Below are 120,000 nucleotides of genomic sequence, written 5' to 3'. Positions count from 1 at the left end.
CAGTACAGAATATTAAAAAAATAAAAATAAATAAATAAAAATAAACTGTGAGCTCTTGGTTGGTGGGTGGGGGAAGCAGAGAGATAATCCCATACTGACTCTCGAGAGCCTAGTGATAAATCAGTGAATGAAAGAAACCTGGCATTTTCTCTCTGGAGATTTTAGAGTGATTATTAATTCTACTTCTAGCCTTCTTTATTTTGTTTTACTTTGCTTAACTTTATTGGGTCTCAAAATTTACAACTAAAAGTTCAGAACAATGATAGTGCCCTTTCCTACTTGACTGTTGTGAGGGGAAGAATAATTGCAAAATCATCTCTGAATAAAAGGCCCTAGATATTCCACATATAACTATACGAATTGGGGGGGAAATCATAGTTTCAAATATAGGGTGCACAGGATCTTGTAGCCTGTAACACCAAAGCAAGAGGTCCTTTACACTTTCATTGCACACACAACGTCTGCACAAGCAGGCAATCAATGTTTGATTGAAGTGACAAATGATTTATATTAACAATAAATAAAGGGCTGCTGAATGATTGAAACTCACTCATGTGTGAGAATCCACTCGTTTCCAATAGAGATAAATGGAGAATAACAGATAATCAAAGGGAGTTTCCTTACTGATTCAGTGGCTCTGCAGAGACTGCCAGACTTCCGTTTTCACAATGCTCAGCCTTGTGCAAACTGCTTTAATGTCTTTTGGAAGAGAGTGGGCGAAGGGAGGGGAAGGGCTGCAATCTTGCCTTGGAACAATTTGTCTGCCACTGACACATTTTTGGCCAAGGGGTGAAAAGAAAAACCAAAACCCCACCCATTGTATAGAGCCCAGAGGCACAAGTGTGGAGTTGGAGCAGAATGTTACTTTCAGGTGTTTTTCTCGGGTATGGGTTTCAGGGCTTGTAATTACGTTTGGTTAGCCACAGTAAATCGAGCATTATACAACATCACGAATGAGGAGCCCTCTCTGTGCTGCTGTTTGGAAGCTGGTAGGAGGCTTCCAGTCCTGAAATCAATGCAACCGCCTTCAGCGGTCCGCTGTTTAGAGAATTCTGGCTTCAGCGGGAGGGGTCAGCTATGTGGGGATGTGGAGGATCTGACCAGTTTTCCAGACACAAGCCAGGTAGATGCACATTTCCATTGTCATGACAAAGTGATGCAGGTATTTAACTGGGTTGTGTTGTTTCCTGAAGTGTGTAGGTGGAATGACTTCTACAGCCGGAAGGCAGGGACCGAGGCTGATTCATCTGACTCCCTCACTTGGGCAGCAGCCAGTACCTTGCTCCAACCTTCACCATCACCATTATCACTCCCTCCTCATTCTCACTTCGTTCTGTTGAATGTGGATCCCATGATCTTATCTCATCAGCACCTCAATTATCTTCCTCCTTGCTCTTCTCAATGAATGGGCACCATAATCCCTCAACATGGGTCAATTATGCATCTGGATTCTCACCTGTATCATCCAGTTGTTGGGGAAAATTTTGTTCAGCTGTGAAAATTGGTACCCACGCTAGCTACTAACCAATGAGCTGGCAGCATTATCTCATCAGCTATCTCTGCAGGACAGGAGCTGTTTTTCTTATTAACCAAATAAGGTAACAGCCTCAGTTTGTTCTTTTTCGATGACAGATTTGAGGAACATCATGGGGAAAATATTAAAATTATTTTTGCTTTACTTATTTGTTGGTTAAGAATAGTTGCTGCTACCCTAGCCAGTTTTGTTCAGTGGTTATAGCGTTGGCCCACAAACTGAAGGGTCCAATCAGGGGCACATACCTCTGTTGCTAGCTCTATTTCTGGGCCCTAGGGAGCATGCAGGAGGCAACCAATTGATGTGTCTCTCTCACATTGATGCGTGTGTCTCTCCCTCTCCCTTCCATACTCTTTAAAATCAATGGAAAAAATAATCTCAGGTGAGGATAAAAAAAAAAAAAGAATAGTTGCTGCTGTATTTTAAAAATGTTTTCACTGATTTCAGAGAGAGGAAGGGAGAGGGAGAAAGAGATAGAAACATCAATAATGAAATGCTTCCTGCATACCCCACACTGGGGATCGAGCCTGCAACTGAGAATCAAACCATGACCTCCAGGTTCAAAGGTTGATGGTCAACCACTGAGACATGCCTCCAGCAGGGCAATAGTTGCTATTTTAATCTTACAAGGTCAGTGTCTTTTTGACTCCCCACTGGTCTTGATTAAATTATCACTGTATTTGATCAAAAATGTTTTGATCATGACAAGAATGAGCATAGAGGCCGAAACCGGTTTGGCTCAGTGGATAGAGCGTCGGCCTGCGGACTGAAAGGTCCCGGGTTCGATTCCGGTCAAGGGCATGTACATTGGTTGCGGGCACATCCCCAGTAAGGGGGTGTGCAAGAGGCAGCTGATCGATGACTCTCTCTCATCGATGTTTCTAACTATCTCTCTCCCTCTCTGTACAAAATCAATAAAATATATATTTTTTTTTAAAAAGAATGAGCATAGAATCCCAAAATGTTTGCTTTTTCTTTATCTCTCAAGGTGACAAAATCTGGAAGAGGGTGAAGTTCCAAGTTCCTGACTGAGTTCTAGGAATGAGATAGCAGGTTTCTTTATATAATCTCACTATTAGTATTGTCATTAGAATGTGAAACTCATTAAAACTTACTTTATGAATTACCTTTATCTTTAACTGTTATGCTCAACAGAATGCCAATAACTGCTTATTCTCTTCCATGGATCTTTTCTATATTTTACTTCTGGAGATTAAGTTCACGTTTTTGGTTGTTTGTTTTTTAAGATACATTGTCTCTGAGATCAGAAATGGGAGAAACCATGTTCTGATGCATTCCTTTCTGGGTCTGTGAGCACTGCCTTCCCAAAGTCCAGGTACTATACAGTGGCCTTGACAGGAAAAGCAGAGATGGGTGCTATGGTCCCAGTTCTGCAGGCCCCTGACTTTCTGTGACTGACCTGTGAAGACACTTGAGTGTCTTCATCTGCATCAGAAGGGAGTGGACCTACCTTGCTGTGGCCCATGGATCAGACCAGCAGCATTAACACAACCTGTGAGTTTGTTAGAAGGATAGAGTCCCTGGCCCCATCCAGGACCTTTTTCATCAGAATCTGCATGTTACAGAGATTTCTAGGAGGATTCATACGCACATTAAAGTTTGAAAAGCACTAGGTTCTGAAAAACATGTGAACAACCCTCATTTTCCCCTTTTCCCTGGAACACGTAAGAGTTGGTGAGACTTGGGCTTGACTCCCACACATATCCCACCTGACTGAGCAAGCTGCTTCCTCTCTGAGCACAGTCACACTGAGGTGGGCCTCTCCATCAATGAAATGTAGGCAAAATGCGCACGCGATTCTAACCTGACTTTTTATATTCCTAATACAGGGAATATAACGGTCAAGCGAGGAAGGAAAGCCCAGGCCACAGAGCCTAGCCGCCTCATTGTTTTTACTTTAATTATAGGGAGGTTTTAATACAATTCTAAGTGGAACTTTTAAGTTTGTTTGTTTGTTTAATGATAGTTGACCCTTTAACAAAGCTGGGGGAGAGGGGATATTGAGGAGATATTAAGCGGATATTAAAGGACCTCCCCCGGCTTTGAAACTTCTCCCCTAACTACTATTTGAAATAAAGCTTTTAAGCCAGATCCTGTTGGCTTTCCCTGCAATTGGCCGCCAAGCTCTGGAAACACTACTCCATTCCGAACTCCCAACCAGGTCGGGTTTTTTCCTCTCCAATTCGCAGCCCGGGAAGACTAAAGGGGGGGAAAAAGCGACTTCATTGCTCGTCCTCACTACGGGGAGGCCACGCCTGCGGGCACTCGCTGTAAACAACAGCCCAGAGGCCACGCCCCCGCGCGCGGGGCTTAGAAATGTCCTCCCCTCGAGTCTCCGCCTCCTCCGGACCCGAGCAGCCGGGAGGCGGGGCTAGTATCACCACTACAAAGCGGCCCTGTGTTCCGGCTCTCCTCGTTCCCGGCGGACGCTAAAGACCGACGCACACATCTGGACCGTACCATTCTTTGATCCCCCTACTCTATCAAAATTCGAGATATTAGAGGTAATATAGGAAATTAAGTTATCAAAAAAGTTTTATATTTTTGCTCTATAATAACAATCAACTCTAGAAAGAATATGGCAGTTTTGAGCAAGTCCTTTTCTTTTGTTCAACGCGGACCTTGACTACTTGGGCTCACCAACGTCACTTCCGGGGATCTAGTGCTTGAATACCGGAAAACGTGTGCGAGGGCCAGGAGTTCGGTTCGAGGCCGTGTAGCCATGGGCCGGAGGAAAGCGCCGGGTTCTGGGTCCCTCGGCCGGGCACTTATCCGGCATCAGACTCAGGGGAGCCGTCGGCACCGTCACACTGACTCTTGGGTAAGCCAGGTCTTGTCCTCTCTCTCAGCCTTTCTGTCTGGTTACGCGAGTGTGAATGCTGCGAATCCTTGGGCCAAAGGTCACGAAACTTGCCTAGAAGTGACGTCTAAGTAGGGTTTTCTTTTCTTTCTTTTTTTAAAATGACCATATGGCCAACTGCTTCGTTCTCCCTTTAAAATATATATATATATATATATATATATATATATATATATTATTTCTTTTTTTTTTTTTTTTTTTTTTTTTTTTTACAGAGAGGAAGGGAGAGGTATAGAGAGTTAGAAACCTTTATGAGAGAGAAACATCAATCAGCTGCCTCCTGCACACCTGTCCCTACTGGGGATGTGCCTGCAACCAAGGTACATGCCCTTGACCGGAATCGAACCTGGGACCCTTCAGTCCGCAGACCTAGGCTCTATCCACTGAGCCAAATCAATTAGGGTCTAAGTAGAGTTTTCAAGGATGACTGTAAAGTTCAGCCATGCTGATACGCCGGTCCTCCTTCTAGGAGGGACAGAGCACACACAAAAGTAGTTCTAGTCTAATAAAGCTAGAGTAAGATTTTTGAAGGGTCTTAATGTCAGAATAATAGTCTTTGCCTTATAAGCCATGGGAACTTTGGAAGTAATGAGCAGGAAAAATACAAACTCTATTTCTCTTAGTATTAATTTGTTCAAAGAACCGACCCTCCAAAAGTGGCTGGTTGCTACTAGAAATAAAACATATATCTCTCATTCCTGCTTCATCCTTATTATTTCCTAGTACTGTCGCTCGGAGATGAACAGTTCATCTTCAGAATGTGGCCGGCCTAGTAGTTCCTTAGACCTAGGAACAGTCATAGTTTTAGGACCTTTGAAAAATGGATGTTTGACTTGTGATTGTTACTTTGACTATTTATAACCCCAGGTATTTGAGACTTACTAAGTTCACAGTAAGAATTTGTGCTAAAGTCAAAGATGTCCCTGTTGCTAACTGTCCATGTGCCACTCTCACACCATCTGGTTTCTGTCTATATAATTTGCAGTGTAAGCAGCATTATGGCTCATTAGTATTCATCAGGTCAGAGTCACTCTGGACATTAGATGCTGACATTTTCAATTGGTTTTGAAGCAGCTTGTTGTTAATGTAGCCTTTAGGAAGTGATGGGAAGATTGAATATAAATTCTAAAGAACTGGATAGTAATCCTTACTCTGATTTTTACCTATTCAGTGACCTTGGGCAAATCTTTTATTCTTCAGTGTTTTCATTTATTTGTACCTGTACTGAGCATGTAGCTAGGATGATGTTTATCTCACTCTGGGTTGTGTCTGGAAATCAGTTAAGTAGATGGTAACCAGAGGTTTTGTGGTGTGTGTTTTTTAAACCAACAAAAAAGAATTGAAAATATAGAGTATATGACATGTAGGAAGGTAACTTTGTTTTAGCATTCTCTTGTTTCCATTTTACCCAGATGGTATCACTGTGTATCATAGCATTTGAGTCACTGTGTAAACCTTACTGTGGGTCTCCATTAAAAAATTTTGACTAACTGTGGCTGCTAGGACCAGAGGGTCTATGTTCAAATTCTGTCTCTATCACTTATAAGTTGCAACTATAGGCGATTTTCTTTAAAGATTTTTTTCCCCCCAATTTCAGAGAGGAAGGAAGAGGGAGAGGGAGAGAGATAGAAACCTCTGTAATGAGAGAGAGTCATTGATTGCCCCCACTTGGGATCATCGGGCTGCAATGCAACCCGGGCATATGCCCCCATCAGGAATCAAACCCAGGACCTCCTGGTTCATAGGTTTGACTAAACCACTGAGTCAAGTTGGCTGGGCTAAGCAATTTATTTTTATCTATTTAAGCCTGATTCCTTGTCACAGAATATAGAGCTACATTAACAGATTTTGAAAATGAAATAAAATCATGAATGGAAAGTGCCTATCATGAGGTAAAAAAAATGCTCATTTGAATATTAGCTGTTATCGGTTTTGATGCTGATGGTGCTCAAGACTTGGAAATGCTAGTTCCTTGTGGGGTTAGAGTTTGTTTGGATGTCAAGAGCAGAGGAGAGTAACTGCATTTTTACCCTGTTTTATTCATAGTTGCACACAAGTGAACTCAATGATGGCTATGACTGGGGTCGTCTTAATCTTCAGTCAGTGACTGAACAGAGCTCCCTTGATGACTTTCTTGCAACTGCAGAACTTGCAGGAACAGAGTTTGTAGCTGGTAAGTTGTTTATTGCTGAGTGCATATGACACTGGTCACATTTCCATCCTTGCTGACCAGATACAAACATATCTACCTGGAACTGTTTATGCAGACCCTACTAAATTCATAAATGAGCTGTCTTTAATCCAAGGCAGATATCCCAGGAGCATTGTGGGGTCCAGTTATACTCAAGTTGTGAGCTACAGAATGTACCACAGTTTGTTGTTGTTTTGTGTGTAGGGATGTGGGTGGGGGAGGTTGTGCCACTATTTTAAAATTCAGCTCTGAAAAAACACTTCAGGTTATACAGTATCATATTAAATTCAAGAAACTCAATCTTTCCTAGGGAAAAAAAGCAGTCAACATTATGATGGACAGTACTAGGGTTTTCCAGAAAGTTTTCTGATATCATTATTAGAAGCACAATTCTAGGCCTGCTCCTGTTAATTTAGGCAATTTGAATTGTATTTTAAATTACTTGTCAGGACATAATAGTGAATTTTTCTGTGCATGTAATTTGTTTTAGTCATTTCTCTCCCTAGTTTTTTAATATGTGTTTCTGAGCACTCAGAAAAGTACATGGCACAGAGATAGCATTATGAACTATTATTCTTGTTGCTCTTTTATTATTGTAAATGTTATTAAGTTGTTTGGCAAATTCATTCATTTGTTCAGAATGGTTTTGTTTAGTCTCAGCCTCTCTTAGGCATTGTACTGGCAACAGTGTTGAATAAGACAAATTTTGGTTCTGTATATTTTATGTTAGGTGCCATGAAAGAAGTCTAGCAGATATGTGGGGTCAGGAAAGATGGAGGTGCTGACAATTGAGTTAATCACCAGTGGCCACTAATCAATCGTGCCTATGTGATGAAACCTCAAAAAAAACCATTTAGAGATTTGGCACTTCTATCTCTGGAGTCTGACAGAATATAATGGAATTGTACGACATCCAGTTGGTGTTTGGAGAAATTGGTTGTTGGTGTGGGAAAAACCCGCATATTTGGTGTCAAAAGTGTTGGTAGTAAACACAGTTCAGAGACAGGTGCTGCATTGTTGTATGCTTACTTGCAGCAGCACTCATAGCATCACTACTGAAATGAGAAGGAGAAAGAAAAGTTGGCTTTAGCTAAGGATGAAGACTTGGGAGTGGGTGCAGTGAAGTAATTTTGATGTTCAAGCGGAGTGGTCGAACGTATGTACCACATGGCTTTAGCCAAATAGGGAAAGAAGACTCGAGGGGCGAGAGGTATTTACAGTGGTTGGACATTGGGTGGGAGCTCACCATTGGAAGGAGAAATTAAAAGAATTATTAAATATATAGCTTGAGGTGTGTGTGTTTCGACTGCGAATGGTGCTTGGGTTTGACTGTACTCTTGGTTACTAGACTGTGCAGCCCAAGCAAGGTATTGGTGGTCTGAGGAGGGTAACAGACTGCAGTCTTTGCTTAGAGATCAGTAGGAATGTTGCTGAAGATATCTCGTTACCTTTCAATAGGACCTTCCCTTGACATTTTGGTAAGAAGCTTAGCTGACTTCTATGGAGACTAGGTAGCCGTGTGTGGTGAATTCGAGATGCCTGGAGCAACTGAGGGGCGGCTGAAGGGAAAACAGAGCACTAGAACAGAGGTCTCTGATTCACACATGGACATGACATTTATTTGAATTTACATAGGTCACTAATCCCAGGTGTTCATCGTGCATGTCTTATATACATTATAGTGTAGAAGTTCACTTCTAACTGGAGTGAGACTGCTGAATCTTTGCTGCCCCACCCATTCCCATTGGCTTACTATTATTCTCCCTTTATCAGCTGTCGGCAACCAGTGGTCTGTGCACCACTGCTGGTCCGGAAAGTCCGAAAGGTTGGCGACCACTGCCTATATATAATAATATGAAGGCACTGATTGTAGTAAATCTTCACAGTCTTCCTACTCTTAATACGTTTAGCATATGGAGTTTTATAAAATTAATAAAAATATTTTCCTTTTTTGTAGGAAACTTCATTTGGAAATTATGATTTAGCCAAAGCTAGAGGAATCTAAATTTTAAAAGCTTAAATTCTGTTTTAGATGCTCATATTTTTAGTTTTGAAGTAATGACCAGTATTTACTCTCTGTATTATTGCCTCTTAAGTAACAGTTCTTTTCTGTTCTATAAACAGAGAAGCTTAATATTAAGTTTGTGCTTCCTGAGGCAAAAACTGGACTGCTGTCTTCTGAGGAGAGCCAGAGAATTAAGAAACTCCATGAAGAAAACAAACAGTTCTTGTGTATACCAAGGAGGTGAGTTGAACAAGAATGCAGGACATCATGAGGCACAACATGGCCACTGAGTATAAAATGTTTATATGTCCATTCTTTCTCTGCTCTCTTTTCTCAGTTGCCATTATTAAATACAAATCCCCTATTTTATTTTGGTAACTCATATGGAGTTTTTCCCCTCTGTGGTTGTTTCAGACCAAAGTGGGACAAAAACACCAGCTCCGAAGAACTCAAACAGGCAGAAAAAGATAACTTTCTAGAATGGAGACGTCAGCTTGTCCGGTGAGTGTTAAGATTATCTGAAGATTTGCCTTGGATTCTGAGACAGGCATTTTGATGTGCTTGCATCGCTGTTCGCATTTTGAAAACTTGACTCTTTTGAAAGAAAACTGGTAAATTTCTTTTAAGTGCAAATTGCTGGTCACACATGAATCCTTGCACAAAGATGAGGAGTTGGTTAATGCTGAGTTGGTTACTCTGCTCCACTCCTGGCTGTTTCTCTTGTTTATACCCTTCATCATTAGTCACCCTGGAGTTGATCACCGCTCTCGGCATTCCTCCAGAAAGAAATGCCTTGGAGAAATGTCACTTTGTGTAATAGATAAACTTCCAGGGTTTAAACAGATTAAATATAAAACTTGAATTTGATTTTCTTATTGATTCAGCAGAAAGTATCTTCTATAATAATAAAAGCGTAATGTGCTAAACAGCCTTCCTGACGAAATCAGGGCTGCGAGGGCCGAGCCCCTTGAACGGATTTCTTGCATCGGGCCTCTAGTATAAAATAATTTGACAGTTAATACTTGTGTACTTATTTTTTTTAATGCAGTGAATTCGAGTGTTTATGTTACTCAAAACCTTTATATAATCTGGCAAAGGTATAAACTTATCATTTTAAAGCCAGGCTAGAAGAGGAACAAAAGCTGATATTAACTCCATTTGAAAGAAATTTGGACTTTTGGCGCCAACTCTGGAGGGTGATTGAGAGAAGGTAAGTTTTGGGGAAAGGGGTACCGGTGTTGTGGTGGTGTTATATTAGATTTGGGTGTTAACGCTTGTTTATAGGCCCAGGGATGGGGATGGGGGCCCGATTAAGCCATACAAAGGGCTGTTGAGAATTATTATTATTATTATTATTATTATTATAAAAACTAAAAGTATAATACTGTATTTTTAAAAATACATAATGTTTTTTGTTATTAGATGAACACAATAAGCTGTGAGAATGGTGAGCATTTTCTGTAAAATGAGTTACAACTGTAGTTACTTCAGCCACTATAGATTGAATTTCTACTGGTAATACGAGAAATATGGGTGTGAAAAGGGATAGGTATCTGCCTGAAAGAGCCAGTATATCATGGGGGAGGCCAAGCAAAGCACCCGGCAACAGAGCACACAGATAAATGAAATGCAGTCGCTCAAACCAGTGTGATTCCTCTTATGTTGCAGATAGAAAGGTGGTGGGTCAAGTCATAGGCGAGGAAGGAGCAGTTGATAAGGAATGATTGGATAGGGGAATGATCTGTTTCAATTGGGATTTGAAAAGAGAAAAATTTTAATAAATTAAGAATGGGATATTTTCCGTCTTTTTCATGTCTTGATTGTTAGAAATTGATGAATCGACTTTCTCCATTCTTACCTCTTTAATATAGTGTAGTTTTTTTCAACCAGTGTGCTGCAAGAATTTTAATATATTTTATTGATTTTTTACAGAGAGGAAGGGAGAGAGATAGAGAGCTAGAAACGTCGATGAGAGAGAAACATCGACCAGCTGCCTCTTGCACACCCCCTACCGGGGATGTGCCCGCAACCTGGCCGAAACCGGTTTGGCTCAGCGGTAGAGCGTCGGTCTGCAGACTGAAAGGTCCCAGGTTCGATTCCAGTCAAGGACATGTACAATGGTTGTGGGCACATCCCCGGTAAGGGGTGCGCAAGAGGCAGCTGGTCGATGTTTCTCTCTCATCAATGTTTCTTAGCTCTCTATCCCTCTCCCTCTCTGTAAGAAAAATCAATAAAATATATTTAAAAAAAACCCAAACAACAAAACATGCAGTACCTGACTTTTGGATCAGGGGCACTGACCTCTTTTCACTTAGATTGTCAAATAAAAAAAAATTACTGCATCCAACACAATAGATGTCCCATGTGAATGACTCAAAATTATACCTTTTTTGTTTTTTTTTCAGATTGCCAAAAAAAAAATGTTTTGGTGTGTCACAGAATTTTAGTAATTAGTTTATGTGTGCCATGAGATGAAAAAGATTGAAAATTGTTGGTATAGTTAAAAGGTTTTTGTTTTCCTGAATTACTTACAAGGACTCCATAAATGACATTTATATTTGAAATGATTTTTTTTTTTTTTAACAAAATGAGCCTTCAGGCTTTTGTTTAGTTTTGTTTTTTGAAATCTATAAAATATATCCAGTAAGAACATTAGGAAACAGGATGCCTGGTTCTTGGAAAAGAATATTAGAGCATTTGCATTGTTATGGAAAAACAAAACAAAACAGGAATTGGATTAAACTTTTTAACAGGGTGGGGCATAATTGCCTGGTAGAACGGAACTGGGAATGACTTAAGAACTCCCTGTTCAGATTGGTTTCTGTCTCGCCTCACCCTTGCTTTGAGAGCTAGATCCAATGCTTCTAGTCCCCTCTCAGGGCTTCGGAGCAGGCACAGGCTTGCCTCTTACAGGCTTGACATATCTTAATTGCTGTCCTTTCGTCCTAATGAGTCCCCAGCCTTTCCTTTTTGTAGGTTTTGACAGGGAACAAAAGTAACCATACGTGTTCTCCCATGTTTAACAGGACGGCCCTTTACATGCTTTTTATTCCCTTAAGTAAGCGGTTGGTTTCCCCTGTGTGAGCCTGTGCTTATTGAAACTTTAGTTAGCTTCAATTGGATTACAGTGTTACTTGTGTTACCACTGTTTTTATTATGTGATACTTCTCTTTTTATAAGAACATACTTCTACCTCCACGAAAATAGTGTGTTTTACATGAGGTGTGGATCTGAGTGACATAGAAGTGTTATCAATAAAGTGACTATGGCCACATCTTTTAACAGGAAATATTTACTAGTGTGTTCTATACATCTGATGTCCCCTTCCATTAGGTAACGGGCAGCTAAGCCATCTGCCTCTTTAATTTTAAAAGTAGTTATCAGAAAAGATTTGATGTATGACATGTCATTGAAATGCAGGAAATTACGAGGGCAGAACACTGCATTCCAGTAACATAGGCGCCTTCGTTGTATTGTGTAAACCCTTCCTGGTTCACAGTTGCACTTTTCTCTGCATCCTCATTCAACACACAGAGCAAGCCGTCTTAAACTTGTCTTTCCTTACTGGTGCTTCTAAGCTGATTATTTGGTCTTCTTTCTACATGTTTGGTAGGTAGACATAAAGTCTGCAGACTTTGTTAATTTTAGTTCGTTAGGCTTTTTGGCAGTCATTCTTGCATTTACTCTTAAATACAGTTTTTAAAGTGGTAGATACTACCTTAAAGAAGAAAATATTAGGGCCTGCTTAATTTGAGAATTTAAAAACAATCTATCATAAATTAGCAAGTCCGTGAGTTCCTTTGAGTCACACAATTATGCTGGAAATTGAACTGTTTTAAAGGAATTGTACATTGATTGTCAAAAACCCTGCCCTCCATGGTAACTGGGTTTCATGCATTCCTTGGTGTTCGCCATGGTTGCATAAGAGTTACTTCAGCAAAGGCTGACCAGATACGGATTTGGAGACTGCTGTAAGGGAGTAGGTGGTACATCTGCAACTTATTCCTTTCCAGTGGCAGTCACAGCTGGTCCTTAAAAACATCTTTTCTAAACACAGAAGCTGAAGGAAGGGAGGAGACTCCCAGTAAAGTGAAATATTTGTGCTGCTTGCAATGCTGGGCAGCTGTAGTCCCTACCACATTTTGAGGGGCTTGCTATCAACTGCAGTTTTCTTTTCTTTTTTAATTCTCACCTGAAGATTTTTATTATTATTATTATTATTATTATTATTATTGATTTTGGAGATAGAAGAAGGGGAAGGGAGGTGGAGAGACTTGATCAATTGCCTCCTATATTCACTCCGACTAGGGATCGAACTCGCAACCAGGTATATGCCCTGACCAGGAATTGAACCCCAGCCTTCCAGTGCACGGGATGATGCTTCAACCAAACGGAGCCACCTGGCCAAGGCAGAGTTTTTTATACATCTTATATGTGATTGAAGAAGTTGGACTCATCATTGCTGCTTCAGGGTGGCAACTTAAGTTGATACTTTGCTGTTTTGGATTCTTGCCATCTAAACTCATTCTTGTAGTATTTGGATGATTATTTGCTAGATGTAGGCTCTGATAGGGCAGCTGTCAGCAAGTGGTAAATATATTAGGGTTTTTTTGAGGCCTTAACACGGTTTAGATTAAGTACTAAATATATGGTGGACCTCGCTTTATCATTCCAGGAGAAGTTACTAGAAGGTACAGTTAAATGTTATCAATTAAACAGCATCAGAGCTGTTTGTATAAGAGCAGGCAGTATTATATTTATTAGCATGGCCCCTGGTCCATACTACCTTAGTTCCCATTCTGGTTCCATCAGTTGGTAGGTGGCAACCTTGGACAAGTTACTTAATTGTTCTAAGGTTTAGTTTCCTAATATATAAACAGAGAATAATTATACCTTAAAAAGTTAAATATGTCAAATGCCTAATATATGGAAAATGTTTGCTTCTCTTACTATATGGTCAGTATTTCTTTTCACTTCACAATGATTGGAGTATCTCACCTTTGTTTTCAGCGATATCGTGGTCCAGATAGTAGATGCTCGAAACCCGCTCCTGTTTAGATGTGAGGATTTGGTAAGTAAAGTGTCATAAGATTCCAATGTAACATCTGGGAGGAGCAGTGGAAGGACAGCATCACTGATAGACATACTGTAGACAAGCGTTCTGTACTCTCCTCTAGCTTTGTTTAGTTAGGCCTCTTTTCCAAGGTTTAGGAGCTTTCATAATGTGACTGTTTGTGACAGATGCTTTCTCTTCTCAAATAGTTGTTTCTATCTGCAGGATGGCACAAACACTGGCGTGAACTTTCTAGCTTTTCGTTTAGAAGCCACTTCGTTAGTAGACATTTGCCAGTGTTTCTCATTTTTTGAAACACCAGTCAAAGTAGCATTTTACTTTCTTTGACATATTTCTGGTTATTTTACTTTTTATCCATCCCATTAAGTTTTTTCTTCCCCCACTTTAGTTATTACCCCTGTGGTGGTTTACCAATAGACTAAGTTTGTAAGCCACTGCAGGGGCTAATAATGTGTGAGAATCACATGAAATAATGCAATATAGGCTTTGAATTAATAAAACACAAGTGAAATTTTCCTACTAAGAACTATAGTAAAAATAGTCCCAGCTGGCCAACAAATCCAGTTATGCAGGTTTTGTGTGTTTTTTTTTAACTTGTTTAATAGGAACAATTCAGCACTATCAAGGACAAAAAGACCTGTTTTACAACTGAGTAGGAAAGCATTTTTTACCCCTTCCAATTTCTTAGGTTGAGAGTATTTCTTTATGTGACCTCACTTCTTTTCAAAGTTTACTGAGAGGGTCAGTAGAATGTGCCATTATTAAAAATATTTAAATTAGGAATGATTTAAATTGAGGGGAGTGAAAACTTTTAGTCATAGCTGGCGGGAGTGGGGGGAGGAGGTTCAATATAATTAGCCTAATTTTTCCTTATTGGAAGAGGCCTTCCTAATTATTCTTGTCTTGCCTAGGAATGTTATGTGAAAGAAATAGATGACGATAAGGAGAATGTTATTCTGATAAATAAGGCAGACTTGTTGACTTCTGAGCAGCGGAGCGCCTGGGCCACATACTTTGAAAAAGAAAATGTGAAGGTTATTTTCTGGTCAGCTTTGGCTGAAGCCATCCCACTAATTGGTGACTCTAAGGTAACCTTCGGGACTTTTCCAGGTTGGGTCCAGGGAGATTTATGGAAATTTTTTGGGTTTGTTTATTTTTACCTAACTGCTATGATAGTAGGAGGACCTATAGAAAAATGGGTGACAAGGTGACGTCTCTGCCATCCCAAGGCTCTATGTTACACACTAATACTCATTTTAATATCTTTTAACCCAAATTTTATAGAAACAGTTTGGCATTTATTTTCTGTTAAAATATATTTTTATTAATTACAGAGAGAGAGAGAGAGAAAGAGAGAGAGAGAGTGTCAGTCGATGAGAGAGAGTCATTGACTGGTTGCCTCCTTCATGCCATACACTGGGATTTAAGCCACGACCTAAGCATGTACCCTGACTGGTTCATAGGTCGACACTCAACGCCTGAGCCACAATGGCTGGTCTGGGGATAGAGAGAGAAATATCGATGAGAAAAAACATCATCAGTCAGATGCCTCCTGCACACCCCCATCAGGAATTGCGCCCACAACCCCGGCATGTGCCCTGATCAGGAATTGAGCCGCAACCTCTTGGCTCCTGGGTCAACGCAGCCACTGAGCCACACCAGCTGGTCTGCTGCTTTCATATTTTAAAATGTCTCGGAAGAGCACACAGTGACTTCTTTACATTGATCATTTATCACAGAAATTGCTTCCAATTCCATGTTTCTGTTTGAGTTGCCAGGCATTATCATGAAATTATACCTATTTTCCCTCACATTTTGTTTACATCGCTTTCCTAAAATCTAAGATACATTTTTAACTGAGTTCATAGTGTCCCCATCTGTGATGGCTGCTCATGCTAACACTATAGATTATTTAAAAATGATGCAGTGTTTATTTACATCACTTCTAAATTCAAACACTTCACCCTTGCTACAAATTAGTAATACTATAAATTGCCTTGTTTCTGCTTTGTTGTCAGTAAGAATTCAGAAGAATTAATACATCCATGAATAGTACGATTTTATTTTTCTCCAAAGGAAATCTTTAATTGGTGAATAATTTCCATATACAGAGTTGACTTTTGTTGTTCCTACAGTTTCCACTGGGCGCTATCTCCAAGGGGTTTTGATTTACTAATGCCAATTATAAAAGAATAGCAGTTTCCTTAAACATTCAAACCACTGTCTTTAAAAATGCAAATGTAGCCAAAACCGGTTTGGCTCTGCGGTAGAGCGTTGGTCTGCGGACTGAGGGGTCCCAGGTTCGATTCCGGTCAGGGGCATGTACGTTGATTGCGGGCACATCCTGGTCGATGTTTCTCTCTCATCGACATTTCTAGCTCTCTGTCTCTCTCCTTTCCTCTCTGTAAAAAATCAATAAAATATATTTTAAAAAATGCAAATGTAAAATGAAACTCAAATTACAAACTAAACCCTTCTTCCTTTGTGTAGAGAAGAGAATGTTTTATTGTTAATGAAAAATGCTATATTTTATCCTGCAGCCCATTGCAAAATAATGTACGGCCAAATAATTCAGCTTGGCACGGGCTTTCCTAAACCCATGCTTCTTTAAAGATATACCTATTACAAGTAATGCATATTACTGTACGAAGTTCAAGTCATGCAGAAAGGTATAAAGGAAGGCACGGCTTCTCCCCTCCACCAAGGGAACAGCCGTTGATAGCATGAACATTGCATATTCACCTTTTCTTGCCTCCTTCATAACTTGTCCTGTATTTATCTTAGATAAACAACTTTGAGTATTTTCACTGGAGTAAAAAAGTACAGTTACACAGTTTTGAATTTCTGTATTTCCTGTTATTTCATTAGGAACAAGCAAATGCAGATGCTGAAGAAGCCAACAGAACGGACTCTGAAAACTCCAGTTGCGATGAGGCAGAAATTCCACAAGGTGAGAGTCGGCATCTAGAGAGGAGCCCTCTCTCACTTGGTGAAGATGTCGCTAGTGATGAAGACGACAGTGAGTATGAGGACTGTCAGGAGGAGGAGGAGGAGGAGGATTGGCAGACATGTTCGGAAGAGGACAGCAACCCTAACGAAGATGCCTGTGGCCAGGACTGGCAGGAAAGCTGTACTGTGGATGCCAAGGCCCAGGGCAGGAAAACCCCGCAGAAGAGGCAAACACGCAATTTTAGCCACTTGGTATCAAAGCAGGAGCTACTGGAGATCTTTAAGCAGCTGCACACTGGGAAGAAGGTGAAAGATCAGCACCTTACTGTTGGACTGGTAAGATGAAATGTCATAAATTTGTTACTAGATGAGGGTCTTTATTCTCCATCCATAGTAGCTGCACTGGAATCCTAGAGACCAATTAGGCATCATAGGGAATGCCCCTGCCATTGTGGGAGTGACAGGCAAAGCCCAACTCAAAACAGTGCATATTCTCAGGGCTTACATTGGTTATGGCCCTGTTCAGAGTAGTCTTCACTCTTTCCGGTTCAGCACTGCCTATCATGTGGCTTACCAAATGGTGCTAGGATGAGGGCTTTTGAGGTTGTCTTTGGATTTCTAGTCTGATGCTCTTACCTTTAGATAAGATGGGCTTTTAGGTAAGGTAGGCTTTTGGCATCCTGTGATCCTTGACAACTTATAATTCTAAGTGTTTCAGAAGTGTGTTTGGGAGAATCCCATCATCTTGGGGACAGGGAAAATATGATAAATGCTTTAGTTGCATAAACACTACAAATAAGGGAAAGGAGATTGCATTACTAACTCCATCTACCCTGAATCCCAGATAGCTGTGAAAAGTGCCCAAACCTGAAGAGGGTACAGCCTGGTTCCAGTTGGCCACATCTTTTAGCTAAGGAAATGTACAATGTTAGAGAAGGTATTTATTTTAAAGATCTTCCATCCAGGAAACAAAATAGTGGAGGAAAGTAAATTTTCCACATGTACCAGAAAGCCCAACTTCCCTCATGTTTATGGAAATGTGAAGCAGCCTCCCTCCTGTAGAAATCCTAAAATAGGTAATTGACTCATTCTGCAAACATTTGTTGATCATGCCAGGCATCCTGCTAGGCCCTGGCCATGTATAGATAGTGTAGGCAAGGCAGACACAGTCCCACCCTCATACATCTTATAATCCAAATAGAGGGGGGCAGTTCAATGCCCTTTGGGAATATACTGAATATCATGAGGGAACCTGATTGGGCTGGGGGAGGATGACAGCAACAAAAGTCCTCTTATTCTAACAAATAACATTTAAGCATATAATAATATATTAGGTAATCAAGATATAAATACAAAACAGAAGAATATTGGAATTAATAAGCAGTTACCTGAAATTTGTTAAGAGGGTTATCTTAAAGTATGATGTAAGGTTTTGACAAGTGACAGTGGAAGGGCATCCAGACAGGCAGGAGGAATGGGAAAGTGTGTTCATTGCATGGCATGTGATCAAGTGTGGTTGAAGTTTGAAGAATGGTGAGAGTTAAGACCATAATGGTAGCCGAAACTGGTTTGGCTCGGTGGTAGAGCGTCTGTCTGCGGACTGAAAGGTCCCAGGTTCGATTCCGGTCAAGGGCATGTACATTGGTTGCAGGCAATCCCCAGTAGGGGGTGTGCAAGAGGCAGCTGGTCGATGTTTCCCATCGACGTTTCTAACTCTCTATCCCTCTCTCCTCCTCTCTGTAAAAAAATCAATAAAATATAAATTTTTTTTAAAAAGACTGGAATGGTGGAAGTGTGTCCATTTAAGTCAGAAACATCGATGAGAGAGAATCATCGATCAGCTGCTCTTGCACAACCCCTACTGGGGATGTGCCCGCAACCAAGGTACATGCCCTTGACCGGAATCGAACCCCGGACCTTTCAGTCCACAGGCTGACACTCTACTCACTGAGCCAAACTGGTTTCCACAGAGATTGGTATTTTCTAACCTTCCAGGCATATTAACGGAGGATTCTTGAAACCATGTAAGAAAGTGGATTTGGTTTGGAGGCCTGGGAGAAAGACTGAGAAAGGGCATAGAACAAGGGTGGCTTAATTTGAGCAAAAAGTTTGCTTGTCATTTTGAGAACAGCTTTTTTCCTTTATATGATCCTGCTTGATCTGAGGCAACATGAACTTCGGATTTATTTATTGGGAAGAGATAGAGGTGAAAGAATGAATAGTGTTTTATCCAGAACCCGAGTAATTGAAGAGTTTTAATAGTTTGATAACCAACTCAACTCATTGTGTCATTTGAAATTTTTGGCCAGCAAGACGGAAACTTGTTAATGTTATTAGAAATAATTGGCCCGGCTGGTGTGGCTCAGTGGTTGAGTGTTAGCCTATGAACCAGGAGGTTGAGGTTTGATTCCCAGCACATGCCTGGATTGCAGGCCCAATAATTGTATGTTGTGATAATGAAAATAACTCTGGTGCTCAGCTTCACCCAGTATGGAAGATCCAATGAGAACTGAAATGCCTATAGATGGGGATGGGGGAGGGAAGAGCTGGGAACAAGGAGGTAAGTTTTACTGGAGCATCTGCTGTGATAGCAAAACTTATAAAAACAAAATGTACTGCCCTGGCTGGTTTGGCTCAGTGGATAGAGTATCAGCCTGCAGACTGAAGAGTCCCATGTTCAATTTCAGCCAAGGGCACATGCATGGGTTGTGGGCTCAATTCCCAGTAGGGAGATGTAGGAGGCAACCGATCAATGATTCTCTCTCATCATTGATGTTTCTTTCTATCTGTCCCTCTCCCTTCCTCTCTGAAATCAATAAAAGTATATTTTAAAATAAATAAATAAAATGTACTGTTCATCACTGGAGATGAATGTGAACAAATATACCCATACCACGGTGGGAAAATGTCTGACAGCAAGCAACGTGTATTTCAGATAACCTTCGGAAACAACCAGAATCCTGCTAGTGTTGCCACTATTTATCTCATATCTTTGGTTCTTTGATAGGTGTGCTATTTGACTATTCAGTAACTTCTGAGTCTCTTCTAGGTGGGCTACCCAAATGTTGGTAAGAGTTCAACAATCAACACTATCATGGGCAACAAGAAAGTATCTGTGTCTGCCACCCCTGGTCACACCAAGCATTTTCAGGTATTTATTGCTGCAGCATTGGCCTCTGTATTCCCTACTCACTCAGTTCCTCCATCTGGGTATTTTCTGAAGTTCTGTGTCAGTCATGTGCTGCTTTTCCTTCCCCTCCTCTTCTGTATGCCCAAGATAAAATCCTCTTACTTGTCTTTCAGACTCTCTTTGTGGAGCCTGGGCTCTGCTTATGTGACTGCCCAGGCCTGGTGATGCCATCCTTTGTCTCTACCAAAGCTGAGATGATTTGCAATGGAATCCTCCCAATTGACCAGATGAGAGATCACATTCCACCTATATCACTGATATCCTTTCTGCTTGGTAAAAACCCTGGTTATTTGTGAATTGGGGTTTCAAGTTTATTTTGAACATTGTCTTGCATTGATGTATTCAGGACTGATAATCTGAGAATAAAAAATCTAAAATATTTACTAGTGCTCTGCCCAGGTTTATGTAGTGAGATAGCATCAGGACTTCAGAATTGGAACCCCGCGTCCTGGTTGCAGCAGGGAGCCTGGTATAAATGGAGGATCTCAACCTGGGATCTCAGCCTCCGATTGCAAACCTGCTGGACTCCTGACACTGCCATTTAACTACTTGAGTGACCTTGGAAAACTTGCCTAACCTTCCAGAATCTTTCCTTTTCTTTTAAATGAGGGTAATAATAGCTACCTCCCAATCAGTTATGAGAATTTAATCATTATGGCTAACATTTATCGAATACTATGTACTTTCCTAAACACTTATCAAGTAATACCTTATTTAATTTTCAAGACAGCCCTTGAGGTGGATACTGCATGATTTTTTATTTTTATTTTTCAGAGAGGAAGGGGGAAATAGCAAAAAAAAAAAAAAAAAAATCAATGATGAGAGAACCTCCTGTATGCCTCCCTCTGGGGATCCAGCCCACAACCCCAGGCATATATTCTGACCAGGAATCAAACTGAGACCTCCTGGTTCTTGGGTCAGTGCTGGCCAGGTCCTGCATGATTCTTGACAAGACTTTTTAATGACTACACTTAAGACCACAGCTTTTTGTTTACCCCAGTTTATTTTTTTCTTTCTATAAGAAATCAGTACAAATTTATTTACCATGATAAACAAAATATAGTAATTTCTAAAATAGAATATAGTTGTTCAAAAGAATGCATGAAGTACAGCCTAGTGAATATAGTCACTAATATTGCAATAGCTATGTATGGTGCCAGGTGGGTACTGGAATTATTGAGGGAGCACTTTGCAAAGTATATGATTGTCTAACTACTATGCTGTACACCTGAAACTCATACAAAATAATATTGAAAGTAAACTGTAATTGAAAAATAAGAAAAAAAGAGAATATACTAAATCTTCTATAGCAACCTGGATGAATCTTAAAAAATGTATTGCAAGCCGCATTAGGTTGGGTTCTGTGGAGGATGTTGGCATAAGTCTGATGTGGATCCTGCCCTTTGAGGAATCAGTCTGTCGGGGCTATGCGGCATGTACATAAGTAACTGGTACAAGATAGAAAGTCGTATGCGGGTTAAGAAAAATATATGGGTAGACAAAAGAGAAAAAAACTCTCCTTACATGGTCATAAGAATTAGAAACTAAGACTCTGCTTTATGTTTGAATTTGGATTATCTCACAAATTGATAGTTTGTTTAGGTAAAAATTTGTCAACTTTAAGATGTATTTCAGAGATATTTTATAATTATTTAAAAGGATTCATTGGTACATAGGCTTTGTTTAAAAGGGAAAAAATTAATTAATAACTACTCTTTTGGAGAGGTGAAAAGGTTTTTGCCACAAGCAGGTTCCAGACACCAGGGGAAGAAAGGGGACAGTTCAAAAGAATGGTTTCCTTGACAAGCTTACGTTTGCCAGAATATTCCAAGACACGTTTTAGAAGCCACCTATGGCATTAACATCATAAAGCCTAGAGAGGATGAAGATCCCCATCGGCCTCCAACATCAGAAGAACTACTGACAGCTTATGGATGTGAGTTGTGGTTTATCTTTCTTTTCTTTTTTTTAATATATTTTATTGATTTTCCACAGAGAGGAAGGGAGAGAGATAGAGAGCTAGAAACATCGATGAGAGAGAAACATTGACCAGCTGCCTCTTGCACACCCCCCACCAGGGATGTACCCGCAACCAAGGTACATGCCCTAGACCGGAATCAAACCTGGGACCTTTCAGTCAGCAGACCGACGCTCTACCGCTGAGCCAAACCGATTTCGGCGAGTTGTGGTTTATCTTAAAACATGAACAAAAAATAGTTAATGAGAGAAGTAGTCCTCTGCAAATATACAAAATTCAGAATTTTTCTTTAGCATTTGGCATGTCATCTTCCAGAGTTGATATTTTTGTTTTCTCTGTTGGCCTTGCCTATGACTGGCCTCCAGGTATCTGGTTGAATGGTGACTTTGAGGTCCACCGGTAGCAGGGGAGAGCAGAGCACCGCCTGAGTGGTATTTCACTTCAGTGTGTTAAGTGCTTTCTAGAAGTTAGAGGAGATGCTTTGTGTTCTTTATCTCTTTCCCTTCACCTCAGAAATCACTCCTTGGGGAGACACATCTTCCATGCTCTCCTGGTCTCGGGCCCTTTCCATGTAGAGGCCTCGATGCGGCAGTGTTCAGAGCCCCAGGGCCCGTCAGCAGTTACTACACGCTTCTAAAGGAAAGGCCCATGGGACATGCACCGCATTGCTGATAACCAAGTGTTGGCACTAGTTCTGACCTGAGGCTAGGTTGGCTTTTTTGGAGACTCCTCCCAAAACGGGGAAGAAAATGAATGTGCTTACCAGAGCAGGATAGAAGAGTAATGAGGGGAGTGTCAGAGGGAAAGCCCTTGGAGCGGGACAGAGCAGTTAGGATAGGGAATAGGGACACAAAACCTCTTCCTTCCGCTTCCATCAGCCCCTGTAAGCCTCGTTCAACATTAAAGTGAGTCCACACTCTCCCACCTCCATGTTTTACCTCAGTTCCATGTGGGGGTTACTTTGGCCTATCATTTCTCCAGTTGGTTGTAATTTATTTACCTTAAATACAAACTTTATAGGTTGTCTGGGGGAACCTATGTCTACTTAAAAGGGTAGCAATGTTAGCAGCATTTCTGTGCATGTGTGACCTCCCTTTAAAAGAATTATCACCAGTCTGGGAAGGAGTACAATTCATTTTATTATTTCCTGGCAGACAAAAGTGATTTTATAGGGACAGTGCTTAAGTCAGACCTTGAACTTACCTACTAAGTTGAGAGACCTTTTTTTTTAATTATTGCTTTCAGAGAAGAAGGAAGGAGAGAGCGATAGAAACATCAACGATGAGAGAGAATCCTTGATTGGCTGCCTCCTGCACACCCCACAGTGGGGATCAAGCCCACAACCTGGGCATGTGTCCTTGACTGGAATCAAACCTGGGACCCTTTAGTTTATATGCCAACCCTCTATCCATTGAGCCAAACCAGCTAGGGCTAAGTTGGGAGACTTGAACAAGGATGGATACTAAGCACTTGTGGTAAGACTGGTATAGTCACAAAATCTCAGAACTAGAAGAGACCTTAAAGATCACCCCACCTCTTGTTCCCCTTTTTTTACATGTAATCTGAAATCAAAGCATGAACTCACTTGCCCAAGGTGGCGTCTGGTCAGTGGCACAGCCTGGATGAGAACCCATTTTTCCTAATCAGACCTCTCTCCACGACACTGAGCAAGTTAGAGAAAGGAAAATGCCAGTTTGTAGGGGGTGATGACCACACCTGTACAGTTTCTAAGGTCGTCATGTGCAGATCCATAAAGAATAGTCTCTGGCTGTTAATTTTAAAAGATGTTGCTAAATAATTCTTGATTTAATTTATTTCCTTAAATAAAAGTGAAATTAAGCATCTGTCCATATGTTTGTTAACCATTTATGTTTCTTTCGGAAATCACTGTTTCTATGCATTAGTTTTGTTTTGTGTTTTGTTTTTGTTTTTCTTTTATTGATTTTTCACAGAGAGAAAGAGAGAGGGACAGATAGTTAGAAACATCGATGAGAGAGAAACATCGACTCAGCTGCCTCCTGCACGCCCCCTATTGGGGATATGCCTGCAACCTCATGTACTTGCCCTTGACCGGAATCGAACCTGGTACCTTTCAGTCTGACACTCTATCCGCTGAGCCAAACCAGTTTTGGCTGCATTATTTGTTTTTATCTTGATTTGTAGGAGTTCTTTGTTACTTGTGCCACAAATGTTTTCCCAATGTTTATGGTTTCTTTAACATAGAAGTTAACAATTTCATAGACTGGATTGTTGGTTGTTTTTTTCCTTTTTGGCATTTTACTTGGGGAAGACCATTTCTATCCCAAAAGGATAAAACTATTTTCCTGTAATATATTTTCTTATTTAAAACCTTTAGATTTTTAATTTGCCTGAACCTACTTTTTGTGTGGTGTGAACTCTAGGATTCTAACTATTCTAAACGCAAAGAGCCAATTCACAGCTAGTATGTGAGGGAGCTGAGTCTTGAACCCAACCTGGCTGTCAATGCCTATATTCTTACCGCTGTGCTCTACTCCTCTTTTCTAATTGAGTTGATTATTAAAAGGATCTTCATTGTCTCTTTGGGAAACTGGGAAAAGTGTGGAGATAACATAGGAAAACTTGTTCTATTGCTTTGGGTTTTGCTAATAATGACAACATAGCATTCTACAAGAAGCCTCTTTGAATGTTTAAAATCAAGAAATGAGAGAAGTGGAGTAGAAAGAAGTTTCATGTGTCACAATGTGGTCGTGGGATATCAGATAAAACAATATGGTCTGTTTTCCTAGGTTGTCAAATGTGTTTATCATGTGGACCAAAATATTTTCTACAATGATAATTGACTTTTCAAAGTAGAGTACGGATGCTAGTGCATTAAGGGAAAGGTCTAAGTTAATCACCACAGTTATTTTGTTGTGATATTCTGTCTTCTATCTTATGTTTTGCAAAAATTCTTTTCCCCTCACAGATATGCGAGGATTCATGACAGCACATGGGCAGCCAGACCAGCCTCGGTCTGCACGCTACATCCTGAAGGATTATGTCAATGTAAGGGAACCCTGCTTCTTGTTGCTCTTGAATAAACATGTCTTCTTTCTCCACGATATGACTTTAGAAAATGGCTACCTGTTAAGTTATAAAGGAGACATTTTCTCATTGAAATTGTTTTATAACAAGATTTATAGTTTTTATCCAGGAGAGCCTAGTTAGCATCATATAAATCAGTAAAGTGACTGACAACTTAATATGAAGGATACAGAAGTCTCTGAACACCTGTTTTTTTCACTCCTATAACGCAATCTTCTCTGTAATATAGTGTTTATTTGTCTTTCTCCTTATATTTACCTAGTAACAACAATAATAACAATAATAATTAACATTTATTCAAAGCTAAACCCTGCTGGGAATACTTTCAAATGTTTTACATTTATTATCTCACTAATAATACATAAGTCTGTGAAGTTATTATTCTCATAAAGAGGGCATGCTAAGTTTTGGATTTTCTTCATCAATGGAGGAGGAACTAATAGTACCTATCTCATGAGATTATTATGGAAAATAAAAGTGAGCAGGCATATTCTCTTGCCTTCAGTTCAGGGAGAAAGTAGTTACTGAATATTTATATGGATAAATTATTTGTTTACAATTTATAAAACTGGAGGATGGGAAGATGCATTAAAAATAATAGTTTTTAGAGTGTTTGTGATGGAAGAGAGAAATCTACACCCAGTGAACAACTGCAGCCAGCCCAGGACCCCATTAGTACAGTCACTGTCCAATTGTGTCCTATTTTTTGCTTTGGAAAATATTCCTCATAAGTATAGACATATAAATGTACTGAAAAGTATACTTAATAGGTATGCAAGAGAGGTAAAAAGGAGCACAGAGTCCTAGCCGGTTTGGCTCAGTGGAAAGAGCATTGGCCCGTAGACTGAAGGGTCCTGGGTTCTATTCCATTCAAGGGCACATACCTCAGTTGCAGGCTCAATCCCAAATCCTGGTTGGAACGCATGCGGGAGGCAACCAGTGGATGTGTCTCTTACATCAATGTTTATTTCCCTCCCACCGTCCCTCCCTAAAATATAATAAAAATAAATGAAAAAAATACCCTCTGGTGAGGATTTTTTTTTTTTTTAAAGGAACAAAGAAGATTTTATTCTTGTCTGGGGACTATGGCAGGAGGCTAGGCCTCTAGAACACCAAGGATCATCATCAGTTTATTAGGACTCTTCCATGCAGTTAACCAAAACTCAACTCAGCTAACTTAATCAAAAGCAGAAAGCTCCAACAGAGTGTGCCTGGTTGAGATGCCTTGTCTGACAGATGGCACTTGTGATGCGCTGTTACCATTCATACTGTCTTTATAGGGTAAACTCCTGTACTGCCATCCTCCTCCGGGGAGAGATCCCCTGACCTTTCAGTATCAACACCAGCGACTACTGGAGAACAAATGGAATGGTGGTGAAATGAAAACACAGCCAAGTCGGAATAAAAAAGCAAAACAGATTGAAAATGTTGTTGACAAAGCTTTTTTCCATCAAGTAAGTTTTAAAGCTTTTCTTAATTTCTTATCCAACACATTTTGTATAACAGCTTTGTTGGCATACAATTCACACATCATAAAATTCATCCTTTTACAATATACAATTCAGTAGTTTATATTCACAGAGTTGCACAACCTTAACCACTATCTAATTTTAGGACGTTTTTATCATTCCAAAAGAAACTCCATACCCATTAATAGTCATTCCGAATTGCCCTTTCCCACTAGGCCTTGCCCACCATTAATTTACTTTCTGTATAGACTTGCCTATTCTGGACATTTTGTATAAATGAATTCATACACTATGCAGTCTTTGTGACAGGTATCTTTAACTTGGCATAGTGACTTTAAGGTGCATCCATGAATCAGTACTTGATTCCTTTTTATTGCCAAATAATATTTCATTGAAAGGATAGACCACATTTTGCTTATTGATTTATCAGTTGATGGACATCAGGGTTGCTTTCATTTTTTGTTATGAATAATGCTGTTGTGAGCATTCATGGGAAAGCTTTGTGTGGACATATATTTACTGTTCTCTTAGGTATATTTCTGGGAGTGGGATTGCTGGGTCATATGGTAACTCCACATTAACTTGCCACAGAAGCTGCATCATATTACAGTCTCACTGGCATGTATGAGAGTTCCAATTTCTCCACATCCTTGCCAGTATTTATTTTCTGTGTTTTATATTAGCCATCCTACTATGTATGAATTGGTACCTTATGATTTTGATTTGTACTTTCCTAATGACTAGTTGTATGGGCATCTTTTCATGTGCTCATTGGCACACATATATATCTCTTCTCTGGAGGATTCTCTATTGTTGAGTTGTAAGAGTTCTTTGTATAGTCTGGATATGAATCTTTATCCTATTTTCTAGGGGGCCAGTGCACGAATTTGTGCACCTTGAAAGGAACTGTGGGCTGCGAGCCAGCGGTGGGCACAGCAAACAGCAGGTCTCCGCTCATCCTCCATGCCCCTGCCCAGCCCCTCCCACCACAGTCCACAGTCCCCTCTCTGCTGGCAGCCATGCCCCCATGGCTGCCACTCCCATTCGCTGATAGCGCTGGCCTGATCGCAGCTGCTTACAATGTGGAGTATTTAGGACCGGCACCAGCAGTGAGTGTGAGCAGCGATTGCTGCCCCAGTCACTCCTCAGGAGCAGGGGGAAGTGGAGAAGCCCTGAGGGACGATTGGGGTTGGCAGCCATTGCTTGCACCCTCTGAGAATGCCAAGTAATCAGGGCTGGCACCAGGCACCAGCATTGGGTACAAGCAGGGCTGGTATAAGCAGAGTTAAATGCCGGGTGGGACCATGATGTGCAGGAGTAAAAAGTTTTTTGTGACCACCAGAGGTTCATCCTGATGACTGCGACCAGCGACCAGCCTTGGTCTGGTGCCCCTGCTCACCTGCTCCACCATCTTGCTGCAGCCAACGCCTGCATGTTCCATGCTCTGTTGCCTGCTGCCGACACCCACCATGTTCTGCATGCACCCCATCTTGGTCAACGCATGTCATAGCAACTGGTTGTTCGGTTATTCTTCCATTCAGTCTATTTGCACATTAGAGTTTTATATATATAGATGACCTACAAATTTTTCTTTCATTTAGTAGATTATCTTTTCTCTAAACCAATATATTTTAATCACTAGTTTATATTCACAGGTACAATTTTTAAAATTTTTTAAAGTTTTTCAATTATAGTTGGCACATACAATATTATGTTAATTTTAAGTGTGTAGCATAGCAATTAGACATTTATATAACTTACAAGTGGCCACCCAATAAGCTAGTATCCTTCAGAGGTACAATTGTATATTATATTTTAAAGAGGAAATTTATGTGCAGAACAGTTAAATCATGTAATTGTACCTAATATATATTAATGTTCTTGTATCTACAATAACCAAATAAATGGGGTGCAGGGGTCGGGTGTATACAGAGAATGATTTTTTCTGTATTTGTGTGATGCCTTATTTGTGCCTCACACAGTGATCATGGTGAGGCACACCAAGCAGATATGTTGTTCCCGTTTTACTGTTGAAGACGTTGAGGCTTAAGGAGGCTAAGTGAACTACCTAAGGACCCTGGTTTGAAATGGCAAAGCTGGACTAGAACTTAGGTTGTTGTGGCTCCTAGTTCGAATTATTTCCCAGTCTGCCAATGTTTAAAAGAAAAATTACTAATATGCTGGAAGATTAGAAGTTCTTTCTTGGACCTATTACTGTTATACAGGACATTTAAGTTAAAGTTTTACAAAACGCTTCTAAAGGTCATGAATAAGAAAACTGAAAACTTACAGTATAGCTATAATTAAGCTTTAGTTTCTAGAATAATGTCTATTCTAAGATCATGAAATCCTGCTTTATACTTGCACATCATATTGGATTGGATTTTTTTCTACTAAGTAAACCTAAATTTTTTTTAATTTATTTTACTTAAATCATAAGTTTACAAAAACTTTTTTGAGCGCTTACTATGTGCCAGCTATTATACTAGGACCTGGGATATCAAAATATAGTTACTGCTTTCAGGGGAATCACATTCTAGCAAAGGGGAGACAGCCAAGTTAATAATTAACATGACACATTAGGTCTAGCACAGGGGTATAAGTCAAGAGTCTGTGAACCCAGACTGGAGAACAGTTATCTTAGAACTGAGAGCAAAGTGGGCAGATGAGAACTGTAGAGAGGAAATGATATTTTAGCTGGACTTTGAGAGACAAATAATGTGCCAGTTAGGAGGAGTGGTGAGGGCCATATTTCCAGGCAGAAGGAGTCGCATAAACAAAGGCTTAAAAATACAGGAGTGTGCAGTTTATCATTAAAAGAGCTGATGTGGTAGGTGGCCTTATGTGCCCTGTGCAAGAATCTGAACGTGACTCACCAGGCTTCAGGGAGCAATCAGAGATTTGTGAGGACAGGAAAAGAGAATTGTGATTAGAAAACTTGTAGGAATGTGGATGCTGTCAAACACTCCATCAGTCTTCAGAGGGAAGGCAGGGGAGGGTGGGGGCTGGGGTAGGAAATCAACCAAAGGACTTGTGTGCATATGTATGTAAGCATAACCAATGATCACAGACACTAGGGGGCTGAGGGCATGTGCTGGGGGCTGGGGGTGGCCAATGGGGAAAAATGAGACATGTATTCTATAAACAATAAGGAATTTAAAGGAAAAAGAAATGTGGATGCTGGATTGGAAGAGTCTTGTAGTAGGTGGCCCAGAGAAAGCTAATCAGCACCTAGGTTAAAGCAGTGGGGGTTAGATGGAGAGGAGGGGGTAGACGAACAAAATTCTAGATATGGGATCAACAGGACTTAGTGGCCAGCTGACTCTGATAGGTGAGGAAGACAAAGACAGTGCCCTGTCTGGCAGCCTGGTGGATTCTTCATACCGCTCACTAAAACAAAGACTGGAGAGTCCATTTCTAACTAAATTTAGATTGAGGCAGGTTGAATTTTGATATCAAGATAGAGATTTCCAGGAAGAAGCTAGTATTATGAATCTAGTTATAGATAATATTTGAAGCTATGGAACTAAGGAAGGTTGAGGGGTGGGTAGGAATAAACTGAAGACAGAATGCTAAAAACTTATGTAAGTAACCGGGAGCAAGGACCAGTGAGAGATGGAAGTCCCACTATCTTGGAGTTTTCATAAATAGTACTTACTATACATACCCTCCAAAGGAGACTGCTGGTAACCTAAGTAAGATTTTCTCTTATTTGCTAGGAAAATGTGAGAGCTTTGACCAAAGGAGTCCAGGCTGTGATGGGCTACAAGCCTGGGAGCGGCCTGGTGACTGCAGCTACTGTGAGCTCTGAGAGTGGGGCTGGGAAGCCCTGGAAAAAACATGGCAACAGAAATAAGAAAGAGAAAAGTCGTCGGCTCTACAAGCACCTGGATACATGAACACACCAAAGCGGCTTCCGCATTGTGCACCTGGAAAAGAACAAGCTGCTCCGGGCCTGTGGTGCTGCAGAGTGGACCTGCTCGGTGGCGCACCGCACACCCAGCGGTCACCAGCAAGACCCAGGGCTCCGCGGAGCCTGGATTAAGGTGGGGGACAGAACCATGTATATTTGTTTGTGTAAATATACACAAATGTATATACTAATTTGTACATTGGGAAAATTTTTAAAAGATAATAAAATTAAGTTGCCACTAACATTTTATTGGTTTATGTAGATACACTGCTATTTGCACATTCCACATTCTTCAGAAACGATTTTAATTTGTTAAAGCCTGACTGGGATTTTTTTGAGTGCATTATTTAGATAAATTATTCTAAACTTTACAGACCCCTATAGCAGAAGGCATATCAGATCTTGGAATTGGGGGGAGAGGGGGGGCATATAGTTTTTAAAGGCCAGTGGAAAGCAGACCGACTATTGAAAATCACACCATCATATGAGCCATGACTACAGAGGGAAGCATGTAGAAAACAGAATGAGAAAACACGTAATCAGCTGGTTTTTATTTTAAGCATAGGAATGAATTCCTGTGTCCTCAGTACTTGTGGCCATCAAGGGCAGTTTACCTTATTTAAAGTCACAATTGTTCTAATACATTTATAATACACTGGCTATTACAGCCTCTGACTTCTTCTATCTCCCTTTTTTCCTTCTTTCTCTGAGTCTCATTCCTTAGATCGTTACCTTGTTTTCGGTCATAGATGTTTTTGGAAATTTAACAAAAGTTATGGATGCTTTCTTAGAAAACTGGACATTCCTATGTACACAGTTTTGTAAAATATATCAGAAAACCTAGAGATACCACCACTCTCCACGCCCCCTGCTCAACTTCACCCCAAATTCACCCATGGATTCACAGTTAAGTCTTTCCTTGAAAAGGGGGTGGAGGTGGGAAAGGGGGGATAAATGGGTTCAGAAAAAGACTGCTTTGGGTGACGGACGCACAATGCAGTATGCAGATGTTTTTTTGAGTTACATACTTGAAACCTGTGTGGTTTTGAAAATCTGTGTCATCCCAATAAATTCAACTAAAAAAAAGATATATTTGAAATGTATTATATCTAGGGGATGACAAATTTACATGTATTTATTTAGTCAGTATTTATTAACCACCTACCATGTGGCAGGAAGGACAGTCCAGGAAATGACCACAGTGGGGTAGGCCTAAAGCAGGAAGGAAGTGCACTGCAGGATGGAGTGTAGCAGTCCAGGCCACAAGTGGCCTAGAGCCTGTGAAGGAATTCTTGATAGTTTCTCACAAGTGATGGTATGTCAAGGAGGGTTTATACAGGTGAGGAATAAGATGTGCTCTAGTTTTTCATTAAAATATCAGGTAAAAGGTTATTCAGATCAACCAGACCTAGAAAAAGCAAAGGTAACGGTGTTCTAAAATTGTGTTTGTTTATTGGTGTGTTTTCTTAATCCTCTGAGGATTGTACACACAATCTGGGTATGTGCCCTGACCAGGAATCAAACCTGCAACCCTTCAGTGCACAGGGAAGATGCACCAACCCACTGAGTCACATGGGCCAGGGCTCATTCCCTTTTATCTGAGAGAAGTGAGACCGTCTAAAAAGCTCATGATAGAGGGAACAAGCATTGGCATGTGGAAACATACGTGGTTCCATTTATTGAACAGTTACAGGCAGGGGGCAGGAACTCAAACTGAATGGACAAAGCATGTACTTATTTAAAGGAGTATTCTAATGATAGTGTAATAGCTAAAACGAGACATTTTAAGAAGAAAAAGTATGCTCCCATGCTCCTGATTATTTTTATAACAAGTTTATTGAGTGGGTATGGAGGGCAGCTGATCTAGTTTCTCTCACATTGCCATGCAAAATCACCAATTTAAAGTGTACAGTTTAGTGGTTTTTAGTGTATCCAGAGTTGTTACAACCATCACCACAGTCAACTTTATACTATTACCCAAAAACAAAGCCCAATCCCTTTAGTAATCAGTCCCCGATACTCAACCCCCAGGCCTAAGCAACCAATGAATCTAATTTACATAGCTGCCTTTTCTACATTTTATAAATGAAGTCACACTATGCAACCTTTTGTGATTAACATTCACTTAACCCAATCTCTTCAATGTTTATCCATGTTAAAGCATCTATCAATACTTCATTCCTTTTTTTTCTATTTTTCCCCCCATCACATTTATCCCCCTTATACCTTCTCCCACCTCCACTTACTCCCCTACGCCCTGCAATCACAATTGTCCACAATGCTTCATTCCTTTTTATTGCTGAGTAATCCACTGAATGGCTAGACCATATTTTGCATATCCACTTACCAGTAAATAGACATTTGGTTTCCACTTTTTAGTTATAAATAATGCTGCTGTAAGCATTTGTGTACAGGTTTCTTTGTAGACATGGTTTTTCATTCTCTTGGGTATACGTCTAGGAGTGAAATTGCTGCGTCATTGAAATTGCTATATATTGAACCTTTTAAGCAACTACCAGGCTGTTTTCCAAATTGGCTGCACCATTTTACATTTCCCACCAATAATGTATACAGTTTCTAATTCTCCACATCCTTATCAATACTTGTTACTGTCTTTTGTTTTAGCCATCCTAGTTGGTAGGAAGTGATACCTCATCATGATTTTGATTTGCATTCCCTTCCTGATGATGATGAGCATCTTTTTATGTGCTTACTGGCCACTTGTACATTTATCTTTGGAGACATGTCTACTCAGATTCTTGCCTGTTTTTTCAACTGGGTTATTTGTCTTTCTATTATTGAGTTAGAAAAGTTATACATTCTATCGGATATATAATTTGCAAATATTTCCTGCTACTCAATGGGTTGTCTTTCATTTTCTTGATAATGTCCTTTGAAGCACATTTTTAATATTGATGAAGTCCAAATTTTTACTTTGTTTGTGCTTTTGTTGTTATATTTTAAAAACTATTGCCATGCCGAAGCTGGTTTGGCTCAGTGGATAGAGCGTCGGCCTGAGGACTGAAGGGTCCTGGGTTCGATTCCGGTCAAGGGCATGTACCTTGGTTGTGGGCACATCCCCAGTAGGGGGTGTGCAAGAGGCAGCTGATCGATGATTCTCTCTCATCAATGTTTCTAACTCTCTATCCCTCTCTCTTCCTCTCTGTAAAAAATCAATAAAATATATTTTAAAAAAATATTGCCACATCCAAGGTTACAAAGATTTACTCTACATTTTCTTCTAAGAGTTTTATAGTTTTAGATTTTTGGTCCATTTTGAATTTTTTTTTTTTTTATTAATGGTGTAAGATAGGGAATGGACCAACTTCAGTCTTTTGCTGTGAATATTCAGTAGTACAACACTTTGTTGAAAAGAGTACTCTTAGATCCAAGATGGCTGCGCCCAGGTGAACACCTAGCCGCAGCCGCACACAACAATTTCAATAAAATACAACTAAAATATAAAACGGACATTGCCCAGAACTACAGGAAGGTTGACTGACTGGAAATTCTACAGCGAGAAGCAAGGAGAAAACCAGAAGGAGGTGCGGAGGAGCTGGAAAAGCCAAGGTACGGAGACGTGGAGCGCGGAGAGGACAGAGCCGGAGAGGAGAGGCCGAGTGCCTGGCGGGCGTTCCCTAGTGGAAAGGAGATAAAACTCCGACTGTGCTGGGCCCCCGACTGCTCTGATCCCCAGTTTTAAGCAAACCCCGGGGACTCAGGCTCAGCCATAGGGAGCCGGGCTGTAAGGCAGAACCCCGGGGAAGTGGCGAAAGGAGGTCCCGGCAGCGTGCACACTGCGCACAGAGAAGGGACGGTCGGCTGGGCCGCGAGATTGCCCTGACGGGAAGGAGACTGGGGCTCCAGACTGCTCTGAACGCCACCTCCAACTCCACTTCAACTGAACTGAACCCCAATACCAGGCTCATTGGGGGAGAGCATAGACTGTTTGGCAGCAGGCGAAAATCGAGGGCACCTTTCTCTCAGAGGCGCCGGCAGCGAGCACTGAAGGACCCGCATAGGGCAGGGCTGACGGAAGCCAAAGCTGCAGGCTCCACCCTGAAACCCCATCCCATCTGTAACTGCGAAATGGGACAACAAAATAGATCACAAACGAAAGAAATGGAGGACAAAAAGCGTCTGGATATAGAATTCAAATCTACGCTTATAAGGTTTTTCAAGAATTTCCTAGAAAAGATGGATAAGGCCTATGAGGATATGAAAAGAGATCAACTAGAATTAATAAGGAGTCATCGAGAAATGATAAGGGATCAACAAGAAATAAAGAATACATTGTCTGTTGTCCTGGCCTATGCTTTCTCTGCTCACCTGTGCTCAGCATCACAGGGGAGTCTGGCAGGACACACAGCAACCTCCCTCTCAGTTTAGGAGGGCCGTCCTGAGTATAGGGCTGGCTCTTAAAGGCACGAGAGGACAATTTAAAAAAAAAAAAAAAAAAAAAAAAAAAAAGAATACATTGTCTGAAATAAAAAATATTTTACAGAGTCCTAAAAACAGAAGGGAAGATCACAAGAATCAAGTCAAAGATTTGGAACATAAAGAGCCAGAAGACACTCCTCCACAGAAGCTAGAAGGCAAGAGAATCCAGAAAATTGAAGATAATGTAAGAAACCTCTGGGACAACTTCAGGCGAACCAACATCAGAATTATTGGGGTCCCAGAAGATGAGAGAGAGCAAGATATCGAAAACATACTGAAAGAAATAGTGACAGAAAACTTCCCCCACCTGGTCAAAGAATTAGACTTACAAGTCCAGGAAGCGCACAGAACTCCAAACAAAAGGAATCCAAAGAGGACCACACCGAGACACATCATTATTAAAATTCCAAGAGCAAAAGACAAAGAGAATATTAAAAGAAGCAAGAGCAAAGAAGGTAGTAATCTATAAAGGAGCACCTATACGATTGTCAGCTGACTTCTCAACAGAAACCATGCAGGCCAGAAGGGAATGGCAAGAAATATTCAAGGTGATGAATAGCAAGAACCTACAGCCAAAAATAATCTACCCAGCAAAGCTATCACTCAGAATCAAAGGCCAGATAAAGAGCTTCACTAATAAAAAAAAGCTAAAGGAGTTCATCACCGCCAAACCAGAATTATATGAATTGCTGAAGGGGGTTCTTTCAGAAGAGAAAGTAAACAAAGATAAAAATTATGAACAACAAATACGTAACTATCAACAAGTGAATCTAAAAACCAAGGAAATTTAAAAAATCTGATGAACAATATTAACTATTGAATATAATAGAATCAGAGGTATGGAAGGGGAGTGAACTGACGATTCTTGGGGAAAAGGGGAGAGGGGGGCGTGGGAAGAGACTGAACATAAACTGTGCACGTATGGATGAGGACAATGGGGAGAGGGGAAAGGGCAGAGGGTGGGGTGGGAACCTGGTGGAGGAGAGCAATGGTGGGGGAGAAAAAAAGGAACATTTGTAATAATATGAACAATAAAAACTTATGAAAAAAAAAGAGTACTCTTTTCTGCCAGAGTGACTCAGTTGGTTGCGCGTCATCCAATATACCAAACAGTGGTTGGTTCAGTTCAGTTCCCCATATGAGGGACACAACTGGGTTGCAGTTTCAGTACCAGGTTGGAGCAGGTATGGAGGGCAGCTGATCCAGTTTCTTTCTTTCCCTCTCCCCCTCCCTCTCCCTTCCCCTCTTTTTCTCCCTTTCCCTCCCTCTCTCCTTCTCCCTCTTCTTTTCCCTCTCCCTCTCGCTCTCTCCCTCTACCTCCCTGTCTAAGCATATCCTTGGGTGAAAATCGAATGTAAATGTGAGGGCTTATTTCTACATGCCTGCCTTTGATATTTAACATTCATAAATGTGGAACAGTTGTAAAGAGTATCTTTCCAACAACTATCATTGGTAAGATGTCTGTGTACTCCCACCCAACGCCATATCCCTTAGCCTACTTCCAGTTCACCTGCAACCCTGTGGACAGTTCCTGTGCAAACTGACAGCTAAACGCTGGTGAAAAATACCAAAACAATAAAGTGATAATGATTGCATTTTGTAAGTCTAAAAGTACTAAGCTCTACAACAAGAGTGGGAATGCTTAAAAAACATTGCAAGAGATACTTAATAAGACAAAGTCTGAGCAGAAGCAAAGGTGAAAACAGAAATTTTTCAACTTGATTGTTTTGGTATTTTTCACCAGCATTTTATTACAAGGAAAGTACCTACCACCCATTTGAAGAATATCCTGCTGTACATCTGTCATCTGCTTACATTTCAGGAAATTAGAAGGAAGTTGAGGTATTTGTCAAGCCAATAGCAACATGTTTTCTTGGTGGGGAAAGTGGAAAATTTGGCAGCAAGCCAGAAACCTACTTTGTGCCACCTTGTTTTCATAGCCCTTCCCCCTCTTCAGTCTTTGTGGAGAAGTAAGGAAATTATTCAAAACTCCCACCATTAATAAAAAAACAAAACAAAAACATTCCACCCTTAATAATTTCCACCATTGCCCAGCCACTGTGGCTCAGTGGTTGAGCGCCAACCTATGAACCAGGAAGTCACGGTTCAATTCCTGGTCAGGGCATATGCCCAGGTTGCAGGCTTGATCCCTAATCATGCAGGAGGCAGCTGATCAATGATTCTCTTTCATCATTGATGTTTCTATGTCTTTCTTCCTCTCTGAAATCAATATAAATACATTTTTAAAAAATAAGTTTAAGAAGAAAAAGATAATTCTTTCCACCATTTGTTGTCAGTTATGCTCAAATGGTGAATTCCAATTTCACCTTTCCTGTGGTTTTGAAATTTCTCAAAATAAAAAATTTGGGAGTCTGTCATAAGAGAAGAGAGAAATACCACGACGGCTCAGTGCCATTCAGAACATATTTGTACTGGAATCAAATGGTGACCACAGTGAGCAAACATGTGACTTCGCTTCACTCTGCCTCGGCTGGCTGGGAGGTGCGGTTGCCCAGCTCCCATGCTGGCATGTAGGAACTTGGTGGGATGCTGGTTTCTTTCTAAATTGGAAGCGGCAGTGAGAACTTGCATTATTCTATTTAGTTAACTCTATAAGGTGAGTTGCCTTGCTATTAGCATTCATTGAGATTTACCTCTTCTAAAATGTAGGGCTTTTGCCTGGCTATCATGGCTCAGTGGTTAAGCATCAGCCTTTGAACCAGAAGGTCACAGTTCGATTCCTGGGCACATGCATGGTTGCAGGCTCAGTCCCCAATATGGGGTGTGCAGGAGGCAGCTGATCGATGATTCTCTCTCATCATTGGTGTTTCTATCTCTCCCTATCCTTCCTCCCTGAAATCAATAAAAAATATATTTTAAAAAATAAAAAGGGTTAAAATGTAGGGCTTTTCTTGATGTAACATCTGTTAGTTCCGTTAGCCCTTGCCTGGCTCTGAGCATCGTGAAGTAAGTGACTTTCAGCAACTAGATGTTATTAATGAGCTTGGGGGTAGGGGAAGAAGCCTTTACAAGGTCACGCTGTGTGTTGATGACAGAGTTTTAGAATCCGGGACCTGCTTTAATCATGACACTCTGGCATGTCCACAATTGGATTGATTAAGATTTATAAATGCCATTATTTCAAAATGCTTTCTATTGTCATTGATTTCTCTACATTTATAGCAGGTAAATCAAACTGACAGGAGGTTTTTAATGTCACTGAGGAGTAGCTATGAGCCTTTCCTCTATCAATGCTTCCCAAAGTGCAGTACGAGTACCCCCAGGGGTACAGGAAGAGTTTGGTGGGCGTACGCGTTGCACCGGAGTTTGGTGGGGATATGCACTGCACCGTGCTTAGCTGCACCTAATTCTACGTTCTCATGAGTATGAAGGATACTCAGCGTTACGAAAATTATAGAAGGGGTACACATATGTCAAAAGTTTGGGAAACGCTGAATAATATTGAATAATGCATTTTATAAGAACCTTGGCAGGAGGCAGTGTGTCCTCAGAGGAGAAAGCTGTTGAACTCCGGCCTCTGTCCCCCCAGGTGGCTGGGATCCATGGCCACGACTGGCTGCCCGCTCCTTGCAGGACGGCCGGCCCAGGCTGTGCAGCCTGCCTTTCTTCAGGACAATGCCTGTGGGTGTAGCGCTTACGCCAACAGGAAATGCCTATTTGGAGGGAGGACATGTGTTATAATCTGCTTATTAGTTTTTCTTTTCGGGGAAACTCAGGACCTCGGCCAGAAAAACATTAGCGTCTGGGCTGTGCGAGGCCGCTGCCTGGTAAAGGAACTGACTCACTTCCTGAGGACCGGCCCTGTGAGGAGCCCTCTGGACGGTGCTGGGAGAGTCTGAGAGGGTCCGAAGGGCAGGGTGGGAGTTGGTTAGAATATCTAGCACTAAGTGTTCCCTGCAGGATGAAGGCCTTGGGTCCTTGTGCCAGGTCTGCGGCCTGCTCTCTCTCCTCGTCTCCTACCCTTGCTGCAGTACCTCTGCAGTTCGCTGATGCCCACAGCCATGCTCTTCCTGCCTCCAGGAGGGCCTTTGTGGGACTGGTGCCATGGCCTCATTGCCAAAAGCAAACGTTCTCCAAGGCCCAGCTCATGTATTTCTCGAAAGCCTTCCACAGACACAATGCTAGGCATCACCAAAGCTGTGTAAACATGCTCTTTTATTACCTAACATGTGCATGGACTGTTTAAGAATCAGCTTAGTAAACAGCATCTTATTTTGAGCCAGGCACTGAGCTAGGAGCTGGGAGGACAGGTATAAACTAAACAACTGGCTGCAAGAGCTCACAGCCTGGTAGGAAGACAGCGCTCATCAGGCTGGAGAGGGCCCTGATAGAGGAGAGTGGGCACAGGGCCTTGTGCCCACAGGACCAGGACGCCCAGTCAGGCCGCGGAGGGAAGGCTGCAGGGGGAGTAGCTTTGGGACAGAAAAATTTCAAGTTTGCTTTTAGATGTGTTCAGACATGGAAGAGGAAATGCCGAGCAGGCAGCTGCATGTGTGAGTCTCAAGTCTGGGGGTTCTGACCTGGAGATACTCATTTGGGGACAGGGACAGGGACAGTATTTAAAGCCATGAGACCGGATGCTTCTGGCAGCTGACAGAGGAACCAGAACTGAGCGTTGTATCTCCCATCATTAACTGACCTTACGCTTCACATTTCTTTTTCTTTTCTTTTTTTCCTTTTTTCAAAATATATTTTATGAGGAAGGGAGAGGGAGAGAGAGTTAGAAACGTCAATGAGAGAGAAACATCGACCAGCTGCCTCTTGCACACCCCCTACCGGGATGTGCCCACAACCAAGGTACATGCCCCTGACCAGAATCGAACCTGGGACCTTTCAGTCCGCAGACCGACGCTCTGCCACTGAGCCAAACCGGTTTCGGCTATGCTTCACATTTCTTCCAACCTCAATCCCCCCCCCCCCCTCCTCCTCCTCCTCCTCCTCCTCCTCCTCCTCCTTTTAGTGGATCCAAGGCTCTTCCTAGGAAAGACGGTAACAATGATAATTTCCCCTGCTGATGTGCCAGGTGCTCTATCTGCAGGGTTTCATCTAGTAATAATCACAGTAACTCTGAGGTGGGGACTCTCATCCTCCCTTTATAGGCACGAATACCCCGTGAGAGAAAGAAAATAAAGGGGATTTGCCCACCAGGCGCTTGTCTCCTCCTCCCTGGCTCTCATCACACCTTTGCATTGTACCCTTTTCACCAGCAGGACCAGGCCCACGGCACCCTAGACCTTCGCCAGCGCGAAGGCATGTATTGTTTAGTCCGGGAAATGTGGTGGATTGATGAACGAACAACGCGCTCTTCAGTGGCCCCGCAGGTCACTGCATTCCTTCAGTTTGCGGGGCAGGTGACGGCGAAGGGGTCGCAGCTCTGCGGCTGGCTGTCAGGGGGCGGCGGCCGCAGCCTTTGTGCGGAGGCTGCTCCCGGCTCCCGCCGCTGGGGGGCGGCCTCCCGCCCGAGGACCCCCGACAATAGCGCGCGGGGTGGGGAGCCGCGCGGTCCGGAAACTTTAACCCGGAGTCCGGCCGCCGGCGCCCGGGAGGGAGCGCAGAGCTGGGCGCGCCCATCCTGCCCGCGGTCCGGGCGCTCGGAGGGCTGCCGCGGGGGGACCTCTCCGGAGACGGGGCGGCAGCGCCCGGCCACCCACGGCCCGGAGGCTGCGCGCGGGTCCCCGCCACGCGGGAGGCTCCGGCCCGGGCCGGGGGCCGCGCCCGCCATGGGGGAGGCGGCCGGCGCCGCGCCCGCCCTCTGGGACTGGGGCTACTTGGACCGCTGCTTCGCCCGCCACCGCGTCTGCATCTCCTTCAGCCTCTGGCTCTGCGCCTCCTCCTGCTGGATCGCCGCCCACACACTGTAATGGGGACCGGGACGGCGGCGCCGGGGTGGGGGCGGCTGGGCTGAGGCGAGGAGTGTGGGGAGGGAGGGAGGGGGAATGGGGTGCTACCTCCCCACCCCCTTACTAACTCCCTTTTGCAAGCCTAGAGGGAAGGGGGCGGGAAGGGAGGATGCAGGAGGTAGCCCCCAGTTCCAGGATCGAAACTAACATTTCCGTAGCCTGAAGTCGGATAGTTTTTTCACCCCGGCTTGGCTGGGCTGTGGGCCAGCAGGAGGAGAGGCTGGGTGGTGCAGTGGGCAGGGCCCTGGACTGTTCTGTTGTCAGCCTTTTTCCCTATTGGCTAGCGGTGTGAGCTGGGCTAGCTCTAAAACCTCTGGGCATTTTCCTCACCTAAAAGGGGGGGATAACTCCTAGGACTGACGGAAGGGAGGGTTTAATGAGTTAGCACCGGCAAAGTGCTTCCTTAGTAAGTTCATTACATGTTACTATTGCTCCAGTTCTGCCGCCAACCCTTGGACAGGGACCTTGGACAAGGCTGATGTTTCTGGCCTCAATTTTTCCCACTCAGCTGGGAAATGGGCAAGGGATGATCTGACTCTGGCCACGGAGTTTGCCCTGGTCTGTCCAGTACCTGGAGTGGTTTGCCCAGGGGCCACCGTAACCTGGGCTCTCTGGGTCAAGTCTGGTGAAAGACAGCCTCTAGGTCACATGTGTCAAACACAAGGCCCGCGGGCCAAATCCGTCCCGCCAGGCCTTGCAATGTGGCCCGCACCGCGATGTCATCACTGCACTCCGCTGCGTTTCCATCACAATGACAGTTTATGACTGTTCAGTAAACCATTCGGCCCGCGATTTAGGCTGGATTTTAGATTTTGGCCCCTTCTCTGATTGAGTTCGACACCCCTACTCTAGGTCTTCAGCCACCCTGTCCCAAGCTCGGAGGGCTGGTGTCATCCACCTGTTCCCTGGCGGAGGAGACAGGACTGCCGCCGGCTCACCGTGGGCACTATGGATGCCCCCCTGGGCATTTTTGGTAGTTACAGATTCTCAGCCTCATTGCCCAGTCACTGGATTAGGAATAAAAAGACACCAGAACATTCACTGCGGGCCTAGTGTTGCATTCATTAACTCGTTGAATCCTGCCACCTTCCCAGGAGCCAGGGACTGCAATGACCCATTTAGATCAGGAAGCCTGAGGTTCTGAGAGGTTAACCAACTTGTGGAGGGAGGGATGGATGGAAAAAGGGAAACCCCCAACCCTGCTACCCAGGGGCCGGCTTGAGAGGAGTAAGCTAGCCAGACCAGAGCATGGGACTTAGGAGGTGCTGGCGTGCGCTGTCTCACTTGTTCCTCACAGCCACCCTCGGAGGTCCGCGTGGTAGGCATTTCACCGACGTGGGCACCGAGGTTAGGAGAGAAGCCCAGCCAGGCAGCCTCTGCTTTCTCACGCTGCTTACGTCTGGGCACGCTGTTTGTTTTTAGGGCTTCACCGTCCCTTCACCTTCCTTTGGCTTTAGAGACTGTGCCTCTTCCGAGCTGTTAGCAGCTGGCACCCCCTGGGAGCCCGGAGAGGGCCGGGCAGCAGCAGGTTCAGAGCGCAGCCTCCTGAGGCCAGAGGCCGGCCGTGGCCCCCCCGCTGACGCCCCTTTTACCACAAGCCTCCGTTTTCTCCACTTTCAAAGGGGAGGGCTGAGATAAACCATTTCTAATCTTGGTCTAACGCAGAGTTTCTCGTGTAGCATCTTCGCTCCTAAAACTGGCGTCAGTTCCAGGAGCCCGGGCCCGAGTGAAAGGTTGCTCTTCCTTCTCTGGGCTTCAGGCCTCCCCGAATAGCCTTCCGCCCTCGTCCGGTCAAACCGTCCCACGGAAGCGCCACCCTGTGAGCCCTAAGGACGAGGCAATGAAGCCAGAGCTGCCGGGTGGTGCTTCTGTTTCCCCGATAGGAAGGCAGCGGGGAACCATCGAGCACACACTGCTTCTGAGGTCCAGCCGGTGACGCTGACGGAGCACCTCTGGCCCCGCCCAGCACGCCCTGCCTTTCTGAGCTTGTGAGCGTGCGGCAGGGGGAGGCAGTAAGGGAGATAACCCGGCAAGTCGCAGAGGGGCCTCGGGGAAAGGTTAGCCCCAAGTTTAAGGTGACCAGACGTCCCGCTTTTGGTGGGACAGTCCTGCCGTGTCCCGGGGCGTTTTAAAGAAGTCCCAATTTTTGGGAAGAATCTGGTCACCTTACCCAAGTTCCATGGCATCTTCCGGAGTTCTGCTCTCCTCCCGGGTAAGGAACACACACCCAAAACGAAGTCAGCTTGGCTATGGGCCCCCAGAAGGCTGGCCGCTCCGTTACATGGATAGATGAGAAGGATTTCGCTTTCATGTCAAAGAGACAAGCTGCCTTTCTAAATTTAGGCAATGAATTCTGCTCTGCAGTAAGCTACAGTGATTGGGCTTATCACCCTCCTGTTTCCTTTCATAACATCACCCCCACCCCCACCCCCCGGGGAGTTTGTCAGCACTGAAAGCTGCTCATGAACCTGAGCGGGCAAGATCTGTAGGAGGAAAGATATTCCTCTTCATTCGAGAGGCAGGTCCGGCTCCCACCCCATGCAGGGAGCCCTCTGAGCCTTTCTTTTCTGATCTGTAAACTGAGTTCAAAAGCACCCGCTGAATTCCGGGAGGAGAAAGTGCTTTATATGGACACACGAGTCACAGCTGTCTTTTCCAGACACCTGCTTTGGGAGGCCAAACGCCGGCGTCCACGTTCTGCCCACCCCCATCTGTCTCCGCAGGCTCCTCTATCTGAGATGTGCCAAGAAGTGCAGACAGGACCAGTCAGCGCTGTGTGCTGCGTGCTGCCTCCTGGCCAGCTTGTGCGACACGGTCGGGGCGATTCTGGCCAGACAGCTCGCGATCCAGGTGCGTCAGGCCCGGAGGGGGCCGTGGCTTCTGTCTCATTCCCTCACCATGCAAGGCGCAGTTTGCCTCAGGGCCTGTGCTCTTGCTGGTCGTTCTGCTCCCCTCCAGTGCTTCTGTCCGGACAGCCGCATGGCTCACTGCTCACCTCCTTTGCGTCTTTGCTCAGAAACCACCTTCCCAAGGAGGCCTCCCCGGACCACCCATGTACCTCTACCACGGACCCCCTCAGCCTGCTCTATTTTTTTCATGGCTTCCCCCCAATACACCACCTACTTTACTTATAGTATGCTTATTGCTTATTTTATTTAACGCCTACTGGAATGTTAGCTCCACAGGGGCAAGAATTTGTATCCACTACTGTAAAATCATCACTCAAAACAGCAGCTGGCACATAGTAGATGCTCAATAAATAGTGATTGTTGGTACGATTGTTTTTATTTTTATCTTATTTTTTACAGATACATATTTTATTGATTTCAGAGAGGAAGGGAGAGGGAGGGAAAGTAACATCAATGATGAGAGAGAGAGTCATTGGTTGACTGCCTCCTGCACGCCCCCTACCTGGGGATCGAGCATGCATCCTGGGCAAGTACCCTTGACTGGAATTAAACCCGGGACCCTTCAGTCCACAGGCGGACACTCTATCCACCGAGCCAAACTGGCTAGGGCGGTACTATTGCTTTTAGAGCCCAGGACCCAGCCCTAGCTCATGCAAGGGGTGGTCTGAATCCCTTCCCAGATGGTTGTGAGGTGAGGGCTTTGGGGAAAGTGAGAAGCAGTTATAAGTTTCTGAAAATTCTAGGCCCTCAAACCTGTAGAGGAGGAGCCTATTCCAAAACATGTATCACAGGGAAAACCTGCGGGCCCCGCTGCTGGCCACCTCTTAGGGCTGCTCCAGGCCTTGTGCCCACCCAGCTGGGCTGAAGGAGGACAGCCTGGGAACAGGTCGGGAGAGTTCTAGGCCCTGCTTTGAGCAGTGCTGTCTCAGAAACCGATCACTTTTTATTCTGGGTGCCTATTCTCATTAGGAGATGCAAAATAATGAGGTCTAGCTCGAGTCCAATAATAATAGTTGATATTTATTAAACACTTAACAGGGTACTTAGCACTAAGGGCTTTTCATGTATTAACTCATTTGATTCCCAAATCATCCTACAACACGAGTGCTCTTATCTTGTTTTACACACGTGGAAACTGCAGCCCTGAGAGGTTAAATAACTTCTCTAAGGTCACCCTCTAGTAAATACCGTGTTTCCCTGAAAATAAGACATCCCCTGAAAATAAGACCTAGCGCAACTTTGGGAGAAAAAATTAATATAAGACAATGTCTTATTTTCGGGGAAACAGGGTAGCAGTGCCAGGATTCAAATCCAGAAATGCATGCTCTTGGCAATAACCATCCTGTCCTGGTAGCTAGTACATTTACAGGTGAGTGCATTTTACTTTCCTTTGGGTGTTTGCCTAAGCACCTTCCATGTATGGATTCATGCAATCTGCTTAAATTGTGAGGAAGGCACCAATACTAACTCTGTTTTAGAGCTGAGGAAACTGAGGCCCCGAGGCCAGTGGCTGGGCCAAAGTTACCCCGCAGAGATTACACCGTGCAGTGGAGAGAGGGAGGACTAGGAAGCAGAGAGCTGGGTTTGGGTTCCTGGCCCATCATTTAAGCACCCACCCCACCTCCTCATCACTCAGAGGGAGGAGATCTCCGCCTTTCCTGGGGTAGGGAGGCGTCCCAGGAAGCACCCCTTGGTGGAGCTCATGGGGGTGCTGGGAGATCCGGGATGAGAAGTGCTGTCTGAACACCAAGACCGTTTCCATCTGCTCCCAGGTTTTCACTGGTGCCTACCTGGCAGCTGTTGACCTGGTGAACTTTGTGTTCATTCTCTTCCCAGTCTGCGGCTCCAAGTTGAAGTCTGATTCGGGTGAGTGTGTGGCCATCTGTTCCTGCCTTCATTCATGCTCTCATTCATCATTACCCTGGACCCCTGCCAGGCACAGACGAAAGAACGAGCCAGAGGAGGGAGGCAGGGCCCTAAGCATCCTTAGAGCTGCCGGTGGGGAGGCGCGTGCACAACGAGGGCACCAGAGGGGGAAGAAGGGGCTGCAGGTGTCAGAGAAGGAGTGACGTTGGCACAGGGACTGCAGGGAAGGCATTCCTGGTTAAGAGAACAGTGGGCAAAGACCAGAAAGAGGGTGGTACATGGCTTTGGGGATGAACAAGGATTTCTGTGCAAGTCCGGGGTGCCAGTGAAGCCCTACAGCTTCCAGAAATGGATGCAGGCACGGGCATGCGCCGCCTCAGGCAGAGCAGCAGCTGTAAGTGACTGAGATGGGATGAGTAGACGAGTGTGTAGGACTGGGGCATTCCAGAGAAGAGAATGCTTGCATGGAGTCATAGAAGATGCCCTCAGCCCAGTCAGCGTGGCTCAGTGGTTGAGCATTGACCTATGAACCAGGAGGTCCCAGTTCCATTCCTGGTCAGGGCACACACCTGGGTTTCGGGCTCCATCCTCCGTGTGGGGAGTGCAGGAGGCAGCCAATCAGTGATTCTCTCTCATCATTGATGTTTCTCTCTCTCTCTATGTCCCTCTCTGTTCTTCTCTGAAATCAATAAAAATATATTCTTTTAAAAAAGATGCCCTCAGCTGCACTGTGCTGCCAATGCTGCCCAGAGGAGAAATGTTCTTACTAGGATGGTTCAGAGGAGCATCTGTCTTGTGTTAAAGGGAGATTTCCAAAGAAGATGCTCCTTGTCCCACTCAGTTTCGGTGTCCCGGCACCAGGCGTTCACTTGATGCATTCACCAGGCTTGTGCCAGTTCTGCTCTGTGCCAGGCTCTCCGGAGATTGTAGACCCTGCCAGGGCACAGTGCCTGCCCTCAGGGGGTTCCAGTCTTGGAGAGGCGACCCTGTGCACTCAGATACATATATGTGATACAGGAAATGTCACCTGCCTTGAACAGAAAAGTTATAAGAGGGCTGAGGAAGGAGAGAGTACCAGCCATGTGTGTGTGTGTGTGTGTGTGTGTGTGTGTGTGTCTGTGTGTGTGTATGTGTGTGTGTCTGTGTGTCTGTGTGTGTGTCTGTGTGTGTCTGTGTGTGTCTGTGTGTGTGTGTATGTGTGTGTCTCTGTCTGTGTGTGTGTGTCTGTGTGTGTGTCTGTGTATGTGTGTCTGTGTGTGTCTGTGTGTGTGTATGTGTCTGTGTGTGTCTGTGTGTGTGTGTGTGTCTGTGTGTGTGTCTCTGTGTGTGTGTCTGTGTGTGTAGGGGGATGGGTGGTGGGGAGGAAAGACTTCTTTGTTCATAGAGGGGGCACAACCACAGGGCCTGGAAGGGTTGAGAGGATCTAGCCAGAACTATCGATACATGGGAATAGGAACCTGCCCTGGCGTCAGGGCTGGGTCAACACCAGTTCTTCCCAGACGCTCAGGTTCCCAGGAACCATGTGGGGTTTTGGTGTCTGTTGCAGGTCACGGCTCCCAGGAGAGGAAGGGGAGGCAGCGGCTCAGGGCCGGCGTATTTGCCTTGACTCTGCCCCTGAGCCTGGGCCCCTGCTGGGCTGTCTGGGCTGCTGTCCCGAAGGCTTCAGGCCTTGTCCGAGGGCCACAGCGGAGGCTGCTGGGAAGCCTGCTGCAGGTGAGGCGGAGCCAGCGGGGGGCGCATGGGGCAGTGATGGTCCCTTCAGATATGCCTGGGGGTGGTGTGGGCAGGGTTAGCCTTCATTGGGAGGAACCTACTTCACTGGGACTGGGGTGCACGGCGGTCTCCTCGGGGTGCTGACTCTCACCTGTTCCCACAGGACAACACTGAAATGTTTGGCTACCTGCTGGGCGGCATCGCTGCCTGCGGCTCCTGGGCCTCCCGGATCCCCCCACTCGCCAGAATCGTGAGGCTGGGATTGGGGCTGGAATTGGGGCCATGTGACAGGTTTTCGGGCATCTGGGAGCACTGTCAGAGCTCCGGGTCCCCGGGCAGAGGGATGGTGCCACCCCATGTGTGTGTGGAGCTGGGGGTGGGAGGGTGGGTGGCTAGCCCCAGAGAAGTCCTGAGGCCTCTCACTGGATAGCCCACTGCGTTCTCTCCATTTCTTACAGCAGATGGGAAGCGGGCTCTCAGGTAGAAGCCACCAGGGTTGGACCAACAAGCATTGCGCTAGGGAGTGAGAAGGTTTTAGAGGATAGAATCGAGTAGCTACTGGGGTTCTGTGTATTCGAGAGCATCTTATTGGCAAGTATCTTCCAGGCGTCTGGGGTGAGATAAGACCTGTGTTGGCCAGTCCCGGGGGATAGAGATGTGACTTGAGTCGCTGCTTGCCCCCAGGAAGCTCACCGTCTCATGGGAGACACAGAAACACAAAGCCGGGTCATTTAATGCTCTAAGGCAGGCGTCTTCAAACTACGGCCCGCGGGCCACATGCGGCCCGCAGAGGAGTCTGATCTGGCCCGCCAGGTTTTTTGGGCAGTGAGCGCAGCCGAGGTGTTACAGTAGGAATTAGTAGTTCATATAGTCCGGCCCTCCAGCTCTCTGAGGGACCGTGATCTGGCCCCCACTTTAAAAAGTTTGAGGACGCCTGCGTCTAAGAAATACAGCATCACGTGTTTGGGGACTCGGAGGAGAGAGAGAAGGCTCCAGCACTATCCAGATGAGTGAGGCTGGAAACTCCACACAGCCAGGCCGGTGGCTGCTGGGGAGGTCTCAGGTTTCTCTGAAGGGATGTGGGATTAAGGAGGCAGAGGCGAGGGGAGGAGGAGTGCGCACGGGAAAGGCCACCAAGGCAAGAAAGAGCGAGATGCTGCGGACGTGTGCAGACCGCCCTTCCCGCGGGCCTTGCTGAGGGAATAATGGCAGGGCCGCACACGGGAGACGTGACAGGCCCATCATTGTGTCTAAAAGAGAGTCACTTGTCCAAGAGCATCATCTAATAGCAGTTCCAGGAAGACAGGATCCGGGAATGGCAGGTGCTCCGTTGATCATTTGTGGGAAGCTATCGCTTATGCTGTGATGGCCAGAAACCTCACCAGACATGGGGTCTCATCAGCAAAGGTTCTATCTCCAGATCAAGGGAGGGGAGTAGGAAGCACTAATCTCCCTTCAGGGACCCCTGGGACAGGTCTCCAGGTGGCATGGGGGCCGGGAAACTATGTCACCTGATGATCTTAGAAGAAACTAGTGAGGTTTCTTCTAAAATCAGTTATTAGTTCCTAGCACTGCTGGCCTAGTCACATCAACTTCCCCCTTCTGCTGGCCTACTCATCCCTCACTGCCCCCCCCTGCTGACCTGATCACCCCCAACTGCCCCCCTCGACCAGCCTGGTTGCCCCCAACTGTCCCCCCTGCTGGCCTGGTCACCCCACACAGCCTGCTTGTTCAGTCATTTGGTCATCCCTCACTAACCCCCTTGCTGGCCTGGTCGTAGGCAGCCACCTTGTGAGGGCATGAGGGTCAATTTGCATATCACCTCTTTATTATATTAGGATTTTGACCTTAGGAGGTAGTGGGCTTCCCATCTCTAAAGGCATTCAAACCTGATGGCCCCTTGGCAGGAAGATCAGGGCCCCCTGGGGGACTTGTCACAGGCAGAGGGTTTGCCCTCCCACCTGCCATGCCCCCAGGGCCCTGGTCTTAGCTCTGAGGCAGCCGGGGCAGTGGCAGTGTTCCTTCCCGCCCAGCTCTCTCCTCTCTCTGCCTAGTGCCGGGGTAAGACGTTTCCCTGCATCCACCTGTGGACCCGGCTCCTGTCGGCCCTGGCGGGCCTCCTCTACGCCTCAGCCATTGTGGCCCATGACCGGAGGCCCGAGTACCTGCTGCGGGCCACACCCTGGTTCCTGACCTCGCTGGGCCGCGCGGCGCTGGACCTCGCTGTATCTACCCCCCAGGGGCCCAGAGGCATCTTCCCGTCTCTCCTCCCTGCCGCTGCCACGCCCTCCTTCCCTCTAGATCGGAACTGTCTCCCTGTGGCCAGGGAGGTGGTTTGAAGCCTGGGGCGGGCAGACACAGTGACAACGTGCAATTTTGCGTTTCCTTTTTTTTTTTTTTTTTTTTTAATAAGAATAATTATCTCTTGCTGGAGCTCTGTTAAACAGCAGCGGGGGCTGTGCCCGTTCCTGGCCCTGGGATCAGAAGAGCAGGTTGCAGTCTCAGTTCTGCTCCCAACCTAGGTCCGTCCCTGCCTCAGACAGGAACCTGTCACCCTGTCTCTGCCTTGCCTTCCTCCCGGGCCGGGGATGGCCGTGCAGGCTGATGGCCGTGCAGTGGTGATCCTGCCCTGTGTGCTCTTGGGTGGGGGCAGCAGAGATAAAAGCTGACAAGGGGCTGCCCTTTGTCCGTGATTGTGAGCACCTACCTGGTTCCCCAGGGGTGTTGCCTGATGTGCTGACACACCAGTGACCTTGGCATGAGGACCTCAAGGGCAAGCTAAATGCAGACGGTGGTGGTTGATATCAAGTGTGTGTGTGTGTGTGTGTGTGTGGAGAGAGAGAAAGAGAGAGAGAGAACATCTGTGGATTTAGCATTTAGCATAAATAGTTCAGACACTGACTTTCTCAGGTTCTATGTTAATTTGTAGGGGAGGTAGGAGAGGGTAAAAGGGGGATAAATGGTGATGTAAGGAGGCTTGACATGGGGTGGTGAGCACAGTACAATATACAGATGATCTATTATAGAATTCCCTGAGACCTATATGACTATATTAACCAATGTCATCCCAATAAATTCCATTTTAAAAACTTCCCCAGGGCTGCCATCACACATTGCCACAAACCGGAAGCTCAAGCAACAGAAATGTATTCTCTCGGCTCTGGAGGCTGGAAGTCCCAAACCCAGGCAGGGCCGCGCTCTCTCCGGAGGCGCTGGGGAGAACCTGCCGTTCCTCGCCCGGCTCTGGCTGGCTCCTGGTGCTCCTTGGCTTGTGGCAGCAAAAGTCACCTCTGCCTCCTTTCGTGTGCCTCTGTGTCCTCTCCTCTTACAGGGACTCCTGCCGTGGGTTTTAGGCTCCACCCTAGTCCACTGTGACCCCGTCTTAACTAATTACATCAGCCAAGATCCTATTTCCAAATGAGGTCACTTTCTGGGATATGAATTTGGTGGAGACTCTTCACCCCTCTGTGTGTATGGCCTCAAATGCTTCGAGGATGATGCTTTTCAAAATGCTTTTGTTTGACAAGTATTTCCCACGTGCTTGGTAGAGGCAGGGCCTTACTAGGAGCCTGGCCCTTTAAGGAGAAAAGCAGAGACCCTCAGGCCTGGCCCTGGGCTCCCAGGAGCTCCCCAACCCGGGACAGAGAGCGCAGGCTGGGGCCCAGGGTGCAGAGGTGAAGGCGGCACTGGGTGGCTGCAGCTCTCCGCTCTTTTGGGCCTTAACTCCATCCACTTCCCAGATCATTTTCCTTTCCTGGGTGATGAAAAGCAAGATGAGGCGGGCCTTGGGCTTCGCCTCCGAAGCCAGAGAGAGCCCGGACACCCAAGCCCTTCTGACCGGCGCAGAGAAGGAGGATGACAACGAGGAGGCGAGGAATTGCGGGCTGGAAAACCGCCGGTCCCACCAGTGTCTGCATGTGGAGGGGATGGAGGTGAGCCGGGATGCCGGGTCCCTCTGAGCTTGACCACGTGGTCGCTTTAAAAAAAACGACTGTTGCTGAAACCGGTTTGGCTCAGTGGATAGAGCCTCAGTCTGCAGACTGAAAGGTCCCAGGTTCGATTCCGGTCAAGGGCATGTACATTGGTTGTGGCACATCCCCAGGTGGGGGGTGTGCAGGAGGCAGCTGATTGATGTTTCTCTCCCATCGATGTGTCTAACTCACTATCCCTCTCCCTTACTCTCTGTAAAAAGTCAATAAAATATATATTTTTTTAAAAACAAAAACAAAAACGACTGTTGATGCCCAATGCTAAGGGGCCCTGAATAAATAGGACTTTCCATTTTCCCGATTTCAACATGTTTTTAAAAGTTTCTGAACACTTAATAAACTTCAATATATGTTTAGCAATATAGTTGGAAAATAATCAAGTGTCCACTTATGCTATTTAGAAATTTACTTACTCATATATATTTAAGTTTACATACTACATAAATCAACATGTCATCTGACTGAGTGAACGAAATAGGAGATAGGGGTATGGCCAAGGTGAAAGGGGTTTACAATGGTTCATGGACCAAAGACCCGGGTTCCCATAAAGGCTGTAAGGCAGGGGTGGGGAACGTCCAGCCCACGGGCCCGTGTGAGGCCCGTGAAATCATTTGGTCTGTCCCTGCCAAGGCATTAGGGGTGAGTTCATTAAATGTTTGACCAAATATAGGAGGCCTCACTTTAAGTTGATAATTTTGTATGGCCTGCGAATGATGTTATAACTTGGCAGAAAATGGGTTTCCCACCCAGTTTCTCTGATGGGAAGTTATTTTCATTCCACTCTAGCAACCGTTATGAAATTTATCCCAAAACAAAGCCACTATGTATAAAGAGCGCCCTGTGTGTCTGGTTGTTGTAAGGGGAGGAAGAAGATACTTGGCAATCTTTTCAAGCATTCCTCAGCCACAGTGGTTCTCAAAGTGTGGTCCCTGGACCAGCATTATCTGGGAACTAACTTATTAGAAATGCAAATTCTAGGCTTCCACTCAGCTCTATCCAATCCTAAGCTGAGAGTGTGTTTTGTGTGTGTATGTTTTTTTTAAAGGTATTTTTTATTGATTTCATAGAGGAAGAGAGAGGGGGGAGAGAGAGAGATAGAAATATCAATGATGAGAGAGAATCATCCATCGGTTGCCTCCTACATGCCCCACACTGGGAATGGGGCCCACAACCCGCTCATGTGCCCTTGACTGGAATTGAACCCAGGACTCTTCAGTCTGTAGGTTTATATTCTATCCACTGAGCCAAACCAGCTAGGGTTATTGCTGAGAGTGTTCTGATCAGCCCACTGGGTGCTTCTGGTGCACTCTACAGTGTGAGAACTACTGCTTTGCAAAAGCATTTGTTTAGCACCGACTGCCGTGGTTCCCAGACTTTGCCATGTTTTAGAATCATCTGTGAGGCTTTTAAACTTCCCAGGTCACATCCAGACCAATTAAACCAGAATATCTGGGAGAAGGGGTTGAGAGCGAAACATCAGTTGTTTTGTTTTGTTTTTAAATGTCCAGGTGATTCCACGTGCAGCAAAGTCTGGAAACCACTGACATACCATGACCTCAGAGAGAGAAAATGCATTTTACAGGAAACAAAAGTGCCATAAAAGAACAGGGAGGAAAAACAACGCTTTAGGGGTGGGGCTTTTGGGTGCCTTTTTTTTTTTTTTTTTTTTTTTTTTTTTTTAAGAAAATGGGACCTTGTGTTTAGAAAATGTCTCCCAACTTAAGAATTCCCATTTCTGTCTCTTTGTCTACTTGAAAGAATTCAGATTGGGTTCCTCTCACTACACTGCTGCCCTGCAATCCACTCAGGACAATGACAGCCATTAGTCACTACATGGAGCTGACCATCGAGCCAGTGCAACAGGTGAGCGGCCATGAGCCTCAGCCAGGTGTCCAGAGGGCGGGAGGTAGTCCTGGAAGGCTTCCTGCAGGAGGTAACGCTTTAGCTGCAGGATGGGCAGGATGCGGCAGGAGAACATAAAAAAGAGGAAGGGGAGAATAAGAGAAAAAGAGGGGGGGGGAGGAGGGGGAGGAAGGAGTGCTCCAAGGCCTGGTGTGTGTGTTTGTGGGGGGAATTCAGGAGGTGACAGGGTGGGGACCCCATCACATTACAGAAGCTGAATGTCGTCCTGAGGTGATGGGAGTCTATAAGGCCTCAGGACTAGAGACTTAGGGTCAGATGTGCACCTTAGAGCCATCGCTCAGGCGATGTTGGAGGACAGACTGGGGGAGAGGAGGTTGGAACCAAGTGGCCAGTGAGGGACAGAGGAAAGGCCAGGAAGGGTGGTGTGGCCTGAAGTAAGGCTGGAGCAGGAGAGGCAGAGATGGAGTGGAGAGAGTTGGCAGGTAGAGCGCTTGGAGGAGTGAGGATACAAGGCGAGGGAGACTGAGCGCTCCCGGTACCTCCCAGGGTTCTGGCCTGGATGTGGGGGGCCTCAGGAGGAAGAGGGTTAGAGAAAAGGGGGAGAGAGGTGACCAATCCACTCCATGTCCCACTACCCCACAAGGACGGTTTTGTCAAAGTTACCGGTGACCTCCAAGTGGCTAAATCCCGGGATCATTTCTGTCCGAGTTGAGATTGGCCACTAGCTCCTTGCAGCTTCTGGGTCCTCCTGTCCTGGCTTTGCTGCCATCATTACAGAAGTTATTTCCTTGTTGCTTCCACTGTCTCCTCCTGGGGAGCTTCACTTTTTTTTTTTTTTTTTTTAATATTTTCTTATTCATTAATTTTAATATACAGCCTGCATAGAATAGTACATTCTTATTACTCCATATTTTACACGGCTTACAATACTCTGGTGAAGTTGCAAGCTTATCAGATCATTATGCATTTTTTTTTTAATATATTTTATTGATTTTTTACAGAGAGGAAGAGAGAGGGATAGAAAGTTAGAAACATCGATGAGAGAATCATCAATCAGCTGCCTCTTGCACACCCCCTACTGGGGATGTGCCCGCAACCAAGGTACATGCCTTTGACTGGAATCAAACCCGGGACCTTTCAGTCCACAGTCCGACGCTCTATCCACTGAGCCAAACCGGTTTCTGCTGGTGAGCTTCACGTTAAGGCTGCAGACCCTCCTCTCTCTCCATCCTCTTCCACTCCCGTGGTCACACAGCTCACACAGCGCACACACGCTTTTCCCCATGCATGTCTCCTTCCGTTTTCTCTCCCTCCGCTCCGGTTTTGGCTGCCGGCCACCCATTCAGAAACACCACCTGGCATCTCATGCTTACCGTGTCCAACACTGAGCTCTGGACTTGCTTGCCCAGACCTCTCCCCATCTTCCCGATCTCAGGAAAGGACACCACGGTCCGTGCTTTTGGTCCAACTGAAAATTCCCCTCCTCCCTCACTGCATGCCCATGCCTGTCCAATCCATTTGCGAATCTATAAATACTACTTTTTAAATAGATCCACGGCCATTTCCTCTCCACAGCTGTTTCTCCCCCCATCTTCTCCATCTGCAAGGGTCTCTTACAAATGTAAATCACATCTTTTCCTCCTTTGTCTAAAATACCCCTCTTGATTCCCTTTTCACAAAGAATGAAATCTAATCCTCTGACGCAGACTTCCGAGACCTGCAGGCCCAGCGCGCGCGCCCCCTCTCCCTCCCCTCCTCACTCTTCTCTGGAGGCACGGATTTCTCTTCTTTCCTCTGCCTGGATGCTCTTCCTTCTGGTTTTTATGTTGTTCCCGTAGCTGCCTTTTCTTGTTTTTTTGATCTTCAGTTAAAATGTCATTTTCCCCGCAGGTCTCCCCCAAATAGCCCCTCAAAAGTAGCCTTTGACTGCGTCGTGTCCCTCTACTGCCTTTTTTAATGCTCCGCAAAACACTCCCAGGACCGTTTACTTTTGTGTGTTATCTGTTTCCTTCAGGGATACGAACTTCGTGTCTCCTTCTGTCTTGTTTGCTTAGACCCTGGTGTGTCCGTCACAGGCTCTCTGGAGAGGTGCATTTGGGACACAGAGCTCAGAGGTAGCTGCCCCGCTGAGCTGCCCGCGGGACATACTGACAATCAGAGAGTGTGGGCCTGAGACTAGGTTTAACTCCCCGTTGTTGTTCCTTGGAAAGTGTTTGCAAATAACCTGTTTGCTGTAAGTGGAGTGCAGGGGTGGTTGGAGCATGCTTTCACAATTCAGCACCCACTTCGGTTGTGAAATCCTTCCTCCAGTGGGAGGGTGGGTGGGGGATGGGAGGCCCGAGGAAAGCCCAGGGAACCTTAGACATGTGGCCCAAGCTTTGCACAAGACACTTTTAAATCATGGAACTTCTGAAAAATAACAGTGCAAAAGTGCATTTACTTATTTTTTAAAATATATTTTATTGATATTTTTTTTTACAGAGAGGAAGAGAGAGGGATAGAGAGTTAGACATCGATGAAAGAGAATCATCGATCAGCTGCCCCCTGCACACCCCCCACTGGGGTTGTGACCGAAATCGAACCTGAGACCTTTCAGTCCACAGGCTGACGCTCTATCCACTGAGCCAAACCGGTCTCGGCAAAAAGTGCATTTATTTCAACGCTCCCAGGACATTCCTGCTGGGGAACAGACTCCATGAAAGAAGAATGTGTTCCTCCTTGGTTCTCTTCCCAAAGCACATTTTTTAGCAACTTGCACTTGGCCTCTTCCTTCTTTGTCCACCAGAGGGCGAGAGATGCTTTTGTGATAGCTCCTGACACGGAGTCTGGAGTCCCCAGGCCCATCCCGGCTGGAAGTCCCCTCACTGGGCTCTAGGGCCTCCGTTCCCAAAACGGTCTGTTTTCTGAGGGCTAAATACTCCCCAGGCTCTGAGCAAATACTAACAGCCAACGCTTCCATGATGCTTATTATACTGGTCATAGTAGAGGACTGGTCTAAGTGCTTTACACAGATGAACTCTATACATCCTCACAGCCAATGCCTGAGGTATTATTTTCACTTTACAGATAAGGAAAATGGGGTGCACAGAGGTTAAGGAACTTGCTCAAGGTCACGCAGTTGGTCAGCAGTAAAACCAAGATTCAGATTTGTCCCTACCGAGTCTGTGCCCTTGATGACTCTACATACGTTGGCATAATGGCTGACACCAAGTAACCACTTGAAAAGTGATTGTTTTTAAAAAATTATCATTAACACAAACTTTCACAATAACCTATGAGATAGATACTATTATTTCTATTGTTGTTATTTAATAATGAATACATTTATTATTTTAAATTGAGGCACAGAGAGTTTTAAGTCACTTGCCCAAATCCCATAGTTAGATAATCACAGAGGTTTTAAACGAAGCCTGTCTGGTTCTGGGACCTGTGCTTTTATAAAGAGGATGTACTCTCAGTGCTGCTGTATCTTGCCAGCTGAGGGAGCAAATTTTCCTTTTTCATGAGACGGTCCCAGTGGGCAAGGTTGGAGCTAGGTACCCTGAGGCCATGTGTCCTGATATATGTCCTGTGTGGTCTGCCATCTGGAAGTGGGCAGCAAGAGCCACTGGTTGCTTAGTCATCTTCCCAGGTCCCTCCTGAGCACTGGACCAAAGGAGAGATTTTCCAAGAGATGCAGTCGGTTCAGGCTGAGCTGAGGGGCCAAGGGCCATGGGTCATGGGGATCAAAGGATTGGGATATTTGAAACTGCATTTTACCTGTTGACTCAAGAGTGGTCAGGCCTGGAGGTTTTTACAGAATCTGCGGTTGTTGCCCGGGAGGCTTCTGTTTTCCCCACTTCCCCCACCCCACCCAAGGGCCATCCAGAACACTGACTCTGCCTCCTTTAGGACTGTCTCTGCCTGTCCAGTGACTCTCACATGAAACCACATTTATGCGGGAGTCATGCTCCAATCATGCTGGGGCCCTGTGTGATTTGGGGTCCAGGCCAGTAGCCCTTCCTCTTATGTGTCCATGATATTGACATCTGAGCCCTGTGACACCACTTCAAGGGAGGCAAGGCAGGGATTACCACTCCCTTTTATAGGTTAGGAAACTGAGGCTCAGGGAGGACTAATTTCTTCCCAAGGTCACATGGTTGGTGAAAGATATGAGTCCAGGAGGTAGGTTGTTCCCCCTGTGGAATGACTGCCAACTCTGAAACCCCAGCCCTCAGAGCTTCAGGCAGGTCTGAGGAAGCCCTCTCCTAGCCCAGCCCCATGCCCCCACCCTGTGAGCCCTGAGGTGAGAAGTTCTTTTCTGAAATATAGATAGGTAGGCAGGTAGGTAGGTAGGTAGGTAGATAGATAGATAGATAGATAGATATAGATAAGCAAATGATTGATAGAATATAGATAGGAAGATGGATGATAGATGATTAATAGGATACAAATAGAAAGATGATAGATACACAGGTAGAAAATAGAAAGTGATGCCGAAACCATTTTGGTTCAATGGATAGAGCGTTGGCCTGCGGACTGAAAGGTCTGGGGTTCGATTCCGGTCAAGGGCATGTACCTTGGTTGCGGGCACATCCCCAGTGGAGGGTGTGCAGGAGGCAGCTGGTCGATGTTTCTCTCTCATCGATGTTTCTAACTTTCTATCCCTCTCCCTTCCTCTCTGTAAAAAATCAATAAAATATATTTAAAAAAATAAAATAGAAAGTGATAAACGTTAGAAAGATAGATGGTAGACTGATAGGAATTGATATAGATAATAGGTACAATATAGATAGAAAGCTATATGGTAGGTAGGGAATCTCCCTTAAACCTTTCTGCTGGTGGTGAGAGTGAGTCGGTAAGGCCTCCATGGAGTGCATTTTTGGCAACAGATGTCCAAATTACAAAGGCTCATACCCTCTGAGCCAGCAATTCCACTTCTAGGAATTTATCCTTTAAAAATAGCCTGAAAAAAATATTTTTAATTCTTTATTGTTGAAAGCATTGCATATGTCCCCTTTTTCCCCGTATTGTCCTCTCTCAGTCTGCCCCCCTCCCCTGGCCCCAGCCTGAAATTTTTAATGTACAATGTAACATACTGCAGTCAGTGTTGATTATAAAGGCAAGAGACTGGTTAAATACCTTCAACACCCATCAGTAGGAGACTGGTTAACTAGACTGTGAACACCTATACAACATTTTTTCTCTGATACAGTTCTATCTGAGACATGAAGTGAAAAAAAAACAAGAAGAGTGAGAGAGTGTAGAGCGTGCTGCGTTTGCGGCAGTGAGGAGAAATGCGGGTGTGCACTTGATTGTGTGTTAGTCTCTGGAAGGGTGCACGCACCCGCGTGCTGGCTGCCTCTGGGGAGAATGGGCTGCCGGGGCGTGAGGGTGGCAGTAAGCTTGCACCTACACCCTTGCCTACCTTTGGGATACTAGAGCGCGTGAGTACTTTGCCAATGAAAATGTTAAGTAAACTAAGTGTCTCTGCCCGCCCTTCCCTACACACCTTGCAGGCGGGCTGCAGCGCCACCAGGCTGCCGGGCGACGGACAGATGAACCTGGGAGACGTGCCCCTGCCAGAGCCGCCCTCGTACCCTCCCATCCGGGTCATCCGGGCCCGCGTGTCTTCCAGCAGCTCCTCCGAGGTCCCCTCCATCAACTCCGACCTTGAGGTACCCGCTGTGCTTGGGCGTCCTCCTCCGTGACCCTGCGGCGCCCTGGGTGCTTGCGCTGCCGCTTGCCAATTCTCGCTCCGCTGAAGAAAGAATGAATGAGTCCGCTGGCTCCTGCCCAGGAGTCCCCTCTGCTAGCGTCCCGAGAAGGGGTTCCACCGTCAGGTTCCCCAGCGGAACACTGCCCAGTGCAGCGTGGTCTCGGAGAATCACTTGCACATGCAAGTTACACAAATAAATGCGTGAATAATATGTAAACTTTGAAAGAGTCTCAGTGTTTCCCAAACCCATGTGACCATGGAAGCGTCCCCTTCCTCTCTTCCCCCTCCCACCCCTATCCCCACCCGGGAACACCAGCTGCCCTATAGTGCCCTCAGGGTCATACTTGGTGTCCTATAAATAAGCTTGGCACTTTCATAAACTTTACCTCACTTTGATTTGGGGAATCTGTGAACAAAACATCACATTTTGGATACCATTGACGGGTGTAGCCCTCAGGTCTGGGCTGTCCAGTCCCACAGTCCCACAGCTCCGGGCCTGTGACTGGAAAATGGAAACAAGGATGGTGTAGTGGACGTGTGCTGTCAGTAGGGGGAGGACTGCCCTTCATTCGGGTGTTGTGTTCTGTTCTGGTGTTAAAATGCCCTTTTGTGAAACAATGATCAAATATGTGGTAGATGGTGTTGAGTGCTTTGTTTTGGTTTTAATAGTCTTATTTGGTAAAATAATCCACTAGCCATCTCAAGTAGGCCCCTCAAATTTGTTGAAAGCATAGTGGACCCTAAAATCTGAAAGACTCAGAGCCATCGACCTGCTGGCTCTCCCAGGACTCTTTCCACTTACCTGTGCTCTGCCTGGTCCCCCAGGAGTGCCCTATCCGATCGGCAGGACAAAACATGTAAGTAATTCCTATGATGGCAGAACCGGAGAAGGGCCGAGACAGAGACAGACAGAGCAGGCTGTGGGGGCTCCCCTGGACTGAGAACTTGAGTGTTTTTGTTTTTGTTTTGTTTTTTAATATATTTTATTGATTTTGTACAGAGAGGAAGGGAGAGAGAAACAGAGTTAGAAACATCGATGAGAGAGTCATCAATCAGCTGCCTCTTGCACAACCCCTACTGGGGATATGCCCCTACTGGGGATATGCAACCAAGGTACATGCCCTTGACCGGAATCGAACCCGGGACCCTTCAGTCTGATGCTCTATCCATTGAGCCAAACCGGTTTCGGTGAGAACTTGAGTGTTTTCAGCTTTCCCCAAGTGTCCACCGGCTGGGCTGGTCACGACATCAGATGAATGGCATCGGAGGCTCAGGCCACCTGTTTGGGGCTGTGCTTTCAGACATCACCACAGGAGGGGGTGCACTCCACAGAGACTGGATCCACTCATTCATTTGCTCGCTCACTCACTCACTCACTCACTCACAGGGCAGCCTGGCTCCTGGCATAGCCCTCTGGGGAGCGTACCGAGCAGACGTTGAGAAAAGGTCACTGCACCACCGTGGAGTAGGTGGGAGCCGAGGCCCCGAGGGAGCGGGGCTTTCAGGAGTGGCCACCTCACTTTCCAGAGTCGCCCACATCTGTTGGTTTTTGTTTTGTTTTGTTTTTTATAAATATATTTTATTGATTTTTTACGGAGAGGAAGGGAGAGAGATAGAGAGCTAGAAACGTCGTTGAAAGAGAAACATCAACCAGCTGCTTCCTGTGGGATGTGCCCACAACCAATGTGCATGCCCTTGACCGGAATCGAACCTGGGACCTTTCAGTCCGCAGACCACCGACGCTCTACCGCTGAGCCAAACCGGTTTCGGCCGCCCACACCTGTTTTGTTCGCAGGGTTGACTTTCTTCTGGCATTGAAATGGTTCCTCTGCCTTTTAAAGGCTTTCTTTTCTTTTCTTCTTTAGTCTCTGGGATTAAGTCCAACGTTGTGACAAAAGTGCACTTAGTCCTTTTTTTCCTTCTCTGCTTCCTAGTGATGTCATAGACCTGCATGTGAAGCTTTGTAGGAATTCAGCAAAGATGATGTTTCTGTCATTGGAACAAAGTGTGCATGTTGGAGAATGACTGCCTGGCGCTTTTGCAGTTGTGTGTGTGTGAGGGCAGGGGCGGGAGGATGAAGCCACACCAGATTGCTCTGTCTGAGAGGGGTCAAGTCCCAGGCCTGAGTGTCTTGCTATCTATGCCTTAAGCTCTTGACAACCGGGACTGCTTGTTCCCTCTCCAAACTCTGCTCCCAGCACCAGAGGGCAGGACAGATTCCTTTGGACATTTGTCATTCTTTTAAAAAAATTTAAAAAAAAATAATTTTAGAGAGGAAGAGAGAGTGAGTGAAACAGATATTTCTGTGAGAGAACATAGATTGGTTGCCTCCTGCACTTACCCTAACAGAGGATCAAACCTGCAACCCAAGCCTATCCCGAAACCAGGAATCGAACCAGGTTATGAACCAACTGAGCCACACTGGCCAAGGCTGGACATTTGTCATTCTTAAAGTCAAATCATTCCTTTAAAAATAAACAAACATAAAAACATACACACCCACACATACTACCCTGTTTCCCCGAAAATAAGGCAGTGTCTTATATTAATTTTTGCTCCCAAAGATGCACTAGATCTTATTTTCAGGGGATGTCTTATTTTTCCATGAAGAAGAATACAGTACACATTTATTATTAAATGAAAATAAAGGAAATTTATTATCTGTATACGGTACGGTAGTACGGTAGTTGTCAAAACAAACCAAACTGTGAATCCTACCGTATCAAGAATTTACTCATTTATTCAATGACAATCATGTCTCATCTTCTGGAACATCATCATAACAATCCAATTCCTGAATTTCCTGGTGAATTTCTTGTGACTCCATTTCTTTCAGAATCAGTGGACCAAATCTCTCATGTTTAGCCTAGGGCAGGCCTTATTTTCGGGGGGATGCCTTATATTTCACTCAGAAGGAAACCTGTAAGTAGGTCTTATTTTCGGAGGAGGTCTTATTTTCGGGGAAACCCGGTATAAAAGTGCTTATGTAAGAGAAAATGCATACAAGTAAGAAGAGGACAGAACATCCCAATAGGTACCAAAGGCAAAAATGATGAGGGTGTGGTTTCTCCACTCATCTGTTTCCTCCCCGGGAAGGTGGCATCACCTGCCATTGCAGAGTGAAAGTCAGCACATCCTGAAACGTGCGGGGCAGCCAGCTGGGTCCCCTGGGGGTGAGGGAAGATGCTCCACTGTGCCCCACCCCCAACCCCCAAGGACTGTGTCGGAGAAAGAGGGCTGATCAGGAGTTGGGGGGGACACAGGCTCTCGCTGCCCTTCCAGGCAGCCTCGCCCTGGACTTCGTGAGTTTTCACTTCTCCCTCTGAACGTGGGAACCGCGAGACCTTCCCTGCCTGTGCTAGAGTGACTGAGGGTCCAGTGGGGGTGCTGGCGGGCTTTGCAAGACTCCCAGAGGTGCTGTATGTCGTGCAGGGGAAACTGGGCTGGAAGTGGGCTTCACTGCTCACTCCACCCCCTCCAGCCATGGAACGGACAGCACCCACTCGTTTGTCTGGACCCGTTCTGAGCGCGGAGACAATGAGTTCGGGGAGACGGTGAGGCTCCATCCCGGTCAGAAGGCAAAGGAGCTTTGACACAGGAGACCAGTGGCCCCAGAAATGCTCCTCGTGAAACCCCGGCTTTGGACTGGGTGACCTTCACGGTCCCACTTAGCAGCGGGACCCTAAGTGTGGAAGTGCGTGGTTGAGAGCGGGGGGAGGAGGTTAGGCACACTGAGTCCTTCTTAGCTGAGGAAAGACTTCCATCAAGCAAACAGAAGGATCAACCACCTACCAAGCTTGATAATGTCCTTGTTACAATAGAACAGCAGCTCAGGCTGCTGGGTCTGGCCCAGTGCCACCTGGGATACCTCTGCCCCCTCAGTCTCCTTCCACTTGAACCAATGCAGGTGCTCCTGACTGAGATTTCACCTCCTTCTCTCCTTCTTTTAAAATATATTTTATTGATTTTTCACAGAGAGGAAGGGAGAGGGATAGAGAGTTAGAAGCATCAATCAGCAGCCTCCTGCACACCTCCTACTGGGGATGTGCATGCAACCAAGGTACATGCCCTTGACCAGAATCAAACTCAGGACCCTTCAGTCTGCAGGACGATGCTCTATCCACTGAGCCAAACTGGTTAGGGCTCCTTCTCTCCTTTCATTGCTCTCCTACCCAGGAGCTTCCCAACACTCAGCCCCGCGGGCTCCCTGCTCTAAGGCGTCTGTGGCTCCTGACTGCTTATGTTTGAGTCTGACTTTTTAGCCTGACCTCCAGGGCACTGAGTCCTCTGGCCCTGGGCCAGGTTTTACCCCATCTGGCCAGCTTTCTTTTCTCTGGGTTTCTTTGCTTATTTCAGTCCTCTCCTCCCGCCCTTCGAGGCACTGGCTCAGTCCTGCCTCCTCCAGGAAGCCTTCCCTGCACTCCAGAGTAGAGTTGCTAGATGTAACTGGAAAAAAAGAACACAGGACTTCCAATGCAATTTGAATCTTAGAGGAGCTTACCCACACTGAAGCATTATCTGTTATCTGAAATTCAGATTTCACTGAGCACCCCGTGTTTCCTCTGGCATTCCCGCTCCCGAATCAAAGTTGATTGTTGGCATGTCTGGCCCTTCCCTAGAACTCGTCTTTAGTTCTTCTGAGCAGCAGTTGAGCAGCAAAACCTCCTCCAAAATATTTTAGGAACATACAATGTGATAGATCAACGGTATCTTAAAAAAACTGGGGAAAATTCGTTTTAAGAAATCAGGAACAGGAGACAAGGCTGCCAAGGCCTTTCCCGCGGGTGGACCTGGGATTCGGCCTGAAGCAGTCTTTGCGTCTCCTTGTGACTGAGGTTGGAGGTGCTGCTCAGATCCCTGCTGCCCACCATTTTACTACACGTGGCTTCTCTGTCTTGGCCCTTTTTGTCCCCGCCCCTTCAAATGTTCCTGAAGTGAAACTGTGAGTCATCTTTATAAAGGAAGCCACCCCCTGTGGGTCAGAACTTCCCTCTCACTGATCCAGGTCACGATGGGCCTTTTTTCACAGCATCTCATGGCGTGTGAGGCATTTTCTCATCCCACATCCCGTTTCCCCCACAGACAGCAGCGTGGGAAAGAAGAGCTGCGTGGGAAGTTTGTGCCATTAGAGAGGAGGAAAGAGTTTGGGGTGAAACATGGTGCTAGATTCAGAGTGTCAAAGAACTCCTTAGTTAACAAGCTGTAAATATCGTGCAGGTTTTTAAAAAAGAAATAGAAAGGATGAGATTTTGAGTCATACGGTGGAATGTTTAAAATCTATAAAGTACCAGATCAAAAGGAAATCTGCCAAGGGTTTTAATCCAGCCTCTTGAAGGGTTCAGGAACCTGGAGAAAGGGCTGAGGTAAATTATTAAAGAGCCCAGAGGTGAAACATAATTTTGGAAGGTATTTGGGGGAGCCAGAGAAGACTTAGCTAAAGAAACCAAATCCTCTCTGTCTCAGGACCCCTTGCTCTTCATTAACACAAACTAGAGGCCCAGTGCATGAAGATTTGTGCAAGAGCGGGGCCTTCTTTCCCCTGGCTGCCAGCACTGCCTTCACTCTGGCCGGGAGCCACCTTTCTGCCTTCCCATGCTGCCCAGGGGCCCGGAGCGGCTGGGGCGGTGCCTGTGTATGCAAATTAACCCAGCAGCTTTGTTGGGTTAATTTGCATGCTGACTTCTGATTGGCTTGTGGGTGTTGTGAAGGTAAGGTCAATTTGCACCTTACTCTTTTACTGGTGTAAATTGTCCTAAGACAGGTAGATTTACACATCAAAGGCCAAGGTTTAGTATACAGAGTCCATCATCAGATTGGGGAACTACCTATGGCTGTTCAGGTGTTTGGCCAGTAGGAGGCAATTACTTGTAGATTAAAATGCCCTCAGCTACCTGGCAGCAAGCAATCATCTATGAAAATCTTTAGGTGTGGGGGAATTATTCTCAGGCACATTCTCATCCTTGATTTAAATTTTAAAAGAAATCCTGCTACTATCACCACTAGATGGCACTGTTCTTAAATTTTGGATTGCCTGTGATGCTGAAGATTTGGAAAGAAGTGTAAAGGTTTCATTTCAACCCAGTTGGGGAGACTCTTAAGCTCCTTTATTTGTTTGCTTGGCTTTAAGTAAACTTTTATTTTGGAATAATTTTACATTTACAGAAAATTTGCATAGGTAGTACAGAGAGTACCTGTATATTTTGGCAGTTTTCCTCTAATGTTAACATCTTACAAAAACCATGCTACATTTATTATCAAATCTAAGAAATTGACATCAGTACATTACTATTAACTATACTACAGGTTTTATTTATATTTCACTAGTTTTTCATCCATATTCTTATTCTGTTCCAGGATACAATCCAGCATATCACATTGCACTTAGTAATTTTAAAAAATATATCTTTTTTATTGATTTTTTACAGAGAGTAAGGGAGAGAGATAGTTAGAAACGTTGATGAGAGAGAAACATCGATCAGCTGCCTCCTGCACATCCCCTAATGGGGATGGGGTGTGTGCCCGCAACCAAGATACATGCCCTTGACCAGAATTGAACCGAACCTGGAACCCTTCAGTTCGCAGGCTGACGCTCTATCCACTGAGCCAAACCAGTTAGGGCAGCATCATTTTTAGTAATTTTGTGTCTTCTCCAATTAATTTTTTTTTTTCTGTTTATAACTTCCATCAGGATGTCATTAAAATACGAATGCTATGGAATCATTATTAATTTTGTTAGGTATAATAATGACATTGTGCTTGGAATTTCTTTAAATATCCTTATCAATGAGATACAGATTGAAGTATTTATAGATGAAATTAGTTAGTTTAAAATACTTCAGCCAATAAAAAAATTGAGGAGCCAGAGCAAATAAGACAGGATATGTCCATAGGTGTTTATGAGGTTATTCTTTAGTATAAAACTAAAATGTCTTATAATCAAAAAGTTGTTTAAAATGGAAATGTAAAATAATTGAACAGTAGAATTGTGGTTTTAATGTGACAATAATGCCAAATTCTGAGGACTGCTCAGATTGGCAGTGGTCCACTAAATGGACATTCATGGCTCGGTATAACTGACATTTGTGGATTCACAGCTCTGTCAGAACACGTCTCCCAGGCGCTGCATGCCGTGCCGGAGGACAAGCGCAGGCCGGGAAGCTGCCCTTCCACTGACTCAGGCATATTTGAGGCTTGGGGTGGAACCAACCGTGCAGTAAAGGCTGATTAGAAATGAATCTTGGCTGGTAGCAAATATCCCATATTTTCAAGGTGGGGATTTTATTTGCCTCTCTCTTTCTTAGTTTTGTGGTTTTGAGTTGACTCATCTCCATCATGTGGCTAATAAACGGAAGGTTTATTATTATTACACCTGCTAGTAATAATTTCTAATAATAGTAATTTAAACATCTGTATGGGCTTTAATTTTTCCAAAGACCTGCAGCCCTTCATAATTATCACAATTATCCTACTGATCATTTAACTGAGTTGTAGCTGCTAGTAGCTGCTGCTTTCCTGCTCGCTGAAGTCAGCTCTCCCTGTGCCCTCAGAGCGTCCGAGGGCCTGCCACCTGGCTCGCTGAGCCGTCGGGGCAGGTGCCGAGGCCTGCTTTGTGACGGGGGAAGGGGCGGAATCTACCAAAGACTTTTCTATGTCTCTTTTTATTCTGCAGCACAAGGGTTGGGAGGCCTAAGCTTGAAGCAGGTATGGACAGTTGTGCTCTCTCTCTCTATTCCAGGAGGGACTTCCTGTGGCTTGACTTCAGTTCCTGTTTTTGTTAGGCACCCCTCCCCACCCCACCCCTACCTCCACCCCTCCTTGGATGGCTGGGACCATGCCAAATTCCTTTAGCGGGGAAAAAATAATATGAAAATGAGAGGCAAGTCTTATAGGATCAGGGGATTTTCCGGGTTCTCTCAGTTCAGAGTTCTTTACACTTTGCCCAAACCATAGGGACTCAGAGAAGATGTGTAACCACAGGGACTCTAATAGGGACTCAGAGAAGCTGTGTAACCCGAGGAAGAAATGTGGCTTGGAAAAGAGATGTATGAACAAGCAGAACAACCCCAGGTTGCTAATGGTGGTGGTGCTGGGAGTGGCTGCATGATCAGCTGGCTGCTGTCTCCGTGTCTCCCGGCCTCCAAGGGATGAATGAGCATGTTTTTTGACAACTACTTGTGCCTGTTGTCTCCCAGGATTGTTTCTGATAAGACAGGAGGCCATCTTTTGCTCAAATTTTCTTTTTTTTTTTATAATAAATTTCATCTTTTTTAATTTTTTTTAATTTTTATTTTATTGATTTTGTACAGAGAAGAAGGGAGAGAGAGAGAGAGTTAGAAACATCGATGAGAGAGAGTCATCGATCAGCTGCCTCTTGCACACCCCCTACTGGGGATATGCCCGCAACCAAGGTACATGCCCTTGACCGGAATCGAACCCGGGACCCTTCAGTCCCCAAGCCGACACTCTATCCATTGAGCCAAACCGGTCTCGGCTCAAATTTTCTTTATGTCTGGATTCCAGCAATGTTTTTATTCTGTTAAAATGAAGTATTAAAACACATTAGTCTGGGGAATCAGCAGAGACTTAAAATGTTTTTGACGGCCTAACCTACTTCAAAGAGTTCACCTGATCAAAGTGGCAGGCTGTCTCTATCTGCCGGAAGCTGGATTGGTCGGGTGTAGCAAGAATTGGAGCAGTGGTTCTGAAACATCAGGGCCAAACCTTAGCTTTTAACCCAGAGAGAGGGTCTAGGGTGGGATACTGAGCACCTGGGCCCTTCAGGTGAAAACACTCGGAACTGTCATCTATGCAAGGCCTGGCGGGACGGATTTGGCCCGCGGGCCTTGTGTTTGACACATGTGATCTAGAACATGAGCCTCAGCTGGAAAACAGAATTCATCAAAAGGCACGCTGTCCATCCTCAGGAAACAGGCTCAGACTCCACCAAGGCGCAACTGGACCCCAGAGGCTGAGGGGCTGGGAAGCTCTTTTATGTGGGATCTTTGATAAAGTCAGAAAGAAAGTTGCTTAGACACGTCCCCTCAAATCTGCAGCCACAAGTGAATGAAAAGTAAGCCCTGAGAGTGGCTAGCACAGCGCCAAACAGGTACAGGGGGCTGATCTGTACCAACCAAATCAGCTTAGTCCCTGGCCTGCACGGTTAATGGGGATGAGGTGGTCTTTTTAACATGATGCTGTTTTTAATCATCAAGTAGTAAAACTCATAATTCACTCATCGAATCAGGCTCTTTTCTTTTTTTTTCTAAAACAAAGCCATAATTTGTGTTTTATACCTGGCATAACGTGGACCCTATCTGGCTCAGGGAATCTTGGAAAGCTTATCCTGGACTTCCAGGAACTAGACTGATTGATTCAACTCGAATTTGAATATCTGGTGGAGCATTTTTCTTGGAGTGCATGCCCATGCCTGACTGTATTTTCTTGCCCAAATAGATATTCTGGCCCGGGTGGATACAGCCTACTTGGGCTTTGCTTGTTAGTTTTTGGATACTTTGATGATGAGATCAAATATGACATAGGACGTATGACTCAGAATCACCAGGTACGGTGGGGAGGCCCTAAGCTTGAAGCAGGTATGGAGAGTTATGCTCTTTAAAAGAAAAGAGATTATATTACCCACTTACTGTTCCAATATCCCAACACTAAGGGTTCCCTTCTCTTGGTCCACATGCAAGGTTCCCTCTCTCATCCATCATATCAGAGCAATAGGAAGACTGCAAATAGCTTCACCAGTTCTGTGTGCCCACCTCATTTTTAACCTTTCCTACCCCTGCAATTGGCAATTTTCCCATACTAGTCTGACAGCAATGAAATATTCATGGGCTTGTGACTATGAGTTAGATTTGAAGTGTTTGTTTTTGGCAAGCCTACTGATCTCAAGTTTAGAGGAAATGCCATGAGTGAGGAGGAAGGACAGCCAGTGCCCTGCTCTTAAGGAGCTCAGCGTCTACCTGAAGACAAGGGAGATGCCCAGAGAGAGGGCAGGGCTGTCCATGCTCCACTGCAAATGAGTGGCATAGGCAGTACTAACAGAGAAGGGGTGAGAGCTCAATGGACATAAGCAGTCAGGGTAGACTTCCTGGAACAGGAGGTCCTCACCTGGACCATAAAGAATGGGCTGTGTTTGCTTGGTATTTTCCAGGAATGAATTAGGCGTGGATGTGGGCATTCTTAGGATAAAGAGACTATGACTCAGCCCTAACCGGTTTTGCTCAGTGCATAGAACATCAGCCCTCAGACTGAAGGGTCCTGGGTTCAGTTCCAGTCAAGGGCACATACCTCTGTTGTAGGCTTGATCCTCAGTCCTGGTCGGGGCGTGTGTGGGAGGCAACCAATCGCTATGTCTTCCTCACATGAGATTTCTCTCTTTCTGTCTTTCCCCCTCCCTTCCACTCTCTCAATGGAAAAATACTCTTGGGTGAGGATTAACAACAACAAAAGAGAATATTACTCAGTCTCACTAGAGAAGGACTTGGTGATCACGGGGGGAAAGAGGGTGGGGCTGGTCTGTTCAGGGTGGCTGTCCATTAATTCCTTTATTTAAAGTTATGCTTGTCCTTGGAAGTCCTGCAAACACAGGCCTGGTTACTGACCTGTTAGTCCTTGTGTACACCTGGACCATAAGAACCGGGATTGGGGCTGTTGTTGGGGGACTGTAGGAACTAAGAAGGGTCTGTTCGACCAAGGAACCTTTTGTGTCTTTTCTCCACAGTGCGACCCCGAAGATATAAACCTTGAAGGGAATAAAGACCACGTGGAGATGCTTAGATCCCAGATGCAAAGGTGTCCTATGAGGCCAGTGGACTTGACTTCTGAAGAGTAATACTTTTTGGAGCCACATCAACAGCTCAGACCCCAAAGTCAGCTGCCAGGAACTGAGCAGAGATCAACTAGCAATGACACCCATGGCAGGAGTTTGAGCTTCTGCTGGGTCTGCCCAAGAAAGTGTGGGACCAGGAGCTGCCACTGCCTTTGGCTGGCCTCTGCCATGGCTTGGAATGGAGCTAAGACTTTGGGTCCTATGCACAGACCTGACATGCCCAGAGTTTGTTCTGAAAATTTGGAAGTTCACAGAGCACTCTTGTGAAATATAAATCTTCATCTTCCTTTCCTTTTCCCTTTCCCTTTCTTACATGTCTTTATTGACTTTTTATAGAAGAAGGGAGAGAAATGAAAACATTGGTGAGAAATATTGGTTGGCTGTCTCCTGCACACTGCCCACCAGGGATCAAGCCCGCAACCCCCACAACTGGGGCTTGTGCCCTGACTAGGATTGGAACCAGCAACCTTTTGGTATACAGGTCAATGCTCAACCACTGAGCCACACTAGCCAGGTTCCCTTTGAATTAACCAGACTTTGAATATCTGCTAGGTGCCAAGAATGAGTTCATCTAACAAATAGCTAATGTGTTTGGATCTCAGTAGAGCCCATTCTGCAAGACTTGACTAAGCCTAGATGAGAGGGGTGGGCCTACATGCTGGATTCAGTCACAGGTACTGATGGGACCTGGCTCCTGCTTTCTGGTTACCCACTTGAGTTTTCTGCTGGAGGTTAAAGATAGGACTGCTTGGCCAAACAAGTGTTTGTGAGGCCAAGCAAATAAACTGCTCTAGGTACCAGGGCTTGCTGCAACCTGACAAGGTGCGTGCTGGGGCAGGGTTTGCAGGTGAGGGGGGCTGCTTCAGGAGTTAACTGAAAGCATGCAGTGGGTAAGAGGCATGACAGGAGGTGTTCAATTCAAACACAGCAGTCCCATTTTAGGACTGTTTTGATACTGTGATCAGGATGAGGGGAAGAATCAAGGGATTGGGGCCAAGGTGAGAGGAACACTGGCGTGAGTGAATAAATCACGAATGAGTTGAAGTATCTCACTGTGGAGCACAGAGATAGGTCTGAATCCCAGCACAGCCGCAGAAGTCTGCCGCAAGGGGAAGTGGGAGATGTGCCAGGAAATCTAGCTCTCCCTTTAGCTGGCCCTTGGCAGCCTGTGTGACTCAGCAATTGTTGCCAGCACCTCCTAAGCGTAGTGCAAATACTGGCAGCAGAAGAAGCTGCACCTCAGAAAAGGTTGATCCCACAGATCTCTGCAGAGATCCTAACCCCCCTCTGAGCTAGAAGTGATTGTAAATCCAACCAATTTACCCCCACTATCCAACTGCCTTGGTCCCTGGTTGTCTTGTAGTGGAGTTTGCTAAAGTCAGTTTTGCATTGTCATCTTACACCACTGAAGCTATACTTGGAGGGAAGATGAAGATTGGAATTGGTGGTGTGTGTATCAGAGGGTCATGAGGGAGGCTGGATTTCCAAAAGATGAGACCTAACAGAGGATTGGGAGCAGGGAAGGGTGGAATCTGGTCAAGGAAGGAGGGATCTGATGTGGCCAGAATGGGTGATGCAGTGTGGGCTGTAGGGAATGGGCAAAGAGGCCAGCAAGCAACCAGACCGCGAAGGCTGGGGAATTCTGTGGCTAACTGGTAGCTGTGGGAGATACCAGAGTAGGAAGATACCTAACACGGGTCAATGCTCAACCACTGAGCCACACTGGCCAGGCTCCCTCAGGTAGGCCACAGCTGATGGGTGAGTTTTTCATCCCTCCGGCCACAACTTTTCAGGATGCAGAAATGTGCAGTTATGGACAAAGTATGAGCACGGGGAATGCATTTAATCTGAGTAGTAACAGCAGGACGGGAGCAGGATTCATCTTTAGAAAGACAGAGACATGGGGAGAGGATGACATCTCTGAAGTTTGCCTTCAGCCCACAGCCCCTCTCTCAAGGGGATGCTGGCTCATGCCCCCTGAGGCACCGGAAATCCATTGGATCCTGATGGAAATGTCCTTTCGCCCACGAACATCAAAGAATCTTGCTATGTAGGGGAACATCTCACTGTACTTTTCATTCAAGTTTGCTGGGAATTTAAAACTGCTTTAAAAAATTAAGTTTTTAAAAATTGTATTGCTGACTTTCAGCAGCACAAACTACTCGAGATTCAGGTTTGTGGACTCCCTAGATCCCTTCGTCGCAGTACCTTCCTTCACAAACCAGTTCCTATCGTCATGGTCCAAGCTTGTCTCCAAGCTGAAGCCTGTGTCTCTTCTTCCAGGGTGAACTATGAAGCTGGGAGTGTGGGGAGTGGTTTGGCCGCACTGTTCAATGAGAATCTGCCTGCTACGCAAAGCTCTGCAGCTCCGGAGCCTTTGTAACAAGGTGCCACACAAAATGCCTTCCTCCTACTGTGTTTCCCTGAAAATAAGACCTCCTCCGAAAATAAGACCTACTTACAGGTTTCCTTCTGAGTGAAATATAAGGCATCCCCTCCGAAAATAAGGCCTGCCCTAGGCTAAACATGAGAGATTTGGTCTACTGATTCTGAAAGAAATGGAGTCACAAGGAATTCACCAGGAAATTCAGGAATTGGATTGTTATGATGATGTTCCAGAAGATGATGACATGATTGTCATTGAATAAATGAGTAAATTCTTGATTGAATCTGTAGGATTCAGTTTGTCTGGTTTGTGCTGACAACTACCATACTAGAGTACTGTATACAGGTAATAAATTTCCTTTATTTTCATTTAACAATAAATGTGTACCGTATTCTTCTTCATGGAAAAATAAGACATCCCCTGAAAATAACACCTAGCACATCTTTGGGAGCAAAAATTAATATAAGACACTGTCTTATTTTCGGGGAAACAGGGTAGTAGGAATGTCCCTGCCTCCCCTGCAGCTGCTCCCCTCGCTGGTAGGCCAGGAGCATTATGGGGTTACTTGCTCTGAAGACTCACTGAGCAGTGCAAGTGGTTATCCACACTGGGGAAAACAGCGAGAACAAACATGTTATCCTCTTCTGCCCACTCACCTGGAAATGAGATGATGTAACAGTGTTAGTTGTGCTGCCTATTATCTGCATGGCTTGGAGCCTGTTACCTAACTTTGGTGAACTCCCGAGGCAGACTGGGTATAATATCTACATGGAAAGCTTGTGGTGAAGACTGAGTGAATGAACAGCTATGAAATGCATAACACAATACCTGACTCAAAGTAGACACTGAAGCAGTGTCTATACTTCCTCCCTATACTTCCTGGCCACGTATGCCCTGAAGGGCAGTTAGGAACCAATAAGGTTGGAAAGGGCTTCAGTGATTTGAACCCCCTTGACAATAACCCCAATAAGTGATTACCCATACCCTGAATAAAAATTTCACCCATTTTATCTCCCAAAGAAATCTGTACCACAAGGGAGAGCGTGGATCACTAAGATTTTCTTAATTATCCTTTCTACAATAGATCCCCAAGAACCAATTCTCTTGTCTCCTGCCAGTACTTCATTATGATGACTTACTAGGCTTATGAACATCACCTGATGCCGCACTCACACCATGTCACTTGTAACAGGGAATGAACTCCCGGCGTAAGGAGAGGCACGGTGCCAAGGAGCATGGCTGGGCTCCAGCTCCTACGTCCGATTCAGTGTGATCAGTCCTTTCCCTTTCTGGGTCACCGTTTCCTCAGCTGTAAAGTGAAAGGCCAGATTTCTTTCCTTTCCATCCTTTTATGGATATACTAGAGAATTTTTGTTTTCCCACAAAAGACTGACATTTTATAAACTCTCTAGAACCCACGCCGAAACCTGTTTGGCTCAGTGGTAGAGCGTTGGCCTGCGGACTGAAAGGTCCCGGGTTTGATTCCGGTCAAGGGCATGAACCTTGGTTGCGGGCGCATCCACAGTGGGGGGTGTGCAAGAGGCAGCTGGTCGATGTTTCTCTCTCATTGATGTTTCTAATTCTCTATCTCTCTCCCTTCCTCTCTGTAAAAAAATCAATAAAATATATTAAAAAAAAAAAAAACAACTCTCTAGAACCCAGTCTTGCTATAGCAAGAAGAAACCACAGAATCTGACATTCACAAATGTTGTAGATTCCTTTTAGTACTCAAAATCACAAACTCTAATACCTTGTTTCTAAGCCTGGGGGTTCTGGTCACTTCATGCACTTTCCTAATATAATTTCTCTTAGATTGAAAATGTTTTCCACAGTTCGAGAAAAAGAATCTCTTTAATCATTAAAGGGGAAAAAAACAAACACAACACCACAGATGTTCTGGCAGTGTTTCAAGACTAATTTCAAAACAATTCTATTTAAATGGTCTCCCCACCCCCCACCCCCGTTCAGGTCTATGCTTTAGCAAAGGAGCCTGTGCCTTGAAGAAAACCAAGATTTGGTGTAATGTTGATGAAGATCTCCCGGAAGAAGTTTACACGACTATCCTGTATTATTCCAAGGGTAATCATCTGATGAAAGGTACATTCATAGAGACGATGTTCCAAGCAGTGGCGTTAAATGAAATGATCTATAGAACACCTGACTTGCTTTTTCTTTACTAACTCTGAGAGCCAAACCAGGCACCAGGCGTCCAAGACGGTGTCTTTTGGGCCCGGGCACTTCACTCAGAGCGTTAACTTAAATACCTTCCGTTTAACTTCAAGTGAACCAATCGCTTGGACTTGGAGAACTCAGCATACCCTACCGTTTCCGATGGAAGGTTTCCACCAGCCGCCACTGGGCCCCGCACTTCTCTCCCAGGTCCTCCGGGCCTGCAGCTGCGGTTGCAGCGGGGGGCGCCTGCCCCTCTCTTCGGCCTCCATCGGGCTCACCCACGACTGTCAGACGGGGCAGTAAGTGATCTCAAGCTGCGAGGGGGTGGCCCCCACGCTAGGCACCTTCAGAACTGAGTCCTGGCTCCTGCTGCCTCCCTCTTCTTTCTCAGAGAAGATGCCACACTCCCGCGTCCCGCGGTCCATTCAAACCTCCCTCGCTGACTTCCGGGGAATGCGCGGCTCCGCGCCTGCGCACTCCACCGCCGAGTCGCGCGAGTCCCGCAGGCCGCCGCTGGGGGCGCTGCGGAGCCTAGATGCCTGCCTGGGCGGGGCCTCCGGAGAAGGCGATACTATGTCATTGTCCCAAGAGCACTTAATGTACAAAAGTGTTAGGGGCAGGTTTCCAAATTCACACATTGCTCTCGCTCTCAACTTTTAAAGTACAACTAGCAAAAACATTTGAACTTGGAACAAATATTTAAGTTATACAAAACAAAAACACCAAGACAACCAGTGAACGGCATGCCCCAAGCTATTTTCCTTTCCGAGTAAACAACTATGTCTTTGGATTTAAATTTTGTAGAACCAAGGATAAACTACGTAAAGTCTTCCAGCAATGAGTTGTTCAAATATGTCCACTAGGGCAAGAGTAGTAAATCAAAGTTTACATCTACACACAAAGTCCACCTTCCACTTGGTAAATTAAACAGTTATTCATAATTCAAAGTCTTCACTTCCAATATTTTCTCAAAATAGCTTGAGCTGCTTTAGTTTGAATTTCTAACCCATTAGAATGCTACCTGGTGGAAGGCACAGGACACTAGGGCACAAATAATGTAAGTGGAGGATCCCAGCCCCAGGATGGTCTAAAGTTTGCAGGACAAATCAAGTTTAAGTTTACTCAAGAAACGGAGCCCTGCCAGGTAGCTCAGTTCATTAGAGAGTCATCCCGATATGCCAAGGTTGTGGTTTTATCTCCTGTCAGGACACATAAAAGAATCAACCAATGAATGCATAAATAAGTGGAATAACAAATTGATGTTTCTCTCTCCCTTCCTCCCTCTAAAATTTTTTTTTAAATCATCAATTAAAAAGTTTAAAAAAAAAAGAAAAGAAAAGAAAAGAAAGAAGTGGATTAATAAAGATCTTTTCTGGCCCCAGGCACCACCAGGGAAGATAGGTGGAGTCTGAGAGTGGTGGTTTCATTTCTTGAGAGTGATAATAGTATATCGTTGTATAGGAGAATATTCTATTCCTGGATATAAAGCCAAACTATTGAAGAGAGAAGCATCATGATTGGGCAACTTATTTTTAAACTAGGGGCCCAGGGCACGAATTGAAAGGAACTGCGGGCCAAGAGGCTGCGGTGGGCAAAGGGGCGGGTCTCGGCCCATCCTCCTCACCCCTCCCAGGCCGCTCCCGCCACAGCCCTCCGTCCTCCTGCTGCCAGCACCTCAGCCCCTGCCACCATTCCCATGCACTGACAGTGCCAGGGGGCCGGTGTGAGTGGCTGCTACGAGCCAATAACCCCTCAGGAGCAGGGGGAGGTGGAGAAGCCCTGAGGGGCGATCAGGGTTGAGGGGCAATCAGGGCTGGCAGCCGCCTCTCACACTTGCTGATGGTGTCTAGCGCTCAGGGCCAGCACTGGGTGCTGGCAGTGGGTGTGAGCAGTGGTTCTGGCTCCAGCGCAAGCTGTGGGTGCGAACGGAGCAGGTGGAGCAGGTGCTGGCAGCAGGTGTGAGCACTGGGCAGGAACATGGCCCTCAGGAGCAAAGTATTTTCAGTAACCACCAGAGACTCACACCGAAGACAGACTTGGTCTGGTGCCCCCCTCCTCCCCCTTTACCTGCTCCACCATCCCACTGCAGCTGACACCTGCCATGTTCCATGCTCTGCTGCCTGCTGCTGATGCTGGCCATGTTCCATACACACACCCTGGTGGTCATTGTCATAGCGACTGGTTGTTTGGCTGTTCTGCTGTTTGGTCTATTTGCATATTAGGGTTATATATATATATATATATATATATATATATATATACATACACAATATATATAGATGGTTGGGGAGGATATATATTTGTGGGAAAGGAACAAATTTCCTCTACCCTCAAGGTTCTTCTGTCTAGTCTAATAATAAAACAGACATGAGACAGATTAGCAAGAGAAAATAACCAAATTTAATACATACATATGTATTAGAACCCACATTCCTGAAAGTCAGACCCCATATGAGGAGAGGTTCAGAGATAAAAAGGAAACATGGGTATAAGACATCTTGAGCTAGGGACGAGGTAAGGTAACTTCTAGGGACCACTGCAGGGTGATAAGAACAGACACTTAATAAATAGATATTTTCCCAGCCCATCGATGGGTCAAAAGAAGTTATCTCTGAAAATCTCATGGGCAAGGTCTCTAATTCAAATTCTTCTAGGTAGTTTGGAGTGTAGGGGTGAGGATGGGGGTAGAAGTTTCTCTTGAGCCTATGACTATATTTGCCTTTAGTTCAAAACAATCTGCATAGCCAAAACTGGTTTGGCTCAGTGGACAGAGCGTCGGCCTTCGGACTGAAAGGTTCCAGGTTCAATTCCGGTCAAGGGCACGTACCTTGGTTTTGGGCACATCCCCAGTGGAGTGTGTGTGTGTGTGTGTGTGTGTGTGTGTGTGTGCTGGAGGCAGCTGATCAATGTTTCTCTCTCACCGATGTTTCTCTCTAACCCTCTCCCTTCCTCTCTGTAAAAAAAAAAAAAAAAAAAAAAAAAAAAAAAAAAAAAAAAAACCAATAAAATTTAAATAAACTTAAAATTTAAATAATTAAAAAAAACTATCTGCATAACATAGAGGCATATCTTGGGGTGACTTGTTCTGGCCCCCCACATTTTTCAGGTGTATATGGTACGTATTTGGAGAGAAAGAGAGAAAGCAAACGTGACAATATGGGATCAAGTGCTAAATCCAGGTGAATAGTATAGGCATGCTCATTGTATTATTCTTTCACCTTTTCTGTGGATTTGAAGTTTTTCAGAGAAAAATATTGGGGGAGAAAGTACAGGAGTAAAGACTCTGGCAGTCAGCTCCACCATGAGACGGCTCCCAGCAGCCAGTGAGGACCCGGAATCCCAGGGCTTTGTGAAGGAAACAGCTGGATTACGAGGGACTGCTTTTTAAACAGCTTCCCAGTGGAGCCGGATTCCGCTAGTTGTGGGATTATGTCAGGCCACAAAGGGTGGACAGATTCCAGTTTGTCTGGTACTGAGAAAAAAATAGGACCTATATCTTAGACAATCCTGATAAGGTACCTCCATGGATATGAGTAATGGTCAGACCCGGGGGATGAACCCAGGCTAAGAAAGCTGGACAATAGAAAGCCTGGAGCACCGTGACAAGGAAATTCTTCCCCTGAATTGCCTTTTCCTATTGAGATAAGATAGTACACAATAAAACGCCAGCTCAGACGTGCTGCCTCCGATCCCAGCAGAGCCTCGCGCGGGGCTCAGGTCTGAGCGCTGGAGTGCCTGGCGCTGCCAGCCTCTGGGTGGTCTCTCGAGGGCTTGCTCTGGTCTGCCACAGATGGTCAGAGACATTGCCCTCAGGCCCAGAAGGCCTGGCGGCAAGTCTTGATCCTACCACTCTCCAGCTGTGAGACTGATCCAGTTACTTTTGTTCACTCATAAGTGTACTCCTCCTACCTGCCTTAGTGATGGGCTGAAAACAAACTATGAAAGGGCCTTTGTACCTCCTCAAGGCCATTGGATATCAATTATTGTCATTATTTCCTAGACACGAAGCAATTCATTGTGTAGCCCTATGCCTAGTGTTAGGTCCAGTTCCCCGGGGCATCTTTTGGGCTCTGTGTACATTGTCTTTAGGCAGTTGTGTGAGTGAGTCCTCTGAATGCCTGAGGAGGCAGGATTGAGGTAACTTTGAGCTGATGCTTCACTTCCTCCTGAGCGAGCAGAGAGATAGGGGATGACCCCCCTTTGTTAACTGGGAAATAGAATCCCACTGGAACGTGGTGACTCACCCAGCTGTCAGAGTGAGTCAGTGTCCCAGCTGAGTGAGCACCGAAGGCTTCCGGGGGGCGCAGCAGGGAGGGGAAGTGAACCTCCACGCAGCCCAGGATGCTGGTCTCGGCCTTGCAGGGAAGTAGAGCAGAGCAGAGTGGACAGGAACAACATCTTTGATTGGTCATCAGGAGGACTGAGCTAGTTGGTATGTATTCCAGAGGCAAGGGAGAACTTTCCTTTTGCCCATCCAAGCTGCAGTGGCTGCTGGGAGCTCTCTAATGCTAGAGCTACTCCATCACCTCTCCTCCAGGATGTTTTAGGGAAGATGCCTCGTCGACCAGAGAATTGGATCAGAAATAGGCCAGGGCTCCTCCCACTTAAGAATCTGAACTATTTTTGTCTAGCGATGAGTTTGGATTAACTTGTTCTCTCCTTACTAGCTATGTAATCTTGGACTAATTTATTAGCTGTGTGAGCCTTAGTTTTTCTGAGCTCTTAAATGAGATTATTAACACCTACCCTACTTATTTCATAGGATTGTTTGAAGCACCAACAGAGACAAATGATTCTTGGCAAAAACAAACATGTTTTTGTCTCTCTCTCAGTCCTCTGCCCACAGCTCCAGGTGGCCGGGTGAATGCCTGGACTGGCTGTCCCGTAGATCAGAGTGAAACACATGCTGCAGGGGTCCGCTCCAAGCCAGATTTCACGAGCCATCTCTGTTCATGGGTACCCCTTTGCCCTTTTTGTCTTCCCGTTCTCTCCCCTCTTTTGATTTCCCCTGATGCTCATTCTTCTAGCACTTTCTAAGTGGTTATTATATCCCAGCCACCCTGCTGGGCCAGGAGTGTGTGTAAGTAACACCCAGTCCTGCCAGTTTGTCTTGCCTGGTGTGTGTGTGTGTGTGGGGGGGGGGGGGGGGCACAGAGAAGGGATGAGGTGAGCAGTGCTCTCAGGGAAGTTCGTGCTGTGGGCTTTCCAGGGGGCAGTTCTTTGGCTGGGGCCAACCTGCAGGAGGGGAGGCCAGACAGGAGACTGATAAGGAGATGTTTCAGCCTGTTCTTGAAGAACAGGTCATGATTTTCCAAGTAGAGAAGGCAAGGAGAGGCTGTGAACACCAGCACAGACTGAGTCCTGGGCCCGTGGGCTCTGCTTCTTCCCCTGCCCTAGTCCTCACCCGGGACCTCCCTCTGGTCAGCTCCCGCGTGCAGCTTCTTTTTAAGCATGGGGATTTGAAAATTAGAAACAGTTTCTGGAAACACCACTGCCTGCTCTTTGGGATTGTCAACTGTCCCTGTGAAATAAAGGCAGCAATTCTCAACCTCGGCTGCATGCCAGAATCGCCTGGTTTGTTTTCGGTTTTGTTTTCATTCAGATTTCCTGGCCTCACCCTTTGTGTATTCTGATTCAGATGGGGTTCCCAAAATTGGTATGATCTGCTTTCACGAATTAGCGTCACACCATTGCTGGTTTTTCAGTTCCTCACTAAGGACTGCACACGATCCATGAAGGAAGCCCGTGTCCTCTACTGAAGATTGCCTTCTAGCTTCAGGTTTCTGAGAACCCTAAAGGCTTTGAAGTTCCAAAACCTGAAGAAGCTGTGATGGGATTAAGGGGGATGAGTCTAGCCTCCATTCCCAGAGGAAGAGAGTGGATGATGAGCAGTCCACTAAGTCTCCTCCTTGTGCCTCACTCTCCTCCCCTGTGAAATGGGAGTAAAGTCAGTTCTCACCTGATAACACAGTGAAGCCTAAGAGAGCACGGAGAATGTTAATAGCACACAAGTGCTCAGAAGATTACAGCTATTGGTACAGAGGCAGCAAGGCCTGCCTCATGATTAGAGGTGTAGGATCTGGACCCAGACTGCCTCCATCACAGCCTGGCAGCTATTCTATAACCTCTATGCCTCATTTTCCTTCTCTGTGCAATAGGGGTGATGATAAACCCCTCTCGAAACTGTTATTAGCCCTGGCCAGTGTGGCTCAGTTGGTTAAGCATTGTCCCACACACTTAAAAGGTCACCAGTTCAATTTTCGGTCAGGGCACATACCCAGGTTGCAGTTTCATACCTAGCTGATGTGCACGTGGGAGGCAACTGATTGATGTCTCTCTCTCTCTCTCTCTCTCTCTCTCTCTCTCTCTCTCCCCCCCTCCTTTCTCCCTCTCTCTCTCTAAAATCAATAAAAACATATTTTTAAAAAAGGCCTTGACCCCTGTTGCTCAGTGGTTAGAGCATCAGCCTGAACACCAAAGAGTGGCTAGTTTGATTCCTAGTCAAGGACACATACCTGGGTTGTAGGTTCAATCCCCGCCCCAATTAAGGCATCAGTGAGAGGCAACCAATCGATATGCCCCTTACATCAATGTTTCTCTCTCCCTCTCTCTCTCTCTCTCTCTCTCTCTCTCTCTCTCTCTCTCTCTCCCCCTCCCCTTCCCTTCCACTCTCTCTAAAAATCAATGGAAGAAATATCTTCATCCAAGTATTAGAGGACTTCCAGCAGCCACTGCAGCTTGGATGGACAAGTAGAGAGAGCTCACAAACCATTGGGTCACGGGAAGGAACATGGGAAGGATGTGAACCAAGTGGGCGGGGGATGCCCACACAGTCACACCCAAGCAGGGAGCTATGAAAGGAAAGGGTGGCACCTCAGGTGAGATCAGACGTGAGGAAGTAGTCATCAGAAACTGGAAACAAAATACAGTTCTCAAAGTTAAATCTCAAATCTCTTGCCAAATAATATGTCCCCTACCTGGTTATTGGGGCATATTTTCAGGTGGAATAAAATGTATGTCCAAAGCAGGAATTCCAATATGAGGAATGATAAACACAAAATTAAAAAGAAAAATTGTTATTAAATCAGCAAAAGGCCAGCACCAACCAAAGAAATATTGTTATCACTTCTGCTATGACCTCTCACTGCCTCACGGTGTCACTGTGGGACACTGGTCCCACCCTGCCCTCAGCTAGTGGGCACCAGCTGTTTCCAGCGGCCTTTCAGGCCCAGCTGTGGCCCTTAGAGAAGGGAGCACAGCCTCTCCTTTACTAACTGTGGCCAAGTGTACCCCGGCTTAGCTTCCTTACCTCTTCACCTACGCAGCCTCCTCCCAGGACACCAGCCGGGCCTCCAATACTGAGTCAGCCCCAGTCCCAGCTCTACTAGCGGGTGGAGCCAGACTCCATTCTCCCACCTTCGTCCCCACGGAGATCCCCTCAAGGGTCTGCAGCTTCTCTTTGACCGTCTTGGAGCCTAAAGGGTCTAAGTACATCTCTTTCCCAGTGAGGTTACTCTTTTAAAGGACGTTCACAGGGCATTCCCCACTTTGCTCAGAAGGCTGTCTGTCCTTGTGGCTCCAAGTGATTGTCCCTCCTTAGGGAGAGTCCCCAAGAGGCGACCGGGTGCCAACACACACCCATAAGGTGGAACCACTATAGGCAACTTCTTTGCTTCTTAGAGAAGAGGGGGGAAACCCATACATCCCATCTCTGCTTAGAAACCACATTAGCTATAATTAAAAAAACAGCCGAAACCGGTTTGGCTCAGTGGTAGAGCGTCGGTCTGCGGACTGAAAGGTCCCGGGTTCGATTCCAGTCAAGGGCATGTACCTTGGTTGCGAGCACGTCCCCAGTGGGGGGTGTGCAAGAGGCAGCTGATCGATGTTTCTAACTCTCTTTCCCTCTCTCTTCCTCTCTGTGAAAAATCAATAAAATATATTATAAACAAAAATGCATGATTCTCATATGCAGCCACGGTAGCGAATCACTGAAGTAAAGAAGACTGAGACCTACCGGTTGTTTAAATTCACCTGGAAAGTGGGAGGCCAGGCACTTATTCCCTGGAGGCTGCCATTCCGTGGAACATCGTGATTCTAGAAAATTGGAGCTAAATTTGTCTTTAGAGATTAGCTGACTCAGTGATTCCCAAGAGAACCCTGGGTGGCCTGCTTATTATACCCATTCTCAGTTCTGCCGATGCTGGTGGACAAGCAGAGAGAGCTCACCAGCTGTTAGGTCACAGAATGGCATCCGGAGGAGGATGTGAACAAAGTGGGCGGGGGATGCCCACGCAGTCACACCCAAGCAGGGAGCTATGAAAGGGAAGGGTGGCACCTCAGGTGAGATCAGACGTGAGGGAGTTAGCACCAGAAGCTGGAAACAATATACAGTTCTCAAAGTTAAATCTCAAATCTACCTGGCTGTTGAGGCATATTTTCAGAGGGAATAAAATGTATGTCCAGCCGAAACCGGTTTGGCTCAGTGGATAGAGTGTCAGCCTGAGGACTGAAAGGTCCCAGGTTCGATTTCATTTAAGGGCATGTACTGTACCTTGGTTGCAGGCACATCCCTAGTAGATGTGCAAGAGGCAGCTGATCGATGTTTCTCTCCCATCGATGTTTCTGACTCTCTATTTCTCTCCCTTCCTCTCTGTAAAAAATAAATAAATAAAATTTTTTAAAGAAAAAAAAAAAAGATATGTCCAAAGCAGGAACTCCGACATGAGAGCTCTCTGTGGGAGCGGAGGTGAGCCCCTGGGAATACGAGCCAGGAAGACAATTGCTGCCAACGGTCCGCAAGGAAAGCCTCGGCTCCGATGACCTCATGGCTCTTTTCTGTCGCCAGTGGCTGGACACTCCCTTCCCCTTTGCCCACCTCCACCCACAGGCATATCAGAGAGATGACCACATGAGCAGAGGGGAAAAGTGTTCCCCATCGATAACACACATTCATTCTCACGTGCTGCCACCGCCGCCAGCCTCATCTCCCCAAAGTCAGGTGATGTCAGACTGAGCAAGCCTGAGGTCAGTGGGAGCTCTCTCTCCCAGGGACGCAGGGAGTTTTGAAAGTTACATAAGGGCAAATGCTTGATCATGCCTTGAATTCTTTGTGAGAAATGAAACCTTCAGCGCTGGCAGCTCAAGTCACAGTCACCGGTGGCTCACGGCATGTGGTTTTTCTGAGCAGTGTTCATTGGGAGAGGTAAAGGAATGTTTCCATCTCTCCCCAGAGGAGTTAGCTCGTCAGCCAGTCCAGCCATAAAGAAGGAAATTGATGAATCAAACTAGGCATAAATGCTCTCTCCACCAGAGCCCGCACCTCAGGACTCCTTCCCACCTCTGCATTCCATCACTGAGTGACCTTCAGGTGTCTCCCTAGTCCCAAAGAACACGAGGATAAAGAACTCGGGTTGTGGAGCCAGAGCCTCCTGGCTGTCACGAGTCCCAACATGCAAACAGATCACCAAAACAGTCCTTTGCCCACATTGTCAAGCTCTCAACCCTCTGACCGCTCCCCAACCTTCCCAGCCTCCCACTTGGCTAAATATTTGGGAACCGAAACAATAGCCTTACTGAGGCAGCGGTGGGCAATTACTGGAAAGTCATGTGATTGTCCAAATTGAACCAATTTGTCAAAGACCATTTTCCTTTCACTCATCACCTCCCCCACACTCCCCGATAAGATAGGGTCCCCAGAGCACAATAATCCTTTCCTGAGATACAATGAGAGACTCCTGAGAAAAGAAACAAATGGGAGGCTAATTTTGGCTTTTCTGGGACTGAAGGAAAGCAGGCAGGCCTGGTCCAGCTCAAGGAAGCCAGGGTGGGCCTCATTTTTGTGCTCCAGGGTATCTGCTTAGATCACCAGGGATTTGGAGAACAATGCAAGGGAGGAGGGGGTGATGGGAACAGAGTCTTGGCCCTGGCTGCATTGGTCTGAGCCTTGTTCAGGCTCCGAGAATCTCTAAAATGACAGCCCATGGCTTGAGACTTGAGGTTTTTCTTTAAATTGTGAATTCCTCACCATTCCTCCCCAACTAAATGATTATTTTATTGTTTAAAATATGTTTTTAATTTTTAAATTATAGTTGGCGTACCATTTATACTAGTTTCAGCTGTACAATCCGGTGATTAGACATTTGTATAACTTACAAAGTGATCACATCAATAAATCTAGTACTCAGTTGACACCATACATACCTGTAGTTATTCCAATGCTAATGGCTCGGTGCATGAAATTTGTGCACGTTGAAAGGGAATTAATTAGAGAAAATATTTTAATATTGCTATTTGGCCTGTCTCTATAATAGAAGTATCAGAGATGAAAGGAAATTAGTAAAATATATATATGAAAATCTTCCTCCTGTCAGAGTCTGGGGTGCACCATGGGACCCAGAGCCAAATCCCCGTCCATCTGCACACTCCTCAAAATTATGTGAGACCCAGACTTGGCTGGCCCCATCCCGTCAAGCTACACCAGGCGGGGGGCCCAGGATGCAGCCTGCCTCACATCCCCCATCAAGCTGCACCAGGCAGGGGACGCAGCCTCACTTCCCTGGCCTCACCACACATGCAGCCCCACTCAGCCACACCTGCTGTGCCTGCAGCCTCCTGCTGATTGGTCATTACAGCATGAAGGCACTGTGACCACTTGCATATTAGCCTTTTATTATTATAGATTATTGACTGTATTCCCTATGCCATACTTTATATCTACCAATTTATACTTCCTTATCCCTTCAAATCTTTCACCCAGTCCCCTAAGCCACTTGTATCTGGAAACCATCTAAGTGTTCTCTGTATCTATGAATCTATTTTTGTTTTGTTTTTTTCCTTATTTATTCTGGTTTTTAGATTCCACATATAAATGAAATCATATGGCTTTTGTCTTTCTCTGACTTATTTCATTCAGCAGAATACCCTCTAAGTCCCACATGTCGTTGCAGTGGGTAAGTTTTCATTCTGAGTCATATTACATGGTATATTCACAGCACTCCTTTTTAAAAAATATGTATTTTTATTGATTTCAGAGAGTAGGAAGAAGGAGAGAAAAAGAGAAACATCAATGATGAGAAGGAAACATTGATCGGCTGCCTCCTGCACTCCCCACTGGGGATCCTGGTTCATTGGTCCATGCTTAACCACTGAGCCAAACCAGGCAGCACCTCTTCTTTACTCATTCTATTGATGGACATGAAGGTTGCTTCCATATCTTGGCTATTGTAAATAATGCTGCAATGAACATATAGATGTATATGTCTTTTCAACTTAGTGTTTTGGGTTTCTTCAGATAAATACCCAGAAGTGGAATTGCTGGGTTCTTCTTTGTTTCTTGTTGTACTTGTTACAGCTTTTGCTTTAAAGTCTATTTTGTCTGGTGTAACTACCCCAGCTTCTTCTCTCTCTCTTTCATTTTTTGTTTTGTCTTGTTGTTGTTAATCCTCAGCTGTGGATTATTTTCAGAGAGAGTGGAAGAAAAGAGGTAGAGAAGAGAAGGGGAAAGGAGGGAGAAACAACAATGTGAGAGAGACACATCAATTGGTTGCCTCCCACATGTGCCCCAATGAAACCTGCAATCCAGGTACATGCCTTTGACTAGGAATCAATCTTGTGACTCTTTGATTGCAGGCCAACACTTTAATCACTGAGCCATACCAGCCAGGGCTTGTTGTTGCTGTTTTTATTCTTGCTTTTCCCAAGCTTTTTTTTTTTTTCTGTCATTTTCATGAAATATCTTTTCCATCCCTCTATTTTCAGTCTGTGTGTGTCTTTCTATCTGAAGTGAATCACTTGTAGTCAGCATACATAGGATCTTATTTTGTTATCCATTTAGTTACTACATGTCTTTTGATTTTGTTGATAGAACTGTATTTATTGCCATTTTATTATTTATTTTTTAAATTTTTTTCTCCCTTCTTTTTCTTTTTCTTTTATTTTTTTTAAAATATTTTTATTGATTTCAGAAAGGAAGGAAGAAGGGGAGAGAGAGAAAAATCCATAATGAGAGAGAATCATGGATCAGCTGTCTCCTGCAAGTCCCCCATTGGAGATTGAGCCCATAACCCAGGCATGTGCCCTTGACCAGAATCAAACCTGGAATTTTTCAGTTTATAGGCTCTATCCACTGAGCCAAACCAGCTAGGACCTTCCCTTCTTTTCTTAAAGAAGACCCTTTAACATTTCTTGTACTAGTGGGTTGATGGTGATAAACTCCTTTAGGTTTTTCTTGTCTGAGATAGCTTTGCTGGGTAGAATAATATTGGTTGTAGGTCTTTGCTTTTCATCACTTTGAATATTTCATACACTGCCTTCTGGCCTGCAAAGTTTCTGTTGAGAAATAAGCTTACGTTCTTATGAGAGATCCCTTACAGGTAACTAACTGCTTTTCCCTGTCTGCTTTTAAGATTCTTTCTTTATCTTTAATCTTTGACACTTTAATTATGATGTGTTTTGGTGTAAACCTTTTTGAGACACTGCTTCCTGGACTTGTATCTCTATTCACTAGCTAGGGAAGTTTTCAGTCATTATTTTTTCAAATAGGTTTTCAATTCCTTGCTCTCTCTCTTCTTGTTCCATCACTCCCATGCTGTGAATGTTGATATGCTTGAAGTTGTCCCAGAGACTCCTTGAACTCTCCTCATTTTTTTAATTCTTTTTTTTTTTTTCTGTTCTGATTGGGTGTTTTCAGCTTCTTTACCTCCCAAATCACTGATTTGAATCTTTACTTGATATACTCTACTGTTGATTCCCTATAATGTACTCTTCATTACAGTTTTGTATTCTTCATTACTGACTGGTTCATTATATTTTTTATCTCAAATTTTATGTTTCCCAACTCTTTGTTGAAGTTCTCACTAAGTTAATTTACTCTTCCTTTAAGGTCATTGACCATTCTTATAACCAGTGTTTCCAACTCTGCATCTGGTAGACTTTATGTTTTCATTTTGTTTAGTTCCTTTACTGAGTTTTGTTCTATTCTTTCACTTGGGACATATTTCTTTGTCTCCTCATTTTGACCATCTCCCTGTATTTGTTTCTGTGTATTTTGCAGAGTTGCAATGTCTCCCAGGCTTGATAGAGTGGTTTTACATAGTAGGTGCCCTGTTGAGTTCAGAGGCACAGTCTCCCTGGTGTGCCCTCCAGGTAGGCTGTGTGCACCCTCCTGTTGTAGTAGAGTCTCAAGGGCTTTTGGCACATCAATGAGAGGGCTTGATCCCAAGATCAGCTGTGGGAATTGGCTGTGACCACAGCAAAAGATCTGCTGTGCAGGGGCCAACCTATAGAGCAGGAGTTGCTTCATCCAGGCTCTGGTGAGTACTGCCTCTGAGTCTACTCGTTAAATGTGTCACTCATGAAGTTGTGGCACATCAGCATGGTGTGAAGCTGTATACAAGCTGGACACTGGCTCTGGAGCCTCCTGGAGGTGCAGGCCAAAATCAGCCACCATCTGTGCCCTTCCCAGGGCCTCCCAATATCAGCTACAAAGTGATCTGCAGATGGCTGCTACTTGTGCTGGTTTGGAGGTGCCTGGGAGAGGCCAAGCTGTGAACCAAGACTCATCACCAGTGCCAGGCCTGAGGCCCCTTGAAAAGAGGTACAGGGTATGCCAAGGCCAGATGCTTCTTGTTTGTGATTTGTGAACAATTGAGATATTTTAGAAAAGTTCGCAGCATGAGCCAGGATAGGTCATTGGTACAGAAAAGCCCCTGGAAACACCTTGGGTGGGGCAGGTCTCAGGGAATCTCCAGGGTATGGGCAAACAGTGTTAGTCAGGTTGATGGAGACTCAGATATAGTGCTTACTTGCTGGCTCTGTGGCAGGGGTGAGGGCTCAGCAAAGGAACCATGTCCTCTGGGAGAAAGCTGCCCCTCCAGCCCTCATCCCATGTACCTGGCCTTTCAAGCTGCTGTCCCAGTGCTGGAGCTCAGAGCAAGTGAGTCTGAGTAAGTTTGTGCACAGGCCCTTTTAAGAGGAACGCCTGGGACTCCAGCAGCCCTTTGTCTCCCTCAGCCTCAATCCCCACTGGTTCTCACAGCCAAAAGTTATGGGGACTCCTTTTTGCGGCACTGGAACCATGGCCTGTGGATTTTGGCTTTGGCTTGTTCCCCTGGCTCCGCAGCCGAGATATCCCTCCCAGTTTTTAACGGCTGTACATGGGTGTGGGACCAGCCCATTCTGTGTCTCTGTCCCCCACCCCCTACCGTTCTTGACATTGCTTCTTCTTTAAATTCTTAGTTATTGAACTTCTGTTCAGCTAAACTTCATGTGATTCTGAATGATGGTTATTCTTTAGTTTAGTTGTAATTTTGATGTGGTTGTGGAAGGATGTGAGTACTGCACTTACCTAATCCACCATCTTGACCAGAAGTCACCCAAGGTTTGGATCAATGGATAGAGCGTCGGCCTGTGGACTGAAGGGTCCCAGGTTCAATTCAGGTCAAGGGTGAATACTTGGGTTTCAGGCTTAATCCCCAGTAGGGGTCATGCAAAAGGCAGCCGATCAATGATTCTCTCTCATCATTGATATTTCTCTCTTCCTCTTCCTTCCTCTCTGAAATCAATAAAAAAATATATTTTTTTAAAAATTCAGAGAACTTCTTACAGATGCAGCAGTGGTCTTCTTTGGGGCTCTGTGAAGACCCTAAAGTCTTAGGCTTATGTTGGTATGCTTCTGCAATTTTTTTTTTTTTTGGGGGGGGGGGCGTGAGTGTTTTTGATTTTCCTGTGTTTTGCAAAGGGATCTGCCTTCCAAAAAAGATGTGCTCCTCTAAGAAGTATTTTTCAAGGATTAGGGTTCACAAGCTTTGAAGTCAGTCCCAGTTCTGATGCCAACTAACAGGGAGTGGCTGGCCCTGAGCCTGTTTCTGCTGAGAGCTATAAATCATAAAGGGTTAAGCGTTTTCAGCCTTAAATGCACATTTCAATCACCCAGGGAACTTTTAAAAAATATCTAAGCAGATTCTTTTATTTATTTATTTATTTATTTTATTTATTTATTTTTTTAATAAGTTTTTATTGTTTATATTATTACAAATGTTCCTCCCCCCCCCCACCATTGCTCTCCTCCACCAGGTTCCCACCCCACCCTCTGCCCTTTCCTCTCTCCCCATTGTCCTCATCCATAGGTGCACAGTTTATGTTCAGTCTCTTCCCACGCCCCCTTCTCCCCTTTTCCCCAAGAATCGTCAGTTCACTCCCCTTCCATACCTCTGATTCTATTATATTCAATAGTTAATATTGTTCATCAGATTTTTTTAATTTCCTTGGTTTTTAGATTCACTTGTTGATAGTTACGTATTTGTTGTTCATAATTTTTATCTTTGTTTACTTTCTCTTCTGAAAGAACCCCCTTCAGCAATTCATATAATTCTGGTTTGGCGGTGATGAACTCCTTTAGCTTTTTTTTTATTAGTGAAGCTCTTTATCTGGCCTTCGATTCTGAGTGATAGCTTTGCTGGGTAGATTATTTTTGGCTGTAGGTTCTTGCTATTCATCACCTTGAATATTTCTTGCCATTCCCTTCTGGCCTGCATGGTTTCTGTTGAGAAGTCAGCTGACAATCGTATAGGTGCTCCTTTATAGATTACTACCTTCTTTGCTCTTGCTTCTTTTAATATTCTCTCTTTGTCTTTTGCTCTTGGAATTTTAATAATGATGTGTCTCGGTGTGGTCCTCTTTGGATTCCTTTTGTTTGGAGTTCTGTGCGCTTCCTGGACTTGTAAGTCTAATTCTTTCACCAGGTGGGGGAAGTTTTCTGTCACTATTTCTTTCAGTACGTTTTCGATATCTTGCTCTCTCTCATCTTCTGGGACCCCAATAATTCTGATGTTGGTTCGCTTGAAGTTGTCCCAGAGGTTTCTTACATTATCTTCAATTTTCTGGATTCTCTTGCCTTCTAGCTTCTGTGGAGGAGTGTCTTCTGGCTCTTTATGTTCCAAATCTTTGACTTGATTCTTGTGATCTTCCCTTCTGTTTTTAGGACTCTGTAAAATATTTTTTATTTCAGACAATGTATTCTTTATTTCTTGTTGATCCCTTATCATTTCTCGATGACTCCTTATTAATTCTAGTTGATCTCTTTTCATATCCTCATAGGCCTTATCCATCTTTTCTAGGAAATTCTTGAAAAACCTTATAAGTGTAGATTTGAACTCTATATCCAGACGCTTTTTGTCCTCCATTTCTTTCGTTTGTGATCTATTTTGTTGTCGCATTTCACAGTTACAGATGGGATGGGGTTTCAGGGTGGAGCCTGCAGCTTTGGCTTCCGTCAGCCCCGCCCTATTTGGGTCCTTCAGTGCTCGCTGCCGGCGCCTCTGAGAGAAAGGTGCCCTCGATTTTCGCCTGCTGCCAAACAGTCTATGCTCTCCCACAATGAGCCCGGTATTGGGGTTCAGTTCAGTTGGAAGTGGAGTTGGAGGTGGCGTTCAGAGCAGTCTGGAGCCCCAGTCTCCTTCCCGTCAGGGCAATCCCGCAGCACAGCCGACTGTCCCTTCTCTGTGCGCAGTGTGCGCACCGCCGGGACCTCCTTTTGCCACTTCCCCAGGGTTCCGCCCTACAGCCCGGCTCCCTATGGCTGAGCCTGAGTCCCCGGGGTCTGGCTTAAAACTGGGGATCAGAGCAGTCGGGGGCCCAGCACAGTCGGAGTTTTATCTCCTTTCCGCTAGGGAACGCCCGCAAGGCACTCGGCCTCCCTCCTCTCCGGCTCTGTCCTCTCCGCGCTCCGCATCTCCGTACCTTGGCTTTTCCAGCTCCTCCGCACCTCCTTCTGGTTTTCTCCTCGCTTCTCACTGTAGAATTTCCAGTCAGTCAACCTTCCTGTAGTTCTGGGCAATGTCCGTTTTATATTTTAGTTGTATTTTATTGAAATTGTTGTGTGCGACTGCGGCTAGGTGTTCACCTGGGCGCAGCCATCTTGGATCTCCTCTAAGCAGATTCTTATTCAATTGGTCTGGGTTACCCAGGCAGGGAAATGGTATTTTTACAAGCTCCCTCGGGGGATGTATGGTATAGTCAAGAGTGAGGATGGGGTAATCTCTGTGCTCTCCTGAAGAGCTGGGCTGGAGCTCAGGTGTCTGCTCCACATTCCACAGTGCACCATGTGGCCGCTCCAACTTTCAGACCCAAGGCCAGGAAAGACCAGAGCAGACAGCACTATAGAGAAACCACTGGCTAAGTCTCTTATTTTAAAGTGTCAGGCCCACTGGGGAGCAATGTGTTCCAGGCACACAGCGAGGCAGAGCAAGCAGGTGTCCAAGCGTCCAGCCCCTGGCCCTGTGCTAATGCCACACAGTGCAGGAAGAAACCGGCGTAATTACTGGAGAGCAAAATAGCACTTTGCTCGAAGTTTCCCTCACGGGCTAGTTTTGGAGTTCAGTAAATACCTATTCATCCCCTCTGCACTTACTGGTAATAACTATGTGTTATCTCTGTTACCCAGAGAAGCAGGTTATTGTTATCCACAGATGAAGAAAGTACAGGTGGAAAGGTTGCGACTTGCCCCCCGTCACACAGCACAATAACAGCAGAGGCTGCATCATGGAAACAGAAGCCCTAGTTTTCCTGGAGGAAAATTTCTTCCTTTTCATCATGACTTAGCTGCTCAGAAACAACGGGTTCAGATGCAGTGAGCTCCACGGAAACAGAGGCACAGCTCTCTGACAGGCTCCTATCCTCTCAACCGGGAAGAAGAGACAGCCCAGTCTAGGCAATGCTTCTCTAGTGGGGAAGCTCTGTGGTTCTGCTTCTGACACCTCACTATCTCCTCGATGTTTACCTAGTCCTTTGGAGATAGGCTGGTAAGCCAGGACAAGTAGGATAAGGAAACCGAGACAGATAGCTGAACAAATTGGCTGAGCAATTTACAACCGGGTCTTGACCTTACAGAAGGTCACCTCCCTAGAGATAACATCTAGGCCTCAGCTCCCACCCAGAAAAGCAGCAAACCAGGTGGACAACACCAGGACCAGCTGCAATGACTAACGGCCTCCTGCCCGAGCACTAACCAGTCTGTAGAGACCAGGGCCCTGAAAGAACACACCTGGAAAACAGATGAATATTCTGCTGAAATCCTCCTCTGAAACCTCCCTTAAGTTTCCTGCCTGCAAAAGACAGATACAGAGATAGCAAAGCAACAAGCAGACTGCCAAATTACAGTGGGGAGGGGAAGGAGATCTGGGGAGATAATAGATCAACCGAAGGACTTGTATACATGCATATAAGTACAACCAATGGACACAAAACTCTGGGGAGGGAGGGTATGTATGGGAGGGGGGAGGAATGGTAAGATATGTACACAGATAATAATTTAATTAAAATAAATAAATAAATAAATAAATATTCAATCAGTCAAAAGATTAAAAAAAAAAAAAAAGTTTCCTGCCTGCAAGAGGAAGACAAAAGCCTCAAGACAAAGGACCCAGGGTGCTTGCTCCCTCTGGGGAGCAGCTTATGCATTCTCTTTCCCTCTTCTTCTCTCTCTAGGTCACCCACAGGCATGCATCTCCTAAACTCTAAGAGTCCCCACAAGACTTGTAACCAGGGGAGCCATGGGCAGTGGCAGCTCGTCCAAGGCAAACCCCCTGAACCTGTCCCCAGAGCCCCCTTTTCTTTGAATTAGTTCCCAGAGAACTAAGGCAGAGCCACGTCAGCCTTTCTTGCTTTACTGTCCCCGGTTTTAATAAATGTACTCTCAAAACCACCTTGCCGTACCGTGAAAGCTTTTCTGTACAAAAGTACCCAAGCACTACCGGCTGGTCCTAGGCAGACCCACTTAGACCCTGTCCAGTAAAACTTTCACCTCTTATCCCATTGGTTTTCTCTGCCCTTTTGTTCAGGCATGAGCTATCTCAGCTGTCCCTAGCTGTACCATTCCATCCGGAAAGGCAAAACAGCAGGAAAGCTCCCACCAGGGGGTGGAGGAGGTGATGAGAAGGAAAATATTGGGCTTGCAGTTGTCCTGTGGGCCAGTAGAACAGCTGCAAACACGCATGAAAACATCAGGTGCCAAAGTGGAAACTCCTGCTGGCTCCTCCAGAGTGTTGCGTATCACCACACACACATATTTATGGCTTTGTTTACAAAGAGTGAGAAGACTGTTTTCATCCAATTCCACTATGTCATGTCAATGTTACTTTGCTCAGCAGAGAATCCTGTCTGAAACCCTGCTATTGTTCCTCTGCCCCTGCCCACTCAACTCTGAAGTCGTTAGCAGCCACAGGATCTGTGCTACCCATAGACATGCAGCAAGCAAAGGGTTTGTCCAGCCGGGCAAAGTGGCTTTGTGTGGCTTTGCTTTGAAGGTCTTCGCTGATATTTCCCTTTCAGGAAGCTATAAACTCTCCACCCAAGAAGGTGATTTGGGCTGATGAAAAACCCGATAGACTAAGAACACCATGTGTAGACAGATCCCTTGCTTGGAATAGCCAAGACAGTGGACCACCTCTGCCAGGCTCAGGCCTCTGCCAGTTGCCTGCTCTTTAGCATTCTGTCAGTACGGCTCCAATCTGGCTTCAACTGACCTCGGTCACGCCAGGGATGGCAGCCAGCCTCCAAGGGGGCTTCCTCATCTAATTCCAGGGCCCTAAATTCTAATTCCCCTGTACCTTCTAGATCTACCCTTCCTTTCACTTCCCTGATCCCAACCTCCCTTTGTTCCTTTTTGGTCTGCCTACTTCTTTCTCTATTTTGCTGGCAAATCTTCATCCTTAACCCATTTTTACCCCAAATGTCTTTCAAGAATCAGGGTTTTTTGTGTGTGTGTGTGTTTTTTTTTCTTTCTGATCAAGGAGAATTGGGCTGTCTTTGGAAGGAATGAACTTCCTGTCCCTGTAGGTGCTAGAAGACAGCAGGGATGGTGTGAGAGAGATTCCAGCGGAGGTTTCTGAGGCACTGCTCAACAATGTAAATCTGTAATAACTGAATGACTTAAACACCAAAATAACGTTAAGAATGTTTGGAACAAGGACTACTATAATTCAAAAATTCACACTCATCATAGTCAAATCTGGACAGCGTCTTTGAAATCATCTACAAATATTACCATTTGAAAATTTCATCTCCCTACACAGGTGACTCCCATTCTTTTCTCGTGACTAGATCAATCTTCCAAGAACCAGTCCCAAGTTCCCTCCAGGAACCCATACATCTGCCCCTGGATGGATCCCATGCCTCTCAAACTCACACTGGCTAAATCAGATGCCCTCTTTTCTCCTCCAAATATCCTCATCCTCTGACTTCCTTATTTCAGGTAAGCACACTATCCTCTGTTTGGGTCTCCAAGAAAAAACTTTGAAATCATTCTTGGCTCTTTCCCTTGTTCCAAATCTATATTTTATTAAATTCCAAGACTTACCTATTCTTTCTTCTGAATGTCCCTCTCATTCTTCCCCTCTGTATTAGTCAGGATTCTCCAGAGAAACAGAAACAGGTGGGAACGGTGGCAGGGATGGAGGCTATGCATGGACTAAGCAACAGTGCTGATCTGGCTATGACCACTGCTGAGTGCTCCATCTGCCAGCAGCAGAGACCAACATTGAGCTCCCTATGTGATTCTAGGGTGATTTGCTAGTTACCTGTGGCAAACTGATTACATTGGACCATTTCCATTGCGGGAGGGTGAGAACTTAGCTCTTGCTGGAATAGCCACTTAGTCAGAATATGGTTTTGCCTTCCTGGCACACAATGATTCTGCCAAAACTACCAAATGTGGACTTACAGAATACTTTATACACCATTACAGTATCCCATGAAGCACTGCCTCTGACCCCAAAGAACTCACTTTATAGCCAATGAAGTGCAGCAATGACTATATGTTCATGGAATTCACTGGTCTTACCATGTTTCTCATCATCCTGAATCAGATGGCTTGACAGAATGGTAGAATGGCCTTTTGAAGACTCAGTTATAGCACCAGCTATATGGCAATATCTCATGGGGCTGGGACAGTGTCCTCTAAGATACTGTGAATTCTCTAAATCAGAATCCAATATGTGGTACTGTTTCTGCCATAGCCAGGATTCATGGGTTCAGGAATTAATGGGTGGAAATGATTCAACCGCAAAAGCTCTGCTTTCTTTTCTTGTGACCCTAGGCCAGGGGTCGGCAACCTTTAAGACATAAAGAGCCACTTGGACCTGTTTTCGAAGGAAAAAAAAAGCCTGGGAGCCGCAAAACCATTGCGATATTTAAAACAAATATAACACTGCATATATTGTTTCTTACCTTAATGCTATATACCGGATCGTGCAGTTAGCTGTCAATCTGAAGAAAAAAAAGGATTTTTTCATTTAACAATGTAAAATATATTTTTGTAAATTAATAGCTAATTAAAATATTTAATTTACCTGGTTAATGGGATTTTTGCTCCTGAACCTCAGTGCACAGTGTCTGCACATCAGGGCTGTAAGATGTTACCTTCATTTTCACACAGGCTTGCAAGTTGTCATCTGTGAGGCATGATCGATGTTTGTTTTTAATATAGTTCATGTTGGAGAAGACCTGCTCACATACATATGTGGAGCCGAAGATAGACAGGACACCAAATGCATACTTTTTCATGTTTATATAAGTGTTGGGGATGGCATTCCATGTTTCGAATACAAGTTTGTCCTGTTTGGGAAGGTTTTCAATATCACTCCATTTATGATTCTGAGCCAGAATGGCCTTCTGACAGGCAACATCCTCAAGAGTAGTGGCCAAGCATTTGAACTTGGACACCCATATATCTTTGTCGGCTATATCGGCCAGTTCCATCTCAAGATCAGGTAGACTTACACCTGCAAATGCATTTATATTCAATAGGGATGGATCAATCGCCAGGGGAGTGACAGGGAAGGATAATGTGTTTTTTTCCTCTCTGAACTCACAGAATCGTTTCCCAAACGAACTTTGCATTGTGGTGATTGCAGACTTCGAATATTCCAAATTTATCGTATCATTACTTTGTTTGAACTCTCTCAAAGAGGGAAAGTGAGACAGTGTACCTCTCTGTAAATCTTTGACAAACACTGTCAACTTGCACTCAAATACCAAAACGTCCTCCAGCATGTGCAGGGCTGTGCTTCCTTTCCCCTGAAGGGTTGTATTTAGTGTGTTTAGATGTGCTGTCATGTCTACCATAAATGTAATTTTTCCAGCCACTCTGGTTGTTCCAGCTTAGGAAAGGTGAGCTCTTTGCTGGACAGGAAAGTTTTTACTTCTTCCAAAGATGCGACAAAGCGTTTTAGCACCTCGCCTCTGGACAGCCACTGGACCTTGTTGTGGAGCAGGAGGTCAGAATATATGCTTTCCACTCACTGTACAGGCCCGACTCCCAGTGACAGTCACACTGCAAGCCCTCTTTCTCTTTCTCCAGTCCTCTCTGTCCTCTTCTTTTTCCTTCTCCCTTTTTTCTCTTTATTGCTTTTTTATTATTATTATTTTTCAGTGTCCCCTCTGTCAGCACCTCTCTTTCCCCTCGCAGCAGTCTCCTCCACCCCAGCTCAGAGGTGCACGCTCAGCGTGTCCTCAGTGACATCACACGCTGTGATGTGAGAGAGGAGGCTGGGCCAGGACAGGGACACTGTGGTTGCCTAGCGAAGCTAAGTCATGGCAACCTGCCACACAGAGCACCGGAGGCGGCGGAGGTAAGTGATACAGCTCCCCGCCCCCACCTCCTCCCCCCACCTGCTATCTGCCGGCTGGGAGCCACAGCAAAGCTTCAAAAGAGCCGCATGAGCCGCAGGTTGCCGACACCTGCCCTAGGCTCTGCTGCTCTAAAGATCTTAGTTCCTAAGAGAGGAATGCTCCCATCAGAAAGCACAATGATCTCATTGAGCTGGAGGTTAAGGCCGACACCCAGATACTTTGGAGTCCACATGCCTCTTTATTAACAGACAAAGAGGGGCTACTGTCTTGGCTAAAGGATGTGAACATTTCTAAAGAAACTTGATACATTAAGGCACACTTTCCATTAGTTTTTCTAAAAAAAGAATAAGCATATGTGTATATATTACATTTAACTGAATCATTCCCAAAGTTCTGAGATAGGTATTTGAGGGATGTGATGGTCTTTTTTTTTTTTTTTTTTTTTTTTTTTTTTTTTTAATAAGGTGTCAAATTAGCTAGACTACAAATTACTCAATTAAACACTGTGAAAGTACGTTATAGATATGATTAAAGTCCTTACTGGGTTGGCTTTAAGTAAGGGAGATTATCCTAGGTAATCAGTTGTTTCAATCGGTTAGGGGTGTCGAACTCAGTCAGAGAAGGGGCCAAAATCTAAAATCCAGCCTGAATCGTGGGCCGAATTGTTTACTGAACAGTCATAAACTGTCATTGTGATGGAAACGCAGCTGAGTGCAGTGATGACAGCGCGGTGCGGGCCACATTGCAAGGCCTGGTGGGACGGATTTGGCCCGCGGGCCTTGTGTTTGACACATGTGGACCGTTAGAAGGTCTAGGAGCAGAGCTGAGGCTTCCCTGAAGAAGAAGAAATCCACCGAGAGTTCCAGCCTACCTCTCCTGATGGTCTGCCCTGTGGAGCTGAGACTTTCCTAGCCGATCCCCACAATTCTGTAAGCCAATTCCTTGCAATGATGATTCTCTTAATATACTAATACATATCTCCTACTTGCTCTTCTCTAGTTGAATCCTGACTGATTAGAAACTCCTCTCTACAAAGATCCTCCAATATCTCACCTTCCCATCCAATAGAGCAGTGTTTCCCAAAGTGTGGTACGCCGTATTCCCAGGGGTATGGGAAGAGTTTGGTGGGTGTACGTGTTGCACCGGAGTTTGGTGGGGATATGCACTGCACTGTGCTTAGCTGCGCCTAATTCTATGTTCTCATGAGTACGAGGGGTACTCAGCATTACGAAAATTATAGAAGGGGTACACATATGTCAAAAGTTTGGGAAACACTGCTAGAGGAACCCAGGAATTAGGCAGGAGCATATGGGCATAATTTTCTCAAGTTAATGGAAGAGAACATTGTAACAAAAACTTAGGGTTGAGAAGGCAGAGGGATTTATGTTTCTCTACAAAGGAAAGATTAAAATTATTTTGATATAAGAAATAGGAAGGCCGGGACCGGTTTGGCTCAATGGATAGAGCGTCGGCTTGGGGACTGAAGGGTCCCGGGTTCGATTCTGGTCAAGGGCATGTACCTTGGTTGCGGGCATATCCCCAGTGGGGGGTGTGCAAGAGGCAGCTGATCGATGACTCTCTCTCATCGATGTTTCTGACTCTCTATCTCTCTCCCTTCCTCTCTGTATAAAATCAATAAAATATATTTTTAAAAAAAATAGGAAGAACTTATGTAGACCCATTACAGGTTAACTAGTCCCTTTTTCTTTCTGTTTTTAAAAACTTATATATATATATATATATATATATATATATATATATATATATATATATATTAATATATCCTATCTAATAAAAAGGGAATATGCAAACTGACCATCATGCCATCACAAAGATGGCAGTGCCCCTCAGCCCCGCTGGAGTCCCTGAGTCCTTTTAGCCCCGCTGGGGTGGGGGTGGGGGGAGGTGGCAGGCGCACAGTGCAGCTGGACCTGCCCTCAGGTGGGTCTGGCTGCTCTTTGCACCTGCTGCTGGAGTCCCACATTCCTTTCAGCCCAGCTTGGGAAGGCAGGGGGGAGGGTGGCAGGCACACAGTGCAGCCAGGCCCACTCTCAGTCCCCAGCTGCCCAGGGCTGGCCCAAGGTGCAGGTAAGCTTTGGATGGCAACTGCCCAGTCAACACTTGAGGCACAGGCAAGCTTCAGATGGTAACTGCCCAGCCGCCCAGGGCAACCTGAGGCTCAGGTAACCAGGGCGGGCCAAGGCTTGTGCTCTCGGCAATAGCAGCAGCAGAGGTGTGATGGGGCATTGCCTTCCCCTGATTGCTGGGTTGCCTCCCACCCCTGAGGGCTCCTGGATTGTGAGAGGGGGCAAGCCGGGCTGTGGGACACCCCTCTTCAGTGCATGAATTTTTATGCACTGGGCCTCTAGTTGACATATATTAGTAATATTGTATAAACGTAAGGTATACAAGATGCTAATTTGATACACTTCTATATTGCAGCATGATTACCACCCAGTGTTAATTAATACCTCTATCACATCACATAATTATTTTTTGTGTGGACAGGATAATTTTTGTGTGTATGTGGTGGGAACAATGAAGATCTGGTTTCTTAGCATCTTTGAAGGTTACAATACAGTATTGTTGACTATAATCACTATGCCTTGCATTATATCTCCATGACGTATTTAACTGCTAGCTGCAAGTATGTGATCCTTGAAATACAATCTGTGTCCAATTTTTTCTGTCATATTTGGGAGAAGGCACACTGCACTCTGAAATGGGAGTCTCCTTTATCCTGGATGCCCCACTTTTCATTGTTGCATTTCAGAACCACCCCTTCTCTGTACTCAGTGGCAGAAAGTGGAGCGAGAAGAGAGAGGTGCTACAGGCTGCACAGTTTACAGATGCAAGAGGAGACTTGGACCTGAAGATTTCTGATAAGAGTGTAGGTAAAGTCAGGAAAATGGGGTGGAGAGATGCAGAGACTCCAAGGGGCTTAAAAAAGAGAGAGGTGATATGAGAAGAGAGGGAAGAACTATGTTAGCAAAGGAAGGGACATCCACTGGGTTATAAATCAGGGCATGAGGCTTCAGACCTTTGGTCGGGGAAAAGGACAAAGTCTGAGAAAAGGGACCCAATGCCTGACTTTCCACACTCCTACTGTATATGGTTCACGTTCATCACTGAGCTTTGAGTAAAGAACTGCTTACCCATATTTGGGCTCTGGGATCTAAACAGAAAGGGGGAGACCCCCTGCTCCAATATCAGTGTTAGGAAACACCTTCATTGAGGCTGCTCAGTGGGCAGTGATTGGGAACAAAAGAAAAGGATCTTTTGCCTATCCTTTGCAAAGTGACCCAGAGTGCAGAACACTGGGTAGGAGCTACAGGGCAGCAAATTTCATTTCTGCCAAGGATCACCTTTTAAATGCTCTTTCTGACTAAAGGTATACAGGCTGCTTTGGGGGAAGTGGATATCTTGTAAGTGTAGTAGATACAGGGTGAACACCTAGTACAAGTGGTGTGGGAGGGATTCAAGCAGGATTTGAATCAGAGATGATGTCATCATTTGAGAATATACTCCTATATAATAAATAAGCAATATGCAAATTGACCATCACTCCAACACACACACAATGGCCGCCCCATGTGGTCAAAGATGGCCGCCCCAATGTGGACACAAGATGGCCAGCAGGGGAGCAATTAGGCATTGATCAGGCTGGCAGGGGAGTGGTTATGGGGTGATCAGGCTGGTAGGCAGAAGCAGTTAGGGACAATCAGGCAGGCAGGCAGGCGAGCAGTTGGGAGCCAGGAGTCCTGGATTGTGAGAGGGATGTCTGGGACCTCAAGGGGTCCAAGATTGGAGGGGTGCAAGCTGGGCTGAGGGACACAAAGATACCCCCATACACAAACTTCATGCACCAGGCCTCTAGTAATTCTATAATTGTTGAAATACTTAGATTCTGAGAAACATTAAGAATATTTGGGAGCAGGACTATGATAAACTGTATTAGAATCTCAGAGTTAAAACTCATTATAGAGTCAGAGCTAGACAAGATCTTTAAAATCATCTTGTCTAACTTCCCTTCTCTCCCCACTTTATATAAATTTTAAAAAGTAGGGCCTACGCCCTGGTCAGTGCGACCTCCTGCACCAAGGAGTCTCAGATTTGATTCCTGGTCAAAGGCACATACCTGGGTTGCAGGTTTGATCATTGGCTCTAGTTCAGGTGTGTGTGGACGCAATCAATTGATGATCTCTCTCTCTCTCTCTCTCTCTCTCTCTCTCTCTCTCTCTCTCTCTCTCTCTCTTTCTTTCTCTCCTGCCTCCTTCCCTTCCACTCTGTAAAAACCAATGGAAAATATATCCTCAGATGAGGATTAACAACAACAACAAAAAAATAGGTCCCAGAGAGATGTGACTAACTCAAGGTCGCACAGCTAAAAAGTGAAAGATCTGGGCTAAAACCTGGAACTTATAGACATGTTCCATCTCTCAATATCTTTGCTGGGCTCATGATCAAGTCTGCCCAGCAATATCTGGAACCTTGCCAGGAAAAAAATAATGGAAACAATTAAACCTAGACAAATGACAGCTTCTTCAGATGTCATTTAGACACAAAGGAAGATAAGAAACTCAACTGCTGAAACCCCTTGATAACATCAAGGAAAAGGAGTCATGTCACATAAATCTCAGGGATGATGTCATCTAAACACACAAGCAGTTAATGGAAGTTCCAACTCATTATGAAGGAAATGATTCTTATAAATAGTTTTGATCTAGAGATACTGTTTGGCGTCTTGGAATCATAGGTTCTTGAAATAGGAAGATCTACCATAAAGGTCATGTAATCCAGGGCATGCTGATCCTGCAAATGTTGGGCAGGGTTAACGCCACTCTTAATCCTGTGTTTCCTTGGTATCTTATGCCAGCCACTACTCTAACATTTTGTATGATAAAATATATCAAATTAAATGAAATTTTTTTTCCTTCCAAACTGAAAGTAGTTTTTCATAATTATAAAATAAGCATGCCTATTGTAAAATCTACTAGAGGCCTGTTGCATAAAGATATTTGTGCAGTAGGCCTTCCTTCCTTTGGCTTCCAGCACCAGTTTTCCTCAGGTACCCAGGACCCAGGCCTTCACTCCAGCCAGAGTCTGCCTTCTTAGTCTTCGCTGCAGACTCCAGCTGAAATCTGACATCTTTGTCTTTGCTGCAGACTCCGGAGTCTGCAGTCTTGTCTTCGCTGTGGTACTCTGTTCCTGTAGATCCCTTTGCCCCTGCTCTGCCCCCCTCTGCCCTCCCTCTCACAGAAGGCATCCTGCCCCTCCTGGCTACTCCACTCCAGGAGCAGCTGGGTGGCCGTCATCTTTGGCCTTCTAATTTACATACTCACCCTGATTGGTTGTGGGTGTAGTGGAGGTATGGTCGATTTACATGTTTGTCTATTATTAGGTAAGATATATATAAAAAGCTAATATGCTAATTGTTCAACCATTTGACCAATCGCTATGACACACAGTGACCACCAGGAGGCAGATGCTCAATGCAGGAGTTGCTGAGCTGCAGTGACTTGGCAGCAGCAGTTCTCAGGTGATGCACCCTGAAACCAGAGAAGAGGGAGCATGATTCCTTGTAGGGCCACACGATTCCACCTTTGGTCATGGGTTATGTTGTTGCTGGGGCACTGTTGGCTCTGAATCTGGTTTACTGCACACTTGCATTTGCATTTCACACCCTGTATGACAGCAACTTTGCAGAGTGTCCTCTCGCACTCCCAGACCCCTCAGAGAATGTCAGAGAGCCGGTTTCTGCCTGATTTTTGCAGGCCAAGCTCAGGGACCCCACCTGCTGAAGGGATCCTACTCACTCCGCAGACACTGGGTAGGGACCACAGGAGGTTGACTCCAGGGCACGTCTAGCCCAGTCCTGCCCTGCTGGGCCACCTTATAATTAATTTCCTTTCAATGTGCATGAATCTGTATACCGGGTTACTCATTTCAAATAATACAGAGGAGTATAAAAAAGACTTACCAGAAATATCATCATCTAGATATAGTCATTGTTAATATTTGATAAGTATCATTCATTTATTTCTCCATGCACTCATGTTTATACTTGCACATCCAGAGAATAAGTGCAGGTTTTGTCACATTCCTGTTTTCACTTAACTATTTGTATAGAGCTACAGTTTTATTTTAATGGCTTCATGATAAACTTTAATATGCTTCATGATAAGACCTGATATTCTGTATGAATAAGCCTTAATATAGTGAGTCAGATCCTGGCTGATGAATTAGTGTTCCCAGTTTTTTGCTAAATTGGGAGGTTATTTCCTGCTTCAGAGAGAGAGGTCATCTCGGTCACCCTTGGAAGGTTGAATCATCCCTGGAAACTAAAAGTAATTTGCTTCTTCTAAAATGGTGAGAAGGGTGACTATAGGGCAAAGGCTCCTTGCAAAGTGAGTGGGAGGGGCTACTCTCTGTGGGAAAGTGAATATAAAGGGACCTTTGACCCGGCTGGTGTGGCTCAGTGGTTGAGCATCGACCCATCGACTAGGAGGTCATGGTTTGATTCCCAATCAGGAAAAATGCCTGTTTGGGGGCTCAGTCCCCAGTGCGGGGCATGCAGAAGGCAGTCAATCAATGATTCTCTCTCTCCCTCTCCCTTCCTCTCTCTGAAACCAATAAAAACATATTTAAAAATTAAAAGGAACCTTTGTTTGCGTGAGAAGCTGCTATCCTCGGGGGGAAGGGGCACCTCAAGGAGAAGTGAGTGACAGGAGTCCCTCTGACCTTGGCTAACTTCCAGGTCAGCTTGTAAACCTGTCCCAGCAATGCCCACAGCAAGAATAAGAATTGAGGACCCGATCAGCCTCTGGTCTATGGCTCGGCTCACTGGCACCAGCTCTGGGGCAAGAGACATGGCTGCCTAATTCCTTGATCACTAAATAAGGTCAAATGTTCATTTACTTCTGGGTTCAGGGTACAGATTACATAACCAACTGCTACTCTGTTGCTAACACTCTTTCATAATTATCATAAGAGACAGTACCAGCAGTTAATTCCCATGGGTGCTATATGAGGTGGAGGCTGGGGGGCTCTAGCAGCTACCCACACTCTGGCGACATTGGATACCAAAGTACCACCACCACCACATCCAGCTGAGGAAGAGGGGAGATGACAATGCAATGAGTACTTTTCTACATATATCTTTACGTATTTATCCAATTACCTCCTTAATGTAAACTCTTCTACGTGGAATTGCTGGGCCTGTGGCAAATGCTCAACAAATCTTTTTATTTATTTTTTTTATTTTATTGATTTTTTTTACAGAGAGGAAGGGAGAGAGATAGTCAGAAACATCGATGAGAGAGAAACATCGATCAGCCTCCTCCTGCACACTCCCCATTGGGGATGTGCCTGCAACCAAGGTACGTGCCCTTGACTGGAACCTGGGACCCTTCAGTCTGCAGGCTGACGCTCTATCCACTGGCCAAACCAGTTTTGGCTCAACAAATCTTATAGTTAAGCTGGGTGGTGCCTGGGAAGGACCAGCTGGCCAGCTGCTGAGGACCTTCACAGGCAGCAACATATTACAGAAGTAGCTGCTGTCCAGGGTCTGGTCTTGAAGGTTCAGAAACTTGATCACATCCAGGCTCCAGAGTTACTGGGACTCTGGAAGCTGACTCACTCAGAGGAGACTGGAGGGGATAAAGCAGAATGCCAAATGATGGATTTATAATGAGAAGTATAAATGCCAGGGGTAGCAGGCATTTGGGTCAGCCTGACCCAACCTGTCCTTTGTCACTGTGGAAAGCTAAATCACAATGAGGATCCTTGTGGTAGGCCTGGACTAGAATAAGAAGAGTTAGTGAGGTGATCTGAATAGTGATCTGATGACCCACTACCCCACCAGGGTGATATATTTATTCTCTCAGGTGACAATGGCTTCAAAGAGAAATCAGATGAGTTCTAAGTACAAAAATGGCTCTGTGGCCAAGGTGAGCCCCAAACCATTCTCCTTATAGACTTCCTTCTTCTATACGGACTTGGGAACTCACAACTTTTCTTAAAGATAGAGAGGGTGCAGATGGTTCAAGGACACCTTGGGCCCTATTTTTTTTTTTAAAAAAGACTGTTCTTATCTCACTTTTATTAATCTGTTCACTTATGTATGTATTTAACAAATAATGATTGACCACCATTCAGATCCTGGGGAGACAGCAGTGAGCAAAATAGACAAAATCCTGCTTTTGTGGGGTGCACATTCTAGTAGGAGGGAGAGTTAATAGAGTTAATATACATATAATTAAATAAATATGCAAAACAAATACATCACTAAATATATAAGAAAATTGCTAACTATAGAAACCTGTACATAAAATGTCAGGTGGCAATGTTTGTTATGAATGAAAATTGAGCAGGATAAAGGGTTAAAGAGTAATAGAGTATAAGGGAACAATTTTTATGTGGTGATCTGGGAAGGTCTTTCTGGTAAAATGATATCTGAACAAAGACCAAACTAAACAGATATCTGCAGGTATTTCAGGTATAGGGAACAGCATATGCAAAGGTTCTGAGACTAACACACGCCTGGAAAAGCAGAGATCAATGTGGTGGAAGTATATAAGTAAGGGGAGAAGCGGTAGGAAACGGGGTGGGAGAAGTAAAGGAATGGGGGGAATCAGATCATGTAAGGCTTTGCAGGTCTACACTGTAAAAATTACATTTTATTCTGAGTTTGGGAAGCCACCAAAGAATCAGACTTATGTTTTATAAAGAATCTGGCTGCTGAGTGGTGAATAAACTGGTTATTATAATCTGTTAAAAATAGAGCTATTAAAGATTATAAAAGGAATGGAGCATGAAGATCTAGCAAGACTCTTCCTACTTAAAGTGTAGCCCATGGATCAGAAGTATTGGCATCAGCACCTGGGCCTTGTTAGACATGAAGAATTTTGGACCTCACCCCTGACCTCCTGATTCAGAATCTGCATTTAACGAGATCCCCCAAGTGATCTATATCCACCCGGAAGTGTGAGAAGCACTGGTCTAGTCCAGCCTCTTCATTGGTGAAAACAAGTATTAATCTGCAGAAGTGACTTGCTTATGATCACATGGCTGAGCTCATAACAGGGCCAAGGCTAGGGCCCAGGTCTCCTGACCCTGGTGAGCCTACTTTCCATGGACTCATGTGGTCATGAGGCTAATAGATTATAATATCCATTCACTCAGTCAGGTAGTCAATAATTCACTCACTCACTAAGACATCATCCCATAATCATATACAATTATTTCACTAAATATTTCTACTGAAAGAACTCAAGAGCAAGTCAAGAGAAACTGATAAAAGACTAGGCAAATCTACCTTAATGGATCACCTACACAGATTTCAAAACAAAACAAAAAACCTTACCATGAGTACTGTAGGTCTCAGCTGCAATAATTACTCCTACCCATCTCATCATCTGTTGAGATTTGCTGGAAATGCCCAGGATGTTTAGGTGTGGTGCCCCTTGAAATATTTCTTCCTTAAGAAGGGTGGGAAAAAGCACAAATTTCATTGTCTTCTCAGCAGAAAATCCCCTATGGCCTGAAGAAAAAAAAAATTTTTTTTAATGTCTAGGTGGGTACCACCCCAGGATCTTGAAGATTAGACCCTGAAACCCAGGTCATGTCCCAAAAGGGAAGAGTTAAGATAGGGAGGACTCTATTTTAAGGGATTGATAGGGTGAATGGCTGGAAGTTTCTACAATGGAAAAATAGGGCGGGGTTATCATCTCTGTCATTGCTATTATTGTTGTTGTTATCAAAAACTTGTAAATAGTGCTCTTAAATTATTGTCCCTTCAGAACAATAAAGGAGATAACGGAGACTCTGAGTTTATTTGCAAACCCAAAAGGAATATTGCTATTCTCCAGCAACTTGGCTTTAAGAAAAGGGGCCCAGCACTGACTGTTGGGATTCATGCAATTCCAGGGGCAGGGCTAGGTATGCTGCTTGAGAACTATGAGGGTTGGAAGATTCTTTTTGGAAATGGTTCTTCTGCTAGAGTGAGAAGGGCACTTCTAAGGGGAGGGCCCTTTCTCTCTAGGAGGCTAATGGGAGATAGATGGCAGGGGAGGTGGTGAGGGAAGGAAAGGGGAGTATGAGGGAGACACTGTGGAATTAGACTTCCAGGACAGGGCCGAAGGGAGTGCTTGAAGATGCCTCTGAAAGATCAAACCTGAGGGATTGGAAGAATGGTGGGTTACCTGGTGCAGGAGCCTGATGTGGCGGGGGCCAGACATGGTGGGAATCTCCCTTTTCCATGTCCAGCATGGAATGAACAAACCAGTTTTAAGTGGAGGCAGACAGGGATTGAGAAATAATAGAAAGAAAGAAAGAAAGAAAGAAAGAAAGAGAGAGAGAGAGAGAGAGAGAGAGAGAAAGAGCCGAGACCGGTTTGGCTCAGTGGATAGAGCGTCAGCTTGGAGACTGAGGGGTCCCGGGTTCGATTCCGGTCAAGGGCATATACCTTGGTTGCGGGCATATCCCCAGTGGGGGGTGTGCAAGAGGCAGCTGATCGATGACTCTCCATCCATGTTTCTAACTCTCTATCTCTCTCCCTTCCTCTCTGTACAAAATCAATAAAATATATTAAAAAAAAGAAAGAAAGAAAGAAAGAAAGAAAGAAAGAAAGAAAGAAAGGAGATGCAGAAATTGATTTAAAGCTGGGAGCTGGGTAGGCCTCCATTCTCACTGATGGAGAAGCAGGAAGATGATGATGACTCCTCCCAGCACATTTATTTTATAACCCCAATACCAGGAAGTAACACCTGGGCTAATATGAAGGCCAAGCTGATTACACTTTCTGCCATTTTGGGGAACTGTGTATCCTAGACACGGCTCTGCCAATTGTCTCAGTCTCAGCTGGCAACAATTAAAAGAAATGTCCATGTGCCTTCCCAGGTGGCCCTCTACAACCTGGAAAATTATTCAATTTCTATATTAATCAGGGTTGTTAGCTGCTGCTCACCTTCTTTCCCCTTGTCTCAGTGATCAGCACTACGACAGCTTATTTATTTCTTACCCTTTATGCTGTTTACAGTAAGATGTGGAGATGCTGAAGGGGCTAGGGGATGGGCAGTGCTTCCTCACAGGTGTCTTCCAGACATGGCACCCTGGCTGGACCCCCGTGGTAACTTTGTTAGGGGCAAAAATGGAATATTAGGGACTAGCTATGGTTACGAGAAATATTAATGCTCTGTTCACCATGATTGCCTTGTGTTGGTTAAAGAAAGGACATTCTTACCTGGCTGGGAGTTGTAGGACCCCCCTGACCTGGGAGTCAACCTTGGATCTGGGAGACAACCTTGAAATGTGGTCCATTCTCATGGAAAGATTAACAACCTTGTTGCCAAACTGCTAGTCGAATAAGGCTGTCTCCCAGCATAGACACAGGTGATCCTCACAGCCAATTGGCCTGGAGGTAAGTTCCTCCCAGTGATATAAACAACAATCAAGACTTAAATACAATAAGGCTGTACACACAGTCCACAAAGGAGTGTACCAAGAGTGTCCACCTCAGGTAACTGGGAGGCTGACCCACTGAACCCTATAGGACACCTTAGCACACAAATCCACCCTATCAATTCAGGGAAGCAGCGAAAATGCAGAGACGAGAAAACAGATCACAAATGAAAGAAATGGAAGATAACAAGCAACTGGATATAGAATTCAAAACCATGGTTATAAGGTTTTTAAAGAATTTCCTGGAAAAAGCCAATAAAATAAAGGAGGCCTATGAGGATATGAAAAGGGATCAACTAGAAATAAAGAATACATTGTCTGAAATAAAAAATATTCTACAGAGTCCTAAAAACAGAATGGAAGATCGCAAGAATCAAGTCAAAGATTTGGAACATAAAGAGTCAGAGGACATTCCTCCACTGAAGCAAGAAGACAAGAGAATCCAGAAAGTTGAAGATAATATAAGAAACCTCCGGGACAACTTCAAGCAAACCAACATCAGAATTATGGGGGTCCCAGAAGAGAGAGAGCAAGATACCGAAAACATATTGGAAGAAATAGTGACAGAAAACTTCCCCCACCTGGTGAAAGAAATAGACTTACAAGTCCAGGAAGCACACAGAACCCCAAACAAAAGGAATCCAAAGAAGACCACACCAAGACACACCATAATTAAAATTCCAAGAGCAAAAGACAAAGAGAGAATATTAAAAGCAGCAAGAGCAAAGCAGGTAGTTACCTAAAAAGGAGCACCTATACGATTGTCAGCTGACTTCTCAACAGAAACCATGCAAGCCAGACGGGAATGGCAAAAAATATTCAAGGTGATGAATAGTAAGAACATACAGCCAAAAATAATCTACCCAGCAAAGCTATCACTCACAATCAAAGGCCAGATAAAGAGCTTCATTAATAAAAAAAAAAAAAAAAAGCTAAAGGAGTTCATCACTGCCAAACCAGGATTATATGAATTGCTGAAGGGGGTTCTTTAGGAAGAGGAAGAAAATGAAGATAAAAAGTATGAACAACAAATATGTAACTATCAACAAGTGAATCTAAAAACTAAAGGAATTAAAAAATCTGATGAACAATATTAACTGGTGACTACAATAGAATCAGAGGTATGGAAGGGGAGTGAACTGATGATTCTCAGGGAAAAGGGAAGTGGGGGGTGCGGGAAGAGACTGAACATAAACTGTGCACCTATGGATGAGGACAATGGGAACCTGGTGGAGGGGAGCTTTGGAGGAAAAAAAATGAGGAACATTTGTAATAATATGAACAATAAAGATTTATTTTAAAAAAAACAAAAAAAAACCCTTGTTGCCCAAACAATGGAGTCCCACCCAGCCTCCTACTTCCCAATGCCTGTAATCTTCACTTCCCTATATTACAGGCATATAATCCATATTTCCCTGTGTAACTTTGTCTTCCGGGGGGGCTGCAGAGCAGATTTTTGTGGATGACCTGTTGGAATAAACGCTCATATACGATTCAACACTGTCTCTGCTTCATTGGCTCAAGTAATGACAGGCAGCACAGACCCATTGGTTATCCAGTTACAACTTCACTATCTGGGAATCCTTTGCTTCCAGCCAAGTGGACAGAAAAGAAAGTAAAGCTTTGTCTGTGCCACCAGGAACTGGAAGTGACTCATAACTCGCTTGCTTCTGTTGGTGAGGATTAGCCACGTGGCCCCATCCAGCCTCCAGGGACTCAGAAACCCAGCTTACCGGAGGGCCCAGGAAGCGAGCCTGATTAGGGAACACAGCCAGCCCTCAGCCACATGAATCCACTCACATGAATCTGGGAAGCCGTGCTGCTCACACCTGTGTGGCTTCTCAGGCGGCTGGCCTACTGGCGGGGACTTTGCTTGGTACACGTGGGGAGCTGTTGTTGACCCCGTGCAGAAGGAAGTTTCTTCTGTTCCAAATCCCATCCTGCTGCTCTGAATGGACTGTTGTTGGTTAGGGTTAGGTTTAGAGGTCACTGGGGACCACTGTGTCTCTGGCAATCCTCCCTGCCCCTTTGGAAATGGCAGAGCCTGTACTTTGCTCTTTATTGTGGCCAAGCTGTACAACCTTCAATGCTCCTACCAACCCTGAGTTCCTATGACGAATACTCAGGATCTTTGGATTTTCTACCAATACCTGAGGGAGTCCCTTCTTCCTGGGCCTTAGTTTCTCTACTGCAAAGGGAGAGGTTGGCCCACGAGACCTTTAACGTTCTTTCCAGGTCTGAGAATCCATTTCCTCTTAGAGGACTAGCTTGGAGCAGCCCATGTCACCTCTCCTGAGCCCTTGGAAAGGAATGAAGCCTGAAAAAATTGGGGTTGCTGCTGTGAGCTTTGGCGGCATCTGATCCTGCTCAAAATTACATAACAAAGTCAGGGACTCTCAGCTGGCATTCAGTAGCTGGCAACTAGCCAAAACAAGCAGCACCTGAATAAATGGAGCGAGTGACCCAAGAAGGGCCCAGGCCAAGGCCAGAAGTTAGGTTTCAAGGCAGCAAAAGTGTTCTGCCTGCTTGGACCTCTGGGAGACTCAGGTGTGAGCAAGGCCTAGAGCACCCATAGATGTGAGACCAAGTGCATCCATCCGTCTGGGCCCCAGCAGGCAGCAGATGTGCCCACACAAGCGTTTAACTGGAGGAAGCAGGCAGAATAAAAGACTAATGAAGGGACTATTTACAAAGGTGTGGCCAGAGTTAAGGAACCAACACAGAATGGTGTGGACCTCAGGGACTAGGACCAGAACTAAAGTCTATGAGAGCTGGAGGAGTGGGAGAGAGGCCTCCCTCCCACAGAAGCCAACCACTGTCAGGACACTGTAAAGCAGGAGCAAGGCATCCCAGATGGGGTGGGATGGAGCGCAGAATAAACATGTTAACCTGGAATCTCCTGCCAGTGACTCCCATGGCTGAACCCAACAGGAAGTCAAAGGGACAGGGAGCCTGGAGTTGGAGAGCACACAGAAGGAGCAGAACTGGGATGGATCGGGGGAGGGAGGCAGTTGGAGAATAAGCAGGACAAGAGTCTTGAGTCTTACCTGGCCACCGCTGTTTCTCCCATGTCTGTGGAGAAGCATTTGAATGACCTGAACTGGGTGATATACTCCCGTAAAATTCCAAAACCACGTGGGTGGACAACAATAGGAATAAAGATGGTGTCATTGTCTGGTTTATGTAACTACTAGAGGCCCAGTGCACAAAATTCGTGCACGGGGGCAGGGTGTCTCTCAGCCCAGCCTGCACCATTTCCAATCTAGGACCCCTCGAGGAATGTCCAACTGTCTATTTAGACCAAGATCGCGTCTAAATGGGCAGTCGGACATCCCTCTCACAATCCAGGACTGCTGGCTCCCAACTACTCGCCTGCCTGCCTGCCTGCCTTCCTGATTGCCCTTAACCGCTTCTGCCTGCCAGCCTGATCACCCCCTAACCACTCCCCTGCAAGCCTGATTGATGCCTAACTTCTTCCCTGCCAGTCTGATTGCCCCTAACTGCAATCCCCTACAGGCCTGGTCACCCCTAACTGCCCTCCCCTGCAGGCCTGATACCCCCAAATTCCCTTCCCTGTAGGTCCAGTCACCCTCAACTCCCCTCCTCTGCCAGCCTGGTCCCCCCCAAATGCCCTCCCCTGCTGGCCTGATCACCCACAACTGCCCTTCCTTGCAGATCTGGTCCCTCCCAACTACCCTCCCCTGCTGGCCATTTTGTGGTGGTCATTTTGTGTCCACATGGGGGCAGCCATCTTGTCTGTTGGAGTGATGGTCAATTTGCATATTACTCTTTTATTAGATAGGAGAGAGATCTGGTACACGGGTAGGGGCCAGCTGGTTTGCCCTGAAGAGTGTCCCGGATCAGGGTGGGGGTTCCCTTGGAGCATGGGGCAGCCTGGGCGAGAGGTCTGTGGTGGTTTGCAGACTGACCACGACCCCTGGAGAACCAAGCAGAGGCCCTGGTATCTGGGATTTATTTATCTTTTATAATTGAAACTTTATAGCCTGGAGCGGAGGCCAGGGCTGCGGGAGCTTGGCTTCCTCCATTGCTGGGGAAACCCAAGCCTTCTGCTTGCTCCATGACTGCAGTCATATTGGTTGGGTTAATTTGCATGCTCGCTCCTGATTGGCTGGTGAGTGTAGCTTTGTGGGTGTATCAGAGGTACAGTCAATTTGCATATTGTTCTTTTATTAGATAGGATATTCTCTAGCAATACTATCCAGTTGCCTGGAGCACCTTTCACAGCATCTGAAGGAGGCCAGGTCAAATTCTCTGTATTTTTTTTTTTTTTAAGTAAAATAGTTTTTATATTTTTTTGAAGTTTGCCTCAGTATAATAAGATTTTAAAAGGTTTAGATGCCAGGAGAAACACCATTTGAAGGGTGTTCAGTATCATGTCTCTCTTTTTTATTGTCTAAAGTTTTACATATGTCTCCTTTTTCCCTAATTGACCTCCCTCCCCCAGCCATTCCCACCCCAGGCAAGCCCCCACCATCCCAGTGTTTGTGTCCATTAATTATGCTACTATGCATGCATACAAGTCCTTTGTTTGCTCTCTAACTCCTCCTCTCCTACCAGTTGTCTCTAGATCCATCTCTGTATCTTTTTAAAATATAAATATATATATTATTTATTTTTTTTACAGAGAGGAAAGGAGAGGGATAGAGAGTTAGAAACATCAATGAGAGAGAAACATTGATCAGCTGCCTCTTGCACACCTCCTACTGGGGATGTGCACACAACCAAGGTACATGCCCTTGACAGGAATCGAACCTGGGACCTTTCAGTGCGCAGGCTGATGGTCTATCCATTGAGCCAAACGGGTTAGGGCCTCTGTATCTTTTATTTGAAATTTCTTTTAGATGCAGATTTGAACCCTGTTCTTCCTTTTTCCTGAGTAACACTAGCTGCTCTGTCAGTCCTGTGAGATTTGGAAGAGTAGGATAAATTTAGACCACAGAGTTATTGTGCTGGAGCCAACATTTTAAATATTTGATTTTTAGCATGACCTTGACCTCTATGTCTTGCATAACCACATGTTCCCTGTCTTCAGCTTGATTGGCCTCTCAGTCTCTGCCCCCATGCTCGTATGAATCTCCCCACTCCAGAGGCTATGAATAGATGGTGTGTACAATGAGGCTGGGTGTTGGACTATAATCACTTCCCACTCTATCAGATACCATCACTGTCAAAACAAAGTCAGCTATGTGAAAACCCTCACCATTCCTCCTGCCTCCCTTTGGAATGCGCTGCTCTGACTGCAAGTACAAAGCAGCAATTTATAAGCATAAGTTGGTGCAGAAAACAAGACACAAAACCAAGAAAATGAATATAACATGGCATATCATGAAATTTAGAACTGTAAACAAGGACACAAGGATAGAATCAGAAATAAGATGATGGTTTGAGATAACTATTCATGAGATATGAGGGCCACGAAACTAGACCTTAGGTATTTCTTTTATTTCTTTGCATAGCCAAGTTAACTATAGAATTAGTGTCAATAGATTATTTTCCTCTGTCATTTTTAAAAGTCTTGAAACAAATGTGTTTGTGCATTGGCCATGTTTTTTAGTACTATTAAAAAAATGGGCCCTGGCTGGGTAGCTCAGTTGTTTAGCGTGTTGTTCCCATATGCCAAGGTTGCAGGTTCGATCCCAGGTCAGGGCAGATACAAAAAGCAACCAATGAATGCATACATAATTGGAACTACTCAAACTGGCTGGGTGGCCCAGTTGGTTGGATTGTCGTCCAGTACACCAAAAAAGTTTGCAGGTTCAATTCCCAGTCAGGGAGCGTATGGGAAGCAACAGATCAATATTTCTCTCTCACATTGATGTTTCTCTCTCCTCTCTCCCCCTCTCTCAAAATCTAAAAAAATATATCCTTGGGAGGGAATTTTTTTAAAAAAGAAAAAGATATGGAATGTGTGTGGGTGTTGTTGTTTTTTTAAACTCTGTAGTATAATGTATTGGTTTCAAACTGTGGCCCACAACCCATTAATAGGACATGGAAATAATTTAATGGAGTAGGGTCAACACTTAAAAAAAAAAAGAAATAGATAAGTAGTGGAAATATTGGGAGGAACACTTTGTAATGTATATTATTGTCTAACCATGGTGGTGTATACCTGAAACCAATACAACATAATATTGGAAATAAATTGTAATTGAAAAATAAAAAATGAAAAAGTTAGAATTAAATATTAGCATCATAATAGTAAATTTGAAAATCAACATAGTGAATGTAAATATTAGATAACACACAGAGACAAACGTACTGGGTGTGAGTAGAATGTACTTTTCACCTTGGCCTCAGGTAATAGAGTTGGTTGGGTGCCAGGACACGTAGGTCCTTGTTCCAGCACAGCTATTAATCTTTTAAGTTGTCTCTAAATAGTTGTCCTGTCTGGTTGTGGTATTCTCATGTGTAGAGTGATACATCTGAACTGAATGAACTGTTCCTAAGGGCCTTGCTTTTTTCTTTTCTTTTTTTAAAAATCCTCACCCGATATTTTTCCATTGACTTTTAGAGAGAGTGAAAGAGAGAAACACATCGATTGGTTGCCTCCTGCACATGCCCTGACCAGGGCCCAGGCTAAGAGGAGCCTGCAATGAAGGTATGTGCCCTTGACTGGAGTAGAACCAGGAACCCTTTGGTTCGCAGACTGATGCTCTATCAACTGCGCCAAACCAGTTAGGTCCCTACAAGCCTTTCAATCCCCCTATTTCGCAGGAAGTTATTGAGCACTTATTGGGTGCCAAGGACTGAGGATTGAGGAGCGAACAAGCAATGACCTTGCCCTCGCTGAGTTTATATTCTGGTGTGTGTGTGTGTGTGTGTGTGTGTGTGTGTGTGTGTGGTGGTGGGGGGGGGTTGATGACAACAATTAAATAAATGACTAGATAAAATGATGAGTGGCTATAAGTGCAACGAAGAAAAAAAGCACGATAAGGACAGGAGAGCACCAAAGGTGAGGATGTCACTTTGGATGGTGTGTTCAGGGGAGGCCTCTTTGACCCAAGGGGATATTTTAATAGAGATATTATAGAAGAATGTGAGGAGATCAAACCATTCTTATCTGGGGGAAGGGGAATTCTGCTGAGGCTGTAAAGTGCTCATTCAAAGAAGAGTCCGAAGGGGCCAAGACCAAGTGAGCCTGGGGAAAGGGCCTGGGAGCAGGTCAGAGGGCGGGGACAGGCCACTGGAAAAGAAGCCTGGAAGGGTTTTGACCTGATCTGACTCACGTTGTAAAAAGATCCCTATCAACTGTAGGAGGTTAGTTAAGAGGCTCCTAGAATACTTCAGAATCAAGATAAGGATGTTTTACTCTAAGGTGGGAAAGAGAAAGGGTGTGAGAGAGAGGCTGAAATTAATTTAATGGAGTATATTTTGGAGGTATAACAAGTAGAATTTGCTGATGTTGAGGGAGAAAGAGGAAGGCAAAAGGAATTCAAGGTTGGAGGCCTGAGCAGCTGGAAATAGAGTTTCAATTTATGGAACTAACGAAGAGGGTGAGAGAAAAGGTCTTTGGGGAATGGGGGGGCGGGGGGGTAATGTGTGAGTAAAATGTGAGATGGGGGGATGCTTATTGAACACACTTGTGGCACTTGGTAATCTGAAGACAGGCATCGGGAGTAATCTGCTCGCGATGACACAGAAAGCAATAGGACCGGATCCGGTGGCCCAGGGAGTGAGCAGACACGGAGATTAGAAGAGTGGCTCGAAAATGAGAAAAAAACCGGCAAACTTGATCTGACCCTCAGACTCCTTCCAGAAGAGGTTGCCGAATGAGAACACAAAAATCTGAAAAATGTGGGTTTTGTTTCGAAATAATGAGCATGATCTTCCTACCAGTCATTTACAAAACTGTCATTCCTGATGACAGTAGTCCCCCATTCTCTGTGGTTTCACTTTCCAGTTCTTGTTACTTACCCACACTCAACCACAGTCTGAAAACATTAAATACCAAATCCCAGAAATAAACAAGTTTATAACATTTAAATTGCTTCCAATTCTGAGTAGTATGAAGAAATCATGCATTTATCACCTTATATCACAAGAAGGGTGAGTACAGTAAAATAAAAATATTTTGAGAGAGACCACATTCACATTACCTTTATGACAGTATATTGTTATAACTGTTCTATTTTATTGTTTGTCATTAACTCATACTGTGCCTGATTTATAAATTAAACTTTATCATAAATGCGTATGTACAGAAAAAACATAGGATATATAGGGCTCGGCATTATCTGAGGGTTGAGGCATCCACTGGGAGCCTTGGAATGTATCCCCACAGATAAGGAGATATTGCTGTACAACAATATCATCTTGTACCAAGCCAGGTAGAAGATTGCTGTGAAAAAATTGGGTAAATTAGAGCTTTAGCAACCAATTCAGACTGATGCAAAAGGACCCCCAAGGCTTCCCCATCCCGCTCTCTCCTGCAAGTCCTGAGCATAGAGAAAGGAGATGGGGAGTGAGGAGGGGAGGTTTCTTGTGAAGGCCAGGGAGACCAGCCTGTGGCCAAGCTCTCAGCACAAGCCTTTCCAATGCTTTTCTCGGGCTTCAGGACTCACTCTCCACCTAGGGCCAGAAAAAAATGTTAAGTTGAAGAGAATGGAATGCCAGCCTTGGCTTATTAAAACTTACCCTTTTGAAAAAAAAAGATTCCAAACTACAATGTTCAGCAAAACACATGATGTTGCAGGGTGTGTCTCTCTGCTCGTGCTGGCAATTTACAGCCACCGTTTGGATGCAGCAGCAGTTGGAAGATCGTGGTGGCCACAGTGAGATTAGAGGGGAGAACAGCAGACGGCTATATTAGGAGTAGCCACATAGGGAACTAGCAATTGTTGTACCCCAAGAAAACTTCCTACACTGCCCCCACCCCATTGTCCTCTGCCCATTGGGCTCTTTTACTCCCGGCTGGCAACAAATTCTCTCATTCTGTTGTGACTCTTTGGGCACTCGAGTCAGGGCCCCATGCATTCCAGGAACTGCCCCTGGACCTTCATACCTCTTCTTTTCACCGCCCCACCCCCTTGCTCTTAGAGTACCCAACTCCTAACATCATGACCACTGGAGTGCAAGACAGGTTGACTAGATTTGGGGCTTACCGCCCAGTCGCCTCGGGATGGTGAAATACTGTCTGAATCATGTACTTGTCCGGCTAGGGAATGGGCAGGCTGCTCTTTGTCTCCCCAGCTCATCAGCAGGATGGAAAGAGGGGAGGGGAACAGACCAGCAATTGACAACCTAGTACAAAGTATGTTTTTGTTCCTGGATACCCGGCTTTGGCTATGTGTTATTTTTAAAAGTTCTTCCCTGGTTTCCTGTTGCCTTAGTACAGGGCCTAACCTTGGTGGCCTCTCATTCAAAGCCTCACACCATTTAGACTTTCCATAGTAAACCAAATCCTCTTCAGCACTCACTGTGTGTGTGTGTGTGTGTGTGTGTGTGCGCGCGTGCGCGCATGTGTGTGTGTGTGTGTGAGCGCTTGTGTGTGTGTGTGTGTGTGTGTGTGTGTGTGAGCGCGCACGTGAATGAACACACACGCACACACACATTTTAACATTTTATTCACTGTGGCTACAGGGACTCTACCCCCAAAAGTCTTCCCACATCTCTGGGCCACTGTCCAAGTCTTTTCCTTGTCCCCTGGCTCTCAAATCCGTTTTTCTAAACCTCAAATTACCCTGTTCCCCGAGGCATCAGAGCACTTTATAATCTGACTTGCCACAGTCTGCATGGCACTCCAGCTGGCTGTGTGGGCTCCTATCCCTGTGCCTCCTGTTGGCTGCCCATGCATTCAGGAAGCTGAGGTCTTTGAGGGCAAATAGCTCTGGTGACAGTCACCTGGCAGGGGCTCAGGCAGCTTCAGAATTAAATGAAAGAAGACTTTGCCCATTTAAAATGTTATCAGGCTAGCAGCTCCCATTTTAATATCTCCTAATTTCTCATAGGAGGACTCCAAAAAGATGAAATTTTATATCTTCAAAAACAAAGAAAACCTGGCACATAATCTGGGCATTGGTCATATCAAACACCCTCCCAACGGTGGTTCCAGGAGGTGGTGGCCAGACACTGGATAAGGCAGTTACTTGAGTACAGGCTTATGAAGGTGAATTCCCCCCACCCCCACCCCCACCCTCTTGGACTGTGCAATGCTCTTGCTAGAAACTGCTAGTAAAGATTTAACGACAGCCAAAACCAGTTTGGCTCAGTGGTAGAGGGTCGGTCTGCAGACTGAAAGGTCCCTGGTTGATTCGGGTCAAGGGTATGTACCTTGGTTGCGGGCACATCCCCAGTAGGGGGTGTGCAAGAGGCAGCCAATAGATGATTCTCTCTCATTGATGTTTCTAACTCTATCCCTCTCTCTTCCTCTCTGTAAAAAAATCAATAAAACATATTTAAAAAAAATTATGTTCTAAAGGTACATTTATTGACATGGAAAAATGTTCATAATTTATTGTTAATTAAAAAATTTAGGTTACAAAACAGAATACATTATCATCCAATTTTTTAAACATATATACTTATTGATTTTTTTTTTTTTTTTTAGAGAGAGAGTAAAGGAAAGAGAGTGAGAGAAACATGGATTTGTTCCACTTATTTATGCATTTATTAGTTGATTTTTTATGTGCCCTGATCAGGGATCGAACCCACAACCATGGCACATCAGGACAATGCTCTAACCTACTGAGCTACCAGGGCCATCATCCAATTTTTATAATAAAAATCTACCATGGATAGATACAGAGGCTAAAGGCTGAGAGGAGATCTATCAAAATGTCAACAGTGATTATCTCTGGAGTAATTGAATTATGGCTAATATTTACTTGCTTCTTTTAGACTGCTTATTTTTACAATGAACATGTGTTCTTCATTAATACAGAGAGGGGCATGAATTAGAGAAGCAACAGAGAGCATAAGCTCATTGGCATACAAACTGAATTGGATTTTATCTGTCAATAACTTGCTGCATGATCCTGGAAAAAGTTAATTAACTTCTTCTTCTATAAAATGTGTATAGCAGTAGTGTCTAAGGCAATTCTAAAGAGGAAAGACAATCTCTTAAACACATGGTGCTGGAATGACTGGACATCCATATCCATAATGCAAAAACATGAATCTAGATGCAGGCCTTACATCCTTCACAAAAATTAATTCAAAATGGATCATGGACCTAAATGTAAAACACAAAACTATTAAATATATATATTTATTTAAATATATAAAGAAGACTTTGCTCATAATCAAGACTGATTCTTAGGTCAGTGAAAATTACTCTGTACAACACTATAATGGTGGATCGATGTCCTTATATATTTGTCAATACTCATAGAATGTGCCACACTAAGAGTGAACTCTAATGTAAACTATGGAATCTGATGAGTCAATGTAAGATCATCAATTACAGCAAATGGACCACTCTGGTGCGGAATACCTATAGTGAAGGGGTATATAGGAACTCTCTGCTTTTTGCTCAATTTTGCTATAAACTGCTCTAAAAAACAGTCGTGTTTTTAAAAACGTCATTAAATTACTGTGACAGTGAAATGACTTCTGTAGCTCCTGGCACAGAATAAATACTACAGCTTATCTGAAATTCAATAAAATCAGCACATATACATATAGGAGAAGAGATTTTATTTTTTAAAATGCCAATGAAAGTCTGAACCCAAAACTCACAGAACCTGGCATATTCTAGAATCTAGATGCTCAGTAAATACTTGTAAACATATAAGTGAGGGACTTGATCCTTGATGTAAGCCTGAGAATAAATGAGATAGCTTAAGGAGAAAACATAGAGTGAGAGGAGAACTGGCCTCGGACAGGGTCTTATCCCTTAAACTTAAGAA

General features: G+C 45.1%; 2 protein-coding genes, 1 long non-coding RNA gene and 1 other non-coding gene across 11 annotated transcripts in view; 3 read left to right on the top strand and 1 right to left on the bottom strand.

The window, feature by feature from the left end:
• The first annotated feature begins 4,211 nt into the window (after positions 1-4,211).
• LSG1 (large 60S subunit nuclear export GTPase 1) lies at positions 4,212-30,492 on the top strand. Of its 6 annotated transcripts, none has more exons than XM_036443970.2 (14): positions 4,215-4,376; positions 6,462-6,588; positions 8,731-8,851; positions 9,026-9,112; positions 9,735-9,821; positions 13,622-13,682; positions 14,597-14,773; positions 16,554-16,970; positions 19,684-19,785; positions 19,938-20,081; positions 21,637-21,760; positions 24,750-24,829; positions 26,149-26,322; positions 30,057-30,492. In XM_036443970.2, exons 1-14 carry the CDS (start codon positions 4,278-4,280, stop codon positions 30,234-30,236), a joined length of 1,980 nt encoding a protein of 659 aa, XP_036299863.1. In that variant the 5' UTR covers positions 4,215-4,277; the 3' UTR covers positions 30,237-30,492. The 6 variants fall into 6 exon arrangements, with proteins under 6 accessions (XP_045439813.1, XP_036299866.1, XP_036299868.1 ...); XM_036443971.2 differs by lacking the exon at positions 4,215-4,376 and adding an exon at positions 6,196-6,307; XM_045583857.1 differs by lacking the exon at positions 19,684-19,785 and having other exon boundaries at positions 4,212-4,376.
• Positions 30,493-34,550: 4,058 nt separating this feature from the next.
• LOC118725169 lies at positions 34,551-34,689 on the top strand. The gene has a single exon (XR_004989900.1). It is a non-coding gene; the product is annotated as a small Cajal body-specific RNA 11 (non-coding RNA).
• Positions 34,690-40,114: 5,425 nt separating this feature from the next.
• TMEM44 (transmembrane protein 44) lies at positions 40,115-69,876 on the top strand. 3 transcript variants are annotated; one of them, XM_045583856.1, is made up of 11 exons: positions 40,118-40,568; positions 43,335-43,461; positions 45,293-45,386; positions 46,933-47,099; positions 47,263-47,349; positions 49,154-49,324; positions 50,840-51,031; positions 52,847-52,951; positions 58,450-58,608; positions 59,475-59,506; positions 69,382-69,876. In XM_045583856.1, exons 1-11 carry the CDS (start codon positions 40,432-40,434, stop codon positions 69,398-69,400), a joined length of 1,290 nt encoding a protein of 429 aa, XP_045439812.1. In that variant the 5' UTR covers positions 40,118-40,431; the 3' UTR covers positions 69,401-69,876. The 3 variants fall into 3 exon arrangements, with proteins under 3 accessions (XP_036299870.1, XP_045439812.1, XP_036299869.1); XM_036443976.2 differs by lacking the exon at positions 59,475-59,506 and having other exon boundaries at positions 40,136-40,568; positions 69,382-69,874; XM_036443977.2 differs by lacking the exons at positions 58,450-58,608; positions 59,475-59,506 and having other exon boundaries at positions 40,115-40,568; positions 69,382-69,875.
• Positions 69,877-104,182: 34,306 nt separating this feature from the next.
• Positions 104,183-120,000, bottom strand: part of LOC123652634 — a 29,153-nt gene continuing 13,335 nt past the window's right edge. Inside the window, exons 2-3 of the long non-coding RNA XR_006742075.1 lie at positions 106,038-106,214; positions 104,183-104,469 (exon numbers count right to left, since the gene is read on the bottom strand). This is a non-coding gene — a long non-coding RNA (uncharacterized LOC123652634). The remainder of the gene's footprint in view (positions 104,470-106,037; positions 106,215-120,000) is intronic.

The sequence above is a fragment of the Pipistrellus kuhlii genome, unplaced genomic scaffold (assembly GCF_014108245.1).
Source record: "Pipistrellus kuhlii isolate mPipKuh1 unplaced genomic scaffold, mPipKuh1.p scaffold_m20_p_2, whole genome shotgun sequence".
Lineage (NCBI taxonomy): Eukaryota > Metazoa > Chordata > Mammalia > Chiroptera > Vespertilionidae > Pipistrellus > Pipistrellus kuhlii.
This window is presented reverse-complemented; position numbering and strand designations above follow the sequence as displayed.

What these genes read in the sequence shown, in the direction of transcription:
- LSG1 (XM_036443970.2), top strand. Translation starts at nt 4,278, where the DNA reads ATGGGCCGGAGGAAAGCGCCGGGTTCTGGGTCCCTCGGCCGGGCACTT. An exon ending in AGGAACAGAGTTTGTAGCTG is followed by an intron (nt 6,589 to 8,730) that starts GTAAGTTGTTTA and finishes TTCTATAAACAG; the next exon opens with AGAAGCTTAATATTAAGTTT. An exon ending in ACATTCCACCTATATCACTG is followed by an intron (nt 20,082 to 21,636) that starts ATATCCTTTCTG and finishes TGACAAGCTTAC; the next exon opens with GTTTGCCAGAATATTCCAAG.
- TMEM44 (XM_036443976.2), top strand. Translation starts at nt 40,432, where the DNA reads ATGGGGGAGGCGGCCGGCGCCGCGCCCGCCCTCTGGGACTGGGGCTAC. An exon ending in CAAGTTGAAGTCTGATTCGG is followed by an intron (nt 45,387 to 46,932) that starts GTGAGTGTGTGG and finishes TGTCTGTTGCAG; the next exon opens with GTCACGGCTCCCAGGAGAGG. An exon ending in TGCTGGGAAGCCTGCTGCAG is followed by an intron (nt 47,100 to 47,262) that starts GTGAGGCGGAGC and finishes CTGTTCCCACAG; the next exon opens with GACAACACTGAAATGTTTGG.